This window comes from Hibiscus syriacus, unplaced genomic scaffold (genome assembly GCF_006381635.1).
Source record: "Hibiscus syriacus cultivar Baekdansim isolate YM2019G1 unplaced genomic scaffold, ASM638163v2 tig00112354_pilon, whole genome shotgun sequence".
NCBI lineage: Eukaryota > Viridiplantae > Streptophyta > Magnoliopsida > Malvales > Malvaceae > Hibiscus > Hibiscus syriacus.
In genome coordinates this window covers 141,402-264,525 of record NW_024063314.1, presented here as the reverse complement: position 1 = coordinate 264,525, position 123,124 = coordinate 141,402, and the positions used below count along the sequence as shown (strand labels likewise).

The following is a 123,124-nucleotide window of genomic DNA, read 5'->3' as shown; positions in this document are numbered from 1 at the left end:
GAAAGGGGGGAAAATATTTTCAAAAGGTGAGCTAGGCTCAGTGTGTCCCAACATTTCCATAAAATCACAATAGGTACAAATCATAGTCCAGTAATCTCACAAATTCGTAAAAGAGTTTAACTTTTTGAAAATCATAGTTTAAACCTTTTTCTGGTACACCATCAGTAGTTGCCAAAATTATTTTCTATATAGCTTACTTTATGCACATAGCAAAAAGAAAGCCGACTTAAGGATAGGCTCTGAAGTTTGTATCTTTAAGCCCAAGTCAATAAGTCCATATAGCTTACCCTAAGCACACAACAAAGGAAAGCCGACCTAATGAAACATCTTGGGGCCCTCAAGAGTCACATTAGGCCCAGTTAGCTTGATCAGAGCTTCCATCGTAATTCAATTCCAAAATTCAATTGCACGTGACATAAATTCCATAAATCCAAAAACATGGTAATCATATACCATTTCAAAACAAAAATTAGATAGCAGCCATATTCCATAAATTGTCACATTAAATTGGTGCATCCATAAAACAATAACCAATGAATTCGGTGTACCACATATTAAAACCAATAAAACAGTTCAATAATAAGTAGGGAACACACCTCGACAATAGATTCAAATAACAAATCTACTGATTGTTGGTTTCACCACGCTCTGCTACAGTTTTCGAACGGGTGAATACTGGCACACGTGGTTTAACTGATCTACAAGAGCTGGGTCGAGCTGTCGAACGATCCGGAGAGTCTCTTGTACCTTCAAACAATAATATTTATCAGTCTCAAATCCTATTTAATTGTTCAAAGCTAAACTTCTTAAGTATATACGCATTTTTTGGGTTTGACTATCAATTTGAGGTATTTCGAGTCTGAATTTGGCCAAACGGATTGCGGAATCGGAATCAAGGCGTCGAAAAACATAAAGTATGACTTTTTGAAAAATTCAAATTCTTGGTCAAAGTCAAAGTCAACCACTTTGACCGTAGATTTGGAGACCTTCGGATTCGAATTTGACAAAACAGACCACGGAAACGGATTCGGAACGTCGAAAACTATCAGGATAGGTATACTCGGAAAAGATTAACGGTCGTTTAATGCTCGGTCAAAGCCATTTTAAGTTTTGGTCAAAGAAAGTCACCGGTCACCGGTCAACGGTCGGGTCGGGTCGGGTCAACGGTCGGGTCGGGTCATACCGGTCAACCCGGTTCAGACCGGTTAAACCAGTTCAGACCGGTCAAACCGGTTCGAACCGGTTGAAACCGGTCAAACCGGTCAGAACAGGTTGAAAACCGGTTAAACCGGTTTCCAGCAGCCACTCGCCCTGCGGCGGCGCGTGTGGCGCGTGAGGCGTCCTCCGGGGCCCTAAAAATCCCGGAAAAATTTTTAAAAATTATTTTGAGCGATTTCAAGATACTTACAACGATCGGTTCAAATTTTTGAACGGCGGAGAGCTCGATTTCAAATCGGCCGAATCTTTGACTGCACCACCTCCTCACGCGCCGCCGTCTACGGTGGACAAGGTTGACACCGGTGAACTCGGAACGGCACAATGAACACGATGGTGCGGGAGGTGTCGTAAACGGAGCAACGATCAACGGTGAATTTAAGATTTTCTCGGCGATAGAGCTAACAAAACCGTCGCTACTTTGACTAGAAATTCCCGACGTTTTGGCCGCGTTTCGCTTCAATTAATTTGAAGGGTTTGCTCCTCGCTCGATGATGAACACAACGGTGGTTTCAAAACAACGATCGGAATTCGGACGGCGTCGGAATCGAGTTTGGAAGTTGTGTGCGTGAGGAAGGATTTGTGAAATTGATTTCTGTTTTTCAAAACAGAAATAACGCATATAACAATTGTCTGCCGACATTTCATGGTTAAATTCAGGGCTTGGTCCCTGAATTTTCTTTAACTTTAAAACAAGCTCCAAGTTTTAAAATCTTTCAATTCAGTCCCAAATTTTTGCCAAATTTTCACAATTAAACCCTCCAATTTTAATTAAATATTATTTTGAAAATCGGGTTGTTACATTTCTCGATACGTCCCTGATGTTAAAATCAAATCAATCGAGTTATTGAATTAATTAAGCTGATGATTTAATTAATGAGATGAACAAATTATTCAAACTGTTGTGAGCTATTTAATACAGAAATTAAATTTAAAGGATTAATTATTTATGTTTGTGTTTTGTTCATTTTTTCACTAATTTCAAAAAACATATTATATGATCACTTTCGTTTTATTTAATTAAGATATAGTCACTTTCGTTTTTATTTAATTAAGATGTGATCACCACTGATTAACTGTCGTTAACAGTTAACATATTAGATGACGTGATAATTTTGGTATAACACATTTGGTTCTTGTTATTTACATATTTTTTCAATTTAATTATACATTTAATGAATTAAAATAAATTTAATTCTCCAATTGAATGATATCGCATGTCACCATTTGGTTGGAGGATTTAGGTTTATTTTGAACCTAGCATTGGTCTTGGCTCGATTGGTTGGGTACATGCTTTATTTTTCAAGTAACCTAGGTTTAAATTCCTTAATTTGCTTTGCTTTGTTTTCTACCAATCGAGTGACACGTGATATCATTCGATTGGAAGATTACATTTTTTTAATTTATTAAAATTAATACTAAGTTAAGAGAATATGTAAATAATAGTGACCAAATACGTGATTATATCAAAAAATTTCATGGTAGTTAACTCGTGGTGACCACATCATAATTAAATAAAAATGAAAATGATCATATATTATATATTTTTTGAAATCAATGAGAAACATTAAATAAAACACAAACATAAATGATCAATCATGTAATAAACCCAATTAAAAATGCACGGTTCAAAGTAAATTATTGATTTTTATTAAAAAAAAATTAAAAGAAGTCAACAGTCTACCTCAAGAAATTTCAAAGTAGGCTAATAACTTTTAACAGTACACTTGTCAAATATGTATTTTTTATTTGAATTAGTGGATCGTGAAGATGTTTGGAGTTATTATATCTATATTTTTATTTGATTACGAGTATTAAATATTTATATAGTTAATATATTTATTTAAAAAATTAAAGAGTATTTTTTTAAAATTATTGTTGTTATTTTTTTAGAATATGGGTTTGAGTATTATATATGTAAGGGATATAAATGTTTAATATCGAAAGATTAAAAATTTATTTTTAAACAAATATTATATTATATTTACCATAAATTAATAAAATTAATAATATAATTATTTTTTGGACAGCTTTAATTTCTTACCAACCAACTCATTCAAATTCAATGGAACATAATTAATTTCAAAGATTACTGTTTCGTACTTTCCATGCTTGATCTACTAACTCTAGTACTTGTATTTGTATAACTACTCGTAAGTCAAGTGAATTTAAATTTTAAATAACTCTTCAAATATGATATAGAATATATTTAAATATTGTGCAAATTAACTTACCTTAATGGTTAAAGGTTAAAGAGATCATTGTTGTTCCTATAAATTATGAGTTCGAACATCAACGATTGTAATAAAGTGATTAGAATTAATATTACTCTTTTTTATTTTCCTATGCTATAACTAAGATTATGATTATATTTATAATTTATTAAAAAATATTTAAAATAAATATAAAATTGGTAAAATATGCTTAATACTAAACCTAAGATGACATGTACTTTCCATATGATCAAAGTTTGTATTGTTTGTACGATGGGCATAACTATATATGATAAAAGATAATAACAAATGAAATATCATAAATAAAATATTAACATATATGTCCAGGCTCATCCATTTTTTTGTTGTTAAAAATTAACTGTCTAAGTTATACGTTAATATAATAATTAAGAGATGATAGTCGTTTGAGATTTTAAAATCATATTTTATTATATCACAATTAAACATGTTAACATTCAATTCAAAATACCATTAATTTTTAACAAAAAATACCCGTTTAAAATATAATAAATATTCAAATTATTATTTTATAACTTTTAATAGTTTAAAGATTAAAAAAAAATTCCGTAATTAAGTATCATTTTATAATTTTTATAATCTAGAAACTTGTCCCCTTATCAATCGGAATTATATTTGTGTACTTTAGCCTATTTTGTAGTATAACATTTCAAGAAATTCGTCAAAAAAAGAATTGGCGGGCGTGATGCAATCGGCCGCCCAACTTCTCTCCAAACCAGAAACGACGACGAACGACCTTTTGATTCTAGTAAACGAAGAAGAAAAGAAGGAAAATGAAACTTTCAAAGTCGTCCATGGATGGGAAAAAATTTCCAAATTAAAAAAATAATATATTTATTATAAATAGTTGGTGTATTACTGTGTAAAATCCAAGCGGTAGTCAACACACGGGTTCCATCTTTGCTTTTTTAACAAACGACGTCTGCAACAACGGTGATTCACTATAAACATAGAGAACGAAAATGGAGCTTAAACCTGGCTTATCTGCTTTGATCACTGGTGGAGCTACTGGGATCGGTAAAATTTTCGTTAACTTCACTTCCTTTTTCAGTACTATCAAAGAATCGATGAACTGATTCTATGCGATTGATTGTAAAGCACATCGGATGAAGTAATTTGATCAGTTGTTATTGATTTGTTTTTTGGAAAGTAACTTTCGAAGTCCGGAAGCTTGGCTATTGATTTTTTTATTTGATATTGAATTTTCTGTTGCAGGTAAAGCTTTGAGCTTAGCTTTGGCGGGGAAAGGGATATTTGTGACAGTTGTGGATTTCTCTGAAGAAAAAGGGAAGGAAGTTGCATCTTTAGTTGAGAAAGAGAATTCCAGATTCCATGAAAACTTGCAGTTTCCTTCTTCAATTTTTGTCAAATGCGACGTTACTAATCCAGGTAATTTCGAGTTGATATTTTTTTTGTCATGTTTAGATTTAACAAGTATTTGAATATGTACTTATTTGATTTCGGTTTTCGCAAGTAGGAGAAATAACTTCAGCATTTGAGAAGCATGTGGCGACATATGGAGGATTGGATATTTGTATCAACAACGCCGGCGTCGGTAGCCCAGTACTATTTACGGAGGATCAAACTGATGGGACTAAGACGTGGAGGCGCACCATTAATGTCAACCTCGTTGCAGTTATTGATTGTACTCGCCTTGCAGTAATGCTTCCACTTAGACTATTTTTTTCTGCAATTTTGTTTTGATGAGTCGGTCTTAATTTGCAGCAATGACCGACTGTTTGTGAACTTAATTAACAGATTAAAACGATGCAAGCTCTGCAAAAGCCAGGGGTGATAATTAATATGGGATCCTCTTCTGGTCTTTACCCAATGTATATGGACCCCATTTACTCCGGCTCAAAAGGTTTGCATTTTTTTTGGCCTGTCACACTGTATTCATTGATGTCCACTAAAAAATTCTTTCTTTCAATCAGTTCTAACTGCCGTATGATTAGGAATGATAACGATGCAAGCTCTGCAAAGCCAGGGGTGATAATTAATATGGGATCCTCTTCTGTCTTTACCCAATGTATATGGACCCCATTTACTCCGGCTCAAAAGGTTTGCATTTTTTTTGGCCTGTCACACTGTATTCATTGATGTCCACTAAAAAATTCTTTCTTTCAATCAGTTCTAACTGCCGTATGATTAGGAATGATCATTTACCTTGTAAGATTTGTGTTAAGCTTAAGTTTGAATTAAGATTTTTAAATGTTATTTACATAAAAAATGATAGATTATACTTGCAAGTTAATGGAATTTGTCTTATTCGATAGCTTGAGCTTGACTCCATATGTTGAATTTATCTTTAAAGTCGAACGCATATTATTTGCAAATATAGTGTCTTATTTAGATCATTAGTTGTAACCATTTTTCTAGGAAAAAATATTTCAGTTTGAAGATAAAAGAAAAACTAGATATAATGGGATTTGAATCCAAACTAGTTAGATGTCGGTTCATAAAAATAGCTTTGTAAGCCAACCCAACTGAACTTTTGAGTTCATCATCTATTCATATATTTTCATATTATTTGCTGAGATTACTGCAAGAAAAGGGAAAGTGGATATATTAAGAATGAGTTGCTCTTTTAAACATCTAAGCAAAAGGGATCTATATGTATAATTCTTGCAAGTAACGCATTTATGTAATTTGATGATTTGCTTAAAATATTTGTTTTCCAGGAGGTGCTGTCCTGTTTACTAGATCACTAACTCCTTACAAACGTCAAGGGATACGTGTCAATGTTCTTTGCCCTGAGGTAAAATCTCTAGTTGATTTGAAGAATCTTGGATGTTCGTAATTAGCATTAGCTTTCTGAAAACTGTTTTTCTTATATAAAATTTGACTTTGAACTTGAATGTAGTTTGTTCGAACAGAGATGGGAGAAAAGGTGGATTCCAAACTTATTTCTCTAATGGGAGGCTATGCTCCAATGGAAATGGTGGTGAAAGGTATATAATATATTTGGATTTTGTTATTGACTTGATTATCTCAAAGTAAATATATTAAAGGGTTGATTTCAAAGAACATAGCTTATAATAAATATTTAAATTTAATTATAATAACATAGTGAAACGAGCTTTCAGGCTTAGTCTAAACATTCGAATCAACAGCCCCTAGTGTAGAGGAAAAGAAATGCACCAGCTCAGCTGAATAGACTCATAAGTCTCCAATTTATGCCCTTTGTTATCTTTAAGCATCTGAACAGTATTAGCTCTTTGCCTAGGCAGTAACTTGTCCAAAAAAGAATTTTGATCACCCTCTTTTATCCATTGGATCCTAGTCTTTTCCTTCAAAAATGATTCTTCAGCACTAATCGAGACATAAAGTTAACCAGCAGCAATCTTCTCTCTTCAAGGTTTTTTTTTTCAAACTTAAAAAAAAACTCAGGATGCTTCATCCAAAAATTGAAAAACTTGAATGAACGGGTGGTCTAAATAGAGGAACTTTTAAAACAATGTAGCTAGGACAATGATCAGAACAGTCGGGAGGCAAAAATTCAAAGAATCAGGAAAACTCTGAAACCAAGAATAATTCAGCAAAACCCTGTAAAACTTCCTAGATAAAAAGGAGCCTCTGACCTCCAAGTGAAATGAAATCCAGAGAATGGATGATCAGTATTCAGTAATTTCAACTCTTCCCGCACACCCACTTTCTTCTTTAGCAACCCATTGCTACATCTTTTTTCCACACTGAGATTCAATATGCCCAAACAAGCAAAAACGTAAACATCTAGGACGAGAGCAAGCTAGTTCTATTTTTACATCCACACAGTTACCTTCAGCAAGTTCAACTGAACCAGTGCTAGGCAAACATTTTTTTTTGCAAATTCAAGCTGTTGCATAAATTTTTGCAAATTTATTTATATAAATTATAATTAGTTACTAATTTAAATATTATTTATTAATTTTTGCATCAAATCACTGCTGGTCACTTTTCTATGCACTTGTGTATATTTATAGGTGCTTTCGAGCTGATCGCGGATGAAAGCAGAGCTGGTTCTTGCCTATGGATTACAAACCGCAGAGGATTGCAGTATTGGCCCTCTCTTACTGAAGAAGCAAAATACTCTGTTCGTTACTCCTCAAGTTCCCGGAACAACAAAATCTCGTTCCAAGCTCCTTTAACTTCCCAACTTCCTCAGAATTTTAAGAAACTGTAAGTAAATTGCTTCATCTTTTAGTATTTCGAATACAGTTATTTGAGGAGTTTTTGTGGGTAAAAAGTATTTTGAAGTCGCCATCATAAACATAGATTGAGTTCTTGCATGATTGCAGAAAACTACAATTTTAGGATAACAGGTAAGAATCTATAAGTTTTTATGTAGTAGACATACTTTGTAACTTGGTTAGTTTAAGTATCCGTTACATTGGTACGATACTCAAGTTATATGAAAAAAATATATTAATAAAACTCTGTATCCACATGTATCCATATCAATACTCACATTGAATCCAAGTACGAAAGCTGATTAAGATAGTTAATAACCGTCATCAAAGATAGAATGTGATTGGTTTAATAAAGCTACTGACCAGTGCCTTCCTGCTCTTCGTCAGTGTTGTGCATACCTTGAGTCACCATTTTCGTGATGCAACCTATGTAATACGTGCGCCATTGAAACTCCTTCTTGAATCAGACCAAGTTCTTCTGAAAGTCATTTATGCCGGTGTAAACGCTGGTGATGTAAGTTTTTTATTATACTTTTCATGTATGATGCATTTGATTTTCCATTTTCTTTAATTAAAATTTTCCCTGCACTGAACTTTTGATATCCTGTTATAGCAATTTGCAAGTGTAAGAATCTTGTATAATTATAGAAAAATTATGCTCTCGATGATGTATAAATTATATACAATGTACTTATGTGTGTATTCTTGAATAACATGTTACACACAGGTGAACTATAGCGCAGGTCGGTATTTTAAAGGAAACAAGAAAGACCTCGGCTCCCTTCTTCCATTTGATGCTGGATTTGAGGTATAGAAAGAAAATATTAACTAAGTACAGAAATTAAGGATGACACTGGATGTTTACATTTTTGGTAACATAAATAACATTACGAGTATCTGCATCCATTCCAAATTCATACAGATTATAGTTATAATATTTGAATTTGAGAAAGTGGACCAGTATTAGCAACTATCTGAACTCACTCTCTGTAGCCATCCCCAGTGAAAATGTGGTAATATTATATAGTTGAATTAAGATGATATCTTCTGGCTATGGTTAAATTTTGCTGTTACAGGCAGTGGGAATAATTGCCGCTATCGGAGATTCTGTAAGAAATCTGAAAGTTGGAACTCCTGCTGCAATCATGGGTTTTGGATGTTATGCTGAATTCATGAAGGTATAAAGTCAATTCTATTTTTTTATGTTTATACATATCTTGTTTCCTCATCTAGTCCAATTTTTTCCAATATTTAAATAACTATCCGATGTTGAAACTAAATATAGGTTCCTTCAAACCACATACTTCCCATTCCAAGACCTGTTCCAGAAGTTGTTACTTTGCTTACTTCAGGATTAACAGCATCAATTGCTTTGGAAGAGGTACCTTTTTATTGTGGTTCCAAATTCATATCCTAGGAACCGGACTTGATTCTACAAAAATCAATCTATGGAAAAACTTGAAAAAGATATGAAACACACCCAAATCCAGATAACATAGCTCTCGAACCTTGTCACTCACTGACTTTTTGTGGCCATATTCTTTTTTAATCATTTTCGATCTCTTCTTTTTCATCTTATAGGTTGGTCAGATGAAATCCGGAAAGGTTGTCCTTGTAACTGCTGCTGCTGGAGGGACTGGGCAATTTGCAGTCCAGGTTTGTGTTAAATTGAATTGATAATTTGTAATACCTACATTACATTATTATATATATAGCGTATCAAAGCTTTTGTATCAAAGATAGAACCCACTCATGAATCATGATAGATACATCATACTCATGTCCGATTTTTATCTGGACTCCAAGTAATAAGTTTAGTCCGTGCTTGTCTTAGTTTTATACATATTGAATTATGCTATTTCATTTATTTTCTAAAACATCGTCGAAGTATATTTTATATGACCATCATATCATATTTTACGTCTTCAAAGATATATTTAATGTTATTTCATGATTGTATGTATTTATTCCATTGCTTCAACAAGATTTTGCCCCTTAAATTTATCTTTTTGTATACTTTTATCCCCATGTTTTAATCAGAAATGACATTTGCAGCTTGCAAAACTGGCGGGAAATCAAGTTGTTGCGACTTGTGGAGGAAATGAAAAGGCAATGCTTTTGAAAGAATTGGGGGTCGATCGAGTCATAGACTATAAAACTGAAGATGTCAAAACTGTATGTATAGAAATTCTTATTTTTTATCGTAGACACGTACATATATTTGACACTCACGACCAAATTTGGGTAACAGAAATTTGAACTTTGAATTAAGAGTATTGTAGTCAATTTAGTCTACTTGGCTGGTTTTCCAACATATATCCTCTTAATGATAATCAATAGCCTAACATCTGAAATTAATCTCTCAACACCCTCTTCCATGAATAAAGATCTCAGTTGCCATGATTCTATCATCATACATGTTATTGATCTCACCACAGTTAGAACAACTAAGATCTTGATTGACATTGGATTAAAAGGCTTTGTAATGCTGCCATGTGATGATTAATGTCTGCATTTGGTCGGTTTCATGGAAGGAACATCTGACTTTGTCGTCTTCTAGGCTCTCAAGGAGTTTCCAAAAGGAGTCGACATTGTGTACGAATGTGTTGGTGGGAACATGTTTGACTTGTGCCTTAATGCTTTGGCTATCCGTGGACGACTCATTGCGATAGGAATGATCTCTCAGGTTGGTTTTGTTTACCATAACTTTAAGTTGTTAACGATTGTATTGAGTTTGATCTTATGTTCTTTTAGCTCAGATTTGATTCTTTTGGGTCATTTTTAGGATTAGAAATTTGTTAAAGAAAAAGATCAAGTTTTTTTGTATTTGAAGCATTGTCTATTTGCGGTATGCTTCTCGATGCTTTTGCTGTAGTTGTTGATACTGATCAACTCTTCATTCTTTTTGAAGAAAAATATGTGTTTAACATTCATATATAGACATAAGTATAGAGAAATGAAAATTTTTAAACATACCCATAGTGAATATGTTCCCGTATCTGGCACTATACAAGTAACATAGGTAGTTGTGGGTTGTTAGAGTTTGTGACTCGAATTTCATTTTGTTTTGGCTAAAAAAGTTTACGCTGTCACATATTTGGTGAAAGAGATAAGTTAGTGTTCTTGTATGCGATCTTGTTTGTTTTACTTGTTCTTATTTTTTCTGATTAGCGTGACATAGGTTGTTAGAGAATGACCAAAATTTATGTCCCCAATCTTACATGAGATTGTTGCAAGTGAGTTGTTAATTAACCTAAATTAGCTGCTCATTCTTCAAATTCGCAACTGTTATAGCTTCTGATGTTGTGCTTCTTATTTACAGTATCAAGGGAAGCAAGGATGGATTCCATTAAATTACCCTGGACTAGTTGAGAAGCTTTTGGCCAAAAGTCAAGCTGTGGTATGTTGTCGGTAAAATTTGTTGTAGTGACTTTTCATTCTTAAAGTATCCATACCAGATGTTCGTTCCCAACTTATTATAACCCATTACAAACATATTTATGGGAATTGTCAATCGAATTTCTTTCTTTGTTTTCCATTGATCATGAATTCCGTAGTTTTGGTTCTTACCATATATGTTTTTGTTGTCTTCTTTGCACTCTGCATTTGGGAATCGGAATATTGTGGTCTGATTGTACTTAAAATGGCCTTTGTTTTCAGGCTGGCTTTGTCCTGGTACAGTATAGCCATTTCTGGAAAGAACACCTTATTAGGCTCTTTCATCTTTACTCTTCAGGAAAGCTTAAGGTAATTCATATATCTCGAACACTTAGTGCGGTGAAACACAACTTTTGACCTGCAACAATGCTATATGGAGCTTTAGTTCTCTCATTTTCCTAACATGCTGTAATTCGATTCCAACAGGTTGTAATAGACCCAAAAAGATTTTCGGGTTTGGATTCGGTTGCAGATGCTGTTGAGCATTTGCATTCGGGTAAAAGTACCGGCAAGGTGAGCGTAAACTTTTGAAAAATGAGAGCATTCAAGCAAGTCAATTAAGGCCTCTAATGTGTTTATGTTACGATCAAATGCCATAGGTTGTCGTTTGTGTGGATCCAAGCTTTGAACATCAAATAGCTAAGTTATGAAGTAATGCCGATGATATTAGCCTTCATCCTTCATTCCTACCTGGTAAAATCCTATACGATTTGCTTCTCATATCAAAATATACTCATCCTACATAGATAACTTAACGCCAATATAGCATGAACCGAGTGACCTCAATGATAAAGGAATTGTTATTTCTTGAGGTCTCGTGTTCGTGTACCAAGAATGTAAGGGGTGTAAGTGTTAATTGTCAAATGGTTGAGATTTTTGAATAGATACTACCTTGTACTTATCACAAATTAATAAAAAAAAACTGAACGCCAATATATTAATATAAAACAACACACAAATCAAATACTATCCATTTTGGCCACTTTTTTATGGGACGGAGTCAATATTGAACTATAAAAAGATTTATTTAATTTTAAAACGAAAATGATCCTAAAAAATAAGTAAATTCTAAAAATTAAGGAAGTTAGGACTTAATTCTACTAATTTTAAATTTGAAAGGCCATAAAAAGTTATTAAGGTATAACATTTTGGATCAAGACTTATTTTGATTAATTTTTAAAGTAGATGGTCCTAGAATAATTAAATCAAAATTTTTGGAGAGATTAAAATTTAATTGGAATAGTTATAAAACTACCAATGACTTAAAATGGTATAAAATCATTAAAGTTGGATTCATAAACCCTTCCACCTATAACGTGCCTTTGTCCTCCATGCTTTCTGGAATATATATATATATATATATATATATATATATATATATATATATATATATATATATATATATATATATATATATATAGGGTTAAGGTCTATTAAGTTTTACAATAATTTATAGCCATTACATTTAAATAAATAAATAATTTAGATTTAATTAAAATTTATAGTCATAAATAAATATATTTAAATTCACAATAAAATAATATACTTTTTTATTAGAGTTAGAGTTTAGGAATTAGAGTTTGAGATTTAGAATTAATGTTTAAAGTTTAGTGTTTAGGGTATATGATTTAGGATGTAGGGTTTAGGATTTGAGTTTGAGGTTTAGAATTATGGGTTTTGAGAGTGGTATTTAGGGTTTATAATTTGGGGGTTTTAGATTTAAGGTAAAAGAAGATACTATTTTACTGTGACTTAAAAGATGTTTATTTATGAGTAATAAATTTTAATTAAATCTAAGTCATTTATTTATTTAAATTTAATAGCTATAAATTAATGTAAAACTTATTAATTTTACGGATTGTGTTCCGTGTATATATATTATGATTTTTCACCATTTTGTCACCCGCATTGAATATCAAATGGCACTATAGTTGCCTAAAGGTCCATAGGGAAGGTGTACACAGATAATACCTAATGTATGCACTATTTTATTTCAACACAATCTGATTAGTTTAATTCGAAGTTTATACTAAATTGATTATGTTTTTATTTCAGGTACCTTCCTTATATTGTTTATCAACAATGCAACTCTAACCAGAGGAAATTCAATCATGAACAATTTCAACTTTTTTATAAAACTAAATAATATTTCCCACTACATTACATAGTAACGTGTATTATTAAAGCTCGATTTATTGGCATCTAAATGATATGAATGTAAAACTCAGTCTGTTTACATTTAAATAATATGAATGATAGTTGATTGACTAAAAAACTCCTTTATGCCTCCATTGGATATGAGATTCAAACATTAATCTGCATCTTGAATTATTCTTATACCATTTTTTTAATTATTATTTGATTCATTGATCGATTAATCCAGATTGATTAATCCAGATCAAATGAGTTGGTGTTTATTACAGAATAATTTTTTTTATAAATCTCTCCGTTTATACTTAAGATTCAATTGAGATTTTCATAGAAATTTACATATTGCTTGACGATGGTAAGATTCGAACTTGACCTTATAAGTTCAAATTTCTAGATTCAATCCCTTGAAATTTAAATTCTAATCACTTGTACAAACATTTGTTAACAGTTTGAGATCTTGTTATAGACTTAATATTTTACTCGTAATAGAAAAACAACAACAACAACAACAAAACCCTATTCCCATATGCAATGGGGGTAAGGGGGAGGTATGGTAGTAGGCTGCCCCCAACGGCAGGTTGAGAGCAGCTTCCGCGGAAGACCTCCGGCAGTCAGAAAATTAAAAATAAAGATAAAATACAATGCATGTATAAATAAATAAATAAATACATACATAGTTGAACAGTCTTCATATGCAGTCTTCATATGCGCTTCTGTAATGGGAAGTAATCCCTGCAAATAAATCCCTGCGTAAAAATCTCTGCATATAGACAGAAACGTAAGACCCGGTTAAATTTAGAAGGAGGAAACATGAAGAGAATGATACACAGAAGTCATCGATAGCAAGCTACGAGAAGGAATAAAGTCAAATGGGTTAAAACCTAAACTAAGGCAACACTACTCCGCTACCCTAGTTCTAAGCCTTCATATAACCCAATGACAGAAACGTATAAAAAGTAGAAGTAATGGAAATTACTACAAAGGCATTAAAAAGAAGACAAAGATGCTACACACTATGGCTGTGACCCACACTACTCGACTACCCTGGTCTTAAGTCTCCATAATTTCCTATCAGAGACCATGTCCTCGGTAAGGGCTAAATCCTTCAAATCAGATCTCAAGCAGTCTACCCACTTCCTCCTTGGTCGTCATCTCCTTCTGGCACCGTCGACTGTAATCGCCTCTACCCTCCTGACCGCATCCGACGGTTGTTGCTTAAGTGTAACATCCTCCATGCCGGGTTAGTGATTAATTTGCAAAGTTTCAACATTTATTGATTTAAGTAAAATGATGGAAGAGTTCAATGACCTATTTGAGTTATTTGGTGTAGGATTGAATTATAAAGAAGGAGAATTAAGAGGGCAAAAGAGTAATTTAGTAAGTGAAATAATTAAATATTCCTTAGGGTGATTTTATAAATCACGTGGGCATTTGAGATAAACATTCCAGACTTTTCTCTTCTTCTCTTCCTTCTCCAACCGTGAAGCTTGCAAGCAAAGGTGAGTTGTGTTCTTTTGGATTAATTCTTATGAGTTAAGCATGGGTTTGGTTAATGAAGATTTAGGAAATATGATGGAGAGAAACAAGGATCCTAGAACTCAAAGAATTGTAAGTTAAGGGAGATTAAAGGTTGGGAGCCATTGAATGAAATCTTAGATTGAAGGTCATAATAAGAATTAGAAGCTGGATTTGACTTGTCATCAAGCTAATTAAGAAGTATGAGGTGATAGAATTAAAATTAGAACAAGTTGGAATTTGAGTAAGATTCTTAAATTCTATATGGATGATTAGTTTTTTTAGTTTTAGAGGTATTGAATGGATAATAATTAGTTTAAGTAAGTGTATGAAAGTTAAGAGTATTAAAGGGAGTGAAATATGAATGTTTGAGCTGAAATGAGATGATTTTCGAGCTCAAAATAGGATTTCTGGGCTAGGGGAATCGATACCCCCTCAACGAATATGAATTTCCAGAATGCTAGAGGGGAATCGATACCCCCAGGGGGGAACCGATTCCCCCATTTTTAAAAAAAAGAAAGACTAAACTATTAATTCCTTAAATTGGTAGGCTATTAAAGATTAATTTCAAGACATAGACATCTGATAATCCTCTTGAAAATTATGTTTATGTAGATACTGAGCCTACACGAGTTCTGGAACAATCTACAAGTAGGATCGATCGAGGAAAAGGCAAAGAAATATAAGTGAGTGCATAAGCATAGCATAATTATAGAAATATACTCAATTCTAGACTTGTGATAAGTCTAGATTTTATATCTTGGTACATGATCATATTCTGTATTATGAGACATGACATGAATTCATATAAAATGCATTATATGACATGAATATGCAGGAAAAGTTATGAGCTATGTGAAAAGGTAAGAATTTACATGTCTACGCGATATAGACTACGTGAAATGTAAAAGCCCATGTTATGTAGATGAGAACTATAGGTATAGTTGGCATGCCAAGGGTAGAGGGTCTACGCGGTCCTTCGGGACAAAATTCTACGCGGTCCTTCGGGATATATATATATTCTTTGGAACATGTGTGAACTCTGGTGAGACACATATGTGATCCCTAGCATATGTATATGATTCTTAAGGAATTCTATGTGGTCCTTATGGACATTATTATATGGCACTACGGTGCAATACTACGCGGCACTTCGGTGCATTTATACGAGCTGTGGTGACAACATAGTGCACAACCTCACAATACTCCGATACCTTAGGTTCTCAATATAATATCATGGGCCAATAAACTCATTAATACAAATTCATGAATGTTAAAGTAATATGCTTACAGGTAAGGATAATGGTGATGTAAACTACCTTGATTAAGTATAAGCTTTCATCTCATTTCATATCATTATGACATTTTCATTACATTGCCTTGTTATTATTATTACATTGCCTCACTAAGTCGATGACTTAGCGTGTGAGTGTTTCACACGTAGGATCCGAGAAAGTAGACGAGACAGGTGAAGCAGCTTGACAGCATTACTCCTGCAACCACCAGATCAGAAGCAACTTAATCAGTAGGTCATTTTATTATGTAAATGGCAGTTGGCATGTAATTAAAGGGTTAAGTTGTGTATGCTCTGAATATTTTGGTAAACTTATATTACAATATGTATATTATCGTATTTTCTTAATATAAGTTCAAATATTTTGCTATTATTGGTTAAGAGTTGTGTTTTAAAAGTCAATGTAGTATCTCTGACTCATACCCGGGTCGGGTACGGGTTGGGGGTGTTACATTTAATGGCATCAGAGCTATGGTTTAGCCGATTCTAGGCATGAACCAGAGTCTATAGAGTCTTTAAATGGAATACATGCCAACAAATAGTGAGAACTTCTGATCTGGTATAGTATGAGTATGCTGTTTTGCTAATAGAACAATGTGTTTATTCTTATTAGATGTCCGGACATAATAGCTCCCGAAGTGAAGCGGGAGAAGATAGGCATGCTGAAAGCAGTAATTCACCTGCCCTGGCCAGGCAAGGTGAAGAACAAGCATCTCAAGGAGTGCCTGTGCAAGATCAAGATACGTTCTTCAGAACGTTAGACGCTATTCTGACGCGTCTTCAACCTTCTGCTCCACTAACTCAAAGTATAAATGTAGTAAAAGAGTTGAGAGGTTTAGGAGCTCCCGAATTTAAGGGAGAAGTTGAGGAAGGTCCAGTGTCAGCGGATCTTTGGTTGAATGATTTGAAAATCATGTTAGATGGTCTCCACTGTTCCGAAGTGGAGAAATTAGATGGAGCTGTATCTTTATTGAGGGGTCAGGCGAGGATATGGTGGACGAACGTCACCATGAGGATGTCAACCGACCAGTTGACTTGGTCTTTGTTTTTAGAAGAATTTAAAAACAAGTATATTAGAGATCAGTTTATTCGACAAATGAAGCAGAAGTTTATGAATTTGAAGCAGATGAGTCGCTCTGTATATGAGTACGAATGTGAGTTTAATAAGCTGAGCAGGTTTGCAGTTGAGCTTGTGCCTACTGAAAAAGATGCTTGCGAATGGTTCGTGGAGGGCTTACGCCCTAGATTGAAAGAGATGTTGATAGTGTTGAATTTGTCCTCGTTCCAAGAGGTGATCAATCGCGTCAAGGCTCTTGAAAGAGCTCAGAATGAGAGATTCGGGGATTTTAGAGTTCAAACATCAAAGAGAACGGGTGCTTCTTCTAGCTCGGTACCATCAAAAAGGGGAAGAGACTCGGGATTTCGATCACAAGCTAGATCAGAATCAGTTGCATCGTCTGCTAGGGGAGCAAGTCAGGCAAGACCTAGACAGACGCAGTCAGTGGAATCTGGTGCTGGGAGATCTACTCCGAGTCAAGTGAAACAGTGTCAGCACTGTGGGAAAAACCATTATGGGGCTTGTCGGATGGCTGCTAGGACTTGTTTTCGATGCGGAGATGACGGACATTTTATCCGGGATTGTCCATTGATTGTTGGTGAGTCTGCACCATCTGGAAGAGTTGGTTCTTCCTCACAAAGAGGACGAGGAAGAGGCAGAGGAAGGAACCCGTCTGAATTCTCTGCTCAACCTGAAGTTCGATCAACCGCACGGGTGTACAATCTAAAGACAAGTGAAGACCGTGATGACCCTGATATTATAGCAGGTACTTTTCAGTTGTATGATAAATTAGTATTGGTACTGATTGATCCGGGTTCTAATTATTCTTATATTACAAGTAAGTTAGTAAAGGAGTTGAGGATTCCCTTAAAAGCTACGAGTAATGAGATTATAGTAACAACTCTGTTAGGCCATAGTGCCCGGGTGAATAAAGTCTGTAAGGGGTGTCCCATAAAGGTTCAGGGAATTGAATTCCCTGCTAATCTGATGGAATTACCCTTTGACGAGTTTGAAGTGATTCTGGGAATGGATTGGTTGTTCCGTTATTATGGAGATGTTAATTGCAGATTGAAAAAGGTAACCCTGAAAAGTCCAGGAGGAACAGAGATAAGTGTGAGCAGTGAAAAGTTTAATCCCTTAGCAAATGTAATGTCAGTAATGTCAGCTAAGAAGCTATTGCTACAGGGATGTCAAGAATTTATTGCAAATGTAATAGATTTAAGAGCTATAGAGAAAAGGGCTAAAGGAGATTCCAATTGTTCAAGAATTCCATGAAGTTTTCCCGGCTGAGTTGCCAGGATTACCTCCGGATAGAGAGGTAGAATTTCAAATTGAAGTAATGCCAGGAACCGCTCCTATTGCAATGACACCTTATCGGATGGCTCCGAAAGAATTGCAAGAGTTAAAGAATCAATTGCAAGAGTTGTTAGAAAAAGGATTTATTCGACCAAGTGTGTCACCTTGGGGAGCTCCGGTGTTATTTGTTAAGAAGAAGGATGGATCAATGCGTCTCTGTATTGATTATCAACAGCTTAATAAGGTGACCATCAAGAACAAGTATCCCCCTCCGCGCATTGATGACTTGTTTGATCAACTAAAAGGAGCTTCGGTATTTTCGAAGATCGATCTACGTTCGAGTTATTATCAATTGAAGATCCAGGAGAAAGATATTCCGAAGACGGCTTTCAGAACGAGATATGGTCATTATGAATTCATCGTAATGCCATTCGGAGTAACGAATGCACCTGCTGCTTTCATGGATCTCATGAACAGGATTTTTTAGCCCTATCTGGACCAGTTTGTTGTTGTCTTTATTGATGACATACTGGTTTACTCGAAGTTCATTGAAGAGCACAACACACATCTGAGGCTAGTTTTGCAAATTCTCAGGGATAAAAATCTCTATGCTAAATTGTCCAAATGTGAATTTTGGCTAAACGAAGTAATTTTCTTGGGGCATGTGATCTCGACAGTTGGGATTAGAGTAGACCCTCAGAAGGTTAAAGCTATAATGGATTGGGAAGTTCCTAAGAATGTGTCTGAAGTTCGGAGTTTTCTTGGACTTGCTGGTTACTATCGAAGATTCGTTAAGAATTTTTCGATGATTGTGCTGCCTCTAACAAAGCTAATGAGAAAGAATGTACCATTTGTTTGGCCTTCTGAATGTCAAGAAAGTTTCGAAGTTTTAAAGAGAATTCTGACGGAAACTCCGATATTGGTTCAACCGGAATCTGGCAAGAATTTTGTAGTATACAGTGACGCATCCCATAACGAGTTGGGGTGTGTATTAATGCAAGAAGGAAAGGTGGTAGCGTATGCATCGAGACAGTTGAAACCACATGAAATGAATTACCCCACTCATGATTTAGAAATGGCTGTTGTAGTATTCGCTCTCAGGATTTGGCGTCATTATCTTTATGGGGAGCGTTGTTACTTATATACGGATCATAAGAGCCTGAAGTACCTGATGACTCAAAAAGAATTGAATTTGAGGCAACGTAGATGGGTAGAGTTCTTAAAGGATTATGATGTGATAATTGACTATCATCCCGGAAAGGCTAATGTGGTAGCAGATGCTTTGAGTAGAAAGACGTTTGCAGCTTTACGAGCTATGGATGCAAGATTATCTTTATCAGGAGACGGTGGTCTTTATGCAGAATTAACCCTTAAACCAGCATGGTTGGAACGAATAGGAGAATTGCAAAGTAAAGATGAAATGTGTTTGAAAAGAATTGAACAAGTAAAGAATAAAGAGATTAAAGACTTTGAGATTAAGTCAAATGGAAATCTATATTGTAAAGGAAGAATTGTAATACCCGACAATGACGACTTGAAGAAAGAAATTTTATCAGAGGCTCATTGCAGTCCGTTAACGATGCACCCGGGTGGAACCAAGATTTATATGGATTTGAAGGATCGATTTTGGTGGTCAGGGATGAAACGAAGCATCACCGAATTTGTGTCTAAGTGTTTGATATGTCAACAAGTCAAAGCCGAGCATCAAGTTCCATCAGGATTATTGTAACCGCTTTTCATTCCTCAATGGAAATGGGAAAATGTTACGATGGATTTTGTTTCGGGGTTACCCGTGACTCCGAACAAAAGAGAATCAATATGGGTAATTATTGATCGATTAACTAAGTCAGCGCATTTCCTTCCGGTTAGAACGGATTTCTCTATGGAAAAGTATGCAGAGCTGTATATTAGAGAAGTTATTAGATTGCATGGAGTACCTGTTTCTATAGTCTCTGATCGAGACCCTCGATTCACTTCTAGATTCTGGAAATCTTTGCATGGAGCGTTGGGGACTCGTTTAAACTTTAGTACGGCTTTTCATCCTCAGACTGATGGGCAATCAGAGAGAACTATTCAGATATTGGAAGATATGTTGAGAGCATGCGTAATGGAATTTAAAGGATCATGGGAAAAGTATTTACCGCTGGCAGAGTTCGCTTACAACAATAGTTATCAGTCTAGTATAAAGATGGCCCCATATGAAGCATTATATGGAAGAAAATGTCGTACTCCATTAAATTGGTATGAACTCAAAGACCGAAGTGTTCTTGGTCCGGATTTAATTCAAGATGTAGAACAGAAAGTTCGAGAAATTCAGCATAACCTCAAAATGGCCTCTGATCGGCAAAAGTCCTATTCTGATCTTAAAAGAAAGGAGATTGAATTTGAAGTTGGGGATAAAGTGTTTTTAAAGGTATCTCCATGGAAGAATGTGTTGAGGTTTGGTCGGAAAGGAAAGTTAAGTCCCCGGTTTATTAGACCATATGAGATTATAAAAAGGGTGGGACCCGTAGCATACCAATTGACTTTACCACCAGAAATGGAAAAGATTCACAATGTATTCCATGTCTCAATGCTTCGAAGATATCGATCGGATCCCTCCCATATCGTAAATCCAGAAGAGATTGAGGTATAACCGGATATGACTTATGAGGAAGAACCGATTCAAATTTTAGCTCATGAGGTTAAGCAATTGAGGAATAAGACTATTCCATTAGTTAAAGTTTTATGGAAGAATCACAAAGTAGAGGAAACAACATGAGAGCGTGAGGAGGATATGAGGAATCAGTATCCCCATCTCTTTTCTTATTGAAAATTCGAGGACGAATTTTCTTAAGTGAGGGAGATTTGTAACATCCTCCATGCCAGGTTAGTGATTAATTTGCAAAGTTTCAACATTTGGTGATTTAAGTAAAATGATGGAAGAGTTCAATGACCTATTTGAGTTATTTGGTGTAGGATTGAATTATAAAGAAGGAGAATTAAGAGGGCAAAAGAGTAATTTAGTAAGTGAAATAATTAAATATTCCTTAGGGTGATTTTATAAATAGCGTGGGCATTTGACATAAACATTCCAGACTTTTCTCTTCTTCTCTTCCTTCTCCAACCGTGAAGCTTGCAAGCAAAGGTGAGTTGTGTTCTTTTGGATTAATTCTTATGAGTTAAGCATGTGTTTGGTTAATGAAGATTTAGGAAATATGATGGAGAGAAACAAGGATCCTGAACTCAAAGAATTGTAAGTTAAGGGAGATTAAAGGTTGGGAGCCATTGAATGAAATCTTAGATTAAAGGTCATAATAAGAATTAGAAGCTGGATTTGACTTGTCATCAAGCTAATTAAGAAGTATGAGGTGATAGAATTAAAATTAGAACAAGTTGGAATTTGAGTAAGATTCTTAAATTCTATATGGATGATTAGTTTTTTTAGTTTTAGAGGTATTGAATGGATAATAATTAGTTTAAGTAAGTGTATGAAAGTTAAGAGTATTAAAGGGAGTGAAATATGAATGTTTGAGCTGAAATGAGATGATTTTCGAGCTCAAAATAGGATTTCTGGGCTAGGGGAATCGATACCCCCTCAACGAATATGAATTTCCAGAATGCTAGAGGGGAATCGATACCCCCAGGGGGGAACCGATTCCCCCATATAAAAAAAAGAAAGACTAAACTATTAATTCCTTAAATTGGTAGGCTATTAAAGATTAATTTCAAGACATAGACATCTGATAATCCTCTTGAAAATTATGTTTATGTAGATACTGAGCCTACACGAGTTCTGGAACAATCTACAAGTAGGATCGATCGAGGAAAAGGCAAAGAAATATAAGTGAGTGCATATGCATAGCATAATTATAGAAATATACTCAATTCTAGACTTGTGATAAGTCTAGATTTTATATCTTGGTACATGATCATATTCTGTATTATGAGACATGACATGAATTCATATAAAATGCATTATATGACATGAATATGCAGGAAAAGTTATGAGCTATGTGAAAAGGTAAGAATTTACATGTCTACGCGATATAGACTACGTGAAATGTAAAAGCCCATGTTATGTAGATGAGAACTATAGGTATAGTTGGCATGCCAAGGGTAGAGGGTCTACGCGGTCCTTCGGGACAAAATTCTACGCGGTCATTCGGGATATATATATATTCTTTGGAACATGTGTGAACTCTGGTGAGACACATATGTGATCCCTAGCATATGTATATGATTCTTAAGGAATTCTATGTGGTCCTTATGGACATTATTATATGGCACTACGGTGCAATTCTACGCGGCACTTCGGTGCATTTATACGAGCTGTGGTGACAACATAGTGCACAATCTCACAATACTCCGATACCTTAGGTTCTCAATATAATATCATGGGCCAATAAACTCATTAATACAAATTCATGAATGTTAAAGTAATATGCTTACAGGTAAGGATAATGGTGATGTAAACTACCTTGATTAAGTATAAGTTTTCATCTCATTTCATATCATTATGACATTTTCATTACATTGCCTTGTTATTATTATTACATTGCCTCACTAAGTCGATGACTTAGCGTGTGAGTGTTTCACACGTAGGATCCGAGAAAGTAGACGAGACAGGTGAAGCAGCTTGACAGCATTACTCCTGCAACCACCATATCAGAAGCAACTTAATCAGTAGGTCATTTTGTTATGTAAATGGCAGTTGGCATGTAATTAAAGGGTTAAGTTGTGTATGCTCTGAATATTTTGGTAAACTTATATTACAATATGTATATTATCGTATTTTCTTAATATAAGTTCAAATATTTTGCTATTATTGGTTAAGAGTTGTGTTTTAAAAGTCAATGTAGTATCTCTGACTCATACCCGGGTCGGGTACGGGTTGGGGGTGTTACATTAAGGATATGCCTAAACCACCTTAGTCTTCCCTCCCTCAATTTTTCGGATACGGGCACCACCCACAAGGACATCCTAATTGCAGAGTTTGGTGTCATGTCCCACAGAGTCCTACCACATGCCCATCAAAGCATTCTCATTTATACGGCCTCCATCCTCCTTACATGATCATTCTTGATTGCCCAACATTCTGATCCATACAGCAGCGCTGGTCTAATTGCCATTCTATAAAAGTTTCCTTTAAGTTTTAGAGGCACCTTCTTGTCATACAAAACTCCAGTAGAAGCCCTTCACTTTAGCCATCCCGCCTTTATACGGTGTGTAACGTCAACATCTACACCTCCATCTTTATGTATTATAGACCCTAGGTACTTGAAACAATCCTTTGAGGGGAGAACGTGTCCTTCTAAGCATACTTCTACATCTTCATCGTTTTGGTTCCCACTGAAGTTTGAACATAAATACTCTGTCTTTTCAATATTGATCCTTAGACCTTTTTCTTCCAAAGCAGTCTTCCAGGTCGCCAGTCTACTATTCAACTCAGTTTTTGTTTCAGCAACTAGGACAATGTCGTCAGCGAAAAGCATACACCATGGAACACCGTCTGGTGTCGCACAATAGATGTCATCCATAATCAAGGAGAAGATGTAAGGGCTAAGAGATGACCCCTGGTGGAGTCCGATTTCCACCGGGAATGCCTCGGTGTCGCCAATTGTAGTCCTGACGTATGTAGTAGATCTACAATACATATCACGAATCGCTCGTATATAAGCAGTTGGGATCTGTCTTGTTTCCAAGGTCTTCCAGATCGTATCGCGGGGAACGCTATCATACGCCTTCTCAAGGTCAATGAACGCCACGTGAAGATCTTTATTTTTTTCCCTATATTTCTCCATAAGCCGTCGAAGTAGATGAATCGCCTCCGTAGTAGACATGCCGGGCATAAAGCCAAATTGGTTTTCCGAAACCCTAGTGACCTGTCTCAACCTAGCATCTATCACCCTTTCCCATAGCTTCATGGTATGATTGAGTATTTTAATCCTTCTGTAGTTACCACAACATTGGAGATCTCCTTTATTCTTATAGATTGGTATCACCGTAGACTCTCTCCACTCCTCTGGCATCTTGGCAGTCTCTAAAATAATATTAAAGATGATGGTCAACCACTTAACTCCCTCTTCTCCTAGGGGCAACCACATAGTGATAGGAATTTGATCTGGACCGATAACTTTGTCCCTCTCCATCTTTCTAAGAGCCATTTTGACTTCCTCAATCCCAATCCTACTTGTAGGGCAGTCATTGGTCGTAGTATGATGGTCGACTGACCCATCAACGATATTATCTCTACAGGGAGAGGCACCGGCATTATATAAGCCAAAGAAGTAACTACCCCAAACCCTCTTAATATCATGATCTTTCACTAAAAGAACACCATTGTTGTCCTTAATAAACCTAATGCTACCTAGATCATTTTTCTTATTCTCCCTGGATTTTGCAAGCCTGAAGATGTCGTTTTGTCCTTCCTTGGTGTCTAATCTTTTGTACATTTCCTCATATGCCTTATCCTTTGCTTTAGCCACTATTTTCTTGGCTTCTCGCTTTGCCTCCTTGTATCATTGTCTAGCTCTCGATCTTTCTTCGTCGTCATTGCATTGTAGAAGCTCCTTGAAGCAAGTTTGCTTTGTCTTCACCTTTGTTTGGACTTCGTCGTTCCACCACCACGATTCTTTATGTTCTTTGACCTTCCATGTTGATAACCCAAGGGTATTTTTGCCCACCTCTCTGATGGAATTTGCCATATTTTTCCATAACATATCTGTATTATTTGAGTTTGTAGTACCAAAACATGTATGAGACAAAACCTTGCTCCTAAAGTCATTAGTTGTTGCTCCATGTAAGTTATTCTAAAGGATCCTAGGTTTACCAAGTTTAGCCCTCCTATGAGTGCTCCGCCCGTGGCGTACGCGGAACACCAATACCAACAAATTGTGTTGTGATGCACAAGCCTCTTCAGGGAACACCTTACAGTCAATGCAAGCCCATCGATCCCATTTTCGAATCAGGATGTAGTCGATTTGGGTACAATGTCCCCCGCTATGGAACGTAATCAAGTTCACATCTCTCTTGTTAAATGATGTCTATAATTAGATTGGAGAGGACTATATTATAAAAAATTCTCGATTACTTTATTAAATAAATATTAAATTTTAACATCTCACAATAATTATATGATGAAACAAGCAAATAAAAGAACATATCACAGGTGTTGTATTCCATAAGTTTAGATACATTATGATTATGGGATAAGAAAGAATAAATAAAAGAAAAGTCAATGGTCACATCCTGGAAATTTCAAAGCAATTGTTGGTAGGAACAATTTTTATTGGGTTGACTTGGATGGTGCAGGGTACCTTCCATCTCCATTATTCGGATTTAGTTGGGAGAATTATTTTATATTAAGGTATTTAGTAATTAAACTAATAATTTTGATTTGTTTTAATATTTAAATTTTTAATTTTTTTAAAATCATACTTAAAATTTTGTTAATTTTATTTTAGTATTCGTCATTAAAAATTTAACGCGTTTAATATCTAAAATATTGATTTTAATTCGTTTTAATGCCTAAACTTTTAATTTTTTTAAAATTTAACATTAAATTTTGAATGAGATATTAAAATAAAGTAAAAAATAAAATTTTTAACTAGGTATATTAAAATGAAACAAAAACTAAAATTTATGTATGATTTAAAAAAAAACTAAAAATTTAAATAAAAAACGGATAGTTTAGATATTAAACAAAATCAAGCGGCATTAATTAGTTTCAAAAGGTTTTATTTATTTTAATCGATGTGCTTGATTAGAATAACTAAAAATGAGAGAAAATAATTATTTTTGTTTTATTAATTGCTTGATAGAATTAAAAATTAAAAGAAAAATATTATATTTTAAAAATATCTTTGATCCATTCACTGGGATGATTTAGATGAAAATCATCATCCTTTTATTTTTCTTACCCCGCCTTCAATTCTTTTCTCTACAATTAAAAACCAGTTGATATAATAAAAGAACAAATTAAGTTAAAAAAATCATCTTATAATAGGTAGATGTGATCTTTTTTAAAAGAAAATCCTCTCCCTGTAACTTCCCGGCGGCGGGTCTTACTTAACTGCCACTCCAACGACTTACGATTCAATTGAAGGCAGAAAAATATATATAAATTCAAAATCACGTTCATGAACGGGAACAAAATGAAGTTCCAAAATAGTTTTATTTTTATTTTAAATAATTTGCAATTCTCGTGGAAGTTCAAGATCTGATCTGCGGTTTTCGGTCTTCATTTTTAGTCTTTTTTTCACAAAGTATATCTCTAACAACAGTGATTGCCAAGCAAAAGAGATGGAGCTCAAACCTGGTTTATCAGCTTTGGTGACCGGCGGAGCTGCCGGAATCGGTAAAATTTTCGGAAAAAATATCCTTTTTTTCAGTATCACATTTGTATTAGTATTTATTATAGAATCATTAAACTTGATTCGATGTGATTGATTGTAAAAGCAGATCGTATGAAGTTATTCGATCGACTGTAATTGAATTTTTTTGTTGCAGGTAAAGCTTTGAGCTTAGCTTTGGCGGAGAAAGGAGTATTCGTGACGATCGTAGATTTCTCTGAAGAGAAAGGAAAGGAGGCTGTTTCTTTAGTTCAGAAAGAGAATTCCAGATTCCATGAAAATTTGGAGTTTCCTTCTGCTATTTTTGTCAAATGCAACGTCACTAATCCAAGTAAATTCGATCTCATCTTTGTTTATGACCTGTTCGATCATTTTCTCCGAAGTATTCATATTATGTACATATATGAATATACACTCGATTTTTCACTTGAGAATTATGCAAGTAAATTCTATTTGATCCCTTTAGCACCTGCTAAATGATTTATTTTCTAAGCATCTCTGTATCCGCCGTATATTTGAATATAGGCTTATTCGGCTTTCGACTTTGGTAAATAGGAGATGTAACTTCATTGTTCGAAAAGCACGTGGCAACATATGGAGGATTGGATATTTGTATCAACAGCGCCGGCATTAGTAACCCAGTACCATTTCACAAGGATAAAACTGATGGAACTAAGACATGGAGGCACACCATTAATATCAACCTCGTTGCACTTATTGATTGTACTCGCCATGCAGTAATGATTCCACTTTACTTTTTTCTGCAATTTTGCTTTTATGAAAGTCCAAATTTTCTGTAAAGGATTGATTGTTTAAGAGTGTTTTTTTTTCTTCAACAGATTAGAACTATGAAAACTCTGAAAAAGTCAGGGGTGATAATCAATTTAGGATCCTTTGCTGGCCTTATCCCATCCGACTTGATCCCCATCTACTCTAGCTCAAAAGGTTTGCAGTTATTATTGCCTCTATGATACTCTGTATTCATTGATTTTCACTCAATATTCATAATTTCGGTTGAGTTTTATTTCTAAAGTTTTTAGCTCTGTTTGATATAAAATCAAAATGTTAAAGATAGTTGGGCTACGATTTATCATTTTCCTAGTAAAATCTGGATTTGGTTATTTGTGTTTTTTTATTGAAATTTTTAAACACTATTTAAATATGAAAAAGAAAAAGAAGATGCTCCATCAGACTCGAAAGCTACGCAAATTTGACTTGCTCAATAGCTTCAGTTTGAATTGATAATATGATCAAACTGAATTTGAACTTTTTTTCAGCTGAACACAATGTCTTGTTTACATCCTTAGTTGTCATCTTTTTGTTTAAACGAAAAATGTCATGTTCTCTCAGATTATTTGCAGAGGTTAGTGTGATTCTAGCAGTTAATGCATTTATGTAATTTGACAAATTGTTTGAAATATTTGTTTTCCAGGAGGTGTTGTCATGTTTACTAGATCACTGGCTGGTTACAAACGCCAAGGAATACGTGCCAATGTTCTTTGCCCTGATGTAGATCTCTAGTTATTTTTGAAGAATTTGGATGTTCTTAATTAGCATATGTTTCTCTTATATAATTTGCCTTTGAACATGGATGTAGGTTGTTCGAACAGAGATGGGAGAAAAATTGGACCCCAAATCTGTTTCTCTAATGGGGGGCTTTGTGCCAATGGAAATGGTGGTGAAAGGTATATATGCCAAGGATTTTGCTAACTATTATCTCAAAATAAATTTGTTTAAGAGCCAGGCTTTAGGAAAAAAAAGTAATTTGCAACTTTGATCTATTTGATTTTGTCTTACTTGGTTCGGCCCTTGAAAACCTCTTCTTCAGAAGATGTCTTTAATCTGTGATGTACAATATATTTATATAATTTGATTTTATATAGATTTTAATACAATCCTAAATAAAAAATAGAGATTTTGCAAGTCAAATCACTTCTGGTAACTTTCTATCCACTTCTTCATATTTCTAGGTGCTTTTGAGCTTATCACTGATGAGAGCAAAGCTGGTGCTTGCCTATGGGTTTCAAACCACAAAGGCTTGGAGTATTGGCCCAATCCAACTGAAGAATCAAAATACACTGCGAGTTACTCCTCAAGGAGCAACAAAATCTCGTTCCAAGCTCCTTTAAGTTCCCAGCTTCCTCAGAATTTCAAGAAACTGTAAGTAAAATGTCATAACTGTTTCATCTTTTAGTATTTTATGTACAATTGTTTGAGTTTTGGTGTATTAAAAGTATACAGTTCACCATCATAAACATAGCTTGAATTCTTGTATGGTTGCTGAAAGCTACAATATTTCTTTTTTACTTTGTTTAGCATCCATATTTCATATCTCGATTAGTTTTATCTATCCCTGACATTAATAAGATACTTCAAAGATATTATTTTTAAAAAAATAAAAAATATTAAGCATACTCGTACCGGATATACCCCAATCAATAATACTCACCCTGAATCTGAATAATGAAGTTGATTGGTTTAACAAAGATACTGACCAGTGCCTTTTTGCTCTTGTTCAGTGTTGTGCATAGCTTTAGTCACCATTTTCGTGATGCAACCCATGTAATTAGTGCACCATTGCGACTACCTCTTGAATCAGACCAAGTTGTTCTGAAGGTCATTTATGCTGGTGTAAACGCTGGTGATGTAAGTTCTTTTATATTTATTACTTTTCATTTATGATTCATTTGATTTTCCATTTTCTTTAATTAAATTCTTCTCTGCACTCAACTTTTGATATCTTCTATTCCGACCATAAGAATCTTCGTATAATTATAGAAAATTTATGCTTTCCTTGACGTATAAATTATATACAATGTAATACTTGTGTATTCTTGAATAACATGTTGCAAACAGGTGAATTATAGCGCGGGCCGGTATTTTCAAGGAAACAAGAAAGACATCAGCTCCCTTCTTCCAGCCGATGCTGGGTTTGAGGTGCAGAAATAAAATATTAAAACTAAATACCATCAGGGATGACATCGATTCGGACATTTGCTTGGATATCGACATCCATTTCGAATTCACTATGAATTATAGTATCTGAATTTGGAGAAAATGGATTTGTATCAGCAATTACCGAAATCACATTATATTGTCATCCCTACTGAAAATGTGGTAATATAATATAATTCAGTTAAGTTGATATCTTCTGGCTACGGTTAAATTTTGCCGTTACAGGCAGTGGGAATAGTTGCTGCTGTCGGAGATTCTGTAAGAAATCTGAAAGTTGGAACTCCTGCTGCAATCATGGGTTTTGGATGTTATGCTGAGTTCATGAAGGTATAACATCAAGTTTATTTATTACATGTGTAAAGTTATTGTTTCTTCATCTAATTCAGTCTTTTGTTCCAATATTTATATTGTTAAATAATCATTGGATATTGAAACTAAGCCTAGGTCTCTTCAAAGCACATACTTCCCATTCCAAGGCCTGATCCAGAGGTTGTTGCTTTGCTTACTTCAGGATTAACAGCATCAATCGCTTTGGAAAAGGTACATTTTGTTGCAATTTTTTTCTTTATTTAGATATGTAAACTTTTGCATTCTCAACTCTTTCGCTAACCAGCTTTTTTATGGCAATATTTTCCTTTGTTTTTTGTAGCTATCTATTCAGTCTTTCTTGTGTATGCGTGTCTGAATCATTTTCGATCTCTATTTTTCATCTTATAGGTTGGACAGATGAAATCTGGACAAGTTGTCCTTGTAACAGCTGCTGCTGGAGGGACTGGGCAATTTGCAGTCCAGGTTTGTGTTAAACTGAGTTAATAACTTGGAATAAGAATATTACATGAAAAAACAATAATTACAATAAACAATATGAGAATAATAAAATAACAAAAATGTGGCATTAATACACATAAGTGTCAATTTTTACATAATCATAAACTATTAAAACACAATATCTTTAAAAAAATATTGAACATGCTCGTTATATATAAATCTTACTAAGATTCAGTTCCTATTCCATGGTTATCTTAATATTGTACCTATTGAATTATATGGTATTTAATTTATTTTCCAAAACATCTTCAAATATTTAGTAATTTATACGGCTATCATGTTTTGCATCTTCAAAGGTATATTTAAGGCTATTTAATGATTGTATGTATTTGTTTCATGGCTTCAACAAGATTTTGCTCCCTGAATGTGTCTGTTTTATATACTTTTATCTCCTTTTAATCAGAACGTCATTTGCAGCTTGCAAAACTAGAAGGAAATAAAGTTGTTGCGACTTGTGGAGGAAAAGAAAAGGCAACGCTTTTGAAAGAATTGGGGGTCGATCGAGTCATAGACTATAAAACAGAAGACGTCAAAACTGTATGTATCTGAAATTCTTATTTTCAATTGTTCCTCTTTTTCTCGCACACCTATATCGGAAATACACTCGTATCCACCGCTCACAACTGAGTTTGAGTAACATAAATCAATTTAGAGTAACATAAATCAGTGGCCATTATTTTATCATCATACATGCCATGCCCCATCTTCTGAGATTGATATCACCACAATGAGAACAACTATGATCTTGAGTGCCGTCAGGTTAAAAGGCTTTGTAATACCGCCATGTGATAATTTCTGCATTCGGTCGGTTTCATGGAAGGAATGTCTGACTTTGTAGACTTCCAGGCTCTCAAGGAGTTTCCTAAAGGAGTCGACATTGTCTATGAATGTGTTGGAGGGAACATGTTTGATTTATGCCTTAATGCTTTGGCTATCCGAGGACGACTCGTTGTGATAGGAATGATCTCTCAGGTTGGTTGTTTTATATATATATACGCAAGTACGAGGATACTAGTCATTCTTCATATTCGCAACTTTTATAGCTTCTGATGTTGCGCTTCTCATTTACAGTATCAAGGGAAGAATGGATGGATGCCATTAAATTACCCTGGACTTGTTGAGAAGCTTTTGGCCAAAAGCCAAACTGTGGTATGTCGTGGCTCTTCACTTTTCTTCAAGAATCCATATTTGATACTCGTGTTTAACACATTTCTGGACATTTGTGATCACGGATTCTATGGTTTCGATTCTACCGTATATTATTTTATCTTCTTTGCACTTGGCATTGGAAATCTTGTGGCTTGTACCAAAAATGCTTTTGTTTTCAGGCGGGCTTTGTCATGACACACTATAGCTATTTATGCAAAGAGCACCTAATTAGACTATCTCAGCTTTACTCTTCAGGAAAGCTTAAGGTAATACATATATCCCCATTTTATGTTTGATATATAACTACAAACGAATCTCGTTTGTGACGAACCGCAGCTTCCAACTTAGAACAATGCTAAACCGAAGCGTTAGTTTTTTTTCTCCCCTTCTTAACATGCTGTTATTCAATATTGTAACAGATAGTATTAGACCCGAAAAGATTTTCAGGTTTGGATTCAGTTGCAGATGCTGTTGAGTATTTGCATTCAGGAAAAAGTTCCGGCAAGGTGAGCACAAGTTCTTGATAAAATGAAAGCATTCAAGCAAACTGAACTGGGCGTCTAATGTGTTTTACATTACTATCAATTTCTCCAGGTTGTCATTTGCATTGATCCAAGCTTTGAACATCAAATGGCTAAGTTATGAATCGAAGCTGACGAGATCATCGTTCATCCCTTCCTGGTAAAGTGTTAAACTATTTTCGACTCGTATAGGAAATATACTCGTACAAGGATGGGAGAATTAAGCTCACAGAGAATGGTTACTTGGTTTGAATAAAGAACCACAAGATGGCATCTTGTGTTGTTGGGTTTTTTTTTTTTTGGTATTGTATCTGTAACCCCCTAGACCCGGCCTATGCATTTCAACTAAGTCTAGTGGATCACATTATGATTATTAAAGACATTTTCCGAAACCGTTATTTCATCAATATAAAATCCGATATTTTAAAATAAGGTCCATGTCACCAAAATAAAGTCAACTTGCAAAATAAAAACATTACAATCTGATTTACTTCAAGAGATATGTTGATCCTCCAATTTCAATTAAATATTATTTTGAAAATCGGGTTGTTACAATTCTCCCCCTCTACAAGAAATTTCGTCATCGAAATTTACCTTATGAGAATAGTTGAGGAAACTGAGTCTCCATTGACTCCAATGTCTCCCAAGTAGCTTCTGAGGGGCCTCGATTACTCCACTGAACTTTGACCATTGGAATTCGCCTATTCCGAAGAATTCGTTCATCTCTCTCTAAGATCTGAATGGGCTCCTCTTCATATGACAAATCAGGTCTCAGCTCTACTTCTTCAACCTGAATAATGTGACCTGGATCTGGACGGTATCTCCTCAACATTGATACATGAAATACATCATGAATACGACTTAGCTCAGAAGGCAACTCAAGCTGATATGCAATAGGTCCTACCCTCTTCAAGATACGAAATGGTCAAATAAATCTTGGACTCAATTTACCCTTACACCCGAATCTCAATACTTTCTTCCAGGGTGAAACTTTCAAAAAGACCTGATCTCCCACTTCAAACTGTATATCCTTCCTTCTTTGATCTGCATAAGATTTCTGCCTATCAAATGCCTCTTTCAGACGGTCACGGATTAATCTGACTGTGTCCTCCGTCTCTCGCACTAACTCAAGTCCCAACGTTTTCCTATCACGCAACTCAGTCCAACAGATCGGAGTGCGACATTTACGCCCATAGAGCGCTTCATAGGGTGCCATACGAATGCTGGTCTGATAACTGTTATTGTAAGCAAATTCAGCCAACGGCAAAAAGTTCTCCCAACTACCATGAAAATCGATTACGCAACCCCGCAACATATCCTCCAGAATCTGAATTACTCTCTCAGATTGACCATCAGTTTGTGGATGAAAGGATGTACTATAATCCAATCTTGTTCCCAAAGCCGTATGTAACGCCTTCCAAAATCTCGAAGTAAATCTCGGATCTCGATCAGAAATAATAAACAATGGAACACCATGCAATCTGACAATCTCTGAAATATACAATCTTGCCAGCTTATCCAAAGTATAATTTACTCGCACAGGAATGAAGTGAGCTGACTTTGTAAGTCTGTCAACAATCACCCAAACTGAATCTTTTTTCGAAGGAGTCATAGGCAAGCCAGTAACAAAATCCATAGTAATACGCTCCCATTTCCATTCAGGAATCTTGATAGGCTGTAACAAACCTGATGGATGTTGATGTTCTGCCTTAACTTGCTGACAAGTCAAACACCTAGCCACAAAGTCAGATATGTCTTTCTTCATACCAATCCAATAATACATCTCTCTCAAATTCCGGTACATCTTATCTCCTCCGGGGTGCATAGCATATGGACTACTATGAGCCTCAGTAAGGATAGTCTGCCTCAACTCAGCATCATCAGGCACACAATATCTACCTTTAAAGCATAAAACTTCATCCTGATCAATTGCGTAATCTGAGTTTGTCCCCTGCTCTACTTGCTCAAAGATGGAAAGCAAGGAGCTATCAAGGGGCTGCTTAGCTTTGATCTCATCAACCAAGGTCGGCTTAACTTGCAATTCTGCTAACAAAGTGCCATCGTCATATAAATTCATCTTGGCCATTAAAGACCTCAACTCCGATACCGTCTTTCGACTCAAAGCATCTGCTATAATGTTAGCTTTACCAGGGTGGTAATCAATCACGCAATCATAATCCTTTAGAAGCTCTAACCAGCGACGCTGTCTCAAATTAAGTTCCTTCTGGGTCAGAAGATACTTTAAGCTCTTATGATCTGTGAAAATGTAACACTTCTCTCCATAAAGATAGTGTCTCCAAATCTTCAAGGCAAAAATTACTGCTGCCAACTCTAAATCGTGAGTAGGATAGTTACTCTCATGCGGCCGTAGCTGACGGGATGCATAAGCCACCACCTTACTTTCCTGCATTAAAACACAACCAAGTCCTGAATGTGAAGCATCACTATACACTGTAAAATCCTTCCCGGACTCTGGTTGAATCAACACCGGTGCTTGAGTCAAAACCGCCTTTAATTTCTCAAATCTCTCCTGTTGTGCCTCGCCCCAGTCAAACAGCATATTCTTCCTTAACAACTTTGTCAAAGGAGAAGCAATGATCGAGAAGCCCTCAACAAAATGTCGATAATAACCAGCCAAGCCCAAGAAACTACGGATTTCAGATACGTTCTTAGGTCGTTTCCAATTCATAATAGCCTCTATCTTGCTGGGATCAACCTGAACACCTCGCGCAGAAATAATATGCCCCAGAAATGACACTTCTTGAAGCCAAAACTCACACTTGCTTAGTTTGGCATATAGACGATGCTCTCTCAAAGTCCGCAGAACGATCTTCAAATACTCGTCATGCTCAGCCTCAGTACGAGAATAGATCAGAATATCATCAATGAAGACCACCATAAATTGATCCAAATATGGTCGGAACACCCGATTCATCAAATCCATGAAAGCTGCAGGAGCGTTCGTCAAACCAAAAGGCATCACTAAAAATTCATAATGACCATATCTAGTGCGAATGGCCGTTTTTGCAACATCAGATCCTTTAACTTTCAATTGATAATACCCCGAACGAAGATCAATCTTAGAGAATACAGTAGCTCCTCGCAATTGATCAAATAAGTCATCAATCCTGGGTAATGGGTATTTATTCTTGACCGTCATCTTGTACAATTTCCGATAGTCAATACATAATCTTAGCGACCCATCCTTCTTTTTCACGAATAGAACTGGAGCTCCCCATGGTGAAGTACTATGTCGGATAAATCCTCGATCGAATAATTCTTGCAATTGGACTTTCAACTCCTTAAGTTCCTTTGGAGCCATACGATAAGGTGCCATAGAAATAGGTGAAGATCCCGGATAAGTCTCAATCTCGAACCCTACCTCTCTATCAGGAGGTAACCCAGGTAACTCCTCCGGAAAAACATCAGGAAACTCGCTAACTGTACGAATCTCCTCGACCGTGGACAATGCACCTTTGGTGTTCAAAATACAAGCAATGAAGGTCTCATATCCCTTCCGGATCATATGATCAATTTCCATCGCTGAAACTATATTGGAGAGATAACCACGTCGTTCACCAATTAACACAACAGTCCGACCATCTGAAGTCTTCAGAGTAGCCCGCTTGTGTTTATTCAACCAATCCATTTCAAGAATTAGATCGAACTCCCCTAAAGGAAGTTCCATAAGATCAGCGAGAAAAATTTCTCTCTGAACCTCGAGAGGACAACGGCGGTATACTTTATTCACTAATACCGCTTGTCCTACTGGACTGGTAACTGTAACAGTATTTTCAGTGTTCTCGATCGGAATCTGAAGGTTTCGAGATACTGAGCTTGATATATAGGAGTGAGTGGAGCCATTGTCCAATAATGCAAAGTATGGGGTAGAATAAATAGTAAATGTACCTGCAATAACCTCAGGCTCATCTCTGTCATCACGACGTCTAGTTGCATAAACTAAAACTGGCTGTCTAGCCTCAAAAGCTATTGGCCCTCTATTTTGCTGAGGTCGGGCTCTACTGTCTGTCCTGGACGCTGATCCTCGAGTCTTTCCTTGACTACGATCTCTAATTGGGGTCTGTACTGTAGTCTGCGAACGCACAGGAGTTTGGGTAGTGGTCTGCTCAAACGAAACTAACTGAGGACAATCCCTCCGATAATGACCACTAGATCCACATTGATAGCAAAGACCCATCTTCTTACGACACTCTCCTGAGTGCTGTTTACCACAATACTCACAAAAGGCCCCATTATAATACGACGAGGAACCGCATCGACTGACAGCTAAAGGTGAGGATGCTGCAGGCCTGAAACGTGTATTGCTTCTCTGAGGGGCTGAAGTACGAGTCCTCTTCTCGGACTGTGCTGATGACTCCATCGGGCCTGAAAATTTCTTAGATCGATCTTGATCAACACGCTCTCTACCAGAAGCTAAAACCTCCACCTCTTCCGCATCTTTGGCTCTGCCCATCAGCACATCAAATATCTCATTCTGATGGGTTACAACTTGCCTACGCAGCTCGTATCTGAGTCCAATGGCAAATTTACGACATCGATCTCTCTCCGTAGGTACCATACTGAATCCATACTTCAGCAACTTCAGGAACTCGATCTCATATTCAGAAACAGTCATGTCTCCCTGAACCAGGTCTTGAAACTGTTGTCGTCTCTGAGCTAAGTAGCGCTCTCCCAGAAAACGGCTCCGAAAGCGATCCTTAAAGAAATTCCAGGTCAAACGATCGGTAGGAATACTACTGGTCACTGACTCCCACCAAGTGTAGGCATTGCCATCTAACATCGCCACATCACCCTGATATCTCTTAGTTGAGTCCAAACCCAACTGATCCATGCGTCTCTCTGTATCCTGGAGCCAATCCTCAGCTTCAGTAGGAGCTTCACCTATCTGTCCCCCAAAAGTTCTAACTCCATTGGCAATCAAAGTCTGCGAAATAGGAACCTCAGATACAACACCAGTAGCTCTGACTGCTCCCTGTATTAACTGTAGAAATTGTCTACCAAATTCTCATCCAAAGCCACTCCGGTAGACTCTGACTCAATATCGGTCGCTCTTATTATCGGTGTAGTCATGCCAATACCAACGACAGGAGGCAGATCCGTTGGGGTCGTAGGAGCATGATCACCTATCGGAGGTGGGGGATCTACCCGTATCTCATCGATCGGATCTGCGAATCTAACCACTCGACCTCGTCCACGGCTAGTTCGACGACCACGTCTAGCACTCATTTTGATGGATCTCAAGTTTACTACAGAAGATAAAACTTAGGGTTAGATAAGCACTTGGAGTCTCAAACATAGTTAAAATCTTAATAACTTTGTGACATGGCCTTAGTAACTCGTTTTGTAAAATATTTCAAAACCGTATTTTCAATGTGGACTCATACACAGTCCGAGGGTTAAAAACCAAAAGCTCTGATACCAATAAATGTAACCCCCTAGACCCGGCCTATGCGTTTCGACTAAGTCTAGTGGATCACATTATGATTATTAAATACATTTTCCGAAACCGTTATTTCATCAATATAAAATCCGATATTTTAAAATAAGGTCCATGTCACCAAAATAAAGTCAACTTGCAAAATAAAAACATTACAATCTGATTTACTTCAAGAGATATGTTGATCCTCCAATTTCAATTAAATATTATTTTGAAAATCGGGTTGTTACAGTATCAGATAAATTCTGAGAAAAAATGCACTGCTGTATGTTATTTGGAACCGAAAGTTGTATAGGATAGCAACAGATAGAAAAACAAAACAAATGAATCGGAACCGAACCAGATACTACTGTTATTTGGTTACAAGTTCCATGTTTTTAAAGAACATACAACAGAGTTGAATTGCTTGATGTAATTCCCTTTCTCAACGGAAATTCAAAATCCTATACAACATGGGCATTCATCAGAATATACACTTACCTTCTTCACAAAATATCTTCCAAAAGTTTCTGCCTTTTCCATCATAAAATCTTTTTGAGTGGCCACTAGCATCACCAAGGTGCATTAGCCGCTTCTTCAAACAATGCCTCAAGGTCATCAACATTCTCTTGCTCAAATGATCCTCTCTCTGTCAAGTCTACTGAGCGTCTTGGTTACTTCCGCAAGCTTTGCTTCCAGTTTATACTTCTTGTTTGCATTGGCTTGTTCGAGTTTAGCTTCTTTGTACCTCCTTGACTTCATCAAGATGTTCATCAATCGGTCCAACCGAGCACGTAGAAATCCAACTTTCATGCCTAGCCCCTCAAACGATTTCAACGTTTTGTCCCAAGTAAGAAAACTGTCGTGGGAAATTGTAATCTTGGCAGCTCTAATGGCATTGGCGATATTTATCGTTTCGGCAATGAATCCGGCAACCAGTTTACAGTTAAGTCCCTCAATGAGGATATTCGTGAAGGGATGACTCCTGATTACTACAAAGCTCATGGTACTTCATTTGCAGGTGCTTGGAAAACTCAGAATCTATGATTAAACCATTAACAACAATGTTAAAATCCTCGAAACTCTTCACTTCTTCAAAACTAACAATGGATTCCGAGAGCCTGACTCCATCCGACACTTCAGAACCGAGATCCACCCTTTTGTTTTCAAATTGATCCGCTGTCAGTTCAAGGTTAGAACTGTTGTGGGGTTTAGGGTCATTTCTATTTTATGTGTTCCCTACAGATATCATGCTTTCGCACATCTTGTGTTCTTTCCCTGCAATCATCAAAAGAATACCTTTAGATTCTGAATTTGCAATTGATAATAATCTTAAAATCCATGTTTTCGTAACATGTTCGTGCATTATCGAAGATGAAAACAACTCACCTGGGTCGACTTGTTGAGCGGAAGATTCTAACTTTAGAAGGCCAAGAGCAACATCAACTTCATCTGAACCTTTTTTTCTCGCAATATAAACCTAAATAATGCAGAGAAAGTTTCATCCGGCACACGACCGAAACATATTCGGACCATAAAAAGAAGGGTATGGTCATCCAAATATATGCAACAACTCGGTGTTCATTAACACGGAAAAAGCAAAGAATTACCTTAAATCTGGAGGGTTTGACTAAATGAAAAATACAGATATCTCCTTCCAATAATTTATGAGCGATGGAGAACCCTCTCCATTCACCACAAAGTCCAACCTTTTCCGCTAAATATTTAACTTCAAACTCTTCTCCTTCTTCATCTTCCAATACCATGATTCGATCTTCATTCAGCAAATGATTCGAGCAGAAGTGCTTCGGAAGACCCTGTCATTGCCAAAGATAAACATCTTCCGCTCGGTAAGCCAGTAAGTCTAATTATGAAAAAAAATGATGACGAAAAACGATTTATACCAGCCAGAATCCTCCAGAAACGTGAGAGGAAGCATGTATTTGATCAAGCTAGGGAACTCGAATGATAGATTAGCTTGAATTTGCAATGCTAGTCACATAACAGCGGATTTGAGGTCAGTTTTTTCATACAATCCATCATATGTAGCTCTCTTTCGTTTATTACTAAAAGGGAAACAATAGTATCATAAAACAAGGTAGCAATGTCTAATTGTTCCCAAGACAAAAAGAAAGAAATGTTTGAGCTACATTAACCCACCATTGAGCTTTCTCCTTTTCACCAGAGACTACCTGCCAAAACATTCATTAAATTTCCCTTTACTTGGAGTATTGATGTCCAGCACCTATTTTGGATTCATATTAAAAAACCATGGCGGGGATACGGCCTTCCAACATATAGTTTTAGATATATAACATTACTGAGACTAACACTCGATTCCTAGTAACATAGGCACTCAGCCTCATAATCCAAAATCCATATGAACTTCAAAGGACCTAACATACTGTTTAGGACATGTATCCCACACTTGAGCATCGACCACTCATTGCTAACAGCCTTAAGCCTATGGTTATCTTCATATGCTCTGTTTTTAAAACCTTACATATATATGCTTCCAAACCAAACACTGAGCTACTTAACCATTCACATCTTAGAATCCCCAAACTCAAGCACAGTTGATGACCCTTTTCTCATACATACAGTCCTCCTATACATACGTTCTCATATACAATAAAATAAATATGGTTCATACACTACCTGTACACTTATTGCAAGTCGATTATATCACAAGCAGAAGAACAGGTAACCAACACCATTTTCTTCAAAAGAAAAAAAACGTCCACGGAACTTGTTTCCGATGCTCGAGTGGAGAAACTACGACTCATTTATCATGAGTAATGGATTTGTTTTGTTTGTGATATGTCTTGACAGCATTTCCGATCCAACACTCTATGGAAATGATTCAACAGAAACATTATAATCTCGAGCAACGACTGCACTTGATACCAAGGAAAGGCGAATGCCTCCGAACAGATGAAAATGGCTGTCACCAGAACCGGGAAATCTAACATCCCAACCATCAATATTCTTAGGAACACAAGCGTCAAAGAGAATTTGGCCAAGGACACTATGAGCATTGATGCTCGGCTGTACAGGTAGAGAGATCGGTCGATCACTTTGTTCATCTTCTAAAGACCCAGGCTCTTTAGAATGAACTTGGCAAGAAAAAAGTGGTCACTGGGTCCAAGGGCAACTCTCCAAAAACTTTGGTTCGAGTTAACTGCTGCTTTCTGCAGGTCATAGACTAACTCGGATATATCGTCATGCATACCATTCATTTTTCCAAATTGTCCATATTTATATTTTTGTAATTTACTTCAATTTTGTCCTTAAAATTATATTTGTATATGAAATTGACCCATACTTATTTATATTTTGATTTAGTCCCTCATACATGCGTGTCGTTTAATTTATTTAATTTTTTGTTTGTTCAATTTAGTCCTTAAAATTATATTTTCATTAAAAGTGACTCACAATTATTTATATTTTTTTATAATTTACTCCAAATCATATACAATTAAAAATTTCAATTCATCGTTCATGAAAGACGAAAAATAATTAACCAAAAAATGACTCGACCTGAAGTCAATCCATACCCGATAAGATTGAAATTGAATTTAGTATGTCAATGATGTGACATGATTTGAATGAGATTCGACCTGAAGTCTATCTGAACATGAATTTACTTGAAATTTAACTGATTCAGACCTGAACCGTTTGACCTAAAATGGTATCGACCCAAACTGAAATTAACCCGATCCGAACCTGAACTGAATTTGATGATAAAATCAACCTGAAAATGACTCGAACAGATTTGATTCGAATTCGACATGATCTTAATCGAACCATCAAATTAGCTTGATATGACATGTATCTGGTTTGACCTGACCTGATAGGACCCTACTGAAACCTGAACGATTACCTGATTTTACACCAGCAGGAGAATGTGGCAGTGGTGTAACGCATCTTAGACTATTTTTTTTAGTAACACAATGAAAATACAATGTAGTTTTATAGATAGTTTTAAGTTATTTACTATTAATTGATGTTTCTAATATTTAAAATTGATATGTTACAAAATAATAATAATTCCTTCAACGTCTTAGAATGTATATACTCTACTTTCAAGACGTTGAACAACGTCGTTCTTGTTAATGGAACGATGTTCTATTATGAATGCCGAATTTTGGATTATTAACGATGTTCTTGGAGAATTGAAGTGAGAATGATTTCTGCTTTGAGGGAAAGCGAAGCAATTCCCTCTTGTTTTAATTTAAATGCAACATTGGCAGGCCACTGCAACACATATCTTCCATACCTATATGCTTCTTCTTCTTATTCCAACCCTTATTTATCTCAATTAAATTCGTTAGCACACAGAGACATCAATACGTACATTATCTTAATTTATTTGCATGGCTATGCATGCTTAAAGGATAGGGTTTTCTTTTTTTTCTTTTTTTTTTTTGCCGGGAGTATGCTGATAAAAGGCAATCAAGCATTAGAGGAAAATGCGAGGTAGAGCACGTGTTTCCTCTGTTTTGCCACCCTACCCTTGCTCTGCCCGTCTCATTCTTTCAAGCACTTGATGCCTCGCTCATCTCTCTCGCCACCCTAACATATAACTATGGATAGGGTTTTAATGAATTTCTTTTTTTTTTGGATAAGTAGAATTGCATTTATCCAAAAGAATGCAGCCAAGCTGCTACAAACAAAACAAGCCACTATATCAGACCCAATCTATACACAATTGCCTATTTACAGTATCAATTCTATTCATGGGGCTCCTATACAATTTAATTCTCACAGATTCTTTAACACAACTAACAACAGTATCAACCGAGCGATGCACCCCTCGAAACTGCCTACGATTCCGCTCCTCCCAAATGCAGTAGATAAAACCAGTCCAGGCCAACTTGAGCATATACACCAGCAAGGATTTGCCTTTAAGATTCAGCAACAACCATTGCAGAAGATCATTCCATCCAAGAGGCGCCTGGTTAAGGCCACACAGAAGCAAGATAGCACACCAAGTTTCATTTGCAAAGGTACACTCAGAGAATATATGATTACGGGTTTCCAAACCAAAACTACACAGACCACAAACACCATCTGTAGCTATACCAAATCTAGCTAATCTGTTTTTTGTAGGCAATCTATCCAAGATTGCCATCCATGTAATCAGAGAAAATTTTGGAACATGGCCAAGGAACCATACAAGGCGATGCCAGCAAACCTTTTCACCCCTACTTCGAATCCTATCCCATATCCAACTGGCTTTGATTTGATCCCAATTACTGTTGGAGCAGAATAAACTCGCAGCTTCATTCCTCATCTTAAGCAACCTAGCTATGATCCAGCTAAAGTGAGCCTTGTATTCAACATTCCAGAAATCAACAGTTCTGAAACAGTAGGCATTTAACCAAGTAATCCAGAGAGAACCATCACCTGCCAATATTTTTTTGATAAGTAGGAGGCAACAAGCTTTACTCCAGTCAGTCAGACTTCTCAACCCCAAGCCTCTCTCAGATTTCAGGGAGCAAATCTGGTTCCAGCTGACCCGGGCACCTCTAGCTGAGGAATCAATGCCTTTCCAAAAGAATCTTATGCACAATCTTTCCACATCTCTTATGACCCTTTTAGGCAAAATGAGCTGCCTACTTCAGTAGCTAAAGACACTAAATAGGACAGATTTGATGAGCTGAAGCCTGCCCCCATATCTCAGCTTCCTATCAGACCATTTGCCAAGTTTCTCTTTAATCTTAGTCAATAGAGAAGAGCAGTCCTTACAAGAAAGCTTTCTAGTGACCAGAGGTACCCCAAGATACTTAACAGGAAGCATCCCAACTTTAAATCCAGTGCCAGATTGAATTAGCTGGAGATCATCAAAAAAACACAGATGTGTAAGAGAAACCCTCTTACATTTAGGGTGATATCTAAAAATTCCCTTTTTTGCAGAAGCATCCAACAAAGAAGAGAGAACATTCATAACCATGACAAAGAGATAAGGGGATAGTGGGTCTCCCTGCCTAACCCCCTAGCCCCCTTAAAGAAGCCCACAAGACTACCATTCAAGGAAACTGAAAATTGAGATGAAGTAACACAAGCCCTTATCTAACAGCAGAATCTCAAAGGTAAACCAATAGCCTCAAGCATAACCATCAGAAAATTCCAATCCACAGAGTCAAATGCCTTTTGCAAGTCAATCTTAATGGCACATATAGGAGAAAGACTCTTCATAGAATAACCTTTGACTATTTCCTGAGCTAGTAAGGTATTATCAACAATGTTCCTACCCTTTACAAAAGCAGTCTGACTAGGAGAGATCATACAAGGAAAAATAAGAGACAATCTAGTAGTGATGATTCTAGTGATAGTTTTGTACACTACAGTGCAACAAGAAATGGGCCTGAAATCCTTAGCCATACAAGCATTCAGGGCCTTAGGGACTAAGACTATAGTTGTTGCATTAAATGCAGGCAGCAATGAAGAGGAAAGAAAGAAGAATCTTATTACAGCTAAGAAGTCACAACCCACCACATCCCAGGCAGCCTTGAAAAACCAATAAGAGTACCCATCAGGGCCCGGGCTTTTACCATTGCCTTGTCTGAATAAGGCTTCCTTAATTTCTTTGTCATCCACCTCCTTAGTAAGCATAGCTTCAGCATCATCAGGCAAAGAGAAGTTAAGCAACTCCTTCAGACACTCCATAGGGGGGCTTTTAACCATTGGATCTGCAGTACCAATGAGATTAGTGAAGAAACTCACCAACTCATCAGCCATGTCATCAAAAGAGTCCAGGAACTGTCCATTTTGAGTTACTAAAACCTTGATAGTATTTTTCTTTTTATTTAATTCAACTATTTGATGAAAAAACTTAGTGTTAAGGTCACCTTCTTTCAACCAATGCACCTTAGCCCTCTCTCTATAGAATTCAGATTCTATAACCTCCAAATCAACCAATTCAGCATGAATCCTCCTCTCCTCCTCAATGTTCCTCTGATCAGTATGACTTAGGTTGATCAATTGAATTCTTTCCAAGTCAGCCCTTTTACTAAGTACCTTGTTTGAAATATCAGAAAACTGCTCCTTGTTGAGATTCTTCAATTTGGGCTTTAGTCTTTTCAGTTTTAGGAATAGCCTTTGCATAGGGTTCCCAGCACATTGCACTGTCCAAGACTCTTTGACAATACCCAGAAAATTAGCACTTGTGGACCAGCAGTTGAAAAATTTGAAAGGTTTAGGCCTTCTAGTCAAGGCACCCCTCTGAGTCCAAATCATACCAGGGCAATGATCAGAAACACCCTGTGCCTTAAATTCTACAAACGAATCAGGGTAAATAGACAACCAAGGATGGTTGACCAAAATTCTGTCCAGTTTACGAGTTAAGAAACCATCATCCTGCCTATTAGACCAGGTGAAAGAAGGGCCTAAGAATGGGTGATCCAAGAGGTCTATGTCCTCCAAACAGCCTTGAAAATCCTCCATATCAGGGGAATTATGAACACCCAGAATCTCAAAATCAGAGCTCTCATCAGCTCGAATGGTAACATTAAAATCCCCTCCAACCACCCATGGAGAGGAACCGACCTCACTATCCAAATCCTTTAGATGATCCCAAAGCCCTCTCCTGGCAACCCTGCTGTTACTGCCATAAACAGCAGTGATTAAAGTCATGTGGCCATTAACAACTCCAACAATAGTTAGAGACTGGTCATTAGCCCTCAAGGTAGAGAATGACCATTGTTTCCTCCACATAACCCATATTCTACCACCCTCAGAATAAGCATAGTTATCTATCATATTCCATTCATCAGAAAAAGCAGAATAGAACTTATCAGCATTGATTCTTCTAATTCTAGTTTCTAAAAGACACACAACATTAGCTCCCAGGTTAATTAATCTGCTCAGAACCTTATGTTGCTTAAGAGGGTTATTAATCCCTATTACATTCCAAAAACAAACCAACATCAATTAACAGCAGAGCCAACTTCAACCCCAACCCCCGCAATCACACTACCTTTGGCTTTATCCATCAAATCTCTCTTCTTAGATTTAATTTCATTGAGCAGGACAATAACCCCCATAGAAGTTATCCTAACCTTCCTTTGTCCATCAACAACACCTCCACCAGCCAACACATCAGGTTTACTGGAAGAGCCAGTATTCTCTTTTTTCCTACCTCTAACCTTTTTCTTCTGGACCATAGAGTCCTGCAGAGTGGGAAAATCAGGACCAACATCCTCTAGTAAAGCTTTATGAGCAACTTCCTCAACCAAGGTAGAATTAGGCAAACAATCAAAATCATCAGCAGCTTTATGAGCTACTTCCTCAGCAAGGATAGAGCTAGGCAGACAAACAAAATCAACAACAACAGCATCCAGATTTACAGCAATATCACACATCACCCTACTAGAGTCCTGTATGATAGTACCAGATTTTCCAACCTCCTGAACATGTACCTCTTACAAAGCTGACACAGAAGTCTCCTCAGCCATACTAACAACCAATTCAGGACTAGGACAGACAACATCAGCAGCATGTATGGCATTACCTGAGGATCCAGAAGGCAAAAAACCTGGATCCAACTTCTGCTTATCACAAGGGGCAGAAATAGCAGTGCCCTTTTTCTTCTAGACTTGAACCTCCTGCTTCGGCACAGAATTCTGCCTAGCAACACACCTGCTGGCCAGGTGACCAAAAGTTTTACAAATAGAGCAAGCCCTTGGTAACCAAGGGATAAAGACACCAACCCTCACCATTGATCCATCCTTAAGAATTACCTGGACCTCATTCGGTATTACAAACCCCGCAGAAATTTCAATACAAACTTTTGCATACTCTAATCTTCCCCTAGAAGCAGTAATGGAATCCATGTATAATGGATTGCCTAGGGCACTAGAGATATAGCTAAGGCCACTTCTAGAGTACAATTCCAAAGGTACATTATAGAGCTGAACCCACACAGGCATATGAGAGAGATCGAAATCAAGTTTATGCAAATAGGGTTCCCACTTCCTCAAAACCAAAGGCTTATTCTGGACATGACATGGTCCATTCTCAAGCACCCAATCTCTAATAGAAGCACTCCCAAACGAAAAAACGTAAAGATTTACACCGGCAAGACTAACCTTTACAGGAGAAGATTTCCCCCAAAGAGAGTTGATAATCCGCTGCATTGAATCGAAATTGGGAGCAGCACCAATAAATTGACCCACAACCGCGAAATTCCATTCAACTATTCCCTCCTCAATCACCGCCAATGGCGGTTTAACAGTGGGAATTCCATCAATGAACTAAGGGGGAAAAAATCAAGGGACTGCTCTTCCGTTCCGACAAAAAGTTTCCTCCAATCGAGCTTCGAAGACGTCGAATCCATGAAAAACCGCCGAGAAAGCCAACAACCACCCAAGAATGAATAACCCATGAAGGATTAGCAACGAAGGAGAGAAACGGAGCACACATCAGACCTGCTATCGTGCGTTCCGAGAGACCCCATTCACGTCGTCATTTATTTGTGTATTTGATTTTAACTTATCATAATAAAGGTAACAGTCGGTTTTAATGAATTTCAATTCCATCCGTATGTTGTTATTTTCTTTAAATTGAGTTTGAGCGAGTGGAGTAAATTTTATAAATAAGAAAAGTTGAGATTAGGATAAAATTAAATTTATGGAAAAAAATCAAATTTGATTCATATAATTATTATAATATCATATATATATATATATATAAATATATTAAATATGATTATTTTACACGAACAAAAGTGGCATCGATAGTTCAAGAGATATTCTTATTCTTAGATGGCCTCATTTTCGAATAGCAATTCTATAAGATATAGAAACAAACAAATTGTTATCTTAAATTAAATGCAAAACAAATAAAATATCATCAAAGACCATGATCATATAAACTTTAGAATCGAAATAAAAAACAAAAAAACGACATGTCTCATCTTATGTTCACTCCTATACATTATAGGTTGTGTGTTCATTTGTATTAAGGAGTGGTAAGTAGCGGCAAACACAAAATCTGGGTATCAACTTAAGGTAAAGTGTAATTTACTTATTTATCTAAATATATAATTTACTTGAAAACGAAGAATGATTCATAACTGTACTATTTTTTTAAAATTGGGTTAATTACCTCATTCATACATAAACTATACCCAATTCTCTGTTTCATACATAATGTTTAAAAAATTATCGATTTCATACATGATGTTTTCTACCGTTAACGGGTTCACCCATTTCCATCACGAAAGGTGACGTGGCACTTTAAATGGGTGCCATGTGGCATGTGGCATTCCAGTCACCCATTTCTGAAGTTCAACATGACATTTTGTTAAGGGTTTCACGTCATCTTCCGTGACGGAAATGAGTGAATCCGTCAACGGTATAAAACATCATGTATGAAAACGAGAATTTTTAAACATTATATATGAAATTAAAAATTGGGTATAGTTCACGTATGAATAGGGTAATTAACCCTTTAAAATTCACTATAAATATTAAAATTAAAATAAGAAATTTGGGAATTTGGATGGGATGGTGGCTAGAGCCTCTCCCACCCTATAGAATGACTCCGTCATTGGTTAGGAATTAGAGAGCAAAATTTTATTAAATTTTCTTTATATTTTAAAAGAATTATTGTTAAAAGAACTATTTAAATATAATTTAATAAACTTTAATAAATCAAAAACAATTTAGAAACATTATAAATAAGACTCAAACAAAAAATAACTTTCAACTAAATAACGAAAATCCAAATCGATACTAAATATGTATATAACAAAATCCCAATCAAAATAGATAGAGAAAATCAGAATTTCATTTACTCAATAATATATAAAAATTAGTTTAATTTTGAATAAATAAATAAAAACTGCACAATTGAGTGAATAACAAAACAACTAAATATTCCCCGCCGTTTGACAGTTGTCAACTGTCTGTCAGGTGTCATATCTCTCTCCCTCTCACTGGGTTTCAGGGCTTTAACCGCGTCCACTCATATCGACCGTCCAGAGGTACACCCTTGACAATATCAAAATTGTACCTGTAATTTTTAAAATTTTATAAAATTAAAAACTAAAAAAAAGCCGGAGCGAATATTACGAAATAAAAAGTTAGTTAGTTAGTTAGTTAGAGATTTGGGGATTTTCCTGGTTCTGCAAATGCTAAAATGCACCATTTTGGTGGCACGACTTATCCTACGAACTAAAAAAAAGTTAGGAATGAGGAGAGAAGCAAACTCTTGCTTTTCTGCAAATCGAACTTGCTCGTACTTTTCAGCGGCGGCGAAGAACTCCTTTAGCTTCACTTGTGACGGTGGTGTTTTTCTATGTGGCGTTGCGGTTTCCTCTGAGTCTCCAACGAGTTCGATTGTTGGGATCGTTTCTGCACTGAAAAAATGGAAGAGGAGGTTAAAAATGGAGGGTGAAGGGAAAATATTCGCTTTTTTGTTTTTGTTTTCTTGAAATATAGGGATGTGAATTTGAAAGAAAAAAATGTAGTAATTAGTGAAGGGATCAAAGAAAAATCACCAGAATTTGTTGACGTTGATGCACGTTGATATTTCGGTTTCTAAACTCTTGGCCTGCAAAAAAGCGCTTCATGAACAGTTTTCAGGATATCAGTCAATCACAGATCAAGCCAAACGGAGATGTTTTGAGGAATAAAACCGCGTTCGAATCTTTCATTTCATTTCTCATCAACCAAACAGGGAAACAAAGTATGGAACTAACCTTTAGATCTACGAATCTCAAGCTATACTTGACAATATCACATGACTCGTTGCTAGCCGGGGAGTCCTCGCCGGAGCTGAGGCTCGAGCACATATCGCCGGATAGGAGTAATCCACCGGATTTCGATAAAGTAGACTGTGATAGGCTTGTTCCTCGAATTCTGAAGGAAGCAACGAGTATTTCCGAGAATAATGTCAGGTGAAGTTAACTCCAGTTCTTGCGATTCTTTAGAATCAACGGTTTTCCTTCTCTTTGACAATGAGAAGCTTGAGCTTGAAGAATCCATGTCTGCTGCCTGTTTCTGCGCTTCGTTTGGAGCTCTCGTACAATTTTTGTCTCTGGTTTTGCTATTCTTTGAGGGTTTACAGTCTGTAGACTGGAGAGTAAAAAAGGACGATTGAGAGAGAGGATGATGCGCCTGCAGCCGTTGACATCATGGACGGTGAGATTTGTTTCGTTGGTTTCCGACTCAACCGATCGATGCGATGTTTTTACAGTTATTATATTTTTTTAAAAAAATTACATTAAAAATAATATTTGGTAACATTATAACAAATAATTATGCAAATGATATTTAGATATTACAAATTATATTATTATTTATTTTTTAAAAGAATTAAATCCTGTTGACCCACGTATAAAGTATTTCGTAATATAAAAAAATCATTAGTATTAATATTTAAGTGATTGATAATTAAATTAATAATATAAGTGTATTGATATTGTGCATAAAGTTTTTAATTGATTTGATATTTCTATTATATTAATATAAGATATGATTTATTTTCAATTTAAGTTGAAATTTATTTTTTTTAAACGTATAATTATGAAAATATTTTATTAATAAAAATTTTATTCGATTTTACAATATAAACATTTAGAACGTTACTGTTTTTAATATTTAAAAATTTTACTTCAATAGATTAGGTCAAATTTCAAATTATAAAATGTGTAGCTATTCCAAACTTGTGAATATACCATCTCGTACGACTAAATTAATTAAGAAAACGTATAAGCATAGTGTTTGTAGCAACAAGATAATAGCTAGATAAATTATAGAATACAAATCGTGAGAAAAATGAAAATAAGTAAACTAGACTACTAGAGCTAATGCTCTTGCTTGGTTATTTTTTAAACAATAAAACCTTGAAATGTTGAGTTTGAAATTTAATGTAGTGTTATTATTTCAAAATAATAACTAATATTTAATGTTAATTGAAATAGCATAACAAATTTAAACATTATTCATAAATATTATAATTTAATTTAAAATAAATATAATTAATATGATAGGACTTAAAATATATATTTCCTCTCACACATGAAATCACTAAACTAACCTTAATCAACATAAAAATCTCTCAACACGATACATACCAAGTACACATGTTTACACCATATATTATACGTCTATAACTCATTAAGATTTATGTTCACTTTTTATTTTTCATGTACTAAATAATATATTATTAAATCTTATAGTAATTTTAAATAAAAAATCGTGATATATTTTTAATGAAAGTCGTCTAAATTAAGATTCAAATTGATGCATAGAACTTTATCTAATTATATATATCTGAACTTTACTTTAAAATTTAAACCGATTCAAACAAATTATTTATAGACATCGATTTAGACTAAAATGTAAAATTCAGATACCGATTGGAATCAATAAATCAATTTCAAGTACCTAATTAGACTATGAAGTTTTAGGTATCAAATTGCACATTAATACCCGAGTTCAGGTATCAAAATATACATTTACCGAAAAAGTTTATTAGCTTTATAGCGTCACCGAAAAAACTACGCGAAAACTCGTCAATGTATATAGTGGAGGGTATTTGACATTTCAGTACGTTCTACAAACATTTGCAGCGCGCATTTTTTCCCGAGAAAGTGATGGAAAACCCGTTCTTTAATACAGTTTGAAAGGGGGGAAAAAGAGAAACAGTGGGTGGGGAAAATGGGAACGGAGGAGAGAGGGAAAAAAGTGGAGGGATTTGGAGGGGATAGGAGATTGAGTGAAATCCCTCCCGATGATGATTGCTGCCCTATTTGCTTCGGTCCCTTCACCGTTCCTTGTCGAACTAATTGCGGTCATTGGTATTGCGGTACTTCTTTTTCAGCTTCCTTTCCTTTTCTTTTACGATTTTATTTGGTTACCAAAATCTGAAGTTTCCTTCTGTTTGCTGTTTGGTTGGTTAGAAATTTTTAAGAAAGGAAAAGAAATAGGGTTTTCCTCTGTAATTTTCTGTTGAGCTTTAGTTTAGGGTTTGATTAACTGAATCGTTTCAAACTAATTAAAGTTTTTACTGGTTAACGTTAATTTGTTCGTGCATTCAAGAAATCCACAGGAAACCATTTTTCATATAGTTTCTTTTGGTATATTGCTTGAAGAAAATAATTCTTGCTACAAGGAAGCAGGCATCTTTTTTCCTCTTTTCATTATTCTTCCTTTACTTTTAGAGTTTATAGTGTAATTGGTAAAGAATATGGAAGCACCTTATAAACTATAAATATTTTTTAAGGGTTTGTTTCTTTTACTATATTTCCACTTTTTATTTGCTGGTAACTTAATGAGATTGTCGTTGAAGAGATATTAGAAAATTTCTTGAAATTACGGATCCTTTTTCATTGTTAATACAAAAGAGCTTGTTGAGAGTCTTGAGTGTTAATTAAGCTTTTTTCCCCTTCTCCATCGGAGTAATGGGTGGGTGATTTTGGGGGTTTGGCCTTTATGCTATTTGCAGTTTACAAGTCACTGTGCCTTTCCGTTCGTCATTGCTGTCATTTCTTCACAAGAAATTCATTCATTCACTGTAGTTATTGCCGTGTTGCTAGTGCCTTTGGTTGCCAAAAAAATGTGTTCAGTTAGAACTCCAAAGTATCGCCTGCTCTTGCAATAAAGGGTTGAGTTTCAGTGATCATCAAGTTGTTTCTTTTTCCCTGCCTCCTTTTTGGTTTTGGCAGGCAATTGTATTTTGCAATTCTGGAACTATTCCTCGGCATCTAAGCCATGCAAGTGCCCCATGTGTGCTTGCAAGATTGTTAATTTGATGCCAGGGGCATCATTGCAACAACAACAACAGAGCCAGGAAGTTACTGAGGTTCTTAAAAGTGTACAGAGGTATAACCTCCTCTTTCTTGGAGGCGCGTGTGGATTCATTCAGGTATTTGTGCAATTATATCCACCTGTAGACTCTACATGCTAGTAAACTTAGATGCCAAGTGTTTTTTTTGTTTCTTTCTTGCTCGTCTTTTCTTTCCTTTGACACATACAACTTTAAAATTACTGGCTTTGATTCAGTGATCCTTTTAAGAATACTGTTGTGTGTTGTTAATATTTCATATGTTTTTCTGTATAATTTAATGGCTTTGATATTGCCTTGAAGGTGAACTGCAGAAGAGTGTTGTTCACCCTTACATACACGTGCTTTCTTCTTGATTATTTGTTCCTTTTATCTTACACCTGTGATGTACAATCTTTTGGTCTGTTGTGAGCGGGCCATAAACATTTTCTTCCTTATTTTTCTTAGCAGAAAGTGCGGGAGTTGCCATTCCTCATGAAGCGAATGCTCCAAGGGTTGATGGATCCTGATATAAATGATACATATGTTGCTGAGATACGCGTTTTTGCAGTTAAGATTATACAAATGATACAAATAATACTACCCTGCTTAAGCACATTGTGTCTGCTGGTGTGCATGTGCATGTGCTTGTCCTTCTCTTTATTTTAAGTTAATGCTATCTTTAACTGTTTCCAATTAGATAGTTTTGTACTACCTGTCTACCTTCAATGTCCAGTCCATGCATAATCTGCTATTTTCTTTTTGGTGTGTCATACATTAACTGTACATCTTCCATTTGAAAGTAGGTTAGTCGAGCATTTATCATTAAGTTTTAGGAAGGGGTGATGAAAAGGAGACTGTTTTATAACAATATACATTCATCAGGAGAAGCTTGGAACCTAATAGGTTGTTATGATGGTTGAGGTGATAATAAATATGATACTAATTGAAGTTAGGTATTTAAGTTTAATTTTTTTCCTTCAGTGAATGTGTCAGACAGAATTAACCATGAGGCACCATTGCCTTCCGATGTGTATTTATGGTCAACGAGTTGCTCATTTCATTTAAAAACTGGCTTCCCTATTGTTCTTGGCTAAACTCTTACAACTGCCCCTCATGTTTGCAGATGTTGCTGAGTATCATCTACAGAGCTACACCATTTGATTTTATTCCTACAGGTATGTATATACACACTTTCTTTTAATTGAGAAAAAAACTTATCAGTGACAGGGTCGATTCAATGAGGGTCATGATAAGTGTCCTGGTAATCGATATTTTATGGATGATTTTGGTGTTGGAGAGCTAATGCATCGCGGTATGTATATGCTAGTGTTTTCCTTTTTTCATGTTTTGCAGGGGGGTTAGGAATCAGTAGGGTGTTTGATTGTTCGGCAATTGCTCTAGTACTCATCCTGCGTCTGATAGGAATCTATCGAAGAAGACGACTTATGCAACGTGTGAGGCGCCTAGCAGCTATGGAACTTTTAGAGGAATGAACTTCAATGCGGGTTGATGGTTCTAATTCCTTCCCCTAGTGTTCTCACATTGATATGTCTATATATCACGGTGACTGAAAGCAGTTGTAAATGGACTGATTGTGTGTTTGAAGAAACTAATATTAGGTTGTATATAGTTATCAGAAGAATTTGGAGTGTCTGATCGAGTAGTATCGTGTTGGTGGCCAATGGCCGATACAAGTTCTATTATTAACTTCTTGTTTAATGTTTTATTTTGCTTTTCTGTATTTGCTTGCAATATCAGGTTAAGCGACTTTTTAGCTCTTTTATTTTGGTTTCTAAAATTAATCTTATTTTATTTTTCTATATCATTTAAAGAAAATAGGAATTGGAAATGAAATTTGTTGATAAAATTAATAAAATGTACTAATAAATATTTTATAAATAATTTAATAGATCAACTATCTATTTTAGCTAAGGAAGAACACCGATCTACCTTTTCTTGTTATGATAAGAAGCGGGCTTCGGAGCAAATATCTTAACCAACTCCAATGAAAACATTTTAACAATTTAAAATCCCTCAGATTTCGGAATTCAGAAAAAGAGTAGTAGTCAGCTGCCCCAAATCTTCTTCTTAGACACCGGTCCGTCATTCCTCCGATCAGCGGCGGATACCAAAAAATCTGCTTATAAGCCAAAAGATGGCTCCAACGAAGAACGTCCGTGCAATCTCACAAGAGGCCTTCGATGAGTTTGTGAAAGAGAACATCGACGATCTCGGGATGGACCCCGCCGAAGCCCTAGAAGACGCCATCCAAACACTCTCCCATCAAGGCGTCGATCTCTCTGGTCTCTCTCCTATCTTTTCGCTCTCTTTCGTTTTCTTCATTTTTATTCCCCCTTTCTCTATGTTGACTTTTGGAACTATGAATTCATAATAGGGATCGTGAAGTGTGTGCCTGGGGAAGGTGGCGGCGTCATGGACCATCCGGCGATACAATGTTTGCATAAACTAAATCAACTAAATTCCGACTCAAAGCATCTATTCGACGCTCAAGATTTAGTCCAAATCGCGGAATTACTTAATAACCTAAGTGAATTGTGTTGTGCTAATAAAGAAGATTCGGGAAATGCTGCAATCATTGCTAAAAATGGTGGTATTGCATTAGTTTGTTCGATCTGTAGTAAGATTCCAACTTAATCAAGGCAGTCTCTAGTTTCTTGCTTAAAGACCATGGCATCATTGCTCACTGGTATGAGACAATTCAATCCATTCATGTATATTTATTTAAGATTTAGTGATGGTTTTTGTGTTGGAGTTATTTGGTTATGTTGTTGTATTTTTAGATGTTCAAAGTACTGAGAATAGTAGGGCAAATGGTGGGCCGAAGACTGTGGTTAGTATTCTTAGTTATGGGATTCAAGATATAGATATCTTGAATTCAGGTTTCTCTGTTGTTGCTGTGGCGGCGACTGGTAATGAAGTTGTTAAACAATCATTTATGGAGTTGGGAATCGATGGGCTGATTCTTCAAGTTTTGAGTGGACAAATTCAGGGAAGTGTTCCAATCTTATATGATGCTATTCGTGTTCTGTTAACATCTGATGATAATCGTGTTGTTGCTTCCGAAGGAAGTAAAATATGTGTAGTAAATCTTTTAGGTAGTACCATTATTGTCCCTCAAAATGGTTGTGAGATATTTGTTTGCTTCAGGTTTATGGTTATGCACGAAGATTTGCAAAAATCGGAATTGCAAGAGCTCTTGTGGAATCTCTTCATGGAGAGTTTAGTTCACCTGGGCTTGTTTCAGCTTGCATAGCACTAAAAGCTATTGCTGTGAATGTAAGTTGTTAAAATTGTTTGAGGTATTAGAGATTACTTGATGTAGATTAATATAATAACAGTTTCCATTGCTAGAGGCTTAAGATGCTAATCATTTATGTGTGATGAAGTTTTGCCTTCTAATTTACCACAAGGTGTTTCCTTTCCTGTAGGATGAAATATGTAAGTCAATTGCTGATGCGGGTGGTATTGATGCGCTTCTGAAGTGTGTTGATGATAGTGGTGAACAACGCAACAAAACTGTAGCTAGAACTTGCTGTTCTTTGTTATCCAAGGTATAGATACAAAATGCTCCGTTGAGAGTTGTTTCCCTTATTATATAACCCGTGTTTGAGTTCAGATCTTTTCACTTTTTATTATCTTCTCTCTTGGTGTGAAATATTTTGCTTTAACAGCTGAGAATGCAAAGAGGCCTTCTTTAAGAGCTGTAAAATACTACCGTCCGGAAATGGGTTTTTGATTTTGGGTGATGTGTGATACTTCAATAGCATGCATTCTTTATATTGAAGATACATATCATCAATCACTAACTTGTATCTTTGTGAAGTTACATGATCCGAATTTTTCTTTCATTTCTTGATACTCTAATGCATATTTTTTCTGCTTTGACTAGTTGGCAGGAAGTGACTCAAATAAGAGTGCTATAGTTGAGAAAGGTGGTATGGACATGCTGATTAAATTGTCAGCAAGATTTTCTGATGACCCGTCTGTGCTGCAAGAGGTAAGGGACGAAAAATCTTTTACCAGTGAAATGCTTGCTTATCTGGGTAACAACCATTTAATATTCTGCTGAATTAGTACACGTAGTCCATGAAGTATTCATATGATAGTCACACTATTATATTGTGTTTGAAAACAACAATTCAAATGTTCCATAGAATACTCTCATGTATATAGTGGATGGTGTGATAATCATATGCATGCCATTGAAGCATTATAGGATTGACATCATAATGAATCATTTATATCATTGTTTTAGGTCATGGCCATTATTTCTGTACTCTGCTTGAGATCACCGGACAATGCAACTCGTGCCATTGAAGCCGGAGCTGGGGAATTTTCTATCCAGGCCATGCAGAAGTTTCCTGCTGCTCAGCAGATGCAGAGAAGTTCCTGCTTCATGATGCGGAATCTTGTTGTGAGGAACCCCGAAAACAGGCAAGTTTTGTAAATAGATGCAGAGTTCTTTACAGTTATTTTATTTCAGCACTTTGTTTAAGTTGGATTCGAAGCTTGGATAAGACAATTCTGATTCAAATGTGGTATTGACAAGTTGCTTTTAATAATAAACTTGACTTATGGAAACCAATGCTTTCATGTGCAGGACCCTGCTGCTGAATAACGGTATTGACAAGTATATCCGTAAGGCGAAAGAAAATCACGAAGGTTGCAAGGATGCTGCTACTGATGCGCTAAGGGATTTGGGGCTTGATAACTATAACTCATAGTTATGAACTATAAGGGATTCATTCTCTTTTCTGTGTGGTTAAATTTTTGTGATTTTCATTAATTTTCAAGAACTGAATACACTGATTTTTTATTCTAATTTTCATATATTTTGAGGATCATAACTTCGTACTCAGTGAATTTGACCGACGTGAATCTTGAACAAAGGGACGTTAGAGAACACGTGATGTTCGGGCACAAAGCATAAGCATATAGGTTATGACCGTATTCAACATGAAAGCTTGTGTGAAAACACATATATACATAAAGTATAAGCATATAGGTTATTACCGTATTCAACATGAAAGCTTGAGTGAAAACACATATATACATATATCAGACATAAAATGCATAGCAAAAGAATAGTATATTCCCTACTAATTTAATTTACTTGGTCGATAGTTATACATAAATGTAAATGCAACCTAAAAACAGCATTGTGGATCTCGGATGAATGTGTTACTCGTCTTCTTCAGAATCAGATGCACTGTCGAAGTTGAAGTCTCAAGATTCGACAGCAGAATCGTCAGTGGTAGCACTGCCCGCCTGGATAAAATCTTTCAGGTCATCTAATATGTAAGGTTCAACCAGTTTCCAAAACCACCCCGAATCGGTTCCAAGAAATCCTAGCCAAAACACTCCCCCTTTCCTCTTCACCCTGCAATTCAATGATTTTGTTTTCAATGTTTTCACAACTTTCTCTACACCTTCACTGCACCCTTTCAGCTTCAAAAGAATATCGCCGGATGCCGTTCTGTAGCCACTGTACATATACCAGTAAGCAAGTACAATTGGAGACAGCCACCGGTGAATTAACTTTGGGATCACTGGTTGACCCTTTGGGAAAAACTGGTTCGCATAGAAACCGAACTACGAGTGTGAGATAGTGCTGAATTTGCACGGGATAGCATCCTCACCGGCAATTAGCTTACTCGAGGGATGTAACCACTCCTGAAGTTGATCATGAATATGTCTCTTCAAAATAGAATGCCTAACGGAATCTTGATTGAACTCGAACCGTATCAGTTGATTCTTTTTCTCTTCATCCGAAACTCTGTAGACCACCTAAAAGCAACCCCACTAAAGCCTCTCGTTGTTCTTTGCTTAGGTTTAGGCTCACAGGTTTCATAACCTCTTTCCGGCTCGAGGTAAGGACATGCTCCAGCTTTTCCATTAATGGAGATTCGATTTCGTATTTCTTCTCGCACATCAGATCATATATCTTTTCGGCCTTCAACCTATCTCTGGAAGAGAGGTATCCATATAAAATAGTATTGCATGATTCAACATTGACACCGATTGTCGCATTACCAGGCATTTGATTGAAAATTTCCTCTGCTCTGCCAAGATTACTGACTTCGACCAATGAGTTCAAGTATATATTGAAAATGGTCCGATTGGGTCGGCATTTCTCTAGGCACTCTAAGAAGGTCGACTCAAGCTTATCGTGAAGGCTGAACTTGAGGTACATATCTGTTAGCTCGATGTAAGATGGCATAAGAGGCTTCTTACCACTCTCGATGAACTCTCTCATAAGTGACTCGGCAACATCCATTTGCTCGGATTTACACAAAACCTCTATAACTTTGTGGTATGCCGCAACACTGGCAGAGCCCATAAGCTTCTGCATCTTCCTGAATACCTCCAAAGATTTCGTGATCTCTCCGACTTTTGCATAAACTTCCATTATATAAACAAAAGCTTGAGAAGGGATGCCACCATCGTAATCGAGTAGTTTGATCCAAGTTGTTTCGGCTTCGTTTACATCCCCTTCCTTGGAACAAGCTCTCAAGATGGACACGAGCACTTCTCTTCCCTCTTCCATACCCGATTCTCGCATCATTTTCTGCATCGATTTTATCCTCTCTTTATCTACTGTATCCTGATAGCTATGCAACCAAATTAGGCCAACATATACATCCTTGTGTATCTCCAACCCACATGTTTGTAAATTGTGAAAGATGAACTCAGCCTGTTTTAAATAATATCTGGAAGAACCTCCCGGCGGTTGAGTTAAAAGAGCTCGGAAAAGCGAGTTATGCAAGCTAAGACGAGGTTGGTAGCCGCCTAGCTGAATCATCCGATTGTAAATGCCACAAGCTTCATCCAGGCAACCTTGAACAGGTGCAATGAGATACGCAACGATCAGAATGTGAAATGTAGATTCACTAGGCACACGTCCTTAGTTGATGATATCATCGAATATCTCTCTACATTTTGTGAACTTTGCCTCCTTCCCCATGTAGTCGGCTAGCTTGGTAGCAAGAGCAAAATACCAAGGTTGCTGCATCATCCACATATAAACCTGAAATGCAGTAAACAGCACATATCAGCGGTTCATATATACAATTTAGCGGGATCAATAAGGAATTTAATACCTTAAACCCGGTTTCGTTTTCTCGAATTCTCATACAGTGAACAGCTAAGTAAGTAGCTTCCTCTTGTTTCAGCCACTTCCTTTGCGCATTCAGAATCCTGACCAAAGTCCCCGCCTTATGGGCAGACAACTCTTTACAAAGCCAAACTAGCTTCGACCTTCGCCACTGCTCCGGCAACTCTTCCAGCTCCTTAACTTCGATCACCGGCGACGCCAAATGCTTCATGTCGTTCCCCGCGAAAATCCCACCACCGTCTTCAAAAGCAAACGCTTCGTTTTCGTTGTTGGACGAATCCCATTTCTCTTCTTCCTCTTCTCTTCCCTTTTCATCGACGGGACTAACTTGAGCGGTCGAGAACAAGGGAGAAGCCAAGCAACGGTGGCGGGAAAAAGAGGGCGGCAAAAGCGTCGAGCAGGAGCGGTGGGTTGAGGGGCGGGAAAAGCGGAGTTGGATGCTGGAAAGAGGGCAGTGGGAAGAGAGGGAAGATAAAGGGTAAGCGCGCATATGGTTTTTGGAGGGATTTATAGGGTTTAAAGAAGGAAAACCTGTTAAGATGGTAGCTGAAAGAGATGGGGAAAGGTGTTGAGCTTTGGTTACTACTAGCATTGCTGCTGTATATGCACAACCCCTTCTGGGGTTCTAAAGATTTGGTTTTTCAATGGCCTCCATTGATAAAGCTTTGGGCTTTATAACATTAATTGTGAATTTCTTTGGGGCCATCACCCATTATCCCATGAATTCATTGACAAATTTGGTTTATTAAGTTAAAATTCAAGATATAAACCTTTCAGTTTAATGACATAATTTGATCTTTTATTTTTATAATGTGTCCAACATGATAATAATCAATGATTTACTAACAAACTGATTTAACTCTTTACTTTAACAAATTCAATGGGAAAAACTAAGTTAGCTAAAACCAACTTTAGCGAACGAAACAGTTGAAAGTTGTGTTCCAGCAATGGACCGTGGAGAAGAAAACAATATTGCTGAAACAAGCTCGCCCAAAGTTTCTCTCCATTCTGCCCTCCGTCATGGTTCATTGATCCTGTACATGTATATTCGCACACACTCATATTGTAAAGCTAAATGAGCCAAACACTCTCTTCTCTGTTTCTTTTCTCTCAATAAAATCTATCGTCCCCTAGAAACAAAATCCTTGCAAAAGATTATCAAGCGAGAGTAAACGTTTCACGGGCCATAACCCATATTTTCACCAACCAAAAGGGAGTACCTGTTATGATCGGACGGTCATTCTGCTGCCACGTTACCTCGTAAACCAGCACCGACGAGCTTGATCTTAGTGGATTTTCTCTGAAACTGCTATATCAGATGATAATGCGAGTGGTTTTGGCTTTTTAGAAGTTTTTTTAAATAAAAAAAGAAGAAGCTTTTGAGTGGAGCGTTTAATGGCTCGATCGGCGATAACAATGCAGCCTGGGATGGAGTTGCCTATTATACATGATACCGATCCTTATGAATTGGTTAAAGATATTGGTTCTGGGAATTTCGGGTTGGCTAGGTTGATGAGAGATAAGCATACTGATGATCTTGTTGCTGTTAAGTATATCGAGAGAGGTGACAGGGTTAGTGTCCCTTAATCCCTTTTCTTACTCTTTATTTTAAAAATCCTAAATTTTTCTGATGGTGTTGAGCTTGAAATGGACTTTGATTTGTTGAAGGTTTAGTTGATTTGAGCTTGTGGAATTTGATTATCATTTCAGTTCATTGCTAGTTTTGATGATCAACTTCTTTGTTTCTTCCTGTGTTAATCGTGCTTCGCTGTGTTTGAGGGATTGCCATTGTGAAGTGTTATTTTTCGAGAATCGGTGGATAACATTGTTAAAAGATGGCATCCCATAAATTTGGAGTTGGAATTTCAATACCTGCACAATGGCCTTCTTTCTACTGAAATATCGAATGCGAATTGTTCATTTTCCGAGTTTACAAATTCTTATGATACTGTGTAATTCTGGACTTGACTAATGTGTCTATGAAGAATTTATGAGTTCAATTCCGTGTTCCTTTTTTCATCTCAATGTGCTGTTATATGCAACAGATTGATGAAAATGTGCAAAGGGAAATTATCAACCACAGGTCCCTAAGGCATCCGAATATCATCCGGTTCAAAGAGGTCTGTCGATGTTTCGATCATTAATGTTTATTATCTCTTCTCATCTTCGAGAAAGATTTTTTTGAACTAGTGAGTATATGGTGTCACACAGGTCGTATTAACACCAACACATCTGGCTATCGTGATGGAATACGATGCGAGAGGAGAGCTATTTGAACGGATATGTAATGCTGGCCGGTTCAGCGAGGATGAGGTTCTTTTATGTGATGTTTTCGAGTAGTTTTTGATCGATTACGGATTAGTCTATATTCATTCCTCTTCTTCTTGTCAAACTTACACCTCTGGCAGACACCATTTTTCTTTCAACAGCTTATATCAGGAGTGAGTTACTGTCATTCAATGGTAAGTAACTATTGTTTTGTTCCTTTACTTATCTGAAAGAGAATACGAGTTGACTCGGTTAGTCCTTTTTCCCCGAATTCCTCTCTGAAGCAAATATGCCACCGGGACTTGAAATTGGATAACTCATTACTGGATGGCAGTCCAGCTCCTCGTTTGAAGATTTGTGACTTTGGGTATTCCAAGGTATAGATGCTCCTCATTTTCTTCAAGTATCCATCCATATCTGGTGCATATCCTCAATGTCGCTTATTTACTCTTATCTGGTGTTTGCAAGACATGAAATTCTCCCGTTTCATCGGGCAGACCGTCTTTCTTTCCTTTTCCCCTCTGCATTTCTTATGTCTTTGATTTTCATTTTATGTTTATGTTGACATGGTATACTTTTTCCAGACCTCAGTGCTGCATTCGCAACCGAAATCAACTGTTGGAACTCCAGCTTATATAGCTCCTGAAGTGTTTCTCAAGAAAGAATATGACGGAAAGGTAATATTGTTTCATATTTGCCCTACTAAAACTCCGGCATATATTCAAATATATGTATGCAGGTCCAAATATCCCTATTAAACATGTACCGATACCTTATTCAACACTTGTCACATGCTGAAATTTTATTGCTGAACTAAATGTCAGCTTGCAGATGTCTGGTCTTGTGGGGTAACCATATATGTTATGTTGGTTGGAGCGTTGAAGACCAGGATGACCCAAAGAACTTCAACAAAACAATACATGTAAGCCCATTCCTCGGTTTATGCCAACAGTGGCAATTTTCTCAAATCTCGACTAATGCAATCGGTTGGTTCTTGCAGCGAATTATACATGTCCAGTACTCGATTCCAGATTATGTTCATATATCCCCCGAATGCCGTCATCTCCTCTCGAGGATCTTTGAGGCTGACACAACAAAGGTTAGTTCTCTCTTTGTTGAGGCCTTAAGTTCATACTCATACCTCTATCACGCTTCATGATTACTTGAAATAGCAGAAGCTAACTAATAACCATGTTATTACTCGGACACAAGTACTTAAAGAAAAATTAAGAGTCCGAGCAGCATAGATTTTGATTCATAAATTCAAAGTATATAATTTTGATTCGAGTTCATTATCAACAGAGGATATCCCTTCAAGAAATTAAGAATCATGAGTGGTTTTTAAAGAACTTACCAGCAGATCTCATTGATGAGAACTCGATGAATAACCAGTTCGAAGAACCTGATCAACCTATGCAAAGTGTTGATGAAATCACGCAGATCATTCAGAAGCCACTATCCCGGCAAAGAATAATAATAATCTCGATCATTATTTGACTGGATGCCTGGACCTTGATGACGATATGGAGGACCTTGACAATGATTCCGAGCTAGACATTGATAGTAGTGGCGAGATAATATATGCAATGTGATTCTGGTCATGCGAGTTTGCTAATCTAGGGTGGTCAACCGATGAAGGATCCAGCATTTGTTGCCACTGGCTTTCAAAACTCGTGTTTATATTATTTTTGAAATGGCATTATGTTCTGTTTTGCCGTCTATAATAGTTAGTGGCCTGCGGATAACAAAAAAGCACATCCTATATTCAATGCTCGATTTTCGAGCTTGAACGTTAACTCGAGAAGTTACATGAAAACAGCTTTCTTATTCAACTTCATACTTACATAATCATATAGCTGAAGCAGATTAAAAGTACATTTTCCATATGATGATACAAACTCTATTTATTATATCATGACAATTTAAAGCTAGAATCAAGATGTTACTGAAACAATTACACAGATTCGGGATCCTTGAAATCCTCGATTTGAACATTTTCGGCATCAAGTTTCTTGTAGTTGCTTCCGTTTTGAGTAACATAATACTTTCCCCAGTTATATTCTTTATACTTCATAAGAATTTTGTCATTCACTAGCTCCTCTAGAGGCTTCATTGTGACATAGTGGGAAGGGAAGAAGAAGAATGGAATCGAAAATCTTTCCCTTTGAGAATTGACCACCACTCTATGCTCTGCACTCACGTAAAGATCGTTACTCCAGACCTGCAAAATCCCATCTCCTTTTAGAATAAACAAACAAACAACAAACGAACCCGAACATCAACACCTTTAAAAATAAACAAGCGAACACGAACAAAACCTTGTTCGTTCAAGACCAGTTCCCCAGCTATTTGAACCAAAAAAGCAAGGTTACCTGAAGATTATCACCAATGTTAATGATGTAGGCATTTAGGATTGGTTTGATAGGAATCCACTCCCCATCTGATTGACTCCTAATTTGTAAGCCGCCAACATCATCCTGAACAAGCACAGTTAAGGCACCACCATCACTATGTCGACCAACACCAAGTGCTAGCTCAGGAAAAGGGCAAGGTGGATAGTAATTCAGCCTCAGAGGACCAGTCTGGTGTTTAAACAATTCACCCAATCGATTAGCCGCCAAACCTAAGCTTATAGAAATGAGTTCCAGCAATCTGAAAGCCAATTTCTCCACCACTCTGCAATACTCCAGGCATGTCTCTATACACAAAACATATTGCATCAATCAAGTGCCAAAACCCAAATTAGTTAAACAACTGCATATACATATATATGACCAAAATCTTAACAGAGCTTAATTAAAGGAAAATGTTCATGTAAGAACTCTTTCAGTCATTTAAGCAAGCATATTGCGAGCCAAAATTTAAAGCCTTTATTTACCTAAACTCAGGGGGATTCTCAGGCCACTTGTTAGTGTAGCTTCTAATTCCTCATCATCCGGATCAGGCGATGCTGGGAGAATCGTGGGTTCTTGTATCAACATATCGAAAACCTCTTTCCAGTCTCTGATGTTCTTAGTATGTTCTTCGTCATGGTAACACGTAAAGTTCAGTTCATCTCGCTTAACTTTCCTTTTCTCCTCTATGGGAAGGTGAAAGAACGCTTTTGCCACTTTCTCCACCCTGTTGCGTAATTCCAAAGGCACCCCATGATTGATCACTTGGAAAAAAACCCCATTTTTGGCACGCCTTTCCGATCTCCATAGCCAGCTTTTCGGTTTCCGATGCCGACAGGTCGATTACTGGGATCTCATCGACTTCGATTGTACTAAGTTTCGGCCTGTGGTCAGGTACCTGCACAAAAGCTTCATCAATCTCTCCCATGGTGAAACCTTTCGAATGTATTGGTTTGATTGACAATAAGCTTTATAAACAATGAAGAAGACGATTTTCTTAACAAAATAATATATTGGTTGGTTGGCTGTAGGTAATCGAAGACAATCGAAAATAAACACTGCTTAATTCAAAATAATTTGTGGTAGGTAAAATTAGTAGGGTTGGCTGGCATTACCAAGGATTAAAATTTGTTCCTCGACAACTTATACCAGCAGTGAGTTATTGTCATTCAATGGTAAGCAACTATAATTTTGTTCCTTTACTCATCTTAAAGAGAATACAAGTTTAAATCCTTTTTCAGAATTCCTCTCTGAAGCAAATATGCCACCGGGACTTGAAATTGGAGAGCACATTACAGGATTGCAGTCCAGCTCCTCGTTTGAAGATTTGCGACTTCGGGTATTCCAAGGTGTAAAAGCTCTTTATTTTCTTCAAACATCCATATCTCAATGTCGCTTACTTACTCTTATCTGGTGTTTGTAACAAATGAAATTCTCCCGTTTCATCGGGCAGACCCGTCTTTCTTTCCTTTTCCCCTCTGCATTTTTCATTTCATGTCTTTGATTTTCATTTTATGTTTATGTTGACATGGTATACTTTTTCCAGTCCTCGGTGCTGCATTCGCAACCGAAATCGACTGTTGGAACTCCAGCTTATATAGCTCCTGAAGTGTTTCTCGAGAAAGGAAATGACGGAAAGGTGATTGTTTCATATTTGCCCTACTAAAATCCCGGCATATATTCAACTATATGTATGCAGGTCCAAATGTCCCCATTAAACCTGTACCTATACCTTATTCAACACTCGTCACATGCAAAATTTTATTGCTGAACTAAATGTCAGCTTGCATATGTCTGGTCTTGTGGGGTAACCATATATGTTATGATGATCCGAAGAACTTCCACAAAACAATATATGTAAGCCCATTCCTCGGTTTATGCCAACAGTAGCAATTTCCTCAAATCTCGACTAATGCAATCGGTTGGTTCTTGCAGCGAATTATACATGTCCAGTACTCGATCCCAGACTATGTCCATATATCCCCCGAGTGCAGTCATCTCCTCTCGAGGATCTTTGAGGCTGACACAACAAAGGTTAGTTCTCTCTTTGTTGAGACCTTAAGTTCATACTTATGCCTCTATCATGCTTCATGATTACTTGAAATAGCAAAGGCTTACTCATAACTATGTTATTACTCGGGCACAAGTACTTAAAGAAAAATTAAGAGTCCGGGCAACATAGATTTGTAAAAGTTACAACCTCAATTCCCCATGGTACTTGATTCATAAATTCAAAGTATATAATTTTGATTCAATTCGTTATCAACAGAGGATATCCATTATAGAAATTAAGAATCATGAGTGGTTTTTAAATAACTTAACAGCAGATCTCATTGATGAGAGCTCGATGAATGATCAGTTCGAAGAACCTGATCAACCTATGCAAAGTGTTGATGAAATCATGTCGATCATTTCCGATGCCACTATCCCGGCAACGAATAAAAATAATCTCGATCATTATTTGACTGGTTGCCTGGACCTTGATGATGATATGGAGGACCTTGACAATGATTCCGAACTAGACATCGATAGTAGTGGCGAGATAATATATGCAATGTGATTCCGGTCGTGCCAATGTGTTACTCTAGGGTTGGTTTTCAAAACTCAATTGTTTATGTTATTTTTGAAATGGCATTATGTTCTGTTTTGTTGCCTATAAAAGTTAGTGGTCGGCGGATAACAAAAAAGAACATCCTATAATCAATGCTCGATTTTCGAGCTTGAACTTTAACTCGAGAAGTTACATGAAAACAGCTTTCTTAATCAACTTCATACTTACAGAATCATAATGCTGAAGCAGATTAAAAGTACATTTTCCATATGATGATACAAACTCTATTTATTATATCATGACAATATAAAGCTGAAACTTAGAACAGGTAATAGTTTAGAATCAAGATGTTACTGCAACAATTACCCAGATTTGGGAGCCTTGAAATGATCGATTTGAACATTTTCGGCATCAAGTTTCTTGTAGTTGCTTCCGGTTCGATTAACATAATACTTTCCCCAGTTATATTCCTTATACTTTGCCGGATTTTTGTCATTCACTAGCTCCTCTAGAGGTTTCACTGCGACATAGTGGGAGGGGAAGAAGAAGAATGGAATCGAAAATCTTTCCCTTTGAGAATTCACCACCACTCTATGCTCTGCACTCACGTAAAGATCGTTACTCCAGACCTGCAAAATCCCATCCCCTTTTACAATAAACAAACAAACAAACAAGATAATAAACAGACGAGCCTGAGCATCAACACCTTTAAAAATAAACAAACGAACACGAACAAAACCTTGTTCATTCGATCCCGGCTATTTGTACCAAAAAAGCAAGGTTACCTGAAGAGTATCAGCAATATTAATGATGTAGGCATTTGGGATTGGTTTGATAGGAATCCACTCCCCATCTGATTGCCTCCTAATTTGTAAGCCGCCAACATCATCCTGAGCAAGCACAGTTAAGGCACCACCATCCCTATGTCGACCAACGCCAAGTGCTAGCTCAGGAGAAGGGCAAGGTGGATAGTAATTCAGTCTCAACATACCAGTCTGGTGTTTAAACAATTCACCCAACCGATTAGCCGCCAAACCTAAGCTTATAGAAATGAGTTCCAGCAATCTGAAAGCCAACTTCTCCACCTCTCTGCAATACTCCAGGCATGTATCTCTATATACACAAAACATATGGCATCAATCAAGTGCCAAAACCCGAATTAGTTAAACAACTGCGTATCATATATATGACCAAAATCTTAACAGAGCTTAATTAAAGGAAAATGTTCATGTAAAAATTATTTTCAGTCGTTTAAGCAAGCATATTGCGAGCCAAAATTTAAAGCCTTTATTTACCTAAACTCAGGGGGATTCTCAGGCCACTTATTAGTGTAGGTCATAATTTCTTCATCATCCGGGTCAGACGATGCTGGGAGAATCGTGGGGTCTTGTATCAACATATCGAAAACCTCTTTCCAGTCTCTGATGTTCTTAGTATGTTCTTCGTCATGGTAACCCGTAAAGTTCAGTTCATCTCGCTTAGCTTTCCTTTTCTCCTCTATGGGAAGGTGAAAGAACGCTTTGGCCACTTTCTCCACCCTGTTGCGTAATTCCAAAGGCACCCCATGATTGATCACTTGGAAAAAACCCCATTTTTGGCACGCCTTCCCGATCTTTACAGCGAGTTTTTGGGTTCCGGATGCCGACAGGTCGATTACTGGGATCTCATCGACTTTGATTGTACTAAGTTTCGGCCTGTAGTCAGGTCCCTGCACAAAAGCTTCATCAATCTCTCCCATGGTGAAACCTTTCGAATGTAGTGGTTGGATAGTTTGAAAATAAGCTTTATAGACACTGAAGAAGACAACTTTCTTAAGAAAACAATATATTGGTCGGTTGGCGGTAGGTAATCGAAGACAATCGAAAATAAACACCTCTTAATTCAAAATAATTTGTGGTAGGTAACATTAGAGGGGTTTGCTGGCATAATTTGTTCTAGAAACTTTGTTATTATGACATATAAATTTTGTATAGATTAAATAAAATGTAATTGAATTATATTAAAATATTATGGACTGAATATTGGATATCCTTGTGAACGTAAGTATATCATAAAATTATGACTAATTAATATGGATCAAATAGTTAAAGATAGTGTGAGCATTAAAAATCAGAGTATCATCAAACAATCCCATGATAGGGTCTAACAGACTGGATCGAATCGTGACAACGTTGGGTAGGATTTCAATACTCATTAATTATATGATTTTGAAATCATGAATCTGAATGTCTTCAACCTTTAGCTTCTTATAATCACCCCGACTTCTAGCAACAAAGAACTCGCCGAAGTTGTATTCTCTGTATTTGGGGGGGGGGGGGGTTTGCTCATTCACAAGCTCCTCCAATGGCCATCGCGTAGTGAGAAGGGAAGAAGAAGACCGGAATCGAATACCTTTCCCTTTCTGAGTTCACCACCACCCTATGCTCCACACTCTTGTACGCTTCATTGCTCCAAACATGCAAAACCGAATCGTGGATAACATCATACTAACCTGACCTGAATAAAAACCGTTTGTCTGAGTCCAGCTCCGATGGACCAAGATTAATCTTAAGTTACCTGAACTGTATAACCAACATTGACGAAAAAGGCATTTGGTGTCGATTTAACAGGAACCCAAACGCCGTACGATTTTCTCTTTACTTGTAGTCCTCCGACATCATCTTGAACGATGATGGTTAAGGCACCGGCATCCTTGTGTTGACCGACGCCGAGTGCTAACTCGGGGCAAGGGCATGGAGGATAGTGATTAAATCTTATCATTGATGTATGATCCTCAAAGTAGCTATTGAAACTGTTAGATGGTAAGCCTAAGCTTAATGCCAGGAGTTCCAATAGCTTTTAAGCTAGTTTTTCCAGTTCTCGAGCATACTCTTGGCATACCTCCCCATCCAACAATAAACCAGGTGCCAAATTAATATAAGGCATAACCAAGGCACTTGTGCATGTAAGTTGTTCCGATTTAACTTGAAAAAAACCTCATATTTGACTCCATCATTTTTCAAATCCAGCTAAGTAGTTTACGAGTCTAATCGGTCTTTCTTCTCCTATTGAAAAATCTCATCTAGAATTCAAGCTTGAACATATATAATTAATTTTGAAATCAAATATGAGAAATTCAAATCTAGCTCAGTTTTTAGTAGATAAATACGTCAAGTTAATCGAGCCTAACACCAAACTTTGACATGACAATCACCAAATCAAATTGTTAAAGAAATTAATAAGATTTGCTAATTTGTAAAACATGGTCATCTTTAAGCCAAAAAATTAATTCTTGAAGGGAGTCATAGATTTGTTCATCTCTGTCAGCTAATTTATCAAACATATCAAAGGCAAAAAAAAAAAACACTAGCACCTTCTCTATCATTTCCAGGCATGAAAAAAGATCCCCAAGGGAAGATTATTTACCTAAACTGGGGAAGGTTCTGAGGCCACTGGTTACTCAACGTCCTGATTTCTTGATCCTCAGGGTCAGGCGAAGCAGGTAGAAAAGATGGGTCTTTGATCAAGAAATCAAACACCTCTTTCCAGTCTCTAACATTCTTGGTGTGCTCGCTTTCGTGGTAACCGTATGAATTCACTGCATCTCGTTTAACCTTTGTTTTTTGCTCTATGGTTAGATGGAAGAAGGTTTTAGCTGCTGTGTTTATCTTTGTGAATAATTCCAAAGGCACACCATGATTGATGACTTGAAAAAAAACCCAGTTCTTGCAGGCGTCTGCAATCTCTGAAACAAGTAGCTTGAGGTCTATAGTTGAGAGATCGATGAGTGGGATTGGGATTCCCTGGGTTTCGATGGTATCGAGTTTGGGTCGGTGCTCGCCGGCTTGGATGAAAGCTTGATCGACTTCTCCCATGGGGCTAGATGATGTTGCTAAACCACCTTTTGGGTATCATGTGAGTATGGTTTCTTTTCTATACACATTGAACACGGACAGTTAGTTTCCTCAATCAACATTGTCCAATGGTTCTTCTTTGGAATGTTGTGTTTTATTACATGGATCACTCTTTTTTCGTACCTTATCACAAAGGGTATTATTCATAGCATCATAAGTTTAAAGTAAGGCTAGGGAAGTACAACTATTTGCATGGAACTAATACGATAAGTGTAGATTTGGGGGTTTGAAACAGGCGATACGAGGACTACCTAACACATATTGGAGTGGATAGATGGTTGGGGAAGTGCTTCATGTGAATCTGAGTAGAAAGCACTCTTAATGGCAGCTACATGGCTTAGATAAATCACCTTAGCTATGGTTGCTCAAATCTAAGAAGAGAATGCAGTTAAGCTGCAAACAGCTTCCACATAACCGAATCCTTAGGCCAGTCGAACTTCCTTGCCACTAGATGAAATCTAGTTACATCCTTGTTTCCATTTTAGTCTTGACACTATGCATAGGTTTGAACAGTGTTAGGGAAAACCTATTTCTAGTATTTCAAAGCATGCAAAGATGAAATCTAAAATAATGAAAAATGTACCAGTTATCAACAGTTGACTCCGGGTATGCAGAAATTTTCTGAGCTAAGCTAAATGAAATGACGGTATTTAGTAGTATTACCCAGCAGAAGCCTTGCGAATGCTCGAATCATCCTCAATTCCACTCTCTATTTTCTTTGGATCTGCTCTATCGCATACAGATTTCAATTCCGATGATAGTTTTGTTCTTCTTGGATTAAATAGAAGCTGGACAAGGCTTCCAGTTCCTGATGAAATTATAGTTTGCAGTCACTTTGATATACATTCAGATTCCGACTTTGGGGACAAGATGTTAACCTTCAACTCATCTGGATCTCCATCTAAACTAACTTCCTCAAAGAACCTCTTTGGGTTCTTTTCAACCAGTTTCGGTGATTATTTAACGAAACTATTCAAGCATTTGCATTCCTTTTGTTGTAAAAGCTTTGCCTCATTGGTATAGATTTTGGCAATGAATGCAGCCAAAGCATTCGAGCAGGGGAAGGAGATGTATGTGTGCTCAGATCAAGGGAGTTCACAATCAATGTTACCAGCAGTCTCATTAATATAATGCCACCTGACTCTACCCCTTGGCCCGAGGAGTTCGATAATAAGTTTTACAAACTCTTATTTTTTTAACTCGAACTTTTCTAGTTGATCCAAACATAATCTGAAGGACAAAGTTAAAAAAAAACCCATACATTTGCATAAAATCTAAGCCAAACCATAAAGGTGTAAATGCTCAACCTCAATCCAAATATCCTGGCCCATCAACCGCAAAACATTCCTTCTCACTTCAGTTCTATAAGTACCAACAGCTTCATCAACATCTTTCTCTACATACAAAACTACTTTATCATAGATTTTAAGGTGCTTGGCGTACACGAATTCAAGCCACCCTTTAGAGAAAACAGGCTTCGCGTACATCCCATCTTGCCATATGCATCGGAAAGTCCACACGTTCCCGCCGACATCCGTAACTCGCAAGTCGGCATACCGACAGCCGGCTTCTCCGTCGGCGAAGGGAATCAAATACAGAATACGTGTCGGCACTGATAATCTTCTCTCGATATCTGTTTGTGTTAGTAATTTTGAAAATATCAGTTCCATATGCTCCTTAAGTTGCCAACTTGTATTGCACCCTCAACGCACACACATATATATACATGTGTTATATAATATAGTTTTAGCTTCATGGATTTTTCCTGGAAAGCGTGAGAAAGTTTGACTGCAGTCTGCAAGTAATTTCGACTGGGAATTCTTCCAACTTTCTAAGTTTATATCATATTTCAGGGAAAGGAGTGTATCTTCTCGAGTAAGGGTCTTCTTTCCCATATGTTAACTTTATTTTTTTTAATTAAAAAATAGATAGGGAAAAAGAAAGTTAGAGAAGCAATGAGGTGGACGTACGTTTTGCATGGTGTTTGAGCGCGCGACAGAATTGTTCGTCGCCGGGTTTCTAAAGCTAAGCCTTACGTCACGTGAGAAGAAGAAAAGAGCTAAATGTTGGTCATTTTTTATGTTTAGAAGATAAGATTATTAATTGCATTTTCACTTGGTACAAATCTATAGCCTTGAAATTTGAAGCCTCCATCAAAATAATATTACGTCAAGATTGGCAATGTGTTTAAATGATTACATGACTCAATCTCCACTTGTACGTACAACCAACTCACTGAAATGCTTTCGTTTTACAAAATTGAAAACTTCTTCACTTGGATTTTGTATCCTGTCCCTGTAATCATATCTTCCTCCTGGTGAAGAACCACCATATCACCTTCATGCAGATCTTTACTTCGTACAAATTTGATCCAATCTGAATCCATTACCAGTTTCGGGGACGACCCGGATCCCATCATGAAGCGAAAGTTCCACAACAGTCCGCCCTCGTCTTTAACCTGCAACACTAGTCCATGGCAGCCTTTGAAGAGGTAATGCCTGCGAACAACCATTTTTGACAGGGATAATCTTCTTTCAATGTCTGCGATTGTTAGCACTTTCACAAAGATTTCCATTGCTGGGATTTTGTCTTGATTTTCACCTAATTTCACTGAGTGTTCGGTGTCTAGTTGATGAAGAATGTTGAGAAGCGAAGTGAGGATTTGAGCACGAATATATAGTTTCGGCAAGACAAGGATTCCAACGTTTAATTGTTTAATTTTCTTTTGTATGAAAAACAACTTTGTCGAGCGCCCACGACAGATTCACTTGCTGTCTCGCGCGCCCCTCACCAGTCACCATTACCTTTGTTTTCTTTGTTTTCATGAATCTTGCACGATTCATAACCATTCCCCGTCTATGCAAATGGATCAAGGACGATAGTATATAACAAAATGACACGAGTTTAATACTTTTTAGCTACCTATTTGAATTATAAAACAATTATCTGAATTCTGAAATCGGGGCATCCCATTACAATCTGGGCGAAAAAAAGAAAAAAAAAGAAAGGTGGAACAAAAATCGTGGGAACCGAGAATACATCCCTACAGTAAACCCTGTTATTTCTTCAGTAGGTTTTGCAGGGTCCCTATAACCAACCAAAGCTTCCTCTCGATGTTTATTGCCTCAAAATCCTGAGCGCTGACGGTTCTACTTAGGTTCTAGTCACACTTGATGTTTCTGTAGATCCTCCTTACGAACAAATTCGAACCAAGAAAACCAACAGCTCCTGCGTATCAAAAAAGGAAGTAATCAAAAACCACACACAGAGAGAGATGATATTTAACAACTCCGTTCTATCTTTTGCATAAACAGCAATAAGCAGAGCAACGAGAAATGTAACGGGGTTTTTCTGGAAAAAGGCAAGACAGAGAATGCTTATTTGGAATAAGCACATGAAAAAGCTCTGGATAATCTTATTTATTACAGTTACGATAGATTATTTATAAATTTCATAACTTACCGCAGAGAATTCCCAAACCAAGACAAAACATCAAAGTGTATCCGAAGTAGAAGCTCGTCTGGAAGAAACCTGACATCTTGGTTTTCACAGAATAGTAGTATACCGAATACAAATACACATAAACAGCGGTTGAGGCAGCAGAGAAGAATGACGTCCACTGCCAGTGATAGTTCTCGGCATTTAGCAAGAAATAAGTCCCGACAATTGTCACACAAATGGTTACAATGATGAGAATCAGGAAGACAAGCAGCATAAAACCATAGACATAATAAACCTGCAAAATACAAGCATATTGCATGAAATTACTGGAATACAGACAAAACAAAACCCTAAATTATTGTTCCTTACAAGAAAATGAGACCGTCTGTATTTTCTTTTTAAATAGTACATAATCATTTGGGTTTTTTATGTATGTTATCAAACATGCATCCAAATAATTTATGACTCCATAGATTTCGTTTATAGAATTGCAAATGCGATTCAATCTCCAAAGATGCTCATCGTCAAGCAATTAAATCCAAGGAAAAGAAAATCACCTTGTAATTCCAGAATGATGTGAAGACAAAATACATTTCAATGAATATGCTTCCAAACGGCAGAAGTCCTCCCATCAGAGAGACCACAGAGGGTGTGAGATACCATTTCTTCTCCGGGATTGGGCGAGGAATGGTCTTCACACGGCATGGATTATTTGGAGCACCACTCCAGTTTCTTCCAACAACTGTACCAAGAAGAGCCAGGGGGAATGAAATGAAAGCCCAAATTACGAAGACCACCACCATTGTACCAAAAGGAATAGCAGCTAGAGATCCATAAAATATAGCAACTGTGTTCAGGATGAATCCAATCCCAAAGCACAATAATGGAAATAGAGATGCCGTAGAGATCATTGACTTTATCCAACTTTTACCTGGAAAACACAAAAGAACCCAAATTTTTAGGTCCCTAAGGAAAGTGCTAAATGCAATCCCGATGGGAAGGGATAAAGCATATACCCCCATTTCGTGAATACATTCCACCACTCACATAACCAGAAATGAATGATGTAAACGCGTAACACAGTATAAAAGTGGTGACAATTGCTCCTCTCCTGAACAAAAATAATCAGGATATGAGATTATTAGCAATCAAAATGCTGAAAGATGAAATACCGAATCCGGCTAATAAAGTGATTCGTCATTATGAATTAAAAACGATGGGAAGGAAAACAAGAAGATAATTATCATAAAAGTGGTGTCTAAGATAGGCAGCAATAAATAAATTTCGACAACTCCCACAAAATTTGAATTTCATAAAATCTTCTTAACATACCCGACATACAAAGTTCCCACAATTGCCAATAAGATGACAAGGAGAACAAGCAATGCTAACTGAGCGCCTGTGCCAACAACAGCAGAAAGCAAAGCCAAATTGCTTGGAGGCCTAAATACATCACCATGGACAAGTTTCCAACCACACTCTTCACTCACATCCCTTTCCTGAGAACATAGGGGAATAGCAAGGAGAACACGAATTTTCAGGAAAAAGAAATTTCCTTAATGAAAAGCCAAAAAGAAAGGGGCAGGTAATATCACCAATGTTTCCAAATCATCATCTTCCCGAGCATATTTTGCATAGTCGTTTCTCAGGGTTCGCATTAAGATCATTGACACCAAACCAGTGAGAAAGATAACCATCATGAATGAATTGAAAACAGAGAACCAATGGATCTGCATAATGCAACATGTATGTAAAGCTCTTGGGAAATTAAAAGAAAGAAAAACAACCTATCGCAAGAGCTGTGCAAATAAATGAACTATTTTGTTGCAGTAGATTAAAAAAGGATTCCCATAAAGGGGAAATGAGAACCAATAACGCTACTCACTTGGTGTTCAAAGAAAGGATAGTCTAAGTAAACATCAAAGCGACGAGCGAAAGTGACATTAGTAGGAAGCCATTTGATAGAATATGTCATGTCCAAAATTCTCCCTGCCTCCAGTGGTTTTGGACCCTCTTGTGTGAGATTGACATGAATAATCTTCAAGAGAGAACAGTCAATGACAACAGAAGGTTCCACAACATGGAACATAAGCCATAGATAAGCCATAGACAACAAACCTGATCCTTATTGTATTTAATAACAACATTCTTATGTGTGTAGAGGACCTGCTTGCCATTTTCACTGTTCCTATCAGGGTGCTGCTCACCAACAAAGCCTAAAAAGTTCAAAGATAAGCTCTTCAGTCTTCAGTAACAAAGTATATAAGGACTAGTAGACCAGATAAAATTAAGAGGAAATAGATTAATCACATACCCCATAAAGGCAGATCATCTGACCTTTCAGCATCGCAAAGAGCACAAGACATTGCATCGACAAGAAGGCAAGGATGATAAAGAGTAAGTGCTCAACAAAATATAGCCATATTAGTCAAAGTAAACCTTAAAGCCTGTGAACAGAGATACAATACCAAGAGAAAGGACCCACATATCCACACTCTCTGCATCTACTTGCATGATTCCTAATGTATTTCTAGCTAGTATTATGCAACTTTCCGTAATCAAGTGTCCAAACAAGAATGTAGACTTGGTATGCTCCTTAAGATTTCAAGAATGCAGACTTGGTAGGGGATCATTGCTCTCTAGTTTAATGGATAATGGCAGCGATGAGTCAATGAATGTAATGCAGCCGTAACTTATCCACTAAGCATATATTCAGTCCATAAATTTCCTTGTAACCCCAAAAATGCATATAACATTTTATTCAATATGGAGTGGATTTCTTGTTGGCCACCACATGTCCAAATTGCCAAACAGAGAAAACACCTACTATTCTATCGAGAGATCCATGCTTCAGATGCTTTAAGATCCAGCAATTTTAAGTACTCAACTGTTCTATCAAGTATCAATACCGTTTTAGACCTACCGTGCATGTAAAATAATGAGAAGCAAAACATACCTACGAAGAATTCAAACCAATAGCTGTTCTCAATTGCATCCTTGAACTGTTTGACCTTTGCTTCATCAAGTTCCAGTTGACAAATGACACCTTTGTCCACATCCTCTTTTGAAGAAATAAAAAAGTGGAAAATTAGATTTTAATAAAAAAGTTACAGTAATCAAAATTGACTCAAACAAGAAAAAAGAAAGAAAGCTTACTTTGGAATTTGATATCAATTTGGCTATCAATCAGTTCATTTCCACCAAGGACCTCACCAAGGCCACCCCATTTGTGAGCAGGATTCAACCCCGGTTGACAAAATGGAAGGCTGTAATAGTTATACGTTTCTTGAGGATTGTTGTACGGACCAACTTTATTTACCCATAAAGTAATTGGATCATTTGGTTGATACTGCAAGAAAGAAACAATATGCAACATCAATGAAATCTAAACATCAAACGCATTACAAAGAAAAATAAGAAAAAAAGAATATTATCTAAGTTCTCATTCAAAAGAAACGTGATTTGAGTACATTGAAAAATGCGCAAAGATCTAATTTCGAAATCGAGAAAGAATTACACCAAGAAAACACGAAATCTAAAGATTAACCTTGTGATCTGACTCGGCAGCGAAAGCGAGAGAGAGGAAGAAGTAAACGGCGGCGAAAACAGTGAAGGATCGGACGGCGGAGGAGGAGGACATTGCGACCATCGGACGGTGCTCGGATCTGAAAGGTTCCCGAGGCAGATTCGAAATGAATGCTGCTGAGTTCTCCCCCTTTTCTTTTTCTTGTTTTGATCTTGTTGTAGATTTGGGAGAGACAGTCTTTATTTGCGTTTTGCTTACATGAAACCAGGTCTCTAATTTTTCTTCTTAAAACTTACGGATATTTAAGATCAAAGGGTCCGATACTGAACCCATGGAGCAATGGATCGTGAAACGGGTCAGATTTTTGACGAATTAAATTTTAATTTTATTCAATCTATTTTGACTTGAGATAAATATAAAAAAAATGATTAGCTGGAAAAATATAGAGAAAAAAATGTTACAATAACCCTCTCTAAATATATATACAAAATATTTTATAATCTCAAATCATATTAAATCAAAATATGACCAATCTTTTTTTTTTTTTAAAATCCACCCTATCAAATTATCAGCTCTACTTTTGATTAATTACCTAATGCCATTTGCAATTATTAGTTTTAATTATAAATCAAAGATGAATGACATTAGCATCTTAGTTTGATCATCATTTACCCATTTTCCTTCCACCTATAAAAAAATATAAGTTAAATTATATTATTAGTCCTTATATAATACAAAAATAATTTGTTCGAATTTTGAAATTTTATTTATGAAAAGAACATGTTTGTAACAACCAATGAGGTTGGTATTGGAGTTGATTGTAAATTCAACCAGACTTTTAACAACAATACGTAGTTGTATTATAGTTAAAAAGAACCCCTTTTGTATTAAAAAAGGACAAGAACAGACAACGGACCTTTTCTTAGTTCTTATTGCTAATAAAAGCTCCAATCAAATTGCTGTGTGTTGCGCCTTTCACAAACCATTCTCTCTTTGTTCCTTCCTTTTCTATCCCTTACCACAAATTGGATCTCTTTGTTGTAATACGTTGGTATTACTTCCCGATATCGTATAACATCTCTCTCATGGGAGATCACTCGAATTCTCATCATCGACACGATCGTGATCGTGATGGTGAGTGTCATCGTTCGGGGGCGGGACTTATTAACATGTCATGGAAGGCGTACAGATCTCTCGTCAAGAAATGGTGCTCTGATCATAAACTTTCTCCAAAGAAAAAACAAAAGGATGGTGATTTGGACAAGGTTTGTGCGTGTAGAAATTCCCATGCAAACCCCTCCCCCAATGTATATGTGCATGTATGTGTGTTGATGTTGGATTTTCTTTTCTTCTAATTTCAGACATCCAGTAGGAAGGTGATGGAAAATAAATTGAAAAAAGGCGAGAAACCTTCAAAAACAGAGAAACAAGATAGTCTACGTGCGGATGATACCGAATTTTCTTGCCTTCTGAGGAGTTCGAGTAGGAGGAGTCACACACCTACGCCTGGACCAACCTACTTGTCCAAGACCCCGAGCCGATCGTCGAGCAACCCTTTGAAATCCTCGCTTTTGAGAACCTTCAGTCGAAAGAGCCAAACCAAAGACGAGACGTCACAACTACAACAAGATCAGAAAAAACAAACAAAGAGAAGCTCTAGCGTCAGTCGATTTTTCTCTCTTTCAAGAAGTACGAGTCGAAAAAGCACATCGGAAATAGAAAAACCTTTATTTTTGAGAAGTACAAGTCGGAGGAGTACCACTCCTCTTGCTCGTAGAAAACCTCAGCCGATCGAGAAAACACTCGAATGCACCTTGGAAGAGCTTTGCTTTGGAGCGGTGAAAAAGATCAAAATCGTCAAAGATGTCATCTCCTATGAAGGGTATGGAACTCAATCACCTTTCATTTATACACCACCATCATTTTTCCAAGTATTTGTAGCATTCATAATTCTCAAACTCGATACCACAGAGTAATTGTGAAACAAGAGGACACTCTGACAATAAACATAAAGCCAGGATGGACAAAAGGAACAAAGCTTACCTTCGAAGGCAAAGGCGACGAAAAACCGGGCTACCTTCCGGCAGACATCACCTTCTCAATACAAGAGAAGAGGCATCACTTGTTCAAACGAACCGGTGATGACTTGGAGATAGTAGTCGAGATCCCATTGGTGAAGGCCTTAACAGGTTGCCAACTGCTTGTCCCTTTGCTTGGAGGGGATACGATGAGCATGCATGTTAGTGACATCATATATCCTGGATACGAAAAGGTGATTCAAGGCCAAGGGATGCCTATTGCTAAAGGAGGCAATCGAGGTGATCTCCAAATCACATTCGTCATCAAGTTTCCGACGAATCTAACCGATGAACAACGGTCAGAAGCATGTAGTATATTGGAAGGTTGTTCTTGATAGGCATCTTCAGGAAATCAAACTTAATCTCGTATTATGCATTGGAATGTTTTGGCTGTAATCGAAACAAAGCAGTACACTTCAAAGTGAAATGTTCAAATGTCTAGTTTTCCCCGAGTTGAGGAATTGTAAATGTTGAAATTCGAACAAGGAATCAAAAATAAATTTAATATCAATGAACATTATTATAATACTTTGAAGAGTTAAATTTCTTTAAAAATTCTAAGTGTTTTTTAATTAATCTAAGGTGATTACAAGATATAGCAACTATTCTAAAGACATCTGATTTACGTACCATTTGTATGAATGCATGCATATGCTCATCTCTCGTACAGATGACTCGAAACATTAGAACATCTAATACTAAAACCTATCGTCTCCATTACTTTTGAGAGTGCTACCAAGTATGCGCAGGACTATTGGATGTTCTGCGGTGCACGATCTTCATGCCTAGCGGAATCAGTGTAAACCGGCCCTTGTTCTCTAACATCTAGGAACAAGGAAAAAATGAACTGAGACCCTCAGATGAAACACCTCCCAATATCCATAATAACATTGAATTGAATGAACTCATAGCCCCAGGTAGGACTGTAAATGAGACAAGACAGATAGTGAGTTACTCGAGATCGACTCGGTCAAGGCTCGATAAATACTCGGATCGAATAGACTCGACTCGAACTCGAGCTCGACTCGAATTCTTAACGAGCCAAAACAAACTACTTGCTACTTGACTCAAAAAGCTCGTGAGCAGCTCGAAAATATAATATATTAAGATTTTATTTTTAAAAAAATAAATTATTAATAATATTAATATTTATGTGTTGATTTTTTTTTAAAAATACAATAAAACTTTCATGTATTTAAGGTTCAGGTTCGAGTTTGAGTTTGAGGATTCAATCTTGTTAAGTTTAAGATTTTTTTTTTTCATTTCGAGTCTTTTCGAGCTGCTCACGAGCTTCAGTTCAGGATTTCGAGTTGGAGTCGAGCTTAAAAATTTTAAGCTCTCGAGTTTTCGAATCGAGCTCTATTTCAGAGTTTTCGAGTCAAGTCGAGCTTCATTTCAGGGTTTTCGAGTCGAGTCGAGCTCAGCAATACTCGAACTCGACTCGGCTCGTTTACACCCCTAGTCTCAGGATTAGAACCAGCTTCGGCTTGTGGTAGCTCAGGTTGTCCAGGAATCTGAACAGGGTTGTCAGTCCGGCTCGCGTAGTCATTTCCTGAGTGTCCTTGAGGGCCAGCAGCTTCTCCGGCTCCACTTGCCTGCACTGCTTGGTCAGATCCGGTTCTCGACTCTAGCCCAGAGGAAGGATCTGTATTAGCTAGGCCAGGACTTCGGGTGTTCAATCGTCTGATGTGTAGAGTAGACGCAAGTATGGCCGAGGAGGTGATATGTTAGTCTGGATGCTGCTGAAGCTGAGAGCGCCGGTTTTGCATAAACCTTTAAACTGCTGGTACCTAAAAGGGCAACATGTCTATAAGCTCTAGAAATGCAATTTTTATTTTAATAAAATATAAATAGGAACTATGTTATTCCGACATACATCCAGACATAACCAAGGACCCACCAAACATCTTGAATCTTGAAAATTTTGAACACACTCGTTTCTGAAACATACCGGTTGGAGACATTCGTACCCAACGAATAATATGGATTCAGGCCATTATATTTTTCTTTGCTCATCTTTACTTATGTTATAAATTATAAATGCATAAGAAAAATTTATATGCAAACCATAATATATAAATGAAGATTGCCAGCTCATTCAATGATTTCAATGATTGTTAGCTCGAAACGATTCCAGAAGTACAGAATAAGGTGCTGCATGAATGCGCGGCTGTAGAGAGAGCCAAATATGAAAAGCCTGGAGAAATTAAAATATAGATTTCAGATAAGATAAACAAATTCCAGCAACCCAAATTGTAGTATTACAGTATCGGACCATACCGTATGCATAGGAGAAAAAGTAAATGTGAAAAACCAGAAAGTAGAGCGAAAAAAAGCGAGGAAAGAACTTCATTGATATTGGTGTCCGGACACTGCAAACAGAAATAATCATATTAAATAGGTTGAAAAGAAAAGTAAACTCGTTGGATATGTCGTGCATATTAGCCCACACCCAATTAAAAAGCAAAAGAAGCCAGATTGAAGATCTAATTTAAGTGAGATGATTACAACATACAGTTGAGAGCTATGTACTCGTGTCCAACGCAATTTCAACATGGGTAGGATATGATTCTCTAGGAAGTAGGAACCCTCTAAATACATGAAAAAATAGGAAAACAAAATGGAATATAGTCATGTCAAACACATAAACGTATACAACATTTACACCTCAATCCAAGTAACATTGAGAGAGACAGACAGAGTGAGAGGGGGGAGAGGGACCTGATCAGTATAAATAGCTCGCATAACCAGACAAGAATTAGAACCATGAAAGCCAATAGTTGATCATCGTAGAACTCAAACAGAAAAAATAGGATGCCGATCATAATCTGCAAGACAACAGCACCATCCTTTAACGCCAGTGGCAAATGCTTGGAAGTTTAAATGAAAAGCCAGGAGATATTTTAAATCAATAAAAAGGCTCTGGAGAGTACTTATTGTGAGATATGTTGAAATACTATTTATGCCTACCAGTACTAATACAAGCGATTCAATTACGTGCACAAATATCAACTGAAATGTCGGAAGCCTATGTCGAGCATGGTGTTGAAGCTGCACTGCAATAATTTGAGAAAAAGAGATCCAATTCATATTCGAAGACTGAAGGAGCATTTTAACAATGTCAAAGCACCGACACCTAAACCTAGCCACAGATTCATATAGGCAAAAAAATAAAAACATAGAGAGCCTAAACAAAAGTGAAAATCAATCCTACACGATTTCAAAACTCTAAGGGTGACAACTTGGTATCCTTTTTTTAATCATGAACTTGTTCAACAAATTGGAAAGAAAGCAATCTTATGGCTGCACAAACTTGCATGGCTTGCACAATGTCATATGCCCTGCCAGGAAAATGGAAGTTAATGGACCTGTGAACTTAAGCATGCGAGTCTGAGTTTCCCTCAATGTAAATGATACTGACATGTTTGTTGTGAAAAATACGAATAAGGACATCATGAGCACACCACACTTGGTGACGAGATAGTCTGCATTGAAACCATTTAAAATATTAACTCCCTCCAAAGAAAATTCCATTCAATTGTGACAGCAGATTATAGAAACATGACAATTATATATTATCATGTTCTAGTGCAAGAGTGTGAAGGCTTAAAACCACATCCTAGGACATGGTCAGCAACATTTTAGTCAAGGCCAAGGGATGTCCTAATAGCAAAATGTTACATAAACAATTGATATTGTCTATGTTGCTTCAAATCTTCATATTTCTTGAAGTACACGTGTCAGAAACTAGTATCTTACATGGGTATAGAAAAACTTAACCATATCCTTGTCGGACTCGTACACATATCAAACATTCACACCCAAGTCCGAATAACATATGTTGTTGTAGCATTATATGGCTAGTTTAATAAAATGCCTTAACGTGTGAAAAGAAATTAAACTACAAACCTCCGAGTCTTGCAGAACCATCAGACAATTCTTGTGCATAACTAAGATTATAGAATTCCTTTGTCTGAAAATTATAAAGATAGCCTGCAATACAGTTTCAAAACATGCGTAAAGAACAAAGATGGATAAAATAGCCCCAAAATCAACATGCAAAAAGAGCAGCAAACATGTAACACCCCAATTAATGCATAAAGCCCATAATCATCTTGCTAAGCTAAATTTAGCACGTAACATGACATATAGATACCCAAAAAACAGCTACAAGGAGACTGAAAAACTTCAGTACAAAGAATAGCCACCATCAGGATCAGAAGGATGTGCATCAAATCAGCTTATAATCTCATACTGAGGACTATCAGCACTAGGGTTAAGTACATAATGTTACAGGCATGACTATTAAATATTATCGAGAATATAAAGAAAATTATCATTTCAAGATGTTAAGCGGAAAATAAAGTGAAAGCTAAGCATGAAAAGATAAAACAACCTTAAAATGAAATATGCGAAACGTCAAACAAACTGTACCAAATATTGTATGATAGATGCGTAGTTACAGTGTAAAACTCAGAAAGCTATCGAAGAAAAGTTTGATGCTGTAGTCATATACAAAGCATTACCTTAACCAGGCTGATGCAATAAACTATTCATCATAATAGTCTCATACCCAACAAATCTATTGATGAGAAGTTGCTGCCACCTGCAAATAAGATGGCATCAACATATGGCTTTCTTATCTGTTTACTTGCAGCACCCACACGAAGATTAAAATATAACAATCTACGTAAAAATGATAATGGGAGTTGCAAACAGTAAATTTCAGCACATATTACCTATTCCCAAAACAGCAATGTCGAGCTGATATGCTAATATTAACCATACGTATGTTATGCTGAGACTTATCTGCTTCAGGCAGCAAGAAGTAACCCTGCAGCAGTAGCACTTTTTATATTTAAAGGTAGGATACTAAACTTGAAAAGATGGATATTTGTTATCCGTACACAATATATCATTGAATGCATCAACGATTCAACAAAACATGAGAAAATTCAGATAGAGAGAAAATACCTTTTCCAAAGAGTATAGATAAGTCGGTTCAAATGCTTTACTTCTTTTCTCAAGCCAGTGCACTGAAACCAATAGCACAAATATTTATGAAACCTAAGGATTCATGATTATCTCTGAAGTTAAAATAATTGCAATTTGACCAAGAGAACAAAGATGAGAGGATGATATGATGTTATCTACCTGCATATGAGTTAAGCTTGTCGAAGTGTAGTAGATGCAACCATTTAGGAACATCAAGATTTAGATGTAAACCTGTCATATTCTGCACGTGAGAAGCTCAAAACTCAGCAAAGAGAAAGTTAAGCCATGAAAAAAGAACATGCATGCTTCCTTTTTCACTCACCAACAACTTAGAAAACTTCCAAAGATCTGAAGTGCATGTCTCCAAAGGAAAGATAAACGTCTGGACCACTTTTTGCCAAAGTGAACAACAGCTGCTTTAAATTTCTGTTTTGCTGATAAAGAGAAACCATTACGTGTCTCCTTCTCTCTTTTAGAAACAACATCACCAATATTTGACTTAGATATTTCACCATCGGTAGAGCTTTCTGCATGCTGCTCAATAAGTTCACCATCAATATTCCAGAACTTCAATGCTGATTTTCCCTTCCTAGCACCAGAATCAAACCAGTTCAACCAAAACTTGGCATCCAATAACATTAACCCTTCATCATCAACACTTGCAACTTCTACAGTTTCAGTTACGATTTTCAAATCAGGGTTATTTACAACAACGGATTCAAACTCATTTCTTGACCACAATCCAGCACTTGTTATCTACAACAAAGGACAAATTTGAGGTCTAAGGTGCAATACTTTATATCAAATAGATCTCGTCTCTTGAAACTTTATCTACCATTTACAAATTATACAAAATAAAAGCTGATTTCTTACTTTAATTTGAATAAGTTGTACTTCATTTAAATCAATTCCAGAGAGCTCACTCGAACATTCAGGCTTCATATGCAAACAAGTGTTACAATTCGTTCATGTTTTCCTTATATGTCAAGATAAAACTTCTAAAGAAAAAGGACAAATTCTTCACATGCTGGCCATCCCTCTCCTACTTATAAGGCTGAGCAAAAAGGCGAGAAAACCTAAAACCTACTCATATCAAATCGAACCAACCCCTATCACTGGCATATAAGTTCAATTCCTAGTTTCCTACAAAAATAATCATCAGTTTGCAAAGGCTATTATCAATCCTGCTGATGATATTGTCACAAACAATGAACCATCTCAAACTATTTCAAGTATCATAAAAAACATATTCCAAAGGGCGTTTTAATTCATTGCGATCATCAATTGTACAACTAAAATCAGTTGATCAAACTGTCAGCAGTAAGTGAACCGTTTTCTCAAACATTGATTATAAAATTCAGTTAGTTCATCGGGTTCAACTTTGACAATAATAATAAAACCACGTAACGAATAGGATTATGAACAATAAGCATCAATTGAATCTAATACAGTGCCAAACTTGATATACCCAGAAAATTTAGCTGAAACTAAATCGACGAAACTCTTCCAAATCCAATAAAGCAATGCCCAGGAAAAATTAAAGAAATCGCGGGTAAAGTGTTTGAAATACCTGTTGAACATAATTGGCATGCATAGTAACGAGAATACAGAAGGACGTAATGGCAATGAAGAGATAGATATACTCCAAAGCTACCCTCACTCTTGGAGTTAATATCTGAGAAAATCTCCCTTGAACCCTCATAAATGTTTGCTCCGGGTCCATCTCTCTCCCAATCACTCTCCGTTCCGCGGCTTTCAGATTAAACCACCATTTTTCTCTTTTATTTTCAGAAAATTCTCTAGGTTCGTATTACAACCTGTCGGGTATTGAAAATCGTTGGGTGGGGGGGGGGGGGGCTGGTTTGACCGCCATTCTTCTTTTAATAAGTTTATTTCATTCAATATTTTTTAACATTTAATTGAATAACTATTTTATTTATATTTAAATTAAACATTAATTCTAAATAAAAATTTCAATTATCTAATAGTTAACATTTGTTACTGGTATAATATACATTTTTGTATTAAATTATTAACATACCTTTGTCATATTTATGTGCCATATAACATTTGTTATGGGTATAATGTGTTTATTTGTATTTAATTATTAACATGATATTATTATATGAATTTAAATAGTTACGTTATGACGTAAGAAGTATTTTATTTATGAAATTAATTTATTCAATACAATGATGTTAATATTTCAAATCCAATATATATTTTGACAGATTATGTTCGTCGTCAATTTTGACCTATGGATCTATAATAGTCATAATTAATAACCTGCCCTAAATTGATAATAATATTTTTAGTGTATTTTGATGATGCACAACATCAAATAAAATTGAAGGATTCAGAATTTAGTATTTTAAATACAATTTTTTATTAAAAGAATTATTCTTATAATAAATTTTTATTTAATTAATTGATCCATATATCGAATAACATTACGCTGTCAATTTTAACTTATGGATTGGTAATAGCCATTGACCTCGACCTACCATAAATTGACAATAAATATTGATTTAATGAGGTAATGTGTTAAATTTTTTAAGTAAGATTATCCTTTAACCCCCTTAACAAATCATTTAAAATATATTATACTCTTTCAAAAATTTATAAGTTCATTCCAGTCACTTAAAAAGTCTTGGCTTCCCCTTACAAGTTGGATTTGACAAATTTAAAAATTAATAATTCGGAATCTAAAACAGGCAAGTATTTCTTATACCATAACTCTAACTTTCCTCGTTCCCCAAACACGGCCTTAAAATTCATTTCCTCTCAACCAAACCATGCAAATTGCATGAAAAATAATGTTATTGAGAATTTGGGTCCGTCACTCGACTCTATCCAAGATACATGGGAAAATAAAAGCCATCTTCATTTTAAAATATTATATCTAATACACTAACATAGCATGATCGTAAATGCAACAAAGTTTTTTCATAAAATATATAACATTGAAGCTTTTTTAATATTCAAATTTAAAATTATAATTAAGTTAAAAAATCTTATATTAGTTGATGTAAACACACTTATGTATATATATATATATAATTATTTATTTAAAGCACATGTTGAGACTTTGGTTAAAATAAAAGCAATTTAGGTTATAATAAAATGAAAATCATGTTCTTCATTCTCAAACCCATCGCCTACCCTTTTTCTAGTTCCCCTGCCATTAATGAAACTCCATAAGTGCACATTATATTTAGTAATAAAATCCTTTTACGTAAGGCCGTGCTTTTCAGCATTTTCCCAGCTTCTATTCCCTCCATTAAATGTATGAGAAAACAGCAGTCAAAGAAGGTTTGCCAGACTAAAACAAGGAGAAGAATGCACGTACAAGGCATTAGTCCCAACGCCCAACGCCCAACGCCCAACTCCTACCTCTACGCTATGCTAACTGCACTAATTCTCTACCAGCTCTAGTTGCATCAGCTAAACCCTACCATTCTTCCTCATGTACTCTGAATCCAATTCATTATAAATACCCGCCTTTCCTTCACAACCAAAACCCAACTCATTACATCAATCTTTTAGATATTTCAAAAAAAATCCAACTTGAATTATTCATTATCATGACAAGTACAAGTACAAACAATGGAGTTGAGGTCCAGCAGCGTAGGAGATTGTCGGATTTCTCACGAAGTGTGAAACTGAAGTATGTGAAACTGGGTTACCATTATCTAATAAGCCATCTTCCGACGCTTTGTTTGGTGCCTTTGATGTGTGTTATCGTGGTGGAAGCATGCAGGTTAAGCCTTGATGACATCCATGCAGTGTGGGCCCAGCTCCAGTGCAACCTCTTCACAGTCACCCTCTTGTGTTCCCTCCTTGTGGTTCTGTCCACCGTTTACTTCATGTCCCGGAAAAGATGCGTTTACTTGGTGGATTTCTCTTGTTATCTGCCGCCTTCACATCTCAAGATCAAGCACGATTATTTCATGGAATATTGCAAGGCGGAGAGTGGTTTCGATGACTCGTCTTTGGAGTTCCTAGGCAAGATTATGGAAAGATCAGGGCTGGGAGAGGAAACCTGCGCCCCCGAAACAATGCGTTCTATTCCCCCAAGACCACCCTTGATCGCTGATGCAAGAAAAGAAGCAGAAATGGTGATGTTCGGTGCTCTGGACAAACTCTTCGCCAACACCAATGTTAAGCCCAGAGACGTCGGGATCCTTGTCGTTAATTGCAGTATACACAACCCAACCCCTTCATGGTCAGCCATGATTATCCATAAGTATAAGATGAGGAGTAATATCAAGAGTTTTAATCTTGGCGGCATGGGATGCAGTGCCGGTGTTATAGCCGTTGATCTCGCTAAGGATATGTTGCGAGTTCATCGGAATAGCTACGCCGTTGTTTTCAGTACCGAGAACATGACGTACAATTGGTATTCCGGGACCAAGAAATCGATGCTCATATCGAATTGCTTGTTTAGACTCGGTGGTGCCGCCGTTTTGTTGTCAAATAATTCCTGGGACCGGAAGCGGAGTAAGTACGAGCTCGTTCATGTTGTGAGGACACATCTGGGTGCCGATGATAAGGCGTTTAATTGTGTTAAACAGGAGCAAGATGATGATGGGAAAACAGGGGTTTCTTTGTCTAAAGAGTTGATGGCAATTGCTGGTCATGCACTTAAGACTAACATCACTACACTAGGTCCCCTTGTTCTTCCTATAAGTGAGCAACTTTTATTCTTTGTGACATTGGTTGCCAAGAGATTGTTCAATGCCAAAATCAAGCCTTATATCCCGGATTTCAAGCTCGCATTCGACCATTTCTGCATTCACGCCGGTGGGCGGGCTGTGATCGATGAGCTCGAGAAGAATTTGCAGCTTCTCCCGGTACATGTTGAGGCCTCTCGTATGACACTCCACCGGTTCGGTAACACATCATCGAGTTCGATCTGGTACGAGCTGGCTTATACAGAGGCGAAGGGCCGAATGCGTAAAGGGGACCGCGTTTGGCAGATTGCTTTCGGAAGCGGTTTCAAATGTAACAGTGCAGTTTGGTTGGCCCTCGTGAATGTTAAGCCCTCACCTAGTAATCCCTGGGAAGACTGCATTCACAGGTATCCAGTGCAGCTTCAGCTGTAGTAGCATAAGCTGGGAAATGTTCTATTTAGTAATATAACGGTGTCGTTTTACTTAAATATATTAGCTAGTCTTTTAATTATGTTTAAATGGTTGTTATGTTATTCTAACAAGTTTAAGTATGACTTATGTGATCCATTAATCATAATAAATAAAAAAATTTAGCCGCTTTTTTCCTCCTCTCTCTCTTACTTTTATTCTTCTTTACAATTTGTATCAATTTTATTGATCAATCCAATTTTTTTCTTTAATTTTGTTTAACCGGCGACGACACCAGTTTTAATGTTGGTTGCCGTCCGTCGATTATTTTTTTGTTTTTTTTATTTCTTAATAAGAATAATTATGTCTGAGTGACATGTTATCTGCCTTTATGACACGTTTATCTCTACCTTCGTGGCACGTTTTCTCTGCCTTTTGGTAGCTTACGATTTTTTGCCGTTGTTTTCGTTTATCTTTTTTCTTAGGGTTGGATTTGACATCACCACGACTGATCAAAATGGTTCTTATTTGTTATCATGATTATCTTCCCTGCTTTGGACCCTCGAATTGGTTTGGATATGCGTTTTGCGTTCATGGATTTTTTTCTCACGTCGCTCGACTCTAATTTACGATTTATCAGTGGTCTTTCAGTAGCTCCATCCCACTTTGTAGTTCATTTGCGGATGCAGTCATATTTGTTTATATCTTTATTTTGTTCGACCTTTGGGGTTAGGTTTTTTAACCTTTTTCTTCTTTGGTTCTTATATAATCTAGGTGGCTAGTTTTTGTCTAAATGATAATAGAAAAATGCCATAATTATATTTTAGGTTTATGGTTATGCTTTCTAAAAAAAATCCATTAATCATAAAGATAAAATATATAAATATGTGATATTTTTCCATTATTGACTTTATATTGATATTTCTAATGAATAATAAATGTTATACCTTTTTTAAAAATTAGAAATTTTAATTTTAATTAGGAATATAATAAATTAAATTATAAAAATTACTTTTAAAATAAATTATTATAACATTTAATTTGAATAATTAATTATTATATAGCATATTCATATTAGGTTTATATCACAAATAATTACCTAAAGAATCTTTTTAATTTAAGTATCCAAAGTATTTTTAGTCAAAATAAGTACTAAAATTATATTTTTTTGTCAAAACAGTTACCTAAAGTATTATTTTATGTCAAAATAAGTACTTAAATTATTTAATTTTTTTCATCTAAGTTCTAAAATTGTTGACATGTGGTATTAATTAAAGAATACTTTAGGTATTTAGATGAAAAAAATGAATACTCTAGGCACCTATTTTGATAAAAAAATACTTTAGGTACCTATTTTTGTTATCAAAACTATCAGTTTTTGTATGTTTTAGTATCTAAACATTCACTTTTCCCCAAAAATTAACGTTAAATTTTGAAGATGAACATTAAAATGAAACAAAAACTAAACTTTAAGTATGCTTTTGAAAAAAATTAAAAATTTAAGTATTATAACGGGTCAAAATTGATAGTTTAGATATTAAACATGTAATTTACCCTTTATTGTATAATCCTTTATATAATACGTAACTTTTAAATAGAGTCATATGCACGTAAGTGACATCTTACTTGGGGTAGAATGTGGGGCAATGTGCGACGTAAAATTGAAAGACCTGACCAAATCATATTTCTTGATACATTTAAATACTTCACCATAACACAATACTCACACCATTTGCATGAAGTAGTTCGTGTTGAACAACGCACACCTTTTGCATGAGGTTGCATACGTCGCCTTAATCCTTACACATCATGATATGAATTTTTATTTTGATTCAAGTTATATTATGTGTAAAATTTATTTTAATTGACAATTAAAGATATCGTGATTATTAATTTAACTACGGCATGTAATCAATAGTTTGTATCCTTTTTACACAAGCTTGTTTTTGGTTCAACTCAATCATAGATCAACGTGGGGCAGTCGTTCTTGAAAATTTAAAATTATTATATATTTTAAATTTTTTTATGTATTTTTTATTAAAAATTTATTTTCATGCTCCTAAATTTTATAAATTTAAGTTTGTACCTTTAAAATTTTAAAAATTCAAATTCATTTATTTTAATATAAAATATTACGTTAGTCTAAAGAAGGTTTGAATATCTTTCCCGTAACCTTGAAAATGGTTTGTTTATTAATATTTTATGTTTACTAATCATTGAATAAAAATTCATGTAGAATCGGTCAGATTTACAAAATTAAAAATTAATAATTCGGACAAGTTGATAATCAAACAGGCAAGTTATACCATTGCTCTAACTTGGTCCTCAATCCCCAAACACGGTCTTAACGATCATCTCCTATTAACCAAGCCATGCAAATTGCAAGGAAAAATAATGTGGTTGAGAAGGGTCCCGTCACTTGCCTCTATCCAAAGTACACAAAAAACAAAAAAACATCTTCATTTTCAAACTCATCTCCTATCCTTCTCTAGACATTAATTAATTGAACTTCATCAATGCACAAGAGAAAAGGAATTTTAAATAAAATTCTATATTTATTACACTAATAATGTATTAAAATTGTTTAAAATATTTAATGTCATTGTACTTTTAAATATTTGGAACTAAAATCTTAATTAAAGCAAAATAATTTTATATTAATTGATTTTAAATAAAGACACTTCAACGGGTTTTAACTCACTTCCATTTTATAGGGTAGAGTTTTCTAGAAGTCTCAAGTTCGAATATCAAAGATTATATAGGGTATTTGAACGTTCATTGTCAAACGGTTGAGCGTCTTTAGAACGAGTACTACCACTTCGTTTTGTCCGGGTTTTTAATATTATTATTATTATTATTATTTTATTTTCAGGTTACAACAAAACCCAAATGGGCCCGAATTACAACCTAAGTCACCTAGACAAACCCCATTACAACTGGCCCAATACCAATGTCCAACAACAAGTTAAGGCCCAAGCCTAACTAAACTAAGCACCTAGGGTTTGAAATCCTAGGGGTTTCAGTCGCTACCACTCTCACATTGAGAACCAACTGTCGTTTCTGTCGTCATTCCGGTCGAACCCGTGACCTTCAACGTCATCATCTCTCTGTCAAGATTCACCAAACACGCAAGAAACAGAGAAATAAAGACAAACAAAAAAAAAACAACAAAAACGAATGATTTCCCTTACCTACCAACCCTCACCCATGATGATAGCCTCTGCAAAACCTCCCCAAGCACGCAAAGAGGCAATAAAAATAGGAGATCAGTTAGAAAAAAAGAGGAGATGGGAAGAGAGGAGCATTCAGGTTTTCGAAAAAAAAAGAAAAATACAGAGGGGATTCGATTTTGGGAAAAAATATCAAAGAAAAAAAACAGTAGGTCGGTTCTTCAAAAAAAGAAAAGAAAAAATAGAGAGAAATAAAACCTAAAAAAATCATCATCAAAACTAACCTTCTAGCCTTCAAACCGAAGATTTGTGCGATGAGAAGATCCATCCCGTGGTCGGCAAGCACATACTTAAAACACATCACCATCGAGCGATGATTTTTGTAGTGGATGAAGGTAGTTTTTCGAAACTTCTCCCTTAAATCTAGGCTTCTAGGAGGATTTTCTTAGTGATCGAGCCTCGAATCCGGGTTAAGGAAGAAGAGAAGAAGCTTTTGGGTGAGTTTTTCTTCTTTGGGCCGTGTCACCGAACGGTGGCCATCTTCCCCAGCGATGCAATGAGGAGAGTTTCTCTCACTCTTTCTCTCTCTTAAATTCGGCTGAGGGGGTTAAAATGAGGGTAGGTTAGCCAAAAAATGTTATAATGTTATATATATATATAGGTCCAAAAAATGATGTCGTTTAGGGTGTTAGGGTTGCACCTGTTTCGCGTGTGGGTAAAATACTCGGGTGGGGTCTTTGGGTTCACGAGTTTGCATTTTAGTTCCCTAGTAAACTTTCATAAGTTTATGATTCCACCTTCCTTATTTAAGTGTGTTATAATTTGGTCATTTTAAGCTAGGTGTTTTTGCTTGTTTTGATTTCCAGCGTGTAATATTGAATTCTTTCATTTTGGTCATAAATATATGGGTTTATTACATTGCTAGTGCTTGTAATGTTTGATTCTTGTATTATGTGCTATGTTATTTATTGGACTTGCTGTTGTGGAACTTAAATTTTTCTATTTTATTATTTAGTCCTATATTTGTGTAATGTGAATAATATGTGCTTTAAATATGATTTATGTATAAAATATATATTGGTAGTGTAAAATAAAATATTTATGTGATGTATTGCATAAGTTTAGGTTTTTAGTTTTAATTAATTCACATGATAGCCTTATGAGCATAACTTAACTCGAATCAAAATAATTTGACTAATGATAATATTCGTTCATTTTAAGATTGTCGTAAAGTGACTGTCTTAACGTATAAGAAAGTTACTTTCGATAGTTTTAAAATAAAAGTTTATCCCATTAAGTGACACAAATTAAATTGATTCCGTTTTTTTAAAATTTGGGGATTGAGAAAAAGATCATGTTCTTTTAATTAAGTTCACCAAGAAAAGACTGTTAGATCGAATCTAAGGTCTCGTCTCGATTTATTTAAATAATTGGACATCTGTATTCTCATTAAATGTTGGTAAAATAAATAATTAATCGTACTTGCTTGATGTATGCTTTTAATTTGTTTTATTTTTGCTTGTACTTTTCAATGAGATTTCAAAATAATAACATTCGGATTAATATTGAATTTTAGGATGAAATAGTAATAACTATTCATTTTGATTGAAGTAATAAATATATGCTTTAAGGTATGAGAGGTCATTTATTCCCGGTTGAAAATAATTGATATTATCGTTTTCTCTCGGATTAATATTTAATTTTAGGATGAAATAGTAATATCTCTTCATTTCGATTAGAGTAATAAATGACTGCTTTAAGGCATGAGATGCCATTTATTCTTGATTGGAAATAATTAAATATTATCGTTTTCTCTCATATTTATATCAAATTTTGGAAGGAAATTGTAATATTTCTTTATTTCGATTGGAATAAGAATTGACTGCTTTAAGGCATGGATGTTGATTCTTCTCGATAAGAGATAATTAAATATTATTTTGTTTCGTCCTAAAATTCAAAAAAAATTATTTGTATGGGATCTTAAATTAAATTAAACTTGAATTCTTAGATTTCATTGTAAAGACAACTAATTAATCGACTAGGTACCGATTTAGGGCGCTGTGGGGGTGCTAATTCTTTCCCACGTGTAACCGACTCCCGAACTCAAATTTTTGGTAACACAGACTGCAAATTTTTTGTTTTAACTAAAGTTAATATTTTTTATTAAAATAACAAATGCTTTTTGGGTACCCAATCACACCCTAATCAAAGGTTGGTGAAGACTCTTCAAATCACGTTTTATAATTAAGCAATCATCAAATTATTCGAAACGAGACTTTTAAAAATCGTTTCAATTGCAAGCATCCTAAATTAATAAATAAATAAATCAGATTTATGCCAAGTCAAACATTTTAAGGATAAGATCGAGTTGGGTCATATTTAGAGAAAAAGATATCTAACCCAAAAATAATAATACAATTAATATTGATATAATCAAAGATATTTGCTATAATATATCTATCTCTATATTTTATTACTTAAGTCGCTATTACATCGAATAAAAATAAATATTATGTATATGTCAGATCGAATCAAATTAGATATAAGTATTTTACAATTTGGGTCAAGTTTCAAAAGTGATAAAAGTGGGTGATAGATAAATAGATGTTGGTAAAAATCCAACCCACAACTATCCTTAATTTTCGTAATAAATAAAGTCGACTTCCTATTGGAAAGGTAAGAATTTTTTTTTTAAAAAAAGTAACTAAGCAAAGTCTTATGGGCAATGCATGTCAAAGTTTGAAAATTATGTGCAAATGGTTTTCGTACCGTACATTCATAATATATAATAATGCCAAGGATGTGCTCGGCCGTTTTGTAAACAGGGAAGAATTGATGGGTATTTTTTTTTTTCAAAAAGAGAATAAAATGGACTTGTGATCATTGAAATCTAATTAACATTAAATCAATAAATTGTTTTCATATTTTTCTACTTTTTACAAGAAATCATTAACTATCGAATCAATGGTAGGTTTTAAAAAGAAATTGGTCCACTCAATTTGTCCAAGCCAATCCCATCAACTAACTTTGCTTAAATCTTCCAAGCATAACTTTAATTTAAAATCAGTAGATTCCTAAGCCGTCGATAATAACTAGTTTATTTGACTTGGGTAAAAAATTGTAAATGATACTAAATAGGTTGGTCAATATTGACGATACCAAAGAGTGTTAAGATGAAGATTTACGGAGAAGAGGACTTTTTTAAACTTTATATACTGATTTATAGTGTTAGTGTCAAGTGTAAGATCATAATTATTTACATGTTGAAATGATAGGTAAATCAATTGATTTTAATTCTTATAAATCAAGGGAAACTTACTAAATATTATGTCAAAGGATTGTGATATCTCAAATAATATAAGAATATAGGTCCCTTATATCAGAGATATTTCTTCAACTTTAAGGTTCTAATTTTTTTTTTTGGATGAGATATTAAATCTTTTAAGTAACTTAATAACATAAACGAAATAAATTGAATAAAAAATTAATCTCATGGTGAGATTTTACATCTGAATCAATCAAGTAATTTATCAAATACTAATATACAACAGAAATAACGTAAACATGTGATGTAATATAAAATTGGAAGATGTTATCTAATTGTATTTCTTGATGCATTAACCAGAAAAAAAATGAGAAGCTTATAAATTTATAAGATAATATTGAATTTCTAGTCATTTACCCTAATTTGTGGGTGTAGTTGGCCATGTATTATGTTAGATTAATATAACTGATTTACACGTGCTACACGTGTTAGTATTTGGCCAGCTAAGGTGATGTAGTTAGTTAAGCTGTTAGGCTATTAAGCCAAGCTGTTAGAGCAGTTATGCAGGCTGTTAAGAGGATGTTAAGAGCTTGATACAACAATGTATATAAGCAAGCTATGTTGAATGAAGAATGTGTGATTCCAGTGCTAAATGATTTGCTTATTCCCTTTCTAATATGGTATCTTTCGCCAACGTTCTTGGGTTCTCTAGTTTTATCTCTGTTGCTGCGTAACCTCCATTGGTTATAGAATCAACCAAGAGCTTCTCACATAAGAAGGTCAATGTAGTTCTTGACGAAACGAACTTTCTACTATGGAAGCAACAAATCCTCTTGACAGTTCGTAGCCATCGTCTTGAACGGTGACCGGTGCCTTGAAGCCTCCATCAGAAACGATAATTGGTGCCAATGGTGAGGTGAGCGTGAATGAGGCGTTTGAAGATTTTGTGGCGCAAGACAGTGCGCTTGCATCATGGCTGCTGTCCACCATCAGCTCTTATCTCCTTCCTCAGTTCGTTGGGGCTGAGTCAGCTACTGCAGTGTGGACTACGGTGCAATAGCTATTTGCGAGCAGATCCACGACAGCTGCAATGAGTTTGCATTACAAACTACAATCGCTCAAGAAAGGTAATGACAATATGCGTGTCTACCTTACCAAAGTAAAAGAGGTGTGTGATGCACTTGCCTCGTGTGGCAGTGGAGTCTCCCATGTTGGCCACATTGCTAGTGTATTGAAAGGCTTGCCCAGGGAATACCAACCTTTTATGGGTGTTATCACTACAATTAAAGAGACACTCTCTTTGGACAATCTGTACACAGTCCTGCTAGATGCTGAAGCCCAGCTGGCTGGTTTCGATGAGGAACTAGATTCGCTTCCCATGAGTGCTAATATAACTCTTCGACGTGATGATCACAATTATGTTGAAAGTGATCGCCATGAATCCAAGAATTCATGATCCAATTCTGGTACCAGCTCGGGCAGTCGTGGTCGAGGAAGAGCCAAGATCCAGTGCCAGCTATGTGGGAAACTTGATCACCTAGTTGATCGTTGTTGGCATCGCTTTGATGAGGACTTTATGTGTCTCACCTCTGACTCACGACCTCACAATGGACAGGCTGCTAATGCTTGTTATGCAGCTGCTGAAACTCCAAATATGAGCTGTGATTGCTGTCAAGCACGTTATCAAGGAGCAAACCAGTAACAAGCTAATATTACATCCAAATCTACTGATCAGTGGGTGGTTGACTCAGGAGCAACGCACCAAGTAACACCCGATGCAGCAAATGTCTCCAAGCCTGTTGAGTTTCGAGGCTCAGGTAAGCTCACTGTGGGAAATAGAGTTCCTCTTAACATAAGAAACATTGGTAGTTCGATTGTTAACTCTACTTCAAGAGCTTTGTTGATTAATGAGTTATTGCATGTACCTTGGATAACCAAAAACTTATTTTTGGTCTCTAATCTTGCTAGGGACAATGCTATGTATTTGAAGTTTCATGCTGAGAAGTTTTATGTTCGAGATGAGCTTTCAAAGGAAATACTCTTGCAAGGTGATGAGAAAGGGGGATTGTATACCTTTACACTTGACTGCAAGTGTATAGGAGTGCGCGATGCTGCTGTAGCTCACCTTGTATCTGCTGGTTTGTCACAGTTTGAACTTTGGCACCATCGCTTAGGACACCCAACTAGATATGCAATGAATAAAATTGCCAAAGATATTGATGTAAAGATTGATCCAAATGTTAATAAAACATGTGTAGCTTGTTTTATGGGAAAAAGTCATAAGTTATCGTTTGCAACTTCGAATACGCAGTACAATACTCCCTTTGAACTTGTTTTCTCTGATTTATGATGACCTCCACATGTTGCATCAAACGGCTTTCGCTATTACATCTCATTCGTTGATGCATGCACACGATATACTTGGATCTACCTACTCAAAAATAAGTCACAAGCATGCACTGCGTTTCAACTGTTTCATAAACTTGTGCACAATCAGTTTGGATAAACGATTAAAGCAGTCCAGTCCGATTGGGGTGGTGAATATAGACCCCTCTCGATGGTTCTAGCACAATCATGTATAGTGCATCTGATATCCTGCTCATATACATCAAAATAAAATGGTGTTGTGAATCGTAGACACCGTCACATAGTGGAACTCGGCCTTGTGTTGCTGGCTCAGTCATCTTTTCCCATACATTTTTGGTCGTATGCTGTGATGACTGCTGTACACTTGATCAATAGGTTACCCACCACGGTGCTTGGAGACATGACCCCATTCGAAAAATTACTCAAAAGAAAGCCAGACTACAACGCATTAAGAGTCTTTGGCTGCCAATGTTTCCCATACTTGAGACTATTTCAGAATCATAAACTGGCATTTAGATCACAAGCTTGCACTTATCTTGGCTTCAGCCCTCATCACAAAGGATTTCAGTGCCTTGCAAGGGATGGTAGAGTCTACATATCTCGCCATGTTGTATTTAATGAAATAATTTTTCCTTTTGCAGATAAGGTGGCTGATGGCTCGGCAGCTGTGGCTCAGGATGTCGATCACATGGAATTCGGTCTTCAGACATTCCCGTCGTTGCTAACGTGAGGAATTGGTCGTACAAAAGTGCTTCAGATGGTTTACCTGACGATGTAAAAAGTACATGTGGAAATGAAGTGGTCTTCCATGATCCTGGTAGCCCATCATAAATAGATGGGGAAGATGCCACAAGCAATCCATCACAAGCAGCTGAGGAAGCTGCCACATAAGCCACAATAGATACCTCTACAAGCAATTCGTTGAGTTCAGATGTGTCTCTGCCGATCAATGTGATGCATTCTGATGATCATACTGAGCCCAATGTAAACACAGGTGCAAATGTCTGTAGCAGAATGACGAGCAGTCATTCCCTGCAAAATTGTCATCCCATGCTCACACGTAGCAAGTGTGGAGTGTTTAAACCAAAGTCTTACTCGAGCTACTTTGAGAGTGAAATACCAACCACAATTCAAGAGGCCTTACGGTATTCCAGTTGGAGAGAGGTTGTTCAAGCTGAATTTGATGCCCTTCAGCGCAATAACACGTGGGAGTTAGTCAAGTTGCCTGCAGAACGTGTTCCAGTTGGATGTAAATGGCTTTTCAAATTAAAGCGTAACCCTGATGGATCCATTCAACGCTATAAGTCACGACTGGTTGCAAAGGGATTTGCCCAAGTGCCAGGTTACGACTTTACTGATACGTTTAGCCTGGTTGTGAAGTTTGCCTCCTTTAATTTTATGTTGGCTGTGGTTGTTGCGAATAATTGGGAAATGAGACATATAGATGTGAACAACACATTCCTCAACAGGGATCTAGATGAAGTGGTATTCATGCAACAACCATCGGGGTTCGAGCAAACAGATGAAGATGGTGCTCCACTGGTTTGCAAACTTAAGAAAGCCCTCTATGGTCTCAGACAAGCCCCACGAAACTGGCATACTAAGTTTTGAAATAACTTGCTTCAGCTTGGATTTACAGCCTCACAAGCTGACCTCTCATTGTTTATTAGTAAAACGGATGATGGTGATCTATATGTGTTGGTATATGTTGATGACATAGCCATCACTGGGCAGTCTTCCAATACGATTCAAGAAGTTGTTCGTCTTCTTGGTGATAGGTTTTTGTTAAAGGACCTTGGCCAACTCAAGTTTTTCTTTGGAATTGAGGTACAAAGGTCGCGTGATTCAGTTCTGTTGAATCAAAGGAAGTTTGTGTTAGAATTACTTGAGAAGGCTGGAATGAGAGGAGCTGTTGCATGTGCGACACCTATGGTGACATCCCCTAAACTTTCAGTAGATAATGGTAAATTACTGGTCAATCCTAGTGAATATCGAAGCATAGTCGGTTCACTTCTCTATTTGTGTCACACGCGACCAGATGTGGCCTACAGTGTTGGGAAAGTGGCACAATACATGCATGCACCACGAGAAACACATATGACTGCTGTTAAAAGAATACTAAGGTATTTAGCTGGAACTATGGACTATGGTCCAGTCGACTGATGCAGGGTTAAACGTTAAAGCTTTTGTTGATACGGATTGAGGAGCTAGTGTGGATGACAGGCGGTCCATCTCTGGCTATGGAGTGTTCATTGGTCGAAGTCTGGTTGCATGGAGTTCCAAGAAGCAGAAGTCTGTCTCCAGGTCAACGATGGAAGCCGAATATAAATCTCTTGCTAATGCGGCTGCTGAGGTAACTTGGGTCAATGCACTGCTTGCTGATCTTGGTTTGCAACAGACTCAAGAACCAGTGGTGTAGTGTGACAATACTGGAGCAATGGCAATGAGTGCCAATGCTGTTTACCATGTGCAGTCGAAGCACATAGACTTGGATGTGCACTTTGTGCGTGAGAAGGTAGCTGCTGGGCAAATTTGAGTTAACTACGTTCCAGCAGCTCATTAGGTGGCTGATAGCTTCACCAAACCCCTGGCAAGAATTGTGTTCGAGAAGTTTCGCAACAAGATATGTGTAATACCTAGTTTAATTCAAAAACAAAAGAAAACAGGAACAAGTAGGAGGAATGTTAGACTAATATAACTGATTTACACGTGCTACACATGTTAGTATTTGGCCAGCTAAGGTGATGTAGTTAGTTAAGTTGTTAGGGTATTAAGCCAAGCTATTAGAGCAGTTATGCAGGCTGTTAGGCTGTTAAGAGGCTGTTAAGAGCTTGATACAACAGTGTATATAAGCAAGCTATGTTGAATGAAGAATGTGTAATTCCAGTGCTAAATGATTTGCTTATTCCCTTTCTAATATATTATGATGCTGCTTCATACGGATATTAAGATCATGATGCTGCTTCATACGGATATTAAGATCATGATGCCACCTGTTTTGAATTTAGAAAAATCATAGAGCTCTTTTCAGATTTTTATTTTGATTTAAATTATATTATATGTGAATTCATTTTTAAAATTGTAATGTTTAATGTGGTAGTTGATACCTATTTTTTCTTTCATGGCATCAATTTGCATAAAGAATTGCTGTTTTTATTGGAGGAAAATTTTGATAAAAATTGAGCATTGACACTTTGGTAAAGTTAAGACATGATGCATTAACGAATTACAAGCTTACCCAAAGAAGTTAAGTTTTGTTTGTGTTTGAAATTATCATCAAAGATGGAGCTTGTTCGTAAACTTGTACAAAAATAATATAAACCATTAAAATAGTTTGTTGGGAATGTCGTTGATTTGTTCATAAATAATGAGCCGAGTCAGAAAAATACAACCCTTAACATTAATTTCTCCTTACGTCAAGTCATGCAAGTAAGGCATGTTGAGACTTTGGACCCCTCACTTTGACTCTCCCAAAGACGAATGGAAAATCCACGTCTTTCGAGTTCACGTTCCATTAACGAAACTCCAAAAATGGATAACAAAACACCATAGTCAAAGATGATTGGCTAAGAAGAAGAAAGTACAAAGACTTTGAATGTATCTGGAAACTCCCACCTCTAAAAATCCACGTTTCGTTTTCTTGTTCAAAAAGAAACCAAAGCTTTTGAATTACTCGTTGTCATGAAAACTGCAGAGAATAGTTCAAACAACGGAGTTAAGGGATTTGTTACCAAATGTGAAGTTCAAGTATGTGAAACTGGGTTACCATTACTTTGTATCTCATATTTTGACACTTTGTTTGATCCCTTTAGCGGCTTTCATCGTCGTTGAGGCATCGACGTTGAGTGTTATAGCCTGTAACGAAATCAAGTAGAAATTTTGGGGATTTTAGAAAAGAGGAATAGATTTAAGAAGAACTTTCCATTAAAATTTGCCAGAATGATTTCCCATTACATTCATGTTGCTTATATTCCCTCATTACAGAAATCTAACAGAATAATTCTATACAGCTGGCAGTACTAGCAGACAACCGTTGCTCAAGGTGTCAAATGGTCAGGATGGCCGAGTGGTCTAAGGCGCCAGACTCAAGTTCTGATTCTCGTTAGGGAGCGTGGGTTTGAACCCCACTTCTGACAATTGTTATTTGACCCCTTTTATTATCTGCAGAAGTAATGTGATCTTCAATGGTCTTTGGAACATTGCTTTAAGCAGGTGGTAGGGATACGGAGCCACTATAATACGCCTCTCCAAAGTATGTTGGGTAGTTGGCACAAAAGAGAAACAAGTTAAGCAAACAGTGCCTTAAGTTCAATGCTTCAGTGTATATATATATTACGCTTTTCGATGATCAGCAAATTTTTGGTGCCAAAACTTGTGTAATATATATATTATGCTGTTCATACTCACCCTTTTTAAAATATTCGTATTGAATATAAATTTTGAAATTGTTTAAAAATAATATATATATTTTTAAAAAATATTAATCATGTCCGTATCAATTAATTATTTGTATTAACACGTACTTAAATTCAAATAAAAATAATAATAAAAATAATTAGGATATTTTTTAATTTAATGATTAAGGTAGAAAGTAGAAAATATATGTAAAAAAACAAATCAAAAACTTTATCCTAGTACCACTTAACAGTAACGCCATTCAAGCCTTAAACCCAAATCTGGCTATCCTCACCGACGACTAGACTTCGTGTATATCTCTCACTGGCCCAGTCCCTCTTCCGCTATAGAAACTCCCTCCCTTTCGCTTAAATCAGAACCAACCACCAAAATTAATTTGCCAAATCCACTAATTGTTTTGTTCTTTCTTACTTTTTACAAGGTAAATATTTTCTACAATGGCAAATCCTAAGGTCTTCTTCGAACTGACAATCGGAGGCCAACCGGCTGGCAGGATAGTGATGGAGCTCTTCGCTGATTGCACTCCCCGCTCGGCTGACAACTTCCGTGCCCTGTGCACCGGCGAGAAAGGCGTCGGGCGTAGCGGAAAACCCCTCCACTACAAAGGCTTTAGCTTCCACCGTGTGATCCCCAACTTCATGTGCCAAGGGGGTGATTTCACCGCCGGAAACGGCACCGGAGGCGAATCCATATACGGAGCCAAGTTCGAGGACGAGAACTTCATCAAGAAACACATCGGGCCGGGGGTGCTCTCGATGGCTAACGCCGGACCGGGAACGAACGGAGTGTTAAGGTTCATTAACATAGCTTAATGAACAGGAAACGAGAAAAGAGAGAAAAGGCTCTCTAAACCTTGATTAAGAAAAAAAAACAAGAAGATACGTTTCTTGTTACAATACAACTTACTTATAGCTTTATGAGCTAACAACTGAACTGAAAAACAGAAGCATAACAGTTTAAACAGAAGCATAACAACTTGAAATAGAAAACTCAACTACCTATCACTAACAACTTGTAAGCTCATAGGAACCTATTACATTCACTCATCTTCTGCACTTCTATAACGCCAATCATTCCTAATGCTTTCTAACCTCCTAAGCAGCAGAGTGAGGATCAATGATCAATACTTCTTATGCTTGCCAACATTCGAGACAACAACTGCAATTTAGCATTTCCCATGCTCTTCCAATCTTTTAGGCACTCGAGTGACCAAGAGTTTTTGTCGATGCTTTACAAACATAGGTGCTGAGAGAGGCTTTGTCAGAACATCAACAATTTGTTCATAAGTCAGAACCTCATGCACCTGCAATTTTCCAGCGGCTACCATTTCACGCACAAAAAACAAATCAAACTCAACATGCTTGAATTTTGAATAAAGAACAGGATTAGCACAAACAGCCACGACACTCCTATTATCACACCACAAGGTTGCTCGACCATGCACATCAACGTGAAGTTCCTCAAGCAAAGCCTTAATCCATACTAGATCAGCAGCAGCAGAGGCAACGTTCCTATATTCAGCCTCAGCAGTAGATCGTGCAACGACTTGTTGCTTACGAGAGCTCCATGCAACAAGATTCCCTCCAAAGTAAATACAAAACCCCGAGGTAGACCTCCTATCATCAACATCAGAGGCTCACGTAGCATCAGCAAACTCGGTTAAAGACAATCGTGATGATGAAGTAAACCGTAGCCCATAGTCAGCAGTACCTCGAAGATACCGCAGGATCCTCTTGATTGCTTGAAAGTGTATGTTACATGGTGCCTGCATGAATTGACATACCCGGTTTACTGAGTAAGCGATATCAGGACGAGTTACTACAACATATTGAAGGGCACCTACTATGCTTCGGTAATCAGTGCCATTCGTAATGAGTTCATCACAATTTGCTGAAAGCTTGTTTATAGAAACCATAGGAGTAGGAAGTTCTTTAGCATCACTGAAGCCATACCGTTCTAACAACTCATAGATGTATTTCTTCTGGCTTAAAACTAATCCATCGTTATCATAGCATACTTCAATCCCCAAAAAATAATTAAGAGAGCCAAGGTCTTTCAAGGAAAACTGCTTGTTCAAGTCACTAATCACCTCTTGAACTTCATCTGCACTGCTCCATGTTAGAATTATGTCATCGACATAAACTAACACATACACTATGCTAGTAGCTGATTTTCGAACAAACAATGAGGAGTCTGATCGTGCCAAAGCAAATCCCACCGAAATCAAGTACATTCGAAGACTATCAAACCAGGCACGAGGAGCTTGTTTCAGGCCATAGATAGCTTTGTTGAGTTTGCACACCAACCCTTCATTTCCTTGCTCGTATCCAGGCGGCTGCTTCATGTAAACTTCTTCAGTCAACACACCATTCAGAAAAGCATTATTGATGTCAATTTGACGGAGCTGCCATCCTTTGGACAAGGCAAGTGAGATGATAACACGAACAGTGGTTGGCTTGACCACTGGGCTGAATACCTCATGGAAATCAACACCAGCCTGCTGAAGAAACCCTTTGGCTACAAGACGATCCTTGTAGCGAGACACAGTCCCATCGGGATTTCTTTTTACCTTGAAGATCCATTTGCAGTGAACAGCCTGTCGACCCTTGGGAAGAGGAACTAACGACCAAGTCCCATTCTTCATTAAAGCCTCATATTCTTCTTGCACGACTTTAGCCCAGTGAGGACTACACATGGCTTCTTTGATGGAGTAAGGTTCCTTCTCTAGGCAGGCAACTTGAAGAGCCTTTGGTTTTCGAATGCCATTTTTCCCTCTCGTAAGCATGGGATGAGAATTACCTAAGGCAGAAATGTTACCCTCTGAAGCATGTACTGAACTTGAAACAGGTTCCACAACTGGATGAACAGGCTCAATGGCTGGATGAGCAGTTGAAGGAATAGGCTCCTGTACATCAGATGAATGTTCTACATGATCAGAAAACATAGTACCTGCAAGAGAAATTTCATTAGTAGGTTCCACATATTCTGGAATCACAGAGAGCGTATGATACCTTGTAGTAGATGAACTATCACCATTACAAGGTAGTACTCTTGTATTATTTGATAGAGTAACAACTTGCTGACTGTGACCAGTATCGGGGGCAGAGTTATTATTTGATGGAGGAACTGCTTGCTGACTGTGACCAGTATCGGGTGCAAAGTTATTAGCAATACTGGGAACAACTATTGGCAGCACACCAGTAGTTACAACAGTCTTATCTTGACTATATGTGCAATCCACACAGCTTATCTTTTTATAAGGGAACTCCTCCTCATTAAAGACAACATGGCGAGAAAGTATGACTTTGCCCGAATCATTCAAATATCTGTAACCTTTATAAGAAGAACTGTAACCGAGAAACACACATTTTTGAGAGCGACCTTGTAATTTGTTCTGATTAAAGGAGCGTAAACAAGGAAAACACGCACTGCCAAACACACAAACAGAAGAATAATCTGGAAATTGTCCATAAAGAACTTCAAATGGAGATCGACCATTTAGAACACTGGTAGGAAGTCGATTTATTAGGTAAACCGCTGAAACGAATGCATAGCTCCAGAATTTAAGTGGCAGCGAGGCTTGAGACAACATGGCAAGACCCATCTCAACAATATGCCTATACTTCCTCTCGGCCTTACCAGTTTGTTCAGAGGTTACAGGACAAGAAATACGATGCAGCACCCCATTCGTTCTGAACCAAGATCGTAAAGCCTGATACTCACCACCTCCATCAGATTGCAACATCTTGATTTTACGATCAAATTGAACTTCAATCATTTTTACAAAGTCAAGAAAACACTGCATGACTTCAGATTTGCGTTTAAGCAAATAAACCCACGTGTGTCGACTAAAAACATCAATGAACGAGACATAATAAGCAAAACCATCTGAAGAAACAACTGGTGCAGGTCCCCAAACATCAGACACAATCAATTTAAAAGGCTCATTGTATTCAGTCAAAGACTTACAAAAAGGTAATTTGTGTTCTTTGCCTTGCATGCACGTAGTGCAAACATGATTGACTTTAGATTTATTTGAAGAGATATTACAAGCTTTCATAACCGATAAGACCACATCCATAGAGGGATGACCTAGCCTCCTATGCCACAGCTCCAAAACATCCTGTGAACTAGAAACATTATGAGCTTGAAAACCTGTCTTCTGCTTATCATAAGACAGCTGATCATCATATGGAAACAACTGATATAGTCCCTCATCCGTGAGCTTCCATCGAAGAAGAAGCCTTCTGGTCTGAGCATCCTTCACAAAGCACTCAGAAGCATGAAAATCAAGGAAAACATTATTATCACGTGTAAATTGTGAGACAGATAATAGCTTCTTCTTAATATTAGGAACATGCAACATGTTTCGTAAAATTAAAGACCTCTGTTTCGTAGGAAAAAAACCTCGACCAATATGATCAATTTTGACCCCCTCACCGTTGCCCATGAGTAAGGTATTTACACCGGTGTAAACTATACCTGAGTCAAAAGCTTGTAGATCATTTGAGACATGATGCGTAGCACCTGTATCAGGATACCAGGCAGTCTCAGAAGGAATTGATGAACAAACGGAGTTAGAAGAAATAGAAGAATTGAACGTTGTAGGAGCCGCGGGAGTGAAGACTGGCTGTCCAGAAGATATGGGAAATTGATAGTACCCTGAGATATGCGGGACACCAGTCATCCCTGATGAACCAGCCCCAGCCGAATAGTACACTGGTGGATGAGGATAAGAAACAAAAGGATGAGAGAAGGGCTGAAACGTATGAGAAAACACTTGCCCTCCAGATTACTGCTTGACTGAATTCATTCGAACAAACTGTTTCTGGCCATCACTGGACTGCTCGTCACCTCCAGTTACACCAGTAAAATCACGATAAAAGCGGTGATAACATTTTTGCACCACATGGCCAAACTTACCACACAATTGGCACTGAGGTCTGTTAGAACTCCGTCCTCGGCCTCGACCCCGATAACCGCCACCTTGATAGTCTCGATTCTGGCCTGAACGTGTTTATACATCATCGCTCTTTTTAACTTCCACTTCAACGTTATTTACCTCCTTAGGTAAAACGGTCAAGTTAGCCATTGCATATTCATGTAGGAATACTTTCTATCGGGCTTCACAATCTATTAACATATCAGTCAAAGTTTTTAAGGACAAACTATCACGAGATGCAATAGCGATGATCGACTTAAACTCCATTGAGAGACCCACAAGAACAACACTCACATGTTCTTGATCAGTAACAATACTGCCAGAAGCGTTAAGTAAATCACATATTGACTTAATCTTTGCAAGATACTCACTAATAGTCAGTCCAGACTTCCTTTGAGTGTGTAAGCTATGCCTGAGAGATAAGATCTTGGCAGCAGACCGAGCACCAAATAATCGAGAGATATCAGACCATATGGAAGAGCTTGTTGTAAGGCCAGTAAGATGAGGAAGAACCTCAGTCCCAATCGTGGTGAGCAGCCAAGAAGCTAGCAATTTATCTTGCTGCCTATGGATCAAGAAAGCTGGATTAACCTCAGTCTGGCCAGACACATTTGCAACATACTCATCCGGTAAAACTACATCATTGGAAAGAAAGCTTGTCAATCCATAGCCATCAATTATTAAAGCTACCTGATGTTTCCAAAGCAGATAGATGCTTTTGGTAAGCTTGACAGTATCATGCTTAGGGATATGCTGAATCCCATTGATCCCCAACTGAGCTGTCATCGAACTTATAGGAGAAGTATTCGGAGATACAGTTTCGGAATCTCGAATCGGATCTGTAGTTAGATCAACCATACTGAACAAGAAACGAGCTAGCAGCGGAAGAAACAACCAGGATTGACGAATGATACCATGTTAAGGTTCATTAACATAGCTTAATGAACAGGAAACGAGAAAAGAGAGAAAAGGCTCTCTAAACCTTGATTAAGAAGAAAAACAAGAAGATACGTTTCTTGTTACAATACAACTTACTTATAGCTTTATGAGCTAACAACTGAACTGAAAAACAGAAGCATAACAGTTTAAACAGAAGCATAACAACTTGAAACAGAAAACTCAACTACCTATCACTAACAACTTGTAAGCTCATAGGAACCTATTACATTCACTCATCTTCTGCACTTCTATAACGCCAATCATTCCCAATGCTTTCTAACCTCCTAAGCAGCAGAGTGAGGATCAATGATCAATACTCCTTATGCTTGCCAACATTCGAGACAACAACTGCAATTTAGCACGGAGTGGCTGGATGGGAAGCAGGTGGTGTTTGGACAAGTAGTTGAAGGCATGGACGTGGTTCGAGCCATCGACAAGGTCGGGTCTAGCGGTGGAAGGACTTCCAAGCCCGTTGTCATTTCTGATTGTGGGCAGCTTTAAAGAAAACAGCCAAAGTGATTTGTTCTTGTTGGTGTTTTCAAGTCTCAAGTTTAAAATTTTGTGCGGTTCTTCAAGAACTAACCATAGAATAAGATAGGAGTTTTGTCCCACTTAATATGAATCAATCTCCCCCTCATTCATCAATTCACTTCCGTTTACATGTAAATCCAAACTGATGAGGTCTGTTCCAGATTTATTCTGCATGTTTTATCCCAGGTTTTTTGTAATCATTTATTTTGTTCATTCAAATTAAACTTTCTTCATTTACTTTTCATGTACTCTAGCACTAAAGCTTGATTCTTTTTCCTATTGGTAATAATTAGAGAGTTACACCAACACGGACTTGAGGAAATTTCGTTCCAACGTTGAAGGAGATTAATATGGAAAAAATATTATTTGGTCCATAAAAAATTCCAAACAGTTTGCCTCTGTTTAAGAGTTTACCATATTAGGAATGTAAGTCAGTTATGTTTCGTGGAGGTTTACTTTTTCCTAAGTTAATTTCTACCCGAGTTGTATACTTAATTTTGATGGTAAATCTTTCAACAAAGATATTTTGCATTTACAGTGTCTCAAACTCAAGGTATGTTTAAAAAGAATCAAATTGGTTACCAAAGATTTTTTTACATTTACAAGAACTCGAACTCGAGACCTTCTTAAAAGGAATCAAAATGTTTATCACTTTAACAAAAATAATAATATATTTAGTAAATGATAAATTGAGAATAAAATTAAAAATTCGATTTATCGTATGATGGGATGTATAAGTATAATATTTTTATATCTCGTTCTTGCTCACCCCACGTCATTGTTTGTATCTAGATTTTACGTAATAACTTTATTTTCATAATTTTTTTAATTTGTAAAGAAGTTATATAGGATCACTAACATTTTTTTTTATTTTTAAAAATAATTACAATTGAAATAATATCACATATCTAGTAAAAGTTTAAATATATATATATTTCATATCTTTTAATAAAAGGTATTGATTTATATTTATTTAATTGATATTTGTAGATATATTATATAAAATTAATTGCGGGAGGAGTATATTGGTGATTAAATGAGTCTCGAAATTCATATGAATAATAAGATGGGTGTCACACCCCCAATTGGGGTTAATTGAAAACCTTTTAAAAGTGCAGGGGCTTGCACTATAATTAGACCCTATTTTAACCATTCAAACCCATTTCATTTTTCCTCATCGATGTTTTACATTTTTGGTTGGTGTCCGAGCCGCTCTAATGCTCACCGCCAGTACTATTGTGCTTGTTTCGTCGTTGCTGTTCGTCCATTGGTTTCGGTGTTTTCATCGTCTCTAGCGTTAGCTTTTTCGAAGGAGAAGAAGTTTCGAGTTTCGTTAAAGACCCCATCTCCGATGTCCTTTTCTATAAATCAGCCCTGGTAAGTAACTCTCGAAGCCTTAAAATATTTTTCTGCAATTTTGGTAATTTTTTCGGCCACCAAAAACGCTTCCACGTGCCATTGTGCGCATGTGGGACTGTTTTGAGCAGTTTAAGCCGTGAAATTGGATTGCCTGGACCGATCAGCCCAAACCAATCCTAGATTGGTTGACCGAACTGACCCGTTGATCCATTGACTTTGATCCGACCCGTTAATCATTGACTTTTTTTAAAGAACTCTATTATGACATTTTTCGAAATTCTGAACCTGTTTCTACGGTTTGTTTTTATAAATTCTGACCTAAAAGCCTTGTTTTTACATATTTTAGCGCTTTATTGTATAATTATGATAAGTAAATTCTGAAATTTATGGTCTTACTCTATGATATTATGTTCTGAAGGTGATCATATGTCTCCACACCATTCTCCAGTAAGACCAAATCACATTTATTCAACTCAGTTCGACTCCGCTTGTTTGATTCGAGATAAACGTGAGTATTATTAATTGACTTACTAGTTGACTCCGTTTAATTAAGTATTACGTCAGTTCTTTTGTAGTAATATATTATCATTAGGTTTTCGTTCTGCAGGATCTAGTACTATTGTTCATGGAAATTGTAAAGCTTAGCCGACATAGGTTAACTAGTATATGTGTGTTCTCTTAACCTGCTTGTTTTATATAATATTTTATGCTATTATGTTGCATGGTGATATTTGTACGTATGTTTTTATTTTGATTACATTTACCTATGATATGTCTGATTTATGATAATGTTGTATCACAATGAATATATATACGGATGCATTATGATTCTGCATGAGATCCTACACGAGGGCAATCCTCGTCTTGATTCTACATGAGTTCAGTCCCCATTCTGATTCTATATGAGCTTAGTCATGTTTTTATTATGCATGAGATTAATTCCCTATTCTGACTCTGCATGGGATTGATTCCCCGTTCTGTTTTTGTACGAGATTATATCTTTATTCTGTTTGGGATCCTCTTCGGAGAGTTTGATCCCCATTTCAATTTCTGTATTCTAATTTGGGTTCCACTTCAGAGGGTAACGTCCACATCCTGTTTATCCATGGCGAAAGGTATGGTTATGTATTATTGATGCTGCATTCTGATGAATAAATATTGATGTTATTGTTTACACATTATTTGTGATGTCATATATTTTATGATGTCTGTTTACATTAGAGGACACCCCGAGCTTTGTAACTCACTCTGTTTTTATTTTTCTTTTTCATATTATCTAGTTTATGACCAGTTTGGCTATCGGAGATGTCATATTGATTGTGTACTTTATGAGGCTATTATTTATTTTCAACCTCTTTAATATGTGACATGAGTTTATTTTTGAATTCGTATTTGATAAATATTTTTTGAAGTGCTTTATTAAACTATTATTGCTTTTGGATCCTTTATGTGATCAACATAGTCACCCTGATTGTAACACCCCCGACCCGTACCCGACCCGGATACGAATCTGAGGTGTCATATTGATTGATCAAACACTTTGACTCTTTGAAAATATGACTAAAAATTAACTTTTATTGGAAAATGGAAACATATTTACAAAACATATCAAAGCATATACAATTTAAACATTGGTAGTACATGCCAACAATATTTCAAAGAACAAAAACATATACCATTCAGATTTTTCTGATCTGATAGACTTCAGAGGTATATTGTCCTTCCCTATTTTACTCGGCTTACTCCTCGCATACTTTAAACCTACTTGTGAAAACACTCACACGCTAAATCTATGACTTAGTGAGGCATTATGAGCAATAAAACAATAAAACATTTATAAACATTTTACAAAAGAAATATTAAGTACAAAACATTACAAGTTCTATAACTTATAACATATCATATTAAAAATTGATAACTTTATACTCGTGTTACTTTTATTTATACATTTCATATTATTAACACATAGACTTATAGACAATGTAAAATTTATAACTAGTTTCATTTCATATAAACTACATATAACTTATACACTTTTCATTGAATATCTATTTATTTAATTTATATTTATTTGTTTAGTTACCCCAATGTATATCGCTGAGAACTCAAGGTATGTGAGTACATTGAGGTTATGCACTAAATGCAGTCATCACTGTTCATATAATTTGCGCCGAAGTGCCGCATTGAATATGCACCGAAGTGCCACATAGAAATGTCCCGAAGGACCACGTAGAATTTGTCTCGAAGGACCACATAGAATTGTCCCGAATGACCGCTTAGAACCATCAACTCTTTGCATGCCAACTATACCCCTAATTCTCATAAAATATACTTTGGGCTTTAGCTTTATAATTATGATTCATTTCACTGTTTAAAGTATGTCTTCTTCGCATAGGGTACATTCTCGTAGTTTACTTACACGTAGAGCATTTTCGTATAAGGTTTATTCATATAGAGGATTCATTCATAACATTCCTTACAACATTTCTCACTTATCATTTATGTTCCATAGAACATATTCACTTAGCACATTGTCACATAGCATTATCAAATATTATTATTTATTCACATTCTAACAATTACTCTTAATATTTCATTTTACATAACATTATTTAATATCTTTCATTTAATCACATATTACATACATTTATAGTGATTCACATAATTATTTCATTTTACATATCATTACTCAACTTATCTTTTTACTTATATAAAACATATTCACATAGAAAGCTTTATATATATATAATCATAACATTTAATTTTACTCCAAAAATATTTGAGGTTGGCTCTTCACAAGCCGTCATTCAATCATAAATATAATAAGTAAATAACACTCACCTTTGCCTCATGTAAGTCCTAAACGAAATCATTTTCTTTTCTTTCAATCTCGTAATATGTCGATTTCTCTAGTACCATTTCAATCCAAATCTACACATAGATATGTTCCATATCAATACCAAATATCCGTTAACATTTAACTGATTAACACTACATAAATGGAACGAAAAACTTTAAAATTCCAAGTTTCAGACTTAATAGTATCGGTACCCCATCTACAGTACCAATACTTCTCTCTTATGGTACCGATACCTCATTCAGTACCGATACCATTTTGGCATTCTAGAATTCCAATTTCAATTACAGTATTGATATCTTCCTCTTGGTATCGATACCTCCACCTCAATATCGATACTGGTTCAAACAATATCGATATTGTTCATCCGGTTCAAACCATTTCTTGCAATTTAACCTTATAGTATCGGTACTATTCTTCCAATACTAATACCCTTACCCAAAATTTATTTATTTCCCTTCGAAAATTTACCCAACTTCACTTAAATCTCCTATTTAAACTCCATTCATGCCTTTAAACTTATTTACATTTTTACCCTAAACTTATATCCATTAAAACCCCTTTAACACCTTAATTTCTCCATATAATTTTTGAAACTAAAATTTATACCAATTTGTCAAACCTGATCTCAAGCCTTTCTAATACTTCAAATCCCCTAATTAGACCATTGACAAGTCAAATATGCATTTAGAATCAAATTTCTCACCAGATATTAAGAATTACCTTGAAAACCCCTTTTTCTAATTCACCATAATTTCTTAATCTCTTTTCTTTTAATCATCTTTAAGTTTTCCTTAAGTTTTTGTATCATTCAAATCTTCAAAACCAACCTAAAAATAAAAGGAACAACCAACTTAAATAAACTCACCTTGGAAAATGAAGGTTTACGGGCAAGAGGAAGAATAATATAAATAACCAAGTTTCCAGACTTTTATTTTCCTTTTCTTCTCCACACATTCTTAAAAAATCTTTAAAATGAATATTAAATTTTTTCCTACTAAAAGACCTCTTTTCCCTTCCATTCTTCCATATTTGCTAATAATTCCTAAACACAAATTTCCAAAATTAATCCTCAAACTTTTCAACTTATCCTAAATAAACCACTAAATTTTAAACTCTTATATTTTGGTCACTAACACGTTGTTTAGGATAATACATTGATTCAGTTATAAATCCTAGAGTTAGGGGTGTAAATGAATCGAGCTTGAACGAACAAGGTTATGTTCATGTTTGTTTGTTTATTTTTGAAGGTGTTCGTGTTTGATCATGTTCGTTTAAATTTTCAATATCGTGATCATGTTTGTTTATTTATTTTTGAAGGTGGTTGTGTTCGTTTATTTATTTTTCACGAACATGTTCATTTATATGTTCATGAACGTGTTCATGAACATGTTCGTTTACTATTTGTTTAATGTTCGTGAACGTGTTCGTTTATATGTTCAAGAACATGTTCCTGAACTTGTTCGTTTAACTTTGTTTTAGTATTTGTTTATCGTTCGTTTATATATTCAATTTTTAATTTCATTTGCAAGCTAAAGAAAACTGATAAAATTACGCCACTGGTGCTTAAACGAGTTTGTTCATGAACATAAATGAACGAGTTGATAAACGAGCTTCGTGAACATAAACGAACCGAACAGACCTCTATTCGTGTTCATTCGTTTATTAAATGAACATCATTTTTCTGTTCATGTTCTTTTATTTAGCTTAACAAACGAATATTAACAAACGTTATACAAACGATTCACGAATAGTTCACCGAACGTTCTATTCATTTACACCCCTACCTAGAATGGGTCTAGTGGTTTACAATGGGGATGATTCTAGTCTTGTAGGTCATGAAACATAAATGATTTTGAATTTTATACCTACAGAATCGATGGACAAAAATAAAAATAAAATTGTTAACAAATACCAAGTGACTTAAAAGAAATAACTGAAAATTAGATTAACAAATAATTAGAAGTGATGAATTTTTCATGCATTTAAATAAAAATTATCTTATAATTGTAAATATTGATAAAATTTTATTTGAAAATCATATCGATAAAAATATAAATATTATCTCACCATAAAAAGATGAATATATATATATATATATATATATATATATATATATATATATATATATATATATATATATATAGTTAAAATCTACTTACATCTTATGTAAAATTTGTAGTTTTATGTAATTTTTCTTTTTTTCAATGAATATCTCCTAGTTTTTCATTATTAATCTAAGCTATTTTATTTTTCGTCCAACAATCTTAAAAAAATATAAAATATTTTAGATTTATACTATATAATTGGATGTTATAATACAATATAAAATAGAGCACACTATATTTGGATAAAGAAAAAAAGTACATATGATACTCTGTTTCTAGAAGAAAAATACCCTCAAAACAGCAAGTCCTGAGCAAATCTCTAGATGCCAACCAATCCAACCTAATGTCACCAGTCACATTACCTCAACAAAACAACAAGTCATCACCAAACATCTAGAGGCCCAGCAATCGGGGAATGTCTCAGGAACGGCGGGTTAATATACGGCTAATATTCTGTGTTACCAGATATATTAAAAGATATTTAATAAATTCGGTTTAGTGCTACCGGAAATGTTGACTAATAATAATATAGTAGGTCTAAGTCATGAAGAAATATTAAAAAATTGTGCAACCGACAAACTTAACTTGTCGGTTCGTGTCGATCCAAATTAAAAATATATCGATCCACAACGATATAACAAGTAAAACTATGACAAAACCAGTATTGAAATGATAAAACCGGTAAAGCGGTACCGAATATATTTAAAGTGTCGGTACTTTAATATAAGGATCGACACTTCGTTGATGGAGATGTAAGCAAAGGTTCATTTTGAACATGTTTCAGTCGTGCTGCTTTCAATAGGATGTGGTATTGGTAATGGTATTTAAAGGATGGGTACAACATTAAATTCGCAGTACATATTTAGGTATGTACAATAACTACCTAAATATGTGTCAATACATTTTCTACCTAAACATACTGTTAAATTTAAATTCTAAATAATATTTTATAAAATATCAAAACAATCAAATAATTTTTTGTGTAAATGAAATTATTAAATTAATATTGTTGGTGGAAAACATAAAACACTATTAAAAAAAATTGAAACATAAATTACATAACTTTAAAAAAAGTATGGATCCTTTTTATAAAAAAGTATGGACACTTTCAACATATCAGATAAATTTTACCTTTTTAAAAGAGAAGAAGTTTTATCGTCAATAAAGTGTCGATACTTTATAAAAATTTATCGATCCATAACAATATAACAGGTAAAAATATGACAAAACCGGTCTCAAAATGACAAAACAGGTAAAGCGCTACCGGTTATGTTGAAAGTGTCGATAATTTATTATACGTATCGACACTTTTGGAATTTAAAAGAGAAGAGTTATAGCGCCAATAAAGTGTCGATACTTTATAAAAATGTATCGATCCATAACAATATAACATGTAAAAATATGACAAAACCGGTCTCAAAATGACAAAACAGGTAAAACTCTACCGGTTATGTTGAAAGTGTCGATAATTTATTATAAGTATCGACTTTTGGAATTAATAAGAGAAGAAGTTATAGCGCCAATAACGTGTCGATACTTTATAAAAATGTATCGATCCATAACAATATAACATGTAAAAATATGACAAAACCAGTCTCGAAATGACAAAACAGGTAAAGCGCTACCGGTTATGTTGAAAGTGTCGATAATTTATTATAAGTATCGACACTTTTGGAATTTAAAAGAGAAAAAGTTATAGCGCCAATAAAGTGTCGATATTTTATAAAAATGTATCGATCCATAACAATATAACATGTAAAAATATGACAAAACCGGTCTCGAAATGACAAAACAGGTAAAGCGCTACCGGATATGTTAAAAGTGTCGATAATTTGTTATAAGTATCGACACTTTTGAAATTTAAAAGAGAAGAAGTTATAGCGCCAATAAAGTGTCGATACTTTATAAAAATGTATCGATCCATAACAATATAACAGGTAAAAATATGACAAAACCGGTCTCGAAATGACAAAACAGGTAAAGCGCTACCGGTTATGTTGAAAGTGTCGATAATTTATTATATGTATCGACACTTTTGGAATTTAAAAGAGAAGAGTTATAGCGCTAATAAAGTGTCGATACTTTATAAAAATGTATCGATCCATAACAATATAACATGTAAAAATATGACAAAACCGGTCTCGAAATGACAAAACAGGTAAAGCGCTACCGGTTATGTTGAAAGTGTCAATAATTTATTATAAGTATCTACTTTTGGAATTAATAAGAGAAGAAGTTATAGCGCCAATAACGTGTCGATACTTTATAAAAATGTATCGATCCATAACAATATAACATGTAAAAATATGACAAAACCGGTCTCGAAATGACAAAACAAGTAAAGCGCTACCGGTTATGTTGAAAGTGTCGATAATTTATTATAAGTATCGACACTTTTGGAATTTAAAAGAGAAGAAGTTATAGCGCCAATAAAGTGTCGATACTTTATAAAAATGTATCGATCCATAACAATATAACAGGTAATAATATGACAAAACCGGTCTCGAAATGACAAAACATGTAAAACGCTACCGGTTATGTTGAAAGTGTCGATAATTTATTATAAGTATCGACACTTTTGGAATTTAAAAGAGAAGAAGTTATAGCGCCAATAAAGTGTCGATACTTTATAAAAATGTATCGATCCATAACAATATAACAGGTAAAAATATGACAAAACCGGTCTCAAAATGACAAAACAGGTAAATCGCTACCGGATATGTTGAAAGTGTCGATAATTTATTATAAGTATCGACACTTTTGGAATTAATAAGAGAAGAAGTTATAGCGCCAATAAAGTGTCGATACTTTATAAAAATGTATCGATCCATAACAATATAACAGGTAAAAATATGACAAAACCGGTCTCGAAATGACAAAACAGGTAAAGCGCTACCGGATATGTTGAAAGTGTCGATAATTTATTATAAGTATCGACACTTTTGGAATTAATAAGAGAAGAAGTTATAGCGCCAATAAAGTGTCGATACTTTATAAAAATGTATCGATCCATAATAATATAACATGTAAAAATATGATAAAACCGGTCTATAAATGACAAAAGGTGAACGCGTATAGTGTCGATACATTTATAAAAAGTATCGATCCAAAAAATATCAAAACCGATAATTTTAATGTAATAGGTAAATTTGTAATGTTACCGGTATAAATATACCGATTTACTTATAAAATATGTCAAAATAAGCGTTACCTATTACATTATATAAGCGCTACCTAATATGTTATTGTACTTGATAATATTTTCGGTTAAATTATATAACATAACCGATCTAAATTTTAACCGGTCACTTATTTAACCGATCACGTCGTATATTTACCGTTTTTTAAGGGCCGCATAAGCAGAACTACCCCAGCAATCGAACCTAACATGACAAATCATGTCACGCTACAAGAATTCTTAATCGTAGGGTCGTACCCAAAAATTTTCAACTTCAAAATTGATTTGATCTTACAAGTAGGGCAGTAGTTTGTTATCAACCCTAACATTCAATAGTTCACGTTGATGCCCTACTTTAATGAAAGAGTATAGAAAATGTTAACTAAATATTTATTTATTATTAATGAATAATATATTTACTTATATTATATTTTATATTTATCAAATAATTTAAATATATTTAATATTTACTTTTAAATAAAATACTAAATAATTTTATAATATAAATTAATATTTAATTCCTAGGTTTATAAAGAAAATAAAAGATTTGGACTTTGGAGTGGAGAAGGTACAACAAATGCTCAGACTAAATTACTTATTTGGTGTAACGAAAGCATTAACGATGTGAGTAGAACAAGTTGCACGTAATTAGGTATGAATTAAAATAAACAAAAAAAGACATTCAAACAATGGAAAAAATGTTTTGTATTAATCATATGGTGTTTTTCTTGTTTGAAGAATAATCATATGATATTTATTATTATTTCACGTGAAGTTTAGTATATAAAGGCATACATAGGTTACATTTTTATAGGAAGAAAAGAAAAGAAACAGAGAAATGGAAAAGTTGGTTATTCCACTATTAATGATTTTGTTGGTAGCCATGCAAATGGTTGATTGCGTCGAAGAAGGTGCCAAGGAAGTGGAAGAATGGTTCGACAAGCTTCCGTATGCGAAACAAAAGGTAACCAAGCTCCATTTCTTCTTCCACGACAGATTTGCAGGAAAGCACAACATAACTGCAGTTCGGGTCGCCCATGGACCCGACATTGATAAATCCCCAACATCATTTGATCTTGTTTTCATCATGGATGACCCGTTAACCGAAGGGATGAAACCGACAACAAAAGAGTTGGGTCGGGCTCAAGGACCGTATGCGTTTTCTGGGAGAGACGAACTTAGTTTGCTCATGTGATTTAACTTTGTGTTTATGACCGGTGAGTTCAACGGTAGCACTCTTACCGTTCTGGGGAGGAACCCAGCGGTGGCCCACCGTGAGATGCCGATCGTGGGTGGGTCAGGCGTTTTCCGATTGGCGCGTGGGGTGGCTTCGGCCCAGTTGCGGTCATTCAATATGACCACCGGTGATGCTCTCATCGAATACAATGTAGTAGTAATCCATTATTAAGTGAATGCCCATATGTTTCTACATTTTTTTTCTTCCTGTAGCGATAATACAACCTTGTTTGAAGTACGTACACTGTTAGAGCTATGGTGGTATAGTTAGTTAGGTTGTTAGGGTATTAAGCCAGGCTGTTAGAGCTGTTAAAGAACTGTTATGCAATTATGAGCTTAGCACCAGCCGTGTATATAAGCTTGCCTCACTCAATAGAAATGACATATTTCTTGTGCAATACTTTTGCTTATCACCTTCTCAATATGCTATCTTTCGCCAACAATCATGGGTTCTCTCGTTAATATCCGTTGCTGCGTGACTTCGATCGGTTATGGAATCGGCCAAAAGCTTCTCGCATAAGAAGGCCAATTTGGTTCTCGACGAAACGAACTTTCTACTATGGAAGCAACAAATCCTTTTGACTGTTCGTAGCCATCATCTAGAATGACTGTTGATCGGTGCTTTGAAGCCACCACCAGAGACGATTATTGGTGACAATGGTGAGATCAGCGTTAATGATGCGTTTGAAGACTTTGTGGCGCAAGATAGTGCGCTTGCATCATGACTGCTTTCCACCATCAGCTCTTATCTCCTTCTTCAGTTTGTTGGGGCTGAGTTGGATGCTGCAGTGTGGGCTACGGTGCAACAACTCTTTGCCAACAGATCTACGACGGCTGCAATGAGTTTGCATTACAAACTACAATCGCTCAAGAAAGGTAATGACAATATGCGTGTCTACCTTACCAGAGTAAAAGAAGTCTGCAATGTACTTGCCTCGTGAGGCAGTGCAGTCTCGCATGTTGGTCATATTGCTAGTGTATTGAAAGGCTTGCCCAAGGAATGCCAACCTTTTATGGCAGTTATTGTTGGATCATAAACTTGATCCATTATGGGAGCCTAAACCCAAACCCAAACTAAATTGATGTCATTACTTACATCATTTAATTAAAGATGTCATTGCTTACATCATTTAATTAATGATGTCATTGCTTACATCAATTTAGTTAGGTGAGAGTTAGATATTTGTTGAATTTGTAATGGTTTAAATTAGTTTATTTGTGTGGTGTAGGATTGTTCTTGAGTAGTATAAATACCCCTTCCCATTTTAGTTTTAAGCATCAAGAAAAATTAAGAGCTTCTAAGTGAGTGAAGAAGCAAAGTCTTATAAGAGTGAGTTGTAGTTCTTGTTTTCGAGTGAGAGTACTCTTGTAATATTTGTTTGAGTTTCAATAAAAGTTGGTGTGAGCGTTTTATTTCCAACAAAGTGGCATCAGAGCGAGTTGGAAAGATCGAAGGTCTCGACGAGAGGAATACGCCGCCGCCAGAATTTTCTCAATCTGAGTTCTGACGCACCGCCACGCACCGCCGGAAGACTGCTGTCAGAAAATCGAGTTGACTCACCGAGTTGAGCCGATTCAGCCGAGTTGGAGCCCTTGACCGAGGTGTCCAAGTCCCTCCAAAGTTTTTTTTTTTTTTTTTTTTTCATCGTTCCGGATTTATCCGTGCAATCGGATTTTACAAAATCTCATTATATTGAGAGATATGGCAAATGGTATGGCACCATTCCAAGTTCCGACACTCAACAACAACAACTACGACAATTGGAGTATCAAAATGAAGGCACTTCTTGGATCACAAGATGTGTGGGATATCATAGAGAAAGGCTATAATGAGCCTGCGGATGATGATGTTTTTACTACTCTTACACCAGATCAAAAGACAACTTTGAAGGATTCAAGAAAGAGAGACAAGAAGGCTCTCTACCTCATCTATCAAGCATTAGATGATGATGGTTTTGAAAAGATTTCAAGTGCAAGCTCTAGCAAGGAAGCGTGGGAGAAGCTGCAAACCTCTTACAAAGGATCCGAGCAAGTGAAGAAGGTTCGTCTCCAAACATTAAGAGGTGAATTCGAATCCTTAAACATGAAAGCATCTGAGTCTATTTCAGATTATTTCTCAAGAGTAGTAGCTGTTTCTAATCAATTAAAAAGAAATGGTGAAAAGTTAGACGATGTGAGGATAATAGAGAAGATACTCCGTTCGTTGGATCCCAAATTTGAGCACATCGTCGTGACGATTGAAGAAACTAAAGACTTGGAAGAAATGAAGATCGAACAGCTCCAAGGATCATTGCAAGCATACGAAGAGAAGCATAAAAAGAAGCATGAGTTTACTGAACAACTCCTCAAGCTGCAACTCAAGGATATGCATGAGAGCCAACGCAATGATAGAAACCAACGTGGCCAAGGCAGAGGTAGAGGCCATGGACGAGGTGGAAGTCGAGGTCGTGGACGAGGCTGGAATTACAACAATAACAATTCCAACAACAACTATGAGAAAGGAGAAAGCTCAACACGAGGCCGTGGAAGAATTAATCCAAACTCAAAGTATGACAAATCTCAAATTCGATGTTATAATTGTCAAAATTTGGGCATTATGCTTCAGAATGTAGAGCTCCCAACAACAAAATTGAGGAGAAGGCCAATTACGTGGAGGAAAAGACAGATGGCAAAGAAACTCTTCTTCTAGCACGAAAGGAAACTGATGGTGGCCAAGCAAATTCCTGGTATCTTGACAGTGGTGCAAGCAATCACATGTGTGGAAGGAAAGACATGTTTGTGGAGCTAGACGAGTCAGTAAGTGGAAATGTTTCGTTTGGAGATGATTCCACAATAGCAGTGAAAGGGAGAGGTAACATTCTTATCCGTTTGAAAGATGGGAGACATCAATTTATTTCAAATGTCTACTATGTGCCCAATATGAAAAGTAACATTTTAAGTTTAGGGCAACTGGTAGAGAAAGGTTATGATATTCATATGAATAATTATAATCTTTCTATAAAAGATG

The 123,124-nt window shown here is 36.2% G+C and overlaps 11 protein-coding genes, 1 long non-coding RNA gene, 1 other non-coding gene and 7 pseudogenes across 17 annotated transcripts; 11 read left to right on the top strand and 9 right to left on the bottom strand.

Annotated features, from left to right (window-relative positions):
• The first annotated feature begins 4,324 nt into the window (after positions 1 to 4,324).
• LOC120178584 (probable quinone oxidoreductase) lies at positions 4,325 to 32,489 on the top strand. 2 transcript variants are annotated; one of them, XM_039184401.1, is made up of 18 exons: positions 4,325 to 4,484; positions 4,683 to 4,856; positions 4,945 to 5,126; positions 5,226 to 5,331; positions 6,149 to 6,225; positions 6,331 to 6,418; positions 7,430 to 7,625; positions 8,024 to 8,150; positions 8,364 to 8,444; positions 8,713 to 8,814; positions 8,922 to 9,017; positions 9,218 to 9,292; positions 9,692 to 9,811; positions 10,197 to 10,322; positions 10,959 to 11,036; positions 11,297 to 11,383; positions 11,501 to 11,587; positions 11,674 to 11,827. In XM_039184401.1, the coding sequence occupies exons 1-18, from the start codon at positions 4,430 to 4,432 to the stop codon at positions 11,722 to 11,724; spliced, it is 1,908 nt and encodes a 635-aa protein (XP_039040332.1). In that variant the 5' UTR covers positions 4,325 to 4,429; the 3' UTR covers positions 11,725 to 11,827. The 2 variants fall into 2 exon arrangements, with proteins under 2 accessions (XP_039040332.1, XP_039040331.1); XM_039184400.1 differs by lacking the exon at positions 11,674 to 11,827 and adding an exon at positions 32,247 to 32,489 and having other exon boundaries at positions 4,333 to 4,484.
• LOC120178593 lies at positions 20,447 to 38,149 on the bottom strand. Its single transcript, XR_005521529.1, has 3 exons — positions 37,948 to 38,149; positions 36,491 to 36,501; positions 20,447 to 20,456 (listed from the first exon to the last, which is right to left on the bottom strand). It is a non-coding gene; the product is annotated as an uncharacterized LOC120178593 (long non-coding RNA).
• Positions 26,569 to 32,219, top strand: LOC120178586 (probable quinone oxidoreductase). The gene is made up of 17 exons (XM_039184403.1): positions 26,569 to 26,725; positions 26,878 to 27,051; positions 27,276 to 27,457; positions 27,560 to 27,665; positions 28,153 to 28,229; positions 28,318 to 28,405; positions 28,691 to 28,880; positions 29,240 to 29,366; positions 29,577 to 29,657; positions 29,901 to 30,002; positions 30,120 to 30,215; positions 30,393 to 30,467; positions 30,921 to 31,040; positions 31,350 to 31,475; positions 31,575 to 31,652; positions 31,832 to 31,918; positions 32,072 to 32,219. The coding sequence occupies exons 1-17, from the start codon at positions 26,671 to 26,673 to the stop codon at positions 32,174 to 32,176; spliced, it is 1,869 nt and encodes a 622-aa protein (XP_039040334.1). The 5' UTR covers positions 26,569 to 26,670; the 3' UTR covers positions 32,177 to 32,219.
• Positions 38,150 to 46,036: 7,887 nt separating the features above from the next.
• Positions 46,037 to 47,070, bottom strand: LOC120178614. Its single transcript, XM_039184420.1, has 3 exons — positions 47,035 to 47,070; positions 46,217 to 46,867; positions 46,037 to 46,162 (listed from the first exon to the last, which is right to left on the bottom strand). Exons 1-3 carry the CDS (start codon positions 47,068 to 47,070, stop codon positions 46,037 to 46,039), a joined length of 813 nt encoding a protein of 270 aa, XP_039040351.1.
• A 1,637-nt stretch (positions 47,071 to 48,707) lies between these two features.
• LOC120178613 lies at positions 48,708 to 51,199 on the bottom strand (annotated as a pseudogene).
• Positions 51,143 to 54,171, top strand: LOC120178664 (E3 ubiquitin-protein ligase RNF170). 2 transcript variants are annotated; one of them, XM_039184467.1, is made up of 5 exons: positions 51,143 to 51,428; positions 52,288 to 52,487; positions 52,857 to 52,955; positions 53,512 to 53,563; positions 53,742 to 54,171. In XM_039184467.1, the coding sequence occupies exons 1-5, from the start codon at positions 51,281 to 51,283 to the stop codon at positions 53,879 to 53,881; spliced, it is 639 nt and encodes a 212-aa protein (XP_039040398.1). In that variant the 5' UTR covers positions 51,143 to 51,280; the 3' UTR covers positions 53,882 to 54,171. The 2 variants fall into 2 exon arrangements, with proteins under 2 accessions (XP_039040398.1, XP_039040397.1); XM_039184466.1 differs by having other exon boundaries at positions 52,854 to 52,955.
• A 168-nt stretch (positions 54,172 to 54,339) lies between these two features.
• LOC120178661 (armadillo repeat-containing protein 6-like) lies at positions 54,340 to 57,216 on the top strand. The gene is given in 8 exon segments (XM_039184462.1): positions 54,340 to 54,691; positions 54,784 to 55,095; positions 55,190 to 55,473; positions 55,557 to 55,685; positions 55,838 to 55,960; positions 56,299 to 56,406; positions 56,665 to 56,843; positions 57,010 to 57,216. Coding segments are annotated over 8 exon segments (1,407 nt in total). The 5' UTR covers positions 54,340 to 54,543; the 3' UTR covers positions 57,134 to 57,216.
• Positions 57,217 to 57,590: 374 nt separating this feature from the next.
• LOC120178612 lies at positions 57,591 to 60,214 on the bottom strand (annotated as a pseudogene).
• A 704-nt stretch (positions 60,215 to 60,918) lies between these two features.
• LOC120178666 lies at positions 60,919 to 63,416 on the top strand (annotated as a pseudogene).
• Positions 63,417 to 63,717: 301 nt separating this feature from the next.
• On the bottom strand, positions 63,718 to 65,117 carry LOC120178667 (annotated as a pseudogene).
• LOC120178662 (flavanone 3-dioxygenase 2-like) lies at positions 63,939 to 68,481 on the bottom strand. 3 transcript variants are annotated; one of them, XM_039184464.1, is made up of 3 exons: positions 68,031 to 68,481; positions 67,521 to 67,848; positions 63,939 to 64,029 (listed from the first exon to the last, which is right to left on the bottom strand). In XM_039184464.1, the coding sequence occupies exons 1-3, from the start codon at positions 68,471 to 68,473 to the stop codon at positions 63,988 to 63,990; spliced, it is 813 nt and encodes a 270-aa protein (XP_039040395.1). In that variant the 5' UTR covers positions 68,474 to 68,481; the 3' UTR covers positions 63,939 to 63,987. The 3 variants fall into 3 exon arrangements, with proteins under 3 accessions (XP_039040395.1, XP_039040394.1, XP_039040396.1); XM_039184463.1 differs by lacking the exon at positions 63,939 to 64,029 and adding an exon at positions 66,990 to 67,364; XM_039184465.1 differs by lacking the exon at positions 63,939 to 64,029 and adding an exon at positions 67,210 to 67,381.
• On the top strand, positions 65,934 to 66,768 carry LOC120178665 (serine/threonine-protein kinase SRK2E-like). Its single transcript, XM_039184468.1, has 3 exons — positions 65,934 to 66,041; positions 66,120 to 66,218; positions 66,454 to 66,768. Exons 1-3 carry the CDS (start codon positions 65,961 to 65,963, stop codon positions 66,742 to 66,744), a joined length of 471 nt encoding a protein of 156 aa, XP_039040399.1. The 5' UTR covers positions 65,934 to 65,960; the 3' UTR covers positions 66,745 to 66,768.
• Positions 68,482 to 68,926: 445 nt separating the features above from the next.
• LOC120178611 lies at positions 68,927 to 70,710 on the bottom strand (annotated as a pseudogene).
• A 2,777-nt stretch (positions 70,711 to 73,487) lies between these two features.
• LOC120178652 (transmembrane 9 superfamily member 1-like) lies at positions 73,488 to 77,883 on the bottom strand. The gene is made up of 12 exons (XM_039184450.1): positions 77,617 to 77,883; positions 77,226 to 77,418; positions 77,026 to 77,130; positions 76,384 to 76,401; positions 76,188 to 76,285; positions 75,955 to 76,107; positions 75,665 to 75,799; positions 75,402 to 75,568; positions 75,086 to 75,180; positions 74,627 to 75,000; positions 74,091 to 74,364; positions 73,488 to 73,856 (listed from the first exon to the last, which is right to left on the bottom strand). The coding sequence occupies exons 1-12, from the start codon at positions 77,716 to 77,718 to the stop codon at positions 73,789 to 73,791; spliced, it is 1,782 nt and encodes a 593-aa protein (XP_039040381.1). The 5' UTR covers positions 77,719 to 77,883; the 3' UTR covers positions 73,488 to 73,788.
• Positions 77,884 to 78,680: 797 nt separating this feature from the next.
• Positions 78,681 to 80,008, top strand: LOC120178610. Its single transcript, XM_039184419.1, has 3 exons — positions 78,681 to 78,860; positions 78,957 to 79,477; positions 79,567 to 80,008. Exons 1-3 carry the CDS (start codon positions 78,681 to 78,683, stop codon positions 80,006 to 80,008), a joined length of 1,143 nt encoding a protein of 380 aa, XP_039040350.1.
• Positions 80,009 to 80,310: 302 nt separating this feature from the next.
• Positions 80,311 to 86,504, bottom strand: LOC120178609 (annotated as a pseudogene).
• Positions 86,505 to 88,252: 1,748 nt separating this feature from the next.
• LOC120178608 (3-ketoacyl-CoA synthase 4-like) lies at positions 88,253 to 89,829 on the top strand. Its single transcript, XM_039184417.1, has one exon. It carries the CDS (start codon positions 88,253 to 88,255, stop codon positions 89,771 to 89,773), a length of 1,521 nt encoding a protein of 506 aa, XP_039040348.1. The 3' UTR covers positions 89,774 to 89,829.
• Positions 89,830 to 102,603: 12,774 nt separating this feature from the next.
• Positions 102,604 to 102,687, top strand: TRNAL-CAA. The gene has a single exon. It is a non-coding gene; the product is annotated as a tRNA-Leu (tRNA).
• Positions 102,688 to 103,404: 717 nt separating this feature from the next.
• Positions 103,405 to 109,405, top strand: LOC120178604 (peptidyl-prolyl cis-trans isomerase-like). Its single transcript, XM_039184415.1, has 3 exons — positions 103,405 to 103,752; positions 107,962 to 107,996; positions 109,208 to 109,405. The coding sequence occupies exons 1-3, from the start codon at positions 103,405 to 103,407 to the stop codon at positions 109,347 to 109,349; spliced, it is 525 nt and encodes a 174-aa protein (XP_039040346.1). The 3' UTR covers positions 109,350 to 109,405.
• A 10,314-nt stretch (positions 109,406 to 119,719) lies between these two features.
• LOC120178600 lies at positions 119,720 to 120,289 on the top strand (annotated as a pseudogene).
• Positions 120,290 to 123,124: the final 2,835 nt, after the last annotated feature.

What these genes read in the sequence shown, in the direction of transcription:
- LOC120178614 (XM_039184420.1), bottom strand. Translation starts at nt 47,070, where the DNA reads ATGGGGTCTCTCGGAACGCACGATAGCAGGTCTGAT. An exon ending in CGCACGATAGCAGGTCTGAT is followed by an intron (nt 46,868 to 47,034) that starts GTGTGCTCCGTT and finishes TTTCCCCCTTAG; the next exon opens with TTCATTGATGGAATTCCCAC. An exon ending in ATTCTGTGCCGAAGCAGGAG is followed by an intron (nt 46,163 to 46,216) that starts GTTCAAGTCTAG and finishes TGTGATAAGCAG; the next exon opens with AAGTTGGATCCAGGTTTTTT.
- LOC120178610 (XM_039184419.1), top strand. Translation starts at nt 78,681, where the DNA reads ATGGGAGATCACTCGAATTCTCATCATCGACACGATCGTGATCGTGAT. An exon ending in AGGATGGTGATTTGGACAAG is followed by an intron (nt 78,861 to 78,956) that starts GTTTGTGCGTGT and finishes TTCTAATTTCAG; the next exon opens with ACATCCAGTAGGAAGGTGAT. An exon ending in GATGTCATCTCCTATGAAGG is followed by an intron (nt 79,478 to 79,566) that starts GTATGGAACTCA and finishes TCGATACCACAG; the next exon opens with AGTAATTGTGAAACAAGAGG.
- LOC120178586 (XM_039184403.1), top strand. Translation starts at nt 26,671, where the DNA reads ATGGAGCTCAAACCTGGTTTATCAGCTTTGGTGACCGGCGGAGCTGCC. An exon ending in AATGGAAATGGTGGTGAAAG is followed by an intron (nt 28,406 to 28,690) that starts GTATATATGCCA and finishes TCATATTTCTAG; the next exon opens with GTGCTTTTGAGCTTATCACT. An exon ending in CAGCCGATGCTGGGTTTGAG is followed by an intron (nt 29,658 to 29,900) that starts GTGCAGAAATAA and finishes TTGCCGTTACAG; the next exon opens with GCAGTGGGAATAGTTGCTGC.
- LOC120178652 (XM_039184450.1), bottom strand. Translation starts at nt 77,718, where the DNA reads ATGGTCGCAATGTCCTCCTCCTCCGCCGTCCGATCCTTCACTGTTTTC. An exon ending in GTGGGAACTTTGTATGTCGG is followed by an intron (nt 75,181 to 75,401) that starts GTATGTTAAGAA and finishes ATTTTTGTTCAG; the next exon opens with GAGAGGAGCAATTGTCACCA. An exon ending in TGGTTTGGGAATTCTCTGCG is followed by an intron (nt 73,857 to 74,090) that starts GTAAGTTATGAA and finishes TTTGATACGCAG; the next exon opens with GAGCTGTTGGTTTTCTTGGT.
- LOC120178662 (XM_039184463.1), bottom strand. Translation starts at nt 68,473, where the DNA reads ATGGGAGAGATTGATGAAGCTTTTGTGCAGGGACCTGACTACAGGCCG. An exon ending in GAGAATCCCCCTGAGTTTAG is followed by an intron (nt 67,849 to 68,030) that starts GTAAATAAAGGC and finishes TTGTGTATATAG; the next exon opens with AGATACATGCCTGGAGTATT. An exon ending in ATATTGCTGATACTCTTCAG is followed by an intron (nt 67,365 to 67,520) that starts GTAACCTTGCTT and finishes GGGATTTTGCAG; the next exon opens with GTCTGGAGTAACGATCTTTA.
- LOC120178604 (XM_039184415.1), top strand. Translation starts at nt 103,405, where the DNA reads ATGGCAAATCCTAAGGTCTTCTTCGAACTGACAATCGGAGGCCAACCG. An exon ending in CCGGACCGGGAACGAACGGA is followed by an intron (nt 103,753 to 107,961) that starts GTGTTAAGGTTC and finishes CCACCTTGATAG; the next exon opens with TCTCGATTCTGGCCTGAACG. An exon ending in GAACGTGTTTATACATCATC is followed by an intron (nt 107,997 to 109,207) that starts GCTCTTTTTAAC and finishes ACTGCAATTTAG; the next exon opens with CACGGAGTGGCTGGATGGGA.
- LOC120178665 (XM_039184468.1), top strand. Translation starts at nt 65,961, where the DNA reads ATGTCAGCTTGCATATGTCTGGTCTTGTGGGGTAACCATATATGTTAT. An exon ending in ACTTCCACAAAACAATATAT is followed by an intron (nt 66,042 to 66,119) that starts GTAAGCCCATTC and finishes TGGTTCTTGCAG; the next exon opens with CGAATTATACATGTCCAGTA. An exon ending in TTGAGGCTGACACAACAAAG is followed by an intron (nt 66,219 to 66,453) that starts GTTAGTTCTCTC and finishes CGTTATCAACAG; the next exon opens with AGGATATCCATTATAGAAAT.
- LOC120178608 (XM_039184417.1), top strand. Translation starts at nt 88,253, where the DNA reads ATGACAAGTACAAGTACAAACAATGGAGTTGAGGTCCAGCAGCGTAGG.
- LOC120178664 (XM_039184466.1), top strand. Translation starts at nt 51,281, where the DNA reads ATGGGAACGGAGGAGAGAGGGAAAAAAGTGGAGGGATTTGGAGGGGAT. An exon ending in TTGCGGTCATTGGTATTGCG is followed by an intron (nt 51,429 to 52,287) that starts GTACTTCTTTTT and finishes TGGTTTTGGCAG; the next exon opens with GCAATTGTATTTTGCAATTC. An exon ending in ATTTGATTTTATTCCTACAG is followed by an intron (nt 53,564 to 53,741) that starts GTATGTATATAC and finishes CATGTTTTGCAG; the next exon opens with GGGGGTTAGGAATCAGTAGG.
- LOC120178584 (XM_039184400.1), top strand. Translation starts at nt 4,430, where the DNA reads ATGGAGCTTAAACCTGGCTTATCTGCTTTGATCACTGGTGGAGCTACT. An exon ending in CCGGTGTAAACGCTGGTGAT is followed by an intron (nt 8,151 to 8,363) that starts GTAAGTTTTTTA and finishes TGTTACACACAG; the next exon opens with GTGAACTATAGCGCAGGTCG. An exon ending in ACTCTTCAGGAAAGCTTAAG is followed by an intron (nt 11,384 to 11,500) that starts GTAATTCATATA and finishes CGATTCCAACAG; the next exon opens with GTTGTAATAGACCCAAAAAG.